This window comes from Eleutherodactylus coqui, chromosome 7 (genome assembly GCF_035609145.1).
Source record: "Eleutherodactylus coqui strain aEleCoq1 chromosome 7, aEleCoq1.hap1, whole genome shotgun sequence".
Classification (NCBI taxonomy): domain Eukaryota; kingdom Metazoa; phylum Chordata; class Amphibia; order Anura; family Eleutherodactylidae; genus Eleutherodactylus; species Eleutherodactylus coqui.
The window spans coordinates 98,032,888-98,146,296 of record NC_089843.1 but is presented as its reverse complement, the minus strand read 5'-3'; the positions used below and the strand labels follow the sequence as shown (position 1 = coordinate 98,146,296).

The 113,409-nt window shown below is 43.5% G+C and overlaps 1 protein-coding gene across 2 annotated transcripts; it reads left to right on the top strand.

Moving 5' to 3' along the window:
- The first annotated feature begins 28,667 nt into the window (after positions 1 to 28,667).
- On the top strand, positions 28,668 to 81,107 carry KLKB1 (kallikrein B1). Of its 2 annotated transcripts, XM_066573425.1 has the most exons (16): positions 28,668 to 28,700; positions 29,164 to 29,222; positions 31,751 to 31,910; positions 35,529 to 35,635; positions 41,834 to 41,993; positions 42,248 to 42,357; positions 48,015 to 48,174; positions 50,141 to 50,250; positions 50,330 to 50,483; positions 50,673 to 50,785; positions 51,827 to 52,001; positions 63,891 to 64,066; positions 66,608 to 66,703; positions 76,683 to 76,822; positions 78,937 to 79,091; positions 80,880 to 81,107. In XM_066573425.1, the coding sequence occupies exons 2-16, from the start codon at positions 29,165 to 29,167 to the stop codon at positions 80,887 to 80,889; spliced, it is 1,884 nt and encodes a 627-aa protein (XP_066429522.1). In that variant the 5' UTR covers positions 28,668 to 28,700; position 29,164; the 3' UTR covers positions 80,890 to 81,107. The 2 variants fall into 2 exon arrangements, with proteins under 2 accessions (XP_066429522.1, XP_066429523.1); XM_066573426.1 differs by lacking the exons at positions 28,668 to 28,700; positions 29,164 to 29,222; positions 31,751 to 31,910 and adding an exon at positions 34,879 to 34,966.
- Positions 81,108 to 113,409: the final 32,302 nt, after the last annotated feature.

Sequence of the window (113,409 nt, the reverse complement as noted above, 5' to 3'; positions counted from 1 at the left end):
CTGCCAGGTCGGTGTTCTCTTGCACTGAACAAATTTCTGCAAGTAGCAGACAGCTCCGTTCCCACTGCAGTGGCCAGGCTTGAAATTGCAGGCCACATTCCTATTCACTTCAATGTCTCTAATACCAAGCCTGGCCACTGCAGTGAGAATGGAGCTGTCTGCTGCCTGCAGAAATCAGCTCAGTGCATGAGTTCATTTGCCCAGGTGGTAGACTTCCATTTATCTATTAATGATGATCTAACCTGTTGCTAGGTCACTATTGGTTTACAACTGGATCATGGGGTGCATCAAAAGAGGTATTGGGGAACATGACAAGAACATTGGTCTTCCTCTTTACAAGTTAGTGGTCAGATCACACATGAAATATTATGTACTGCTCTGGGGATCGGTACTCAAGAAGGACAAATCAGTAATAGTAATAAATGGAATGGCGGACTACAATACCCAGAGGGGTTATCAAAATTGGATTTTTTGGGGGTTTAGAAAAAAGATGGTTGAGGGGCGACCTAATAACTATGTATAAATATATCAGTGGACAATACAGAGATCTCCTCCATCATCTATTTATACCAAGGACTATGACTGCAACAAGGGGGCACTGTCTACATCTATAGGAAAGAAGGTTTCTACATCGACATAGAAGGGGATTCTTTACTGCAAGAGCAGGGAGACTATGGAATTCTCTGCCTGAGGATGTGGTGATGGTGAATTTAATAAAAATTTAAGAGGAGAAGGGACGCCATTTACTTTTCTGGGGGAAAAAACGCTGTTTTTATGGCAGTTTTTCATGAGGTTTTTAAGCCAAAGCTAGAAGCTGATTCACCTGGAAGAAAAAGTATAAGACCTTTCTTTATATGTCCTATTCCTTATGATGGTACTAGTGCATTTTGTCTTCACTAGAAGTATGGGTGGAGACATAGTGAATGAGTGTATCTGCCCGGTTAACATCCCCAAGCTCCTGATTGGCTAGGGTGACGGTTTGCCGTGGCTGGAAGACTGAGGTTTGCTGTGACTGGGGGGTTAGGATTATTGTTAGGGTTAAGCTTACAGGAGTAGCAGCGGCTAGACTGGTGAAGCCGGCTTCAGGAACTGGCCGAGTAGCAGCATAAGCGGCCGCAGCAGAACAAAGATAGGTGGATGCTGCAGTTGCCACACCTGTAGCCGAGACTCACAGTGCAGTATGCGGGAGGGGACATGGGAGAGCGGCGCAGAAGGTAGAGCAGCGCAGGAGGAGTACCGGAGCACACATATTCCAATGCTGATGGGACGGCAGTGAGGAAACTGAGAGCACAGTAAGTGGGAGGCAACAAGGGCAGCAGTGGGGTGAGTGACAAAAGGCGGGAGGGGAACCCAGTGGGGAGCATTTACACACAGCACAGAACATTGCAAGCCGGTGGGGGGAGACTCACAGCAGAGGCCAGATGTGCAGATCAACGGAGATGCCAGGACAGCGGCGAGTACTATTGCCAGAAGGCAGAGTATCAGCCATTTCGCTGTTGGGGGCATCACCTGGCCCTCCCCTAGAACTCAACCAGGGCAACCCATGTCTCCATCCATTCTTCTGGTGGAGACAAGATGCACCTGTACCCCTTATGACTTGGTGGGATGTATTTGAAAGAAGGACAGTATGTTTTATTATCCTGTACAACCACTTAAACTGAGGCCTAGGCTGCCTCTGCTAACATTGAGGTGCCCAGTATGATTTTTGCGGTTCCCCAGCAAGGAATGGAACAATCAGGCCTGCCCACCGTGTTTCTGCACCACAGCACTTTCACACGTAGTCAGGTAAGACATCATCATCTGGTGTTATCCCCACTGCAGAGCTGCATTGGTAGTTTGCTGCCCTCTAATTGCAGCCTGCTGGGTGGCATTTGTATGTTATTGCTCTCTGGTTGCATCTTACTGCGCTGCTGTAGCTTTCACTAGAGCCTTCACCACATCATTCATTTTTAGTGCTTTAATGTGCTGTCCAAGTCTGAATCACCAATTGTGAGGGGATCATTTTGGGATAACCTTTGTTGAGGTCAAAGGTCATGTGCCATCTCCAAACAACATGCAGTCAGCAGCAAGGAATGGGATTCAACTGACACTTTGTATAGGCCCATTTAAACACAATGATTATCGCTCAAAATTCGCTCAGAAGCCATCATTTGAGTGATAATCGTGGTGTATAAATGTACTGCCATCGAGCACTGTTCATTCATCATTGATTTCTAGCAAGCTAGAAATCACTGAGGACGCTTATCAGTGCCTCACACTGATTTTCTCAGTGGGCGGCACTGATGGCATTCTTTCAGCTGGTATCCTGCTGGGACTTCCCAGCAGGATACCAGCTGAAAGCCCCAAGAACAGAGGAGCTGTCAGAGCTCCTGCTGTTTATCTGAGCTATCAGATCACTGGGATACCAGCTGATAATTGCAAGAACAAAGCAGCTGTTTGCATATACAAAACAGCTGCTGTTCTTGGAGTTATCAGCGGTATCCTGTTCCGCCTGCATAACTCTTTAAATAGCTAATTAGCTACTTAAGAGTAATGCAAAGAGGATCGCACAAAACTGTCACTCAAACTGTAGTTTGAGCGATTTTTGAGTGATCATCTTTCAGTCTAAATGCACCCTAAAGGCCCATTTACACTGGACGAGAGTAGAGCAACGACGCCTGACACTCGTCCCTGTGTTTCCTCGCTCATGTGTTCCTGCATGGGAGCTAGCAGAGCTGGTTGGGTCACGAAGCGGCCAGCCTGGGGCCGGGCAGTGCAGGAGATTTCTCTCCTCTCGCTCCCCCGGCCCCCTCCATTGAGATAACACAGCGGCTGTTCACTACTGAACGGCCGCTGTTTAAACTGAACGATGAGTGATGAGCTTCATCGCTGATCTTTTATGCTGCATAAACGATGAGCTCATCGCTAGAGATGAGCGAACGTGTTCTTCCGAGCTTGATATTCGTGCGAATATTAGGGTGTTCGGTATGTTCGTTATCCGTAACGAACACCATGCGGTGTCCGGGTTACTTAAACTTTCTTCCCTGAGACGTTAGCGCTTTTTTTTGGCCAATATAAAGACAGGGAAGGCATTACAACTTCCCCCTGCAACGTTTAAGCCCTATACCACCCCCCTGCTGTGAGTGGCTGGGGAGATCAGGTGTCCGCCTGATATGAAAGTCTGCCCCTCCCGCGGTTCGCTATGGATGCATTCTATATGCGCTCAATGGGGCCAGCGGCAGCAGCGCTGACCCCATTGAGAACATATAGAAGACAAATCCTTCTTCTCTGGCACGGCTGTAACAGCTGTAGCAGAGAAGAACGATGTTTGCCCATTGAATTCAATGGAGCGGCAATACAGCATGTTCCACTGAATGCAATGGTCTGCCGGCGATCGCAGGATGAATGGTCGGAAAGGGGTTAAATATATAACCCCTTTCCTGCAATTCATCCAGAAATGTGTTACACTAAAAATATATACCGGCGTATAAGGCGACGGGGCGTATAAGACGACCCCCCAACTGTCACCTTATACGCCGGTAATACAGTGGAGCAAAGAATAAAAAGCATTACTTACGTTTTTAGATGATCTGCGGCGCTCCTGCAGGCTGTCACTCCCTCCTGGTCCACGGCAGAGTATTGCTTTCTCCACGAAAGACTTTAAATCCCTGCCTCCAGAAAGACATGTGCCTTCAGCCAATCACAGCCAATGACAATGATGTCATTGAATGGCTGTGATTGGCTGTGTTTCTGGAGGCGGGGATTTCAAGCCTTGAAATCCCCGCCTCCAGAAACACAGCCAATCACAGCCATTCAATGACATCATTGTCATTGGCTGTGATTGGCTGAAGGCACATGTCTTTCTGGAGGCAGGGATTTAAAGTCTTTCGTGGAGAAAGCAATACTCTGCCGTGGACCAGGAGGGAGTGACAGCCTGCAGGAGCGCCGCAGATCATCTAAAAACGTAAGTAATGCTTTTTATTCTTTGCTCCACTGTATTGCCGGCGTATAAGGTGACAGTTGGGGGGTCGTCTTATACGCCCGGTCGCCTTATACGCCGGTATATATTTTTAGCGTAACACATTTCTGGATGAATTGCAGGAAAGGGGTTATATATTTAACCCCTTTCCGACCATTCATCCTGCGATCGCGGGCAGCCCATTGCATTCAGTGGAACATGCTGTATTGCCGCTCCATTGAATTCAATGGGCAAACATCGTTCTTCTCTGCTACAGCTGTTACAGCTGTGCCAGAGGAGGACGATCTTTATGCTGACAGTGGGGGGCACTCTTGCCGCTATTGTGGCTTAATAGTGGGACCTGTGAACTTGAGATGCAGCCCACCATGTAGCCCCTCGCCTGCCCTATCCGTCACTGTGTCATTCCCATCACTTTCTTGAATTGCCCAGATTTTCACACATGAAAACCTTAGCGAGCATCGGCGAAATACAAAAATGCTCTGGTCGCCCATTGACTTCAATGGGGTTCGTTGTTCGAAACGAACCCTCGAGCATCGCGGGAAGTTCGTTCCGAATAACGAACACCCGAACATTTTGGTGTTCGCTCATCTCTACTCATCGCTCATCGTTCAGTTTAAACAGCGACCATTCAGTAGTGAACCGCGGCTGTGTTATGTGAATAGAGGTGGGTGGGGGAGCGAGAGGAGAGAAATCTCCTGCACTGCCCCACCACCCTGCTGGCTGCTCCGTGAGCGAGCCATCACCAGTAGCTCCCTTGCATGAGCGCTGGAGCGAGCAAACACAGGGACGAGTGTCAGGCATCGTTTGCCTGACATTCGTCTCGTGTAAATGGACCTTAAGACTTTTATTTAGCATGGTTGCACAACAAAATAAACAGGGAAAAGAAAACTTGACGTCTGGCACTATTACAAGATGGCTTCTTCTCTAGGACTTCACAAAATCACAGGATTTTGAACAACCATACTTACAGTCCCAAGCACATCTACTGAGCCCAAACACACTCTGTTCTCAGGTAAGGGCTGCACACCGACCTGCTGGTTGCTCCTTAACCACGCGGCAATTTTGTTTTCATTTTCGGTTTTTCCTCCCTCCTTTTAAAAAAGCGTAACAACGTAGATGTCTGGGGGCTTGTTTTTTGTGGGACAAGTTGTATTTTTCGATGGTACTATTCAATGTACCATATAATGTAAAAAATCAAAGTGGAGTGAAATGGGAAAAAACCTAATTCCACCCTATTTGGTTGCGTCGTCTTTCTAGGATGTACAAACTGCAACAAAAATGACATGATAACCTTATTCTATGGATCAGTACCATTACCACGATACCAAATTTTTGATTTATTTCTTTTATTTTTTTCAAAGATACTTAGTATTTTGAGATTATTTTCTGCTGCCATTTCTGACAGCCATAACTTTTTTATTTTTCTGTCGACATAGTTGTGTGGATGCTCATTTTTTGCGGGACGTCCTGTAGTTTCTATTGGTACTATTTTTGAATACATACAACTTTTTGATCACTTTTTATTGCATTTTTTCTTGGAGATGGGGATGACAAAAAAAGCGCAATTCTGGTGTTCTTTATCTTCTTTTTCTGACGATGTTCTGCATATTTCAGAATTCCTTCCCTCTTCAGTATAATGATAAAAGCTTCCAGGGCTCTTTTTGGGAATGGCACTTCCCTCAAAAGGGAGTTATAGATTTAGAAATCTGGGGTGGGAATTCAGGATAAAGGCCTATTTACACGCAAAGTCTATTTTTCAAACCATTGAAAGATTAGCAGTTTTAGCGATTGTTTTGCATAAAGTGTTAATAGACTCTAATTTCCATTAACACTTTTATCAGCTTCATTTGCATGTAAATAAGCCTCCAGGAGTTGTTTGCATGGCACAGCATGTGGTCTGAGCTCTGCACACAGCTCCATTGTTCTCACACAGGCTGTCAGTAGAATACAATGTAATCTCCGACTCCAGTGCAGAACACAGCGTGCGGTCCCTGTTATCTCTCTCTCTGGCTGAATGATGGATTTTAAGCTCAGCTTAAAATCATTGTTCACCCAAAGAGTGTTGGATGGCAGTGATGATCTGCAGACTAAGGGGTTAAGAGAAGTCTGGGGGCCCCAAGATAAACTTTTGCACCCGGGCCCATGAGCCTTTAACTACGCTCCTGCTGCAGAGGCATATTCTAAGAGGTTTGCACTAAACATTCACATGATATTCCACGATATCATCACTAATGCTAACTACCGAGATGAAATCCTCAGATCCATTGTCAATCAGACTTTATGCTAGTGTAGGACAATATCTGGCCTTATGTGGCAGCTCCTGGATGATGAAAGCATTAAAGCCATTGATGGCCCACATGTTTCTCAGGCCTAAATCCAATTGAGAACTTCTGGGGCATTCTGTATCAGTACATCTGATATAAAGATATCGAAGGAGCATAGGCAAGCAATAAGAAAGCTATTTTATTTAGTTAAAAAGCAATTATGAGAACTGATTGAATTTTGGATAAAGGTCCTGATTACCAGCAACCCCTGAAGTATGAGGAATACCCAAACAAAGGAGGAAAACTTTCCCTAAGGGGAACTAGAGGGTGACAACCTCTGCCTACAAGTGGATGGCCCGCCCTTATAAGGACGCATCCAGCCCTTGTGCCTATGCCACTCACTAACCCTGATGAATGACAAAGGAGAACCACCATATGAACCACCACCAATCTTCTAAGAATGAATCTGAGCAATAAATCTCTGTATGTATCTTTGGAGCTGCTGGAAGAACCATGGATACCAGATCCAGAGATGTTTTCTACTAACTGCAGAAGGAGAATTGACTGAATTGACCAGCACAGAACCCAGGCAAGGAGGAAACTAAAAACCCTTCTTAATGGCCCCCAAGTGTACACCAACAGCTGATACTCCCATCAAAGGGACTTTCCATCAATATGGGACCCTTGGTTAACTAAAGTTAGGTGAAAAGTAGAGATGAGCGAGCATACTCGCTAAGGGCAATTGCTCGAGCGAACATTGCCCTTAGTGAGTACCTGCCTACTCGAGAGAAAAGGTTCGGCTGCCGGCACGGGTGACAGGTGAGTTGCGGCAGTGAGCAGGGGGAGCGGGAGGGGGGGGGGGGGAGAGGGAGAGAGAGATCTCCCCTTCGTTCCTCCCCGCTCTCCCCCCCCCGCTCCCTGCCCGCCGTCGGCAGCCAAACTTTTTCTCTCGAGCGGGCAGGTACTCACTAAGGGCAATGCTTTCTTGAGCAATTGACCTTAGCGAGTATGCTCGCTCATCCCTAGTGAAAAGTTTTTTTTTTTAATTTCTCAAATGTCCTCTGACCTTCTTGTATAATTCTCAGTCTCCCTCAATGATCAGGTCTCTGTGAGCTCAACACATGGTATATATTTGTAATTGCTTAAAGTCTTAGTTTTGGGTCTTTCTCATTCACATCAGTGGTGGTAGTCATTCCACGGTTTCCCTTGTACTAGTACTCACAGGTGACATCCTCTCTGATTTGTTTTTTTTTCTTGTCTTCTCCATCTGGCCCAGACCACTGTGATGACTTATTTGAGCTACAACCTATCACAGCAGAATATAACACACAGACATCTCTTTTCTAGCATAACGTCATCTTTTCTAACGTGTCATAAATATGGTATTATGCTAGAACACCTTATTTTTCAATGTATTTCAGCCAGAAAACTAGCAAAAATACATTGATAAATTTGCTCCATTATATATATACTTGCTAGAAAATACGTAAACTTTAATTATTGTGTTCTTGCTACTGAATAGTAACATTTCGTACTAGGAAACTGGCATTGTCAATAATACGTGAGAAAGTGATTACCAAGTGACACGAATAGATGAGAGAACACTTTCTTTGCTCTGTATAAAAATCAATCTTATTATAGTCTCTGATGGACAGATGCGTGGTAAACTATCTGATCTCCTTGATTAAAATGTCCTACTCTCGCTTGTTTATTTTCCTGATGAATCTCTGGAATTGAATATTTGTGCTGACGTTGTCGGTCACGATTTCTATAGCTAAACAGTTCCTTCTGTGGTGACGACTGTTAGCATATTTAAAGGGATTATCCAACCCAAACCATTTATTACCTATCCCCAGGATAAGTGATAAATATATGATCGCTGGGGTCAGATGATTGGAACTTCTAGGAATCATGAGAACAGTGCACCCTGGGTCCTGCTACTGAATGGAGTGGCAGTGTGCATGTATGAGGCAGTGCGCATGCGTGACCATTGCTCTATGCACTCCTGCGTAATTGAGGGAGATTGCAAAGTACAGCTATTATCAATCGAGACCATGGCTGCTGACTTCGCTTCCCCTGGTGGTTGCGGCCACTGTCATCTGCTACAGACACTGCATCCTCCTCCATCCTAGTCCTGCTGTCATGCACTGCGTGCATGTTCTCAGCCTGTCTCTTAAAGGGCCAGTGCACACCCAGCTTTCTAGTCCCTGAATAATAATCTGAACAGGCTACTTACCGGGTATTCTATTATACATTACTTTTGAATTCAGTGTATTTGCAGCTCTACTGTGAATCTACAAGTACTTTTTTCTTAAAAAAAGCTATATAATATTATTAACAAAGTTAAACATGTAATATAAAAAAACCTACAGGCTTTTTCTAACACCACACTTTGACCCCTTTGCCTGACACTAGGTGGATGATTTTGGTGTCGTTAGATTTGTGACCACTGTAAAAATCCTAAAATTTGAGTTTGATACATCCAGTGACCTGTTAGGGCAGCTCAAAGTTGCAATGTTACGTCTATGGGCGCACGCCTCTAGCGAGAGTAAAGCTCAGCTAAGCAGCGCAAGACACGAGCAGTGAGTAGGAGAGAGTGAAGCTGGTTTCACAATGGTGAGGGCAAAATCAGGCCGTGAATCATGGCCCTATATCGCACTTTCCACCATGTGAAAACCTCGTAGATTTGTGGCATTTGTGAAAACAGCCTTGCAACACTACAGGAAATCCCTTCATCCCCATGGGGATAAAAGATTCCCTCAGCCACGGCTAAAGGGATTTCCCAAGCCGCGGCTGAAGGAATTCGCCCAGGCATGGCTGAAGGGATTCCCCAGCAGCGGTAGAGCTCCCCCAGTGCTTTCACTGGGAGGGGAGAGGGCGAGAGGAGCTTGTGGGATTAGGATTTTATCTCCTGAGCTTTGAGATTTCATGTGTGTTATTCTATTTTTGCTCCTAACTATTTTTGCTTGGTTGGCCATTATCTTACTTGCTTTGTTATAAGACAGCTTACCTGTCTGTTGTCTGGCTCCTGTCTTCTGGTTAGCTCCCTATGTTTCTATTTGTTTTGAATTCTGTGTATTCTTCTCGGTTTTCGTATTCCCATTCCCCTCTGACTCTGGACTTGCCTTTGTGTAAGTAGTGGGGTCATTCCTTTTGGGACTGGGGCTTCGCTTCAAGTTGGGTTCTGTCAGAGGGGTTCAGTGTGTCTGATCAGTACCTCTCTGTTTGGTCAGCTCCTGCGTCTAACCCACCTGACAATTGTTTCATGGTTCACTGACTGATGCAACAGAAAAACTGCCCATAAAATGATCCACAATAAAAAATACAACATCAGCATGGCTGACAAAAAAATTTAGAAATTATATATTGTTACAGATGGAGACAACTTAAATATTTCTCCCTTAAAGGGGTATTGCCATCTTAGCAAGTTATCCACTATTTACAACAGAGGAGATAACTTGCTGATTGGTGAGGGTCTGACTTCAGTGACATCTTCCCCTGGAGCGTCCCTAAATTTTGACAGTGGTAGACATGCAAGTGTACCACTGCTTCATTCCCTCCAATGGGAACTGCTGAGTTCAAGTGCTCGGTAATCTTGAGCAGTCCTATTTACTTCAGTGGGACCACTCGAGGTTGTTGAGTGCTTGAGCTTGGCTATGTCTGGCAGTTAGCAATGAAATGAACAGAACAGTGGTGCGCTTGCATGACCACCAATGTCAAAATTTAGGACATGCCAGGGATGATATCTACGGATTGCTGGGGTCCCAGTAGTTGGATTCTCACTGATCCCCTGTGGATAGGTGATAACTTGCTGAGATGGGAATATCCCTTTAAAGGTTTATCTTTCAGCTTTTATTACTATCATATTTGTATTATTACTGATTTTTACAATTATTTACATATCACCATTTTGCAGTAACACATTATAACAAACAGCATTTATAACCTATATGGATGAGATAAGGGTGAACATTAATTTGTGCTTCTATTGCCCAGTAAATTGGACATTTAAATATTGACTCTGCACCATTGAATGTGCCTAATACAGCAGTATACAAATTAGAATATTAATTCTTCGTCATTCCATGTTAAACTATCTATATAAGTACCAGAGCGCAGTGAGATCATCACATAGCCCTGTTTATTTCTATGCTATTAAACTAGATAAGGCTTGAAGAGCTTAATGTCCAGATGTTCATGGTTGGACAGATTTAGGTGTATCAGTAGACTATAATGGTTCAACAAGGCTAATAGCCTGCTGTAAGCCATAAAGGGGCAGTCACTTTTATGTCTGACCATTACTACTTTGCAAGCATGGAAACTGAAGAAACTCTAGGACTTAATGTAATAGTAATTATGAATAGGTGGGACATTCCGGTTCACTAGGACCACTTACTAATTTTATTGTATTTCACCCAAAGTTATTTTTTTGTTTGCATAACTCCAATGTGTTTTAAAAATGAAATGAATCTTACTACCATTTCATGTGTGTCTTCTTCATGGTTAGAGACTACTAAACATATCATAATAAACATATCATATGCAAAGTCTGATCTTACTGTGATGTGTTAGGGTGTAGTCACACAGGCAAGTGTGATGTAGGTTAGTGAAAAACAGACCACTTTACAGCTTCTTCAGGCGACTATATTTGAGCTAGTTTTTGCGCACGTAAAATATATGCATGCAATTTGTAGAGAATGGAACCAATGGATGTCAATGGGTTTGCTCCCATGAACAGTTTTTGTGCATGCGCAAGAAAATTGGTCCTCCTACATCTTTCTGTGTATTGAGCAGCAACGCGCATGCAAAATGCAGGAACATTCGCAATTTGCTGTATAAATCTTTGAAAAACAAATAAGGAAAATGGAACAATACTTCTGCAGCGCCACCTATTGGATGGCAGCATGCCTTCAAATCGATGCGTAAGCCTTTATACAGGTCTGCAGAGCCATGATTGGGAATTGGAAACCAAGCCTGAATTTATACACAGACAGCTCTTGGCGTTTTTGCCCTTCATCAGTGTGCAGTAGGATCTTGGCTTGGCTAGTGATAGCCCTTTTGACGTGGGTCAGGAGGGGTAACATCACTCCTTAGGGAGAGAAGGTAAGTGAGGAGACTTACAAGGCCATCCATGCTCCTGTGGGTAATATGCAAATAAGGGAGATGGAACAATACTTCTGCAGGGCCACCTATTGGATGGCAGCATTCCTACAAACACACCTAGACCCCATTAGGCTAAATAACTTTTTAGATAGGGTTGGGGTTGTTTTGCAAGTGCATTTGAACAGACCCTGCGTCTAAAAAGTAAAGTAATATACACCGACATGCGTGTAAATCTACTTCATCAAGCTCACTGAAAATCAATGGTTTTGTTTTATCCCACTATGATTTTCATGTCCTCATAACGGAACTAAATCATGCCCATCAGAAGAAGCCCTTAAGAACGGACACTTAGATCTTAGATCATTCATGTATTTCTCATGAGTTTGCTTTAACCCTTTCCAATCCAATTTGTATCCTGGTTTTCCTAGGGGGCTTACTCTTTTTCTGCTGTTATACAACGGTGCTATCTGCTGGCTAAAGCCAGTACTGCATGAGGTGGCACGTTGGATAGGCTCCGACACGAGAGAGGCTGGCAATATACAGTAAGAGAACCCCGACGGACGTGTTCCAACATCGGAGCTGTACAGCCCTAAATCATAATGTCTTAAGATGTCAGACAGTGGATTGGAAAGGGTTACATTTATAATGAATTTGTTAAAAACTGATTGATAATGCTGATATGAATGAAGCTTTAATGAAGACTGTGGGCTGCCCGCTGAACTAATATTTGCCGCTTTATAACAGGATGAGTGATAGCGTTTACCGCAGGCAGAAAATATTCTGGATATGACCAGACTTTCTGTACTAAAAGCTCAAAGAAGGAAGGAAGCAGGATAAGAACCTGCACATTCTTCATACATTGCTTACTTCTATCTCTTTAGTAGCGAGACAGTCAATACAAGTTTTCACATATGGAGCCTGTAAGGAAGCACTCAGAATCTCTGCAGCTCTGTATTATGGGCCTGTAGGTACCCTTTGTTCTCTTAATGGTGCCTCTGTGAAGCGCTATAATATGGCAGAATAGCTCTATTTTTTTCAATTTCCCAGAAACAAAAAATACCGAACAACTTTATTGCTCTACATCAATCATCAAGGTCTCAATGAATCGCATAATTATTCTATTACACTTCTTCTGCTGACTAATATACATTTTCATCCATTGAAAAATATCCTCTAAAAGACCAGCAATTTAATGTGCCGCTTCTGACCTACATTGCGTACAGACGTATATACAGTAAATGGCACCAGACAATGGAAGCTGTAGACATTCTTATTATATGAGAGCTCACTGGATGCAGATTTCTTTTCATGCTTAAATATAATGGACTTTCATTACCAATATAGTTGAAACTGGTACTTTGTAATTAATATAATTATGTGAATGGACACTAATCATATCTGTTATTAGATATATTATAAAAGGAGGAGCAACATGTGTGGTTTACTTTTAACATTTTCCAAATACAAAGGAAACCTACAGACTGTAAATCTTAATTATACGCTAAATATAGCTGATATCTATTTCAGATGCGGAAAGTAAAATGATGTTCAGGTTTAATTCAAATTCAATTAAATGCCATAGATAATGATTGGAGATAAGCGAGCACCAAAATGCTCGGGTGCTCGTTACTCGAGACGAAATTTTCGCGATGCTCGAGGGTTCGTTTCGAGTAACGAACCCCATTGAAGTCAATGGGCGACTCGAGCATTTTTGTATATCGCCGATGTTCGCTAAGGTTTTCATTTGTGAAAATCTGGGCAATTCAGGAAAGTGATGGGAACGACACAGCAATGGATAGGGCAGGCGACGGGCTACATGTTGGGCTGCATCTCAAGTTCCCAGGTCCCACTATTAAGCCACAATAGCGGCAAGAGTGGGCCCCCCCTCCCAACAATTTTTACTTCTGAAAAAACCCTCATTAGCAAGGCATACCTTAGCTAAGCACCACACTACCTCCAACAAAGCACAATCACTGCCTGCATGACACTCCGCTGCCACTTCTCCTGGGTTACATGCTGCCCAACCCCCCCGCACGACCCAGTGTCCACAGCGCACACCAAAGTGTCCCTGCGCAGCCTTCAGCTGCTCTCATGCCACACGATGGCCTCATAGCCACACCACCCTCATGTCTATTTATAAGTGCGTCTGCTATGAGGAGGAACCGCAGGCACACACTGCAGAGTGTTGGCACGGCCACGCAGCGACCCTCTTTAAAAGGGGTGGGGCGATAGCCCATAATACTGTACAGAAGCAATGAGAAATCCAATCCTGTACCACCTCCATCAGGAGCTGCACACGTTGGCATAGCAATGGGGAACCCATGTGCCACACACTATTCATTCTGTCAAGGTGTCTGCATGCCCCAGTCAGACCGGGGTTTTTTATAAATAGTCACAGGCAGGTACAACTCCGCAATAGGAATTCTGTGTGCACCCACAGCATGGGTGGCTCCCTGGAACCCATCGGCTGTACATAAATGTATCCCATTGCAGTGCCCAGCACAGGTGAGGTAACGTCAGGTTTAATGCAGGTGGGCTTCGGCCCACACTGCATGCCCCAGTCAGACTGGGGTTCTTTAGAAGTGGACACATGCAGTTACAACTCCGTGTGGACCGACAGCATGGGTGGGTCCCAGGAAGCCACTGGCGGTACATAAATATATCCCATTGCAGTGCCCAGCACAGCTGAGGTAACGTCAGCTTTAATGCAGGTGGGCTAAAAATTACTAGGATTACAATGTAGGCGAGGGCCCAAACAAATTGGTGTACCAACAGTACAAATGTACCTCAGAAAAATTGCCCATGCCCAACCAAGAGGGCAGGTGAAACCCATTAATCGCTTTGGTTAATGTGGCTTAATTTGTAACCTGGCCTGTAGGCATCCCAGTTAAAATAAAAATTGGTTCAGGTGCAAGTTTCAACGCTTTATTGAATTGAGAATTGAAACGTATAAACATTGCTTACAAAAGTTATATGACTGAGCCTTGTGGGCCTAAGAAAAATTGCCCGTTTGGCGTGATTACGTGAGGTTTAAGGAGAAGGGGCAGGAGGAGGAGGATGGATATAATACACAGATTGATGAAGCTAAAAGGTCCACGTTTTTTATGGTGATAGAGAATGATGGTTCCATCCGCGGGTGCAGCCTACGTATTGTTTAGGTATCGCTGCTGTCCGCTGGTGGAGAAGAGAACTCTGGGGAAATCTAGGCTTTGTTCATCTTTATGATTGTAAGCCTGTCGGCACTGTCGGTTGACAGGCGGGTACGCTTATCCGTGATCATTCCCCCAGCTGCACTAAACACCCTCTCTGCTAGCGACGGCTGTACGGTGCGCTGAGAGACATTGCTGGATGGGGCCGAGGACAGCGGAGGTGAGGGTGTGGGTGCAGGCCAGGAGACGGTAGTGCCTGTGTCCTGAGAGGGGGGTTGCATCTCAGTGGCAGGTTGGGGCACAGGGGGAAAGGCAGTGGTGCAAACCGGAGGCGGTGAACGGCCTTCGTCCCACCTTGTGGGGTGCTTGGCCATCATATGTCTGCGCATGCTGGTGGTGGTGAGGCTGGTGGTGGTGGCTCCACGGCTGATCTTGGCGCGACAAACCTTGCACACCACAGTTCGTCGGTCGTCTGCACTCTCAGTGAAAAACTGCCAGACCTTTGAGCACCTCGGCCTCTGCAGGGTGGCATGGCGCGAGGGGGCGCTTTGGGAAACAGTTGGGGGATTATTCGGTCTGGCCCTGCCTCTACCCCTGGCCACCGCACTGCCTCTTCCAACCTGCCCTGCTGCTGCACTTGCCTCCCCCTCTGAAGACCTGTCCTCAGTAGGCTTAGCAAACCAGGTGGGGTCAGTCACCTCATCGTCCTGCTGCTCTTCCTCCGAATCCTCTGTGCGCTCCTCCCTCGGACTTACTGCAATTACTACTACCTGAGTGATAGACAACTGTGTCTCATCGTCATCGTCCTCCTCACCCACTGAAAGCTCTTAAGACAGTTGCCGGAAGTCCCCAGCCTCATCCCCCGGACCCCGGGAACTTTTCAAAGGTTGAGCATCGGCCACGACAAACTCCTCCGGTGGGAGAGAAACCATTGCTGTCCATTCTGGGCAGGGGCCCGAGAACAGTTCCTGGGAGTCTGCCTGCGCCTCAGAATGTGTCATTGTAATGGAGTGAGGAGGCTGGGAGGAAGGAGGAGCAGCAGCCAGAGGATTCAGAGTTGCAGCAGTGGACGGTGTAGAACTCTGGGTGGTCGATAGATTGCTGGATGCACTTTCTGCTATCCACGACAGGACCTGCTCACACTGCTCATTTTCTAATAAAGGTCTACCCCGTTGACCCATTAATTGTGAGATGATTCTGGGGACGCCAGAAACGTGCCTCTCTCCTAATCCCGCAGTAGTCGGCTGCGATACACCTGGATCAGGAGCTCGGCCTGTGCCCATACCCTGACTTGGGCCTCCGCGTCCTCGCCCGCGTCCACGTCCTCTAGGCCTACCCCTCAGCATGGTGTATTACGAGTAGAGCAGAAACAGAACGCTGTAATTAAATGTGCCGCTTATTGGCCTGTGGTTGGAGGCTGACTTCGCATACAGAACGCACAGCAGAGCCAGGAAACAATTTTGCGCATGCCTATAGTGAGACGTAGGTGAGTATCACTGAGCTAGTGGAATTCACAGCTCAGAAGCAGTCAAGTGGCCAAAGGCCAGTAGTAGGCCTTAAGTATTTTGCTTCTATTTTTTTAAATGCTGAGCTGATACAGCAGACAGATACTGTAGGCAGTGTATAATATTATGTATACTGTTTCCCTCTGCCGGGATGACGGCGGTGATGTAATGGAGACAGCAGAGCAGGAAACAATTTTGTGCAAGCCTGCTGTAACGCTTAGCTGCGTATTAATTAGGACTTCTACCCCCAGCAGACAGATACTGTAGGCAGCGTATAATATTATGTATACTGATTCCCTCTGCCGGGATGACGGCGGTGATGTAATGGAGACAGCAGAGGCAGGAAACAATTTTGCGCAAGCCTGCTGTAACGCTTAGCTGCGTATTAATTAGCACTACTACCCCCAGCAGACACGCAGTAAACTGTACACAGTCACAGGCAGCCCAAATATAGTATTTTTCCCCAATTTTTTGGAAAAAGCCGACTGCCTATATAGCCTGTATATCTCTTTCCCTGCCTCACCAGTACTGGCCCTATACTCTGTGCAATGACTGCAGACTGAGGACGCAATGCTCTGCACGCCCGATATACAAAAAAAAAATAATTGTGCAACACTGCTAAAAGCAGCCTCAACAGTACTGCACATGGTCAGATGTGGCCCTAAGAAGGACCATTGGGGTTATTCAAGCCTAAAATACTCCTAACGCTCTCCCTATAGCAGCAGCAGCACTGTCCCTGATCTGTCAGAATGCATCTGTGGCGAGCCACGGGCGGGGCAGATTTTTATACTCGGGTGACACCTGATCTCCCCAGCCACTCACTGCAGGGGGGTGGTATAGGGCTGGAACATCACAGGAGGAAGTTGTAATGCCTTCCATGTCTTTCTATTGGCCAGAAAAGCGCGCAAATGTCTCAGAGATGAACGTGAAAGTAACTCGAACATCGCGTGGTGCTCGTCTCGAGTAACGAGCATCTCGAACACCCTAATACTCGAACGAGTATCAAGCTCGGACGAGTACGCTCGCTCATCTCTAATAATGATGTCAGGATAGAGATGATTTGCATACAACAGCAAACACACAATGTTAGTATATAAAAAGTTACAGCAAGAATCAAGTTATTGAAGAATATAACAGAAGCTTGGAAACAGTTATGTTGCTGTGTAGTTCATCCATTTAGCTTTGATTTATTTTCTCTTGAAATACCATTCTTCATTAAAGGTTTGCTCCCAAATTCAAGAATTGTGAATAGTTATTAATAGAGATGAGCGAGCATACTCGCTAAGGACAATAACTCGATCGAGCATTGTCCTTAGCGAGTATCTCCCCGTTCGGGAGCAAAGGTTCGGGTGCCAGCGCGGGTAACAGGTGAGTAGCGGCAGTCAACAGGGGGAAGTGGGGGGGGGGGGGAGAAAGGGAGAGAGAGATCTCCCCTCCGCTCCTCCCCGCTCTCCCCTGCCGCCGGCAGCTGAATCTTTGCTCCGGAGTGGGCAGGTACTCGCTAAGGGCAATGCTCGCTCATCTCTAGTTATTAACAAACAGTTCAAGTGTTGACCCACTGTCCTTATCACTGTTCCTTACTATTGTGGTCAGGCCTCGGAACAGGAGTGTGGGCCCATTGTCCTTACCACTGTAACGTTTGGCTTAGGACAGTGGTTCTTAACCATGCTAGAGGTACTGAACCCCGCAACTTTCATACGTGCATTCACCAAACCCTTCGTAAATGGAAATTTTTCAAATTCAAAACACAGGTATATATTTTATTAGTGCACAAAATGAACCACGCATCAGTTGCACACAATGAACTCAATGAATATTTACTGCAAATCAATGTGACTTTTGCTGTTGCCTTTCAGATACAAGTTCTGAAATGCGCGGCTTCACCTTGGCAAGTGCCACTCATATTATTTTCACAACAAAGTCTGTTCCATTTCTTTTTTTATGTCTACCATTCTCGAAAAGGATTGCTCGTGAAGATACGTTGTAACAAACAGTATGAGTATCTCAAGGCTTTCCTTAGCAATAAGAGGGTTGTGGTTCTGAAGAGTTGCAGTTGAACCTGACTCTGCTGAACTTCAATGATTTCATCGAGGTATCCATCATTGACGACTGCTGTCGCAACACTAAACATGAATGGCTCTCTCACCCATGCTGGGTATGACTCTGTAGTGGGGAAGTATGCGTTGAGAGACTTTGCGAGCTCATCTCAGTGCATGGCAATTGCTTGCTTCAGTTCCCCAGGTACAGAAATCTCTCAGATTCCAGACACATCTTCGATCTTTTTTACACAGTCATCCAGCAGGGGAAAGTGTGCAAAGTATAATTTGCTGTCCGTTGTTTCCATAATGGTAGCACATGCGCAGTGGAGAGCATCAAGAATCATACGAGTGGGGTGAATGGACCGTACACCAACACACATTGTGTGTGTCTTGACCTCTGCCGAACCCCTTAGACTGACTCACCGAACCCCTGGGGTTTGATCAAAAACAGGTTAAGAACCACTGGCTTAGGGCTAAACCAGGTGGTGGAGTCTAACTTTCCTAAATCTAAAAATCCCTCACAAGTTATAGAATTTGTTACGGAATCCCCAAAGAAGTCTGTAACAGAAACCGCTGATGGCTTACACATAGTAATTTCAAAGCTTGGCAACTGAATCAATAAATAGAAGAGCAGTTGTACAGCTACAGGATAGGGAGGGCAGCAAGCCAAAGGCAGACTGAGGAAACAGTTTGAGTCAAATACGAAGAAGAAAACAATGAATAACTTTACAAAAGAATAAGAGAGGAGCTAAGCCTCCTGCACTCCCCTAGAACATTTAAAGGGACTGTATCACCATTTTTCAAATTAATTAAAATTAGATAAAGAAACATTTTCCATTTTTCCAATCTGTTTTAACTTTCTAAATGTAGAATTTCTTTATTTCAATGTCTATACGTTACTATGGGGGCAGCCATCCTCCCTGAGCTATATTTAACAGTATTTATAGATATGCTTTACAGCAGCTTAACTGGCCATTCGCACAGTGGACATAAGCTGACCCATTGAGAGTGCCTTTACACGGGCGAGTGCAGAAACCTATTGAACATGGAAACCTGTGATTTTTATGCAAGCGCAATGCATTTTGCAAAAAGATCGTATCGCACCTGCATCACTCACTTGCGATTTTCACTCATGTGAAAATCACCAAATGTTCCCTGTGGGAGCAATAATGCATCGAACTCGCATGAAACTTGCATGTATATGCCAGTACGATGTGATTTTTTTTCATGTTACTATACGGAAGAATGGGTGATTCTTCAAAAGAATCACCAAAAATAGGAGATCCTGCAATTTTTCTCTTGCATTGACTCTCGCATTGCTGTAAGAGACAAGTTGCACATTTAAATGCACCCATTAAAAACAATGTTTTTTTAACCCGTGCAATTTCTGTGCATTACATAACACAGACATCACACGAGAAAATCGTCTATGTACATACACCATCACTTGTATGGGAGACTGTTCTAGACATGCTCTGTGAAATAAAAAAGCAGTATGCTCTATTTTGGTGTGCATTTATGCCCTAAAGGCACCATAGGAGTCTATAGAGGTGTGCAAAAGTGCACCGAATCCTTGTGTGATTGTGCAATGAACTGTGCAGTTTTATGGGAAAAACAACACACCGGGGACTAATTAAGGCTGCACAGGATTTTACATAACAGCGTAGGTGTGTCATGTGCCAATGTGAATGGCAGTGCAGTAAGATATGTGCACGATAGCGAGTCCTTTTCTGCGCTAAAAGGCGCTATTGCGTGCATTTTTGCCCTTACACTCATGTAAAGCCATCCTAAGGCCAGCTTCAGGTGTGTGCAGAGAATAGAACCCATTGACTCCAATGGTTTTTTTCACATTTCCATATTTGGGTGTGCATTTTGGTAGCTGAAAAAAAAATACAGCATGCTCTATTCTTCTACATATTAGCGTACCAAAGGTCCCCATGGAAGTCAATGAGGGGTAAGCAAGTGTGCATGCAATACGCAAGAGAATCATTAAAACTAATTAGCCTTTTTAATCCTACAGTAAGTAATTGAATGTCTCATTCGATGTAAACACATACTTGTACGCCCACTTTAAGGGCCATGTCAATTTTTGTCTTCAGGACCACAGTAAAGTTTTAATTTTTGCCTCATCTCACTCTGCCAGCCACAACTTTTTATTTCCATGTTTATTTAGCTTGAGGCGTTGTTCTTTGTATGACAAGTTGTAGATTGTTTAGAAATCATTTTAGGGTACAAGTAACTTAAAGGGGTTGTTTGAGTTAAGGACATCCCTATCACCAGCTCCCCCATTCCTTAAACTAAAAAAAAAAGGTGGTTACTCATTTCTTCCCATCCCCCCAATCGTCTTTACAGCAGCTTAACTGGCCATTCGCCAGTTTCAGTTTCCGCTGTCTGTTTACATAACTTGGACAAACCGTTTAATTTATATACATTTTTTTTTATGAAGGTGGAATGCATAAAAATACTTTTCCACTATAATTTTTGTTTTTCTGCTATCTACTATTCATCATAAGTGATAAAACTTTTTTGTAAAGTTGATTACAAGTTCATGGATACCTAACAGGTGTATTTATTTGATGTTTATAACAACTTTTATTGCATAAAAATGATTCGGTAAAAAATGTTTTTGCCTTTTTGTTCTTTACTGTTGCAATTTTATTTAATCACACACTTTATATACTGCTCTTCTACTTTTAAACCTTTTTTAAAACTGTAATGTAATGTCATATGCCCTAACAGGGGATCATACTGGCCAGGTCTGGGGATCTTTGTTAGGCTTTAGACTGACAGTATAAAACCATTAGCCCTGGCATTTTTAATGTTTAGGCAGCCAGCCCCCTTTGCATTAATAGCTGTGAAGAAAAAGGTTAAATGTCCAGGATCTGAGATCTCTCTGATTCTGGCTGTTAGTGCTGGAGTGCAGCTGTCAATCACAGCCTCTTACCACAGCTTCTGTGCCCCGTGTGATCATCATCAGATACATGAAAGTCGGTAAATTAAAGTAAAAGTGAAATGATATCAAATCAAAAACGGATAAGCCAAGGAGCTGAAGACACAGCGTTTAGAGCGAGAATGCCTGATTAGTGAACTAGACTCCATGAAAAGAAAGAAGCTAAATGCTTTCTTAGACATTCTTCTGAATACAATCTGAATACAACAGACGACTCAAGAAATGTATTCAATTATCAGGATATTTGCGAGGAACTTGATACTTTTGGTAGAGATATCTTTGGTAAGAATTTAATAAGTGTAGACCCTTATCTAACAGGATCTCTTGGCTCTCTTCACGTTTTGTATTCTGCATGGAATAACATTTCTCAAGAATCTTTTCTTAGACCTAAAACTTGTGCCAGTTCTTTGTCATTCATCCCAGAAATGTGGGCATACAGTAAATTGACAATTGAATGTTTTTATTCAACTTCTGCAAAGGTTGCGTCCCTAAACACTTTTATAACATTCAATCACTGTTAGCAGTGTTAGACTGGGAAATGACATTCAGCACTCTATTGACAAGAGAGATGGTAATGCCCAGTTGTTAAATTAGCAATACGTTTTCAGGGCTCGGTCAGATGAGCGTTTTTCACGCATTCAGGTGCGTGAAAAAAAAGTGAAACACATGTAAAATAATTTGCTTGACTGAAGCGGCACTGGATACCTCATGATTGGCAGGAGAAGATTTTCAATGGTGCACGCTGGCCTTTCAAGAACAGGGGGCATGTATGTACACCCTCTGGGCCAATGACAGGGATGAAAGGGAGAGACAAAAGGCGTGCTATGACCACCAGGAGAGATAAGCTGGTACTGTGCCAATGAACTGTAACAATTATGCTGCAATAAATTAGTATTTATACTGTATTTGTTGAGATCCTATCAAGAAACAGTTACAATTCCATAAAGAGTTAGATGAAGTATTTATTGTCTTTATTAGACTTGTATTTTCCTTTCCTTGCTTCTAATCTTTATACAAGACTACACTTCTTTTGCTACATCATATTAGATAGCTGTACATATACAACCCCAATTCCAAATAAGTTGAGACACTGTGTAAAAAGTAAGCAAAGGTAAAGAAAAAAATGGATTCATTTAAATGAAAGAAATAATTTAGAAATTGATGGCAGCAACTCATCTCTAAAAGTTGAGCAGGTCCGTGTCTAGCATTGTGTAGCATCCCCTCTTCTTTTCACAACAGTCTGTAAATGTCTGGGAAATGAGGAGACCAATTTCTGGAGTTTTCGGAGAGGAATGTCACCCCATTCATGCTTAGCGTAGGATTCAAGCTCCTCAACAGTCCTAAAGCTTTTCTATTGGTCAAAGGTCTGGACTGCAAAGACCAGTTCAGCACTCGAATCATTTTCTACGAAGCCATGCTGTTGTGATGGATGCAGTATATAGTTTAGCATTGTCTTGCTGAAATATGAAAGGCCTTCTCCGAAAGAGATGTTGTCTGGATGGGAGCATATGTTGTTCTAAAACCTCTATATACTGCTCAGCATTGATAGTGCCTTTCAAAATGTGTAAGCTGCCCATGCCATAGGCACTAATGCAGCCCCATACCACCAGAGAGGCAGGCTTTTAAACAGTGTACTGATAACAAGCTGGATGGTCCTTCTCCTCTTGGTCCACAGGACATGGTGTCCATTGTTTCCAAAAAGAATTTCAAATTTTGGTTCTTTGCTTCTGTGAGGCTCTACCTCTCTAGCATGCTTTATACCTAGTTATTTGACTTTGCTAATTGACCCTCCAGCTGTTTTTCATTAGTACCACTTAGTTTTCCAGCTTTTTGTTACACCTGTCCCAACTTTTGTGATATGTGTTGCTGCCATTAACTTCTAAATTAGTTAATATTTTAAAATGAAATATATATATCTGGGGAAAACTATTAATTGACAGAATACATCTAAATATGAAGTTACGTGCCTACAAGTAATGTCTTATAAGTATTCTATAGAGTGGAAGTACGTTAAGTCTATAAATCCAACATAATCAAAGCTCACGTTTTTAAATTTGTCCAAGTATCAAGGGAACTCATTTAGTGGGGCGGATGACATTGATTGATGCTGACAGTTTGGTGCTTTCCTACTTAAGTCTACCAGTCTTTCTACAACTTGCATATTTAAACCGCGTATAAGAGCCCACGCATTCCATTAAAGTGGATTTTGCAACCAAGAACATTCAAAGCCCTAAAGAAAATATACCAGTGGCTCTAAAATCTAATAGCTTAATTTAATTTCAATTTATTTAGTTCAGAGTTGACATTTGCTTTAAAATAGACTTGGTGAGGTTCTCAATCAGAGTTGTATAAAAGGAGAATAACTGCTATACATTTGTAAGGGGGTAAAGCTCACCCTTACGTGAAAAGTGTGTGTATACCATTAAAAAATGTTTATTCTTTGATATACTTTTGATATTATGTAATGTGTATAACTGGGCTGGAGAAGGATATTATGCTGGGATTTGTCAGTGGTCCATGAAGAGGAGTTTGTCACAGAACTCGCTGGTTAGACACAATCATGGCAGACACTGGCATGACTATTTGCTAGTACAAAGAAGCTGTACTTGATAGACTAAAATAGCAAGGGTTGATCCATAGGGCAACCCAGAGTCGGCAACGATTGAATGGTTAATCATCATCAATGTGTGTAATGTACATGTAGGTTGTACATCTGTGGTGTAATGGTCTAAGTCCATTATGTGAGGTAGAAGAACCACAAACGGCCAGAGTAGTTGGGCTACAGGAATGATATTGTCATTGTGTGGTAAAAAAGCATGAAGTACCTGAAGAACTTGTGAGTTTGTCCACCAAGGGATGTGTTGGAGGGCTAAAAATGGAGGTCAACCGAATCAAGTGACTGCCCGAGTAGAAGATGTGCAGTGGGTTCCTGAAGTTCGTGGACTATGATATTAGCACATGTCCAGCCTATTACCACAGCTAAATACTTTTGATATAACCCTGAGCATTTGTATAGATTAAGAGCAGAAGAAACTATAATGTTTAGAGAGAAATTCTGGTGAAAACATTTTCTATTAGATATTTTATCTATATTAGGTTATAATACTCAGGATGGTTTGTAATTATGACATGATTCCCTCCCCTACTCTGCAAAGAACCCCATCCATTGTTAAAGTGAAGCAACTCATTCGCTTTTCATTGATGAGGATCTCCAAACTTATCCCACTACACATTGGTACACAAACTGCTAAATCATGGTGGAATTGTGTAAGTGCAGTTTTCCATCTCATCCGTTTTAACTTACCAACACTGTAGCAATGATTAAATTAGCAAAGGGGATATGGGTGGTTCAGTATTTCATCCAACTCTTAAAAAGAACCATTAGAAAAGTTGTTTCCCGTCTCCATGGCAGGTATGATACCCAACTTATAATTTTTTTTTTTACATTTTATCCTACCAGTAATAATTGGACACCTAAGCAAGAATCAAAAGTAGTATTTATTTACATATTTTAATACTTAGTGGGGCTCATTTAACCCTACTGACATCAGATAGACTTTGTAGTATACTTTCTACCAATATCTGATATACTTCAGCTGTATTTTTCTCCATTCATCCCGCAAATGTTTCTCAAAGAAGATGCATAGGGCCTTCTATAAGGATGTAAGGAGCGTTATTTTGGAGAATTGAGCAAAAGAAGAATGTTATATGAAGTGACTAATCACACTACTCCATCTTCAAATCAGATGGGCATACCTGTCTGTGGAGGATGGCTGGGGAACGCCTTATGCTTGAGTATGTTGCATAAGCAATTAAGTACTGCGGAGTTTCCATTATGGTATGGGGATGTTTTACGCGGCATGGTTGCTGGTAGTAGTGGCAAGGACCATGAATATGGAGGTGAACCTTAACATGCTGGACAATAATGTGCTGCTGACAATGTGACAATACTCTAGGAATTGTCAGCAATACTTCCAACAAGAGAATGGATTTTTTTAAGTTGCTTTGAGGATATGGATGTTCCGCAATTGGACTGGCTGCACAGAGTCCCGACCTGAACCGTACTCAACATCTTTGGAATGAACTGGAACATTGGTTCAGAAAATATGAACAGCGTCTATTTTCTTTAAGACAACTTTAGAGACATTTGCAGAATGAATAGAGGGAAATACCAGCTGAAGAGTATCAGATGTTAGTACAAAGTATGCCACGGAGAGTATCCGATGTCATTAGGGCCAAGGAGCCCACTAAGTATTAACATATGGAAATATATGTTACTTTTGATTCATGCTCAGGTGTCCACTTGATATAGGAGGCAAAGCACTGCTTTTTATTCACTCTGTTACTTCATAATGCATTGAAATGAAATTGAAAAATCCAATAAAATGTGGATTTTGCTCTCCAGAAGAAGCGCCAGAATGATGTATATTTAATTTCGGAAATATCAAGGAGTTTCTTTGTAACACATCACTCGGTGGGATTTGGAGATGCATTCACTGTGCTGTAACTTCCTTGCTCTTTTCAAATATAAACAGTTGGTGAAATTGAATTTTTCTCAATTTTGAATTAATATATTGCATACATGCATAGTAAAATGTGAGTTGCCATGAAATAATAAATAATTCTACAGAGTAAAGTACAAATGATATTTCAGTGCCTCACCATAAGGCCTCATGTCCACGGGGAAAATCAGATCCGCTGCAGATTCTACATGTAGAATCTGCAGCGGGTCCCTCCTGCCCCGCGGACATGAGCGCTGAAAATAGCAATTTAAAAGCATTTACCTTTCCGTAGCGGACGGCGAAGATCAGCTGTTCCTCACGGCCGGATCTTCATTTTCGGCCGGCGGATGAATTCCTGACGCCGGCGGCACATCGCCGGCACGTCGTCGACGTGCCGCGCGCATGCGCCGGGCACATCCGCCGAGCCGAAGCAAGGGAGATGCAGCCGTGAGGAAGAGCAGAGCTTCGCGGCCCGCTGCGGGTGAGTAAATGCTTTAAATTCCTATTTTAGGTCTCCCGCGGATCCGGACGGCTTCCATAGGCTTCAATAGAAGCCCGCGGGAGCCGTCCCCGCGGGAGACCCGCATGAAAATGGAGCATGGTCCAGATTTTTTCATGCTCCATTTTTTTTAAAATGCCTTTTATTGACGATCCGCGGGTATTTATGTACCCGCGGGTGGTCAATGCATCCCTATGGGGTGCGGATCCGCGTGCAGGAGATCCGCTGCGGATTTTAAATGTCATTTTGCCCGTGGACATGAGCCCTAAAACATTTCTGACATTGTATCCTAAACATCAAGAGAAACAACAAAGTATGATAGATGGGAAGTGATAGAACAGAGTATGATCTGTGAGGAAAAATGTCACTAAGTATGATATATGGGCAGAGATGCTCCAATGTATGATCTATGGAGCAGCTGCTAAAACATAACAAATAGAGAATACATTCTGTATGGAGACCTTAGCTGGTATATTGTATGCAAAACTCTGGCTTGGATATTCTCTTGGCTATATGTACATAATTAGAAATAACGTCATTCTACTTCATCGTATCACAACAATGTTGTGAAAAAAAGTAGTTACCCCCTTTCAGATGTCCCACATTATTGTATAGCTGGAGGGTACCATACTAGATAAATAGAATGGATAAAATAGATAGAATAGATAAGATAAAATAGGATAGATAAGATAGATATGGATTAGATAGATTTACACTTGTACATGTGTTGGCCACTTATATTCACCCTCAACCATAATTGATGGCTGCTAGATATGCTTAATATGGTACATTTCTTGACCTGGAAGGTATATGGGAAATGTGACACATATTTGGGGGTCCCATTATTTTTCGATTTAGGAATAATTGTGGTGATTGTAGTTTAAATAAAAGAATTATCACATTTAATCTCTGGGAAGATAGAGAACGCGTTATAACTGGTGAATATGACTTCTCTGCCACTTCTATGTCATGGTCATTGATCAAAACACCCCAATTATATTGAGAGAGATACTCTATGGATAGAAATGTATTAGGGAATGTCTGCATATGGAATTCTATATTATTGTAGTTTAGGTTGTTTTGCTCTGGTTTTTCTTTTGAGTTAATGATACACAGTATGAGCAGAGAATGGGTGGATGGTCACTGATGATCTGCCTCAGCATACTGTCCAGGGGATTAGTTTCCAGTCTTTCTTATGATATTCTTCTTATGTTGGGCTCTATTAGTTATATGTCTTGCACCTTTATAGAGGACAGCCTGATGGGCCCGATGGACCATTTGAAGGTCCAGAGATACAATACATCACTATTTCCAGAAATAATTATTGATTATTCTGTTTTATCACAATTAAAAAAGAAGAAAACAAAACAAAAAAGTAAAAACGAACAAACAAAAATATAACCAAACTTAAAAATAAATTTGTGTTTCCTTCATAATCTGTTATTGACTAATCTGATTTGTCAGGAGAAGTCAGTGATGAATATAGGAAAGCCTGCAGCCATGTTGGTTGTCACTCAGGCTTTGTTCACACTGTTCACACTGCACTGTTCAAGAAAGCTGCTTAGGGATGAAAGCAGAACATGACCATGCTGCATCAATTATCCCGCAAATCATTCTTTAAAAGTTGGGTTGTAAGCCTCTTCCCACCTGGGTCAATCTGAGCCTGATTGGAACTCTCCATCCCGATCACTCTCCTGAACATGTGATACACGTGGTACTGCCATCAGTGGTCTAGTTAAATAAGCTCCCTGATTTGCTGCCTTCACCATCTCACGAACTTTAGTGGAGGTAGTGCACATCCACTGGGATCTTCACCCTAGAACACTTGCAAGGAGGTATGGACTTTGCCACAGGGAGGCTGTTTGATATAGTGACTAATAGAGGGGGTAGGTTAGAGGGGCTAGGCTAGAGGGCAGAAGCCCTGAAACCCTGCCCCCCTCTGTCTTCCCGCTATAGGGAAATCCCATAGGAAAAGAGGTGGAGGGAGTCCTCTACTGCCCCCCCCCCCCCCCTTGCTGGGGAATTGCTTACAGCAATACATTTAAAAATGTGCTGCCCAGAAGCACATTTTAAATGTCTCGTTGTAAATTCCTGTTAGTCCCCACAGTCCCTTGGGGCTTCCTCTCATCCTCGCAGGGACTAACAGAAGTTTACAGCAGGAAATTTAAAATGTACTTTTGGGCAGCACATTTTAAATGTCCTGCTGTAAGCATCTGGGAATTCCTTCTGTTGGCAGAAATCTTCTTTTCTGGCACAGGAGTTTCCATAGCCTCCTGCTCTCATAGGAGTCTATGGGCATTCCTGCGCAGCTCGCATCAAAGATAGGTCAGGTCCTATCTTTTCTCGCAGATTGGACCTTATATGCGGGCATTGGAGCCATGCATGTCCTATCTTTGGCAAGTGCGAGGATTTGGCGCTTCTGAAATGTATTCATGTGAATGCTTCTATAGGAAACCATTGGTTCTTATAGAATTGCATTCTGTGCGCACCTCTAATGCACGCAGCCAGCGTTCGTCTGAACAAGGGCAAAGAGTTCTCAAATGCAGTAAAGTAGTCTTTAGTAACTACTCCTATTGCCAAACCAAACATAGAACTTCATCATAGTTAAATATTGGCCAGGCACACAATTTTGTAATGCAATGTAAACATGCCCCTTTTTGAAAATGAAAAGCTTAGCAATCCAGTGAGATGTCTCAGTCGCAGCCCAGGGACACAAATCTGTGCAAATCAGGTACTTTATGTATTCCTTTTACTGCTTGAAATTAATGTGTAACTGTGCTTTCCAAAAAATTTGCACATATTATAGAGACATGTCAAAAGTTTTGATCACTGAAGGACTGGGTGCCCCTAAAACCTGTCGCTCATCCAAAGCTAGCTAGTTGAAGAGAGGGCCCAAAGACTTTTCATTGAGCCTATCTTCAGCTAGTGAGCAGTGACAGCGCTTATTTAGTTTCTTTTGAGCAAATGGTGTAGATCTCAGCATGCGGACCCTCACTGATCTAAAGTTTTGATATGTCCCTGTGACACATCAAAAGTTTTTGGAGAACATAGTTACACTTTAAGAACTAAAGTACCATAATCATGTTTAATAAGTAGTATATAGCTTATACTGAAACTTTATATCCTATGTAATATACTGTACCTGGTGAGGCTTGTTTATAAAGCGTTTATGCATCCATTATACTTTATTACAGGATGATATTTTTTTACACTGTGGCAAGTCTTTTCCTGCTGATTGATTTGGCTTGTGGAGGTAAAGTATAATTTGCCTTAAATAACAAATATTAACTGATGTGAAACAAGTATTTTTTCTCATTATGCAGACAAGAAGAGCTAAACTACTATATGTACTATAATAAGTAACATATACATAAATTCATATAAAATTGTACAGAAAAGTATTTCAAATGTTTTTTGTAGACACATACACACGACTTCTCGACATTTCTAGGTGCTCAAGTTACTTCTTTGTTCATTGCATGCTTATTTGTGCTTGGTCTCCTACAGATAGAAGTGTGATTTTACATAGGCAGATAAGCTGGCAATTGTAATGAATGCTGAGTGATATTGAATTAGCGGGTTGGTGCTTGCTAATAATGTGTTAAACAGACAGATTATAGCTAGTACGGGGATGGATGATCCCTACTATGATCATTTGTCCCCATATGGAATGTGTTTATAGGTAGGACATCTCCCCATTTACATGGGAAGATGCTATATCAGTCCATGCACAAAAGACACAATCAGCCGATGAATGATCATTTGCGCTTTCGTTGGCTGATCCTGCGTATATTCACATAAGCCAATTATCAGGGAAAACAAAGATGACCGCACCACTTCTCTGGTGATGGTGATGTGAACCAGTCCTAGCATAATCTTTAGCCATCTCGGTCAGGAGAACTTGGTGTTTATTTGCACAAATATATCCTTTTCAGAATCTTTAGGTTAATTTCAGACACCATTTTGCTAATATTCTATGGTCTATGCAGAGGAAAACCCTGTACAAGTTCTTAATGTGATTGTTCTCAGTAAAGACCCATTTAGATGGATAGAATGTTGGGCAAACGATGCCAGACACTCGTCCCTGCACATACTCGCTCCTGTGCTGCTGCACAGGAGCCAGTATCGCTGGCTCACAGCGGGGCAGCTGGAGGAGATTTCTCTCCTCGCGCTCGTCTGCCCCTCTCCAGTCACTTAACATAGTGGCTGTTCAGTACTGAACCGCTGCTATTTACACTGAACGATGAGCGATCAGCTCATCATACATCGTTTATGCTGCATAAATGATGGACAATGAGCTGATCGCTGATCACTCAGTGTAAATAGCAGCTGTTCAGTACTGAATGGCCACTATGTTAAGTCAATTGAGAGGGGCGAGGGAGAGCGGGGAGTGAAATCTCCTACAATCTCCCTGCCCCCTGCTGGCCGCCCTATGAGTGAGCCAGTGATACTTGCTCCCATGCAATAGCATGGGAGCGAGTGTATGCGGGGACGAGTGTCGGACATCATTTGCCCAACATTTGTCCCATCTAAATGGGCCTCAAGAGAAACCAAGTAATCTTGTAGATATGATAAAAAAAATACATGATGTTATTGTGAGCTTTCGGACCTCTCAGGATCCTTACTCAGGCTAAGGCTTCTTTCACGCGAGCGCATATCGGCCAGCCGTTTTCACAGCCAACCGATATGCGCTACATTGTAAGTGAAAAATTTGGTGAACGGGTGCACAAATCAAGTGTTTGCGCACCTGTTCATATGGCCTGGTGAAGCTGGTGCAAATGCGCCGAGCTCACCAGGCCATCGCCCACTTCCCCATCTTCCCCATTGCAGGCTCACCTGTCTTCCTCCTCACTCGTTCTGTGCAATGGGAGGGGGCAGGGCGGAGCTAAGTGCCGGTCCACCCCGCCTACTCCCATTGATGGCTATGGACAAGGGGCGGGTGGAGGGTGGGCGCTTAGCTTCACCCCCATCTCACCCTTTGTCTATAGCATCAGTGGGAGAAGGCTGGGCAAACCGCCCCGCCCCCTCCCATTGCACAGAACGAGCAGGGAGGAAGACAGGTGAGCCTGCGATGAGGGGAGGAGAACAGAAGAAAGGGAGTTTAGCAGCCAAACTCCCTCCCACCTACGGCCGCTGCCATGGGCTCCCATAGGAGCCCATGCAGTGGCTGACGTATTCCGGCCAAAACATAGTTCCAGAACTATGTTTTGTGTCCAACGTAAAAACGCCTGGCGCTATATTGGGCTGGCCGGGCGTTTTTTACATCTCACAAATATGCCCATGTGATCTGATGCATTAGAATCCATTGCATTAGATCACAGCGCACATCGGACGACCGTGAAAACGCTGGCCGATATGCGCTCATGTGAAAGAAGCCTGAATGAAACAGATCTGGATGGGGCATATATATATATATATATATATATATACAAATGTACATACATTAAAAGTGAGACTAATTTGCACTTAAAACAATACCAGACAAGATGAGCAGAGAAGTGAATGCTTAAGTAGTCCGCTGGTAAGGAATGTGACAGTTTTATGATCTCTACATTGCTGTTAGGGGGTCACAGGCCTGTGTGTTCTTATCACACCTGGCTAGGCCCCTATTTTCAAGGGCCCACATAGCCACATGCACTACCACAAAGGTATGGTATATATGTATACTATCATATAAGTACTCCATTAATTATATAATTAACAATTCTGTACCAATGGCTGCAATGTCTTAAAAGCAACCTATACATACACACAATAACAATAGTTATTTCCTTCTGCTAGACTGTGTACCTGATCTAGAACATAATGTGCTCCTTCAAGGAGGAAACCTGGGCAGTGTATTTGTGCCAGATGTTGAATATTGTCAGATGGCCTGTACCTTCAGTCCACCTTGCTTGATGTTTTCTTATCTAACAGCTAGCTGGCCAAATGATAACGAGAGGTAAGACAACATGGTGGATATGCTGAGTGGTTGTTTATGTTTTCCTTTCCTTGAAATTGTCAAAAAAATAGCTATTATTTTCCAGTGAATGCATAAGCAATAGATATGAGCGAGCACCAAAATGCTCGAGTGCTCGTTACTCGAGTCGAACTTTCAGTGATGCTCAAAGTTCGTTTCGAGTAACAAACCCCATTGAAGTCAATGGGCGACTCGAGCATTTTTGTATATGACTGGTGCTACGCTAAGGTTTTCATTTGTGAAAATCTTAGCAAATCACCAAAGTCATGTAAAAAACGCATTTCGGACTTCGAGGTCTCACTATTAAGCCACAATATTGGCAAGAGTGAGACCCCCCCCCCCACTGTCAGCATAACGATCGATCTCCTGTTACAGAACAGCTGAGCTGAGCCAATCAGAGGCAGCACTCACTCACCCATTCATGAATTCATGAACGGGTGTAAGTGAGAGCTGCCTCTGATTGGTCAGGCTGTGACCAATCAGAGGCAGCTCATTCAGCAGGCAGGGATTTTAAATCCCCGGCTGCTGAATACTACAGAGAGCAGTTCAGGAGAACTGCCAGCTGGCCGCGGCTGAACTCCGTCTGGCGGGACAAGGTGAGTATATAATTTTTTTTTATTTTTACACATTTCTGGATGAATTGCAGGGAAGGGCTTATATATTTAAGCCCTTCCCGAAAATTCATTGTGTGATCGCCGGCAGCCCATTGCTTTCAATGGAGCCGGCTGTATTGCCGACTCCATTGAATTCAATGGGCTAACATCGTTCTGCCGGGACAAGGTGAGTATATTTATTTTTTTACTTTTTACACATTTTAGGGTGATTTTCAGGTAAGGGCTTATATTTTTAAGCCCTTCCCGAAAATTCATTGTGCGATCGCCGGCAGCCCATTGCTTTCAATGGGCTAACATCGTTCTGCCGGGACAAGGTGAGTATATTTTTTTTTTACTTTTTACACATTTTAGGGTGATTTTCAGGTAAGGGCTTATATTTTTAAGCCCTTCCTGAAAATTCATTGTGCGATCGCCGGCAGCCCATTGCTTTCAATGGAGCTGGCTGTATTGCCGGCTCCATTGAATTCAATGGGCTAACATCGTTCTGCTGGGACAAGGTGAGTATATATTTTTTTTTACTTATTACGCATTTTAGGATGATTTTCAGGTAAGGGCTTCTATTTTTAAGCCCTTCCCGAAAATTCATTGTGCGCTCGCCGGCAGCCCATTGCTTTCAATGGAGCCGGCTGTATTGCCGGCTCCATTGAATTCAATGGTTAGTGCTCGTTTAATCGAGACGAGCACCGCGTAGTGCTCGTCTCGAGTAACGAGCATCTCGAGCACCCTAATACTCGAACGAGCATGAAGCTCGGACGAGTATGCTCGCTCATCTCTAATAAGCAATAAAGTTAGAAAATGTTACATTCAATAAAAGAAGAATGTTTTATCAGAAGCAACAATATTTGGCTCTGAATATTTAATATATGTAGTTGAGATAATAAGAGTAGGTGGTACTATGAGACCTGTATCCAAGTATTCAGTTGTTGTGAAACTAAAACTCCCAGCATGCACTGAGAGCCAAAGTTTATTTGCTGGTTCCATAATACAGGGTGGAAATAGAAGACAGGCAATTATAGTTTTGCATTTTTTCAGATTAAAATATGTTGCTCATGTCAAATGTTGTACAATACAGAGGTGGATCTTTCCAGGCCAAACCACCCCAAATCACCCAACGGTGTAACACCCAATCATCTCCCATCACGATGCCATGCAGGGAAACTAATGTGAATGAACCCATTCAAAAGAATGGGGTTCATATTTGTGCGTCTCGCAAACAGACACACAAATCTTGCCCGATTTTCACACCAATGTGAAGGCAGCCTTACCGACAATAAAATAATGCATAATTAATATTTAATTAAGGTGTATATATTTGTGGCCATATTTGATACCATTAAAATGGTTGTCAGCAGAGTTGATGGCCATCAATAATAATTTTCTCAAAAAATACAGAGAACTCTTTCCTGAAATTTCACGCTAAGAAACTTCAATGTATGGGGCATATACAGTGATCCCTCGCTATATCGCGATTCAATGATTGCGGCTTCAGTGCATTGTGGATTTAGATAGACCATATATAATTCTGTTTCCACTGAGTTTTTTGCTATATCGTGGAATTTTGCAGTACATACAGGAAATACAGTACGCCACTAGTGCTTGCCAACGCAGAATTGCACACGGCACACTATTGGCTAATGGAATGTGTTCTGTATCCTGGGCGCTGATTGGCTAATGGATCATAGCATTGGTCTGTTTACTTTTTCGATCGTTTGGCAGTTCACCCGACAGATTGATTTGTGTAAATATAACATCGCTACTTCGCTGTTTGTCACGTATCGTGGGGTCTCTGGAACGTAACCCCACGATAGACGAGGGATCACTGTATATGTACATTTTTCAGCTTTTTCTTTAAGCAGCTCAGTTTCCAAAAATAATTTGGAAATTTATGTTCCACTTTTACTTTAACTTATAGGGGTTCTGTCATTAGGAAAAAAAAATTTATACTTACCTATTCCTCCCCAGGCAGTCTTCATACCAGATCCTCTGGCTCCTCCAGTCCCCTGGGTCACGTCATGTCAGGCTGACCGATTCTTCTATTTCCTGTGATGTAGCGTACATTCGCAGCATTGGGCTTCCTGCAGTTCAGTGTACGTTACATCACTAGTGACATAGGGTTCACTGTCTAGCAGCAAATGCCAAGTCCTCGGCAGCCTGCCGTGACTGCGCATCCGCGGTATCTCACCACGAGTGTTCATATACTGTTCATATACTATATAAACATTAGCGGCAAGACCCCGCGTCTGGGCGCTAAAGCAGCCGGCCGAGGTTTCAGCATTCCTTGCTAGGCAGTAAACAGAATGCCGTAAATTTACGTTACATCACAGGAAATAGAAGAATCGTCCAGCTTGCGGTGAGGTGACCTGGGGAACTGGAGAAGATCGTTGTGGAGAAGATGTGGTAAGAAGTCTGAATGGGGAGGAATAGGTAAGCATTTTTTTTTCTAATGACAGAACCCCTTTAAAGTGTTAGGAAAAGTGTGTTATAAACGTACATATTATTATGTAGTCTCATATAATAAATCACAGACATCATAGTCCAATGCTTACTTGTTACCTTTTTATCAAGGCATGCATGCACAGGGTTATTTTCACCATAAAGTGCTTCTAGGGCTTAAACAGAAGAAAGTATATATAAATACGCTTCTTCACGTTTTACAGACATGAATTTCACGCCCACATAAACCTCTGCAAACTCCCTTAGCCCTTAGTCCATGAAGTGCTTCAATTCATGCATAGCAAGCTGAGCGTGGAGGCACACCTAGCTGAGAAAGGTGGAGGTGTCTCTTCACTACCACTGCTTGCTCTACGTGAATTTTTTTTTTTGCATTCTACTAATGAGCAAGTGTGCAAAGTTTTGTAAAAATCGGACATTGTCAGGTTTTAACCCTTGGATGATTTGTCTTGGTTTGACCCAGGCTGTAGATCAGCTTAAATAGTATGTGTGATACCTGCGTATAAGGAAAAAGATTCTTCTCTTGCATCTCCAGGTTTGCATGCTTTCTCAAAGAGAGTGCAACATTAACATTACAAAAAGCGATGATGCCAGGAACCATTTCAGGACATTCCTTAAAGCACTGCACAAATAGAATACAGGGTGAGCACTTATCATCTGCTACTAGGAATTTTCTTGTTAGTAACACTTGAAGCCTCTAGTTGGAAAAGAAAAATGATTATAGTGCAGGAGTTTGCTAAATCATTCTAAGGCCGTTTTCACACGGCCGGGAAAATGTGCAAGATTTGTGCATTGCAAGACGCACAAATCTCGCACGAATATGAACCCCATTCTTTTGAATGTCCTAGGGGTGTTCCCTAGGAACATTGCGCCCATTGTTTTCAATGCTGCATAATGAGACGAAATGAAACCACTGATTTCAACTATTTAGTTTTCACTAGCCCTATGTGCAGGAAGGATACCTATCTGTCCACGCTTTTTTTTCAAACTCTTACGTTATGGCGCAAAGCTTGAACATCTGAAGGTTAGAAAAAACTCTCTTCATGTGCAACTACGCTCCATAGCTGTGAGCATAGTTGGGCATACGGCCATCTGAACCCGCCCTAAGGTTTAGTTAGGTGCAGCCTGCAGCATGGACTACTCGCAGTAGAAAAGTGAAATGCCCTAACAGAATGATTTAGAGAAATGATTACACTGAAAACTCCTAAATATGATCATTTAGCTTTGGAAATGTTAATAAGTCTAATGTAAAGGTTTATCACCGTTCATCTATTTGGACGCAATGAAAAGACCAGTGCTCCCTGGAGAGTGAAATAAATTTCAGCATAGGTCGTTTCACCTGCAGTATTGGCCAGTTTGAACTTCTGAGCTATAACATGGGCCAAGAGACTCCTTAGGGACCGTTCATATGGAGGCTTATTCCAAAACAGTGCTGTGGAATGTCATCCCAGAATTCTGCACCAAAATCCGCACTGCTAACTGTAGATATTGATGCGGAATTGTCGGCAGGTGCCATTCAATGTTTCCTATTGAATTCAATGGGAAACACTTGCGATGAATGAGGATCGCAATTTTACAGAAGCGATGCAATGCGCTTTTTAGTCAAAAACTCTTCACATCGCTAAGCAAATTGCACATTGGCAAGCGCGATATTGGGTTCAGTTTCTCTGCCCAATATCACGCTCACCCGTATGAATGTAGCCTTTTTCTGTGATTTTGCTTGTATAATGAGGACAACCTTTGTCCATATTCAGAGAAAGAAAACCCTTGTCCATATGTCTTTTTTACATTGGACCTTATAAAGAGGGAGAAGAGATAACGTGAAGAGTAACTCTTCATCTATTGGCTTGGCACCACATGTATAACATTTTAGTTAGTGCCCTATAATTTCATTTCTCCTACGCAATCAAAACTGTGGCAATATGAAAGCACCTACAGCTCCCCTCAGTTATAATAGCTGAACCTGGCCCCTTTAGTGATCACTTCATGACCAAAGATGATGCCAGGCTAAAGGGGGTTAGTCTGATTGGAGCTCCCATGGAATCTGTCTAGTAAGGACCTGTCATAATTACAGTTCACTAGATCTTGGGCCACAATGCAGCATATCAACACCTGTCATTTGGGAATCTCTGGTATTCTTAGGTTTACAATATTTGCGTTTGTACAAAGAAATCATCCAAAATTCTATTTTTCAACCAAACCAACTTGGTTAGTTCCATGGGAAAATCACTTACTGTTTAAACCCGGTGAACACAATTTGTTCAGGATGTTTATTTTGTCACTCTCGTTGCTTCAACACTTTTTTTGTACTAATTAAAACACTTTGTACCACAGCGTGCTGGCAGCGACAATATCGCGGCGTGACATCTGCTATACAGAGGCAGGTCTAGGCTGGCATCATGATGTCAGCCCAGCTCATGTAACTGAAGTGCTGGTGTATGTGACCTGCCATTTGTCGACAAATGCCAACCAGATCACATCTGTCCCTGGTGTTCTTACTATTATTGTTTCATCTGCTTCCTATACAGTGGTTACTATGGACATTTAATCTGTCCTTTTTTTACCCCTTATCCATCTACAGAGCGTTTAGAAAGCCTACAGGTTTCAGACATGGGGCCAACCTAATCGGTGCGATCACTTTAGGCAGAGTTTTTCCCGTGTTAGCACTAGGGTGAGATTCCTCGTTTAGTTTAAATTACTTTTGTTTTCATCCTGTTGGCCAACTTTTATGTCTGATTTGACAAGATATTTTGGCATCCAGCTCAAACATAACACTACAATATAGCATACAAATATTATATAATGCATGTGTTAGTATCAAGAAACAGTTGGTAACAACTTTCCAATATAATGTGTAACATATTGCTATACAATGTTACATACGGTACTATGTTTCATCTAATTGAGCTAAAGATTACCATTCTGTGTATAATTCTTCTGTAACTTAATCCCTCATTTACTGGGTTATCCCGTGTTTAGATTGCACACATCTACTGACTCGTTTGTTTAAAATGGTTAATGATTAATAAGATTGTTTAACCCTGAAAGAAATTTGTGGATCATTTATTAATTAACAACGCTACTACCAAATGCATTGAACCTCTATATCTTTGTCAAGCAGTGATCATGTACTATATCCCATTATGTTATTATCTTACAAATGTAGCCGTCACTTAAGGTGGCCATACAGATTACATAGAAATAGACTGATGGTTCAACGATTGTTTCACATACACAGCAATACACATTTTAATGCATATTGGCCATCCACCTTTCTAGAAACGTTTTTTCAAATCCTTCAAAGCAGGATTGTTCATCTGACTATCGCATGAAAATTCCAGATGGGGCTGACTTCTTTAGCCTGTCATCACTCAGCTAAAACAATCGTGCATTGTTAAAAATTTCTCATAGCAAATTATTGTTTTGATTGAAATAGTTCATTTTAATGTACTTTAGCCAAATTTGCATGGGCACCTCTGGAGAAAGCTTTAAAAAACCAAGCTCTTTACTGTCAATATTGACACTGATAGACAGGATAAATTACTATAGCCATTGTTTACAAAACAGCTCGAAGGGACCACCAGGGTCATCTGCTCCAACCCCCTGCTCAGTACAGGATTCACTAAATCATCCCAGACAGACATCTGTCCAGCCTCTGTTTGAACACTTCCGTTGAAGAAGAACTCACCACCTTCTGTGGTAACCTGTTCCACTCATTGATCACCCTCACTGTCAGAAAGTTTTTTCTAATATATCATTTGTGTCTCCTCCTTTTCAGTTTCATCCCATTGCTTCTAGTCTTTCCTTGTGCAAATGAGAATAGGGTTGATCCCTCTGCACTGTGACAGCCCTTCAGATATTTGTAGACAGCTATTAAGTTTCCCCTCAGCCTTCTTTTTGGCAAGCTAAACATTCTCAGATACTTTAACCATTCCTCATAGGACAAGATTTGCAGACTGCTCACCATCTTGGTGACTCTTCTCTGAACTTTCTCCAGTTGGTCTATGTCTTTTTTAAATTGGGGTGCCCAGAACTGCACACAGTTTTCCAGATGAGGTATGGCTAAGGAAGAGTAGAGGGGGTAATTACCTCACGTGATCTTGACTCTATGCTTCTCTTAATACATCCCAGAATTGTGTTTGCCTTTTTGGCTGCTGCATCACATTGTTGACTCATGTTCAGTCTATGAGCTATTAGTATATCCAAGTCTATTTCACATGTGTTTCGGCTTAGCCCAATTCCTCCAATTTTGTATGTGCTTTTTCATGTTTCTTGTCCAGATGTAGGACTTAGCATTTCTCTCTGTTAAATTCCATTTTGTTAGTTGCTGCCCATAGTTCTAGCTTGCCTAGATACCCAAGTCTTTTTCACATGTGCTGCTGTTTAGCCCAATTCCTCTCATTCTGTATGTGCTTTTTTAATTTTTTTTTGCCCAGATATCGGACTTTGCATTTCTCTTTCTTAAATACTATTCTGTTAGTCGCCACCCACTGTTCAAGCTTTTCTAGATCTTTTTGAATACTCTCTCTCTCTTCTCTAGTGTTAGCTTTCTTTCCTAGCTATCAGGACCAGCGGCTCGCGGGTCCCTCGTGCTCTCACCGCCAGTCCTGTCACACAGCTGCTGCCGTGCGACGAAGGGGAGCCCCGGGCCTTGTCACCTCCCCTGGCCGCCAGGCTCCTCCTCGCTGCCGGATTGCTAGGGACGTGGTAGGTGTTGCCCCGCACCGTCTCCATGGTACCATGGCTACCCGGCATGTGTCTCCTTCTCTGCCTCCTGCAGGGCTGGGGGCAGGTTCCCCAGTGCTGCTGGGTGCACTCAGCTGCTGTCAGACTCCCTGCCCCAATCAGCTGCTGGGGCGGGAGCTCTGACAGCATTTAAACCTGCTTGTGTCTGCATTTCTGTGCCAGTGTTAGTTTGGTCTTCCTGCTACACCAGTGTACTTCTTGTTGTGACTCCAGACTTTTGACTCCCTGTTTTTGGACCTGACGTTGTGTTACCTGACCCTCTTGTACTGCGTACCCTCTCGTTGCCGACCCGGATAGTTTGACTCTCCTTGCTGTTGTTTGTTCTAGTGTCTGTCTGTTAGTCCCGGTCTTCCCCTTACCTAGTGAGTGTAGGGACAGTCACCCAGTTGTCGTCCTGGGGCTTAGCCCAGGGGGGCAAGTAGGTAGGGACAGGGGTTGCAGGTATTTTCAGGGCCCTCCAGTTTTCCGGACCCCGAGTCCTGACACTAGCTTTGTGAAGTCATCAAATTTGAACAATTTCCCCTCAATTCCCTCCTCCAGATCATTTATAAAAATGTTGAAGAACACTTGGCCCAGGATAAAACCTTGTGGGGACCCACTTGACACATTCTTCCAATTTGGTTTGTGCAGCGATTTATTATCACCCTTTGAGTGCAATAACTCAGCCAGTTGTAAATCCACCTAACAAACAGTTGCCTTGTCATTCCCATCCCAATTCGGTTTTACTCTCTATCTCTTACAGGGGCCGCAACACAAAATTAAAATCCATGTTCTGGAGCCCACAGAGGCTCATATGCCATACAATTATGTAGCACATTCATGCCTTCCTATTCAAGTACGCTATTGTTATTTCAATATAGGAAAACAGTATTGAGATATAGCGCTGGATCAGTCTTTTTGACTATACCCTGTATAACAAGACTTAGCACAGTTATGTAACCTTCTCAAAGCTCCTTACAGAAGCATAAATACAGTTTAACCATGTATAAACAGGCATAACGTGTTTGGGTTAACCCCTTTCAAGTGTTCGAATCCTAACCATAGTCCACTATAACCCTGTGGGAGAGCATTAACTCAAAGTCTAGTAGCGTCCCATAGGTTCTTCAACCGAAACGGCGCCAGCCTGATTTTTCACCATCTCCCTACCAAGAGTGGACTGTTGCCATTGCTTATTGTACTCAGTCATGACTGAAAAATTAATGAACAATTTTTCAATCCTTTCGACTTCTTATTTCACCTTCTCTACCCCCGTCTTTTGTTTACTTTACTTTCCTCTTACTCTACTCTTTTTATTTTTTGGTCTTTTTTAATTGTTTTCTATGTTCTTAGGTAGGAGACTTTATTCACTGCTGCCATGGCAAATGACTGAAGGTCCAGGTTTTAGCAGGTAGCTTAGGTAATGGGTTTTGTTGAGGAGGTACTTGAACTTGGATTTATTCTTGTTGAATGTCATTGACCCTTGTCTGGCCTAGTGCCATGTGTGTGATCAATGTGAAACAAATTTGCATCAACTTGTCGTATGAGAGCTTGGAAGAGATTTAATGCAGATTATTTTAAGGCAGTCACTGTCTCGGGCAAGTCATGTATGTGAATATTCACTCGACATAAGCCCTTCTCAGAATTTTCTAGCTGTAATTCATGTCGCTCAAATTGTTTATCACATTTATCAATGCAGGAGTATCCTCCTCTAATGCATCAGCAACCTCGTTCAATTTATCCACCATATCAGAGACACGTGTGCTCAGATCATGAATCTGCTTGTTGTATTAATTAGTGTTATAGACGGGTATTACAGATAACTGGTACTTGTCCATCTAAGCTGCTGTGCCCCAGGATAGGTATAACACATGGTATAACAGTTTGGCTGGCAGCAGTGGGTTTGTGCCATTTAGTCTTCATGCTTGTATAAGTCTTGCCGTGTTCCTTTCTTTTTACTGGCCCAACTTGCAAATATATATATATATATATAGCAGATCTGTATATATATATATATATATATATATATATACTAAATCTTTTACATTCTGGAAAAGTTCTATGCATTTGCATGTAAAATGTATAGTTACGAGACTGTCTCATGTCTAAATGCTCTAGCCTGCAGGGATAAGCTTTTTACCGGACTTGACATGATCGGAACAACATATAACGTTTCTAAAGTTACCAGCGTGGAGGAATGCAGAGAGCGCTGCACCAATAATGAACATTGCCAGTTCTTTACCTATGTTACAGAGAAATACCACAGTGATCAACTGCGGTGAGTGACGTGGCTGAGGCTACATATATTGTATGACACAGTAACATCTTTAAGTCATACTGAATTAACCGGCTAAAGGTTCATGAATATTGACATAGCTGCGAAAACTTTTCCCCTTTGTGCTTGGTGAGTGTCAGTTTACCTCATATAATCATGCTGACTTTTTATTTGTTTGATTTGTGATAATTATGTAATATTAATATGTGGAGATGTACAAGTCTTGGTCATAATCCCTGATGCCATTATTTCTTCAGGAACATGTGTTACCTCAAATACGCTTTGAAAGGACTGCCAACAAGAATTAGACAACTTCCCAATGTCATGTGTGGATTCTCATTAAAGGCTTGTGGAAAGTCTTCAGTGGGTAAATATTTGACATTATATATCTTGGCATTTAGTGGTTCATTAGTTATTACTGTTACCTTGCAGAACTTAGGTCTGAAAATGCCCAAGCTCAACATCTGACTTTCCATGTTCTTCTCATGTTTGCATGGGTTTCCTCCCACATTGCAAAACATACTAGTAGGTTACTTGGCTTCCGATGATTTTGGCCCTAGTTTGTGTGTCTAAGATAGGAAAAATAGGTGAGCCCCAATGGGGACAGTGACTGATCTGAGTGATGGTAATTTCTGTACGGCCCTGCAGAATATGTTAGCACTAAACATGTAAAATGGATAATTAATATTATAAGCACTCTTTAACGGCTTCAAATTGAAAATCAAATGGAGGCCTGCTGTTGCACATATTAAGTTGATGTAATTGATGTATTGACGGCAAACAAAAATATGTTCTACAGAACATTTATTTGGCTATATTCTTTTGGCATTCAATTTCATATATATGAATGCATATGACGCATTTACAACTGATTCAGGCATTATGTATAGATAGATACCCTAAGGTAATTTTGCTGTTTGTAAAGTGCAGCCAGGGTGTTGTGATAGCATAGTGGTGGACAGACAGTCAACACTACAACAGGTCTAGTGCATACAGGAATATGGTCTTTTATGTGAGCACCTATAGGCTCTCATGCTCTACCTCATGGACTCTTCACAGTCTGCATCTGTCAGCTCTGGTCCGCACTGGTCATCTGGCTTGGTTTGCAGCCATTTAATCACCTCTGGTCATGGCTGGGAGGGAGACTCCCTTTTCTCTCTTGGGCCAGATTTTGCCACTTGGTGGCAGCATACTCTCAATAATACTTCTTATCAAGGAAACTTTTCGATCACTGCAGCACACAATAAGAAAAAACAAAAACACCAACTCTGGTACACGGAGGGCGCCCAGAGGATGCACCCATTTCCTCTTCATCACTTACAAGCTGTAAGGAGGAGTGCAAGGACAGCACTTCCCCTTGCATGTTAAACCCTATTTTTACGTGTGTAGCAGCTGCTTTACAGGCCTTTTCACTTGGCCCCTCTCTTTTGACCTTTGGATAATTTGACTTTATTCACACGGACCTCTTGCTTGATACCGGGCCATTCTTGGATCCTTATCAATGCCCTAGCAGTCACTGGGCCCTGCTCCTTGGGTCTGGTCTTTAGGCCCTGTCCACAGTAACTCCCTGATTAGCACTTGCAAGTGGCCCAATTCACACTTAGCCCTCACTGCACCCCCAGCAAGAGGAAGTGGCTGCATACACAGCGCATGCCAGCTCTTTTCCCAATATGTTGCCCATCGCTACTAATATACAGCTCTTCCCTCTCATGTCCCCATCACTGGTGACACAGGGTGACGCTATTTCGCTAATACTACCAGATAGGCAGGTGACAGGCTAGTTTAGACGCCACCTATGTCATTCGGGGAATGGGGCTCATCGTCTGTCACTATGAGCATCCATTGGAGTGGCTGGAGCTGCTCATTGTTCAGGTGGAGAAGGTGAATGAGCCACCATATCTCATCTCTCAATGCAGGTACTTATATATGGCCTGGGTTATCTCTAGCCAGGGGGCTTCCCTTTGGAAGACAAAATGTTATAATATTCACCCATATACCTTTTTAGAGATGTGGATACACTTCAAATCTGGGAGCCTTGGCAAACACACTGGGGCATGAGCCCTGGATTGTTAGTGATATTAATGACCAAAGGGCTTCATGTGCTGCTGTACATCATCCATGCACATGGCAATGCCATGTGTATGGACCCTTCGTCTGAAATGAAGAGCCCATCAATGCTTCTGAAAAAAATGTCTAGACCAAAATAACTCTTAATTGAGTCGAATTGTTTTGTTGAAACATACAAAGGATTGAAAGGACCTTCTCTGTCAAAACACTCTTATGTAGGATCTCTGATTGAGGTATGCAAAGAGCAATTACTCACTGTGATTTAGTCTGTATTTTGGTTGCATTATTAGTATGACCTAATACAAAAGGAACTTTGAAAAACAGCCTAATCATTAAGATGTAGCAGGCAGAAAGAGGCTCACAAGAAGAGTCGTTTAACGTAAATAAACATTCTTGATAGCATTTCTAAACCTACTCTATAGAGTACAGGCAGTAGAAAGAACGCATTGAAACTTCAGTACATTTTTTAGGTTCAAAATCTTTTTATTAGAAGTTTTTTCAAAACCATTATAATAATATATATGAACTCAATTATGTTGCAAGAGTGTTTACTTAAGTACCATGAGCTCAATAGGGCCTCTATCGGCTTTACCGAAAAAGAGACATAGTACAAATAAAAACAGGAATAGAAATATACACAAAATAATAAAACAGATAACAGTATGCAAAGACACAAGACATGACCAGGGGGCACGAAAACACACAGGGGTCGAATCATAGGTGGGGGGAGGGGAAGGGTAGCCAGGCACTATAGAGATCATAAGAGAGAACGACATCCACACCGAGCTATTTTCACCCTCGCTCAAGCCGAGGCTTACAGCAGAACAGAGTCCACCCAGGGTCTGAATCTCTCCGAGGACCGGAAAGAGGACCAGACCTGCCAAGTGTTATAAAACTTCTCATGGGCGTCAGTCTCTCCCGCCCTCAGTTCGTCAAATTGCATAAGATAATTAAGTTCTTCTGCCCACATCATCCTTGAGAGAGGCGTAGAGAACTTCCAGAGTCTAGGGATGATTCTCCTGGTTGGGAATTTAGTCAATTTTTTAACTGCTTAATGACCACCCACCATCAGTTTAAAGTGGACCTATTACCTTGGACAACCCCCATAACTAAAAGTCATGAATGAAAATTAGAAAGGACACTATTTAAATGTGCAATTTGTATACTTACACTCCCTCCTGTTCCCCCTTGTGTGCCCACAACATTTTCTGTATGGTGAAGCATAAAAGAACTAGTCTTCTTTGTTATGTTCATGCGCTCAGTAGACCACTCTGCGCTATAAATGGCCAGTTTGCAAGTGCACAGCAGTAGAATGTGAAGGAGTATAAGTATAAAATTACACATTTGAACTCAGTGTCCTTTCTAGTATTTATTCATTACCTCAGATGATGGGGGTGATTAGAGGTGACAGTTTCCCTTTAAGCCCTCATCAATTTTTTAATGATACAATTTGAAACCAGGTGCCTGAGTGATCGCTGTTGTTTGTTGGGTGTCCGGCAATCTGCTCACCGGAAAGGACGATTCTGTCTTCTATGTCCCACAAACACAGCGCTCAAACAATGGTGTGTAAGGAATCCAAAGGGCCTTTATTGGCGATTACCTGATATTATTGCCATGATACCTGCAGCAGAAGAGCCTTGTGTGGTGCAGTGTTAAGGCAGCAGAAATGCAGTCCTAAACTCTCGCTCATGACCTGAAGGTTGCTGTTCAGGTTCAGGTAGCCGACTCAAGGTGTACTCAGCCTTCCATCCTTCTGAGGTTGGTAAAATAAGTGCTGGGAGGGGGGGGGGGGGGGGGTTAAAAGATGACTGTTCACACATGTGTATGACTCACCCCTTTTGTGGATAAAAAGGCTATTTAGCCTAATGAAGTCTAAATGTGTTGTTTTCCCTGCATTTTGCTCAGTGTTTCCCACTTCCCCTTGCGTATTTGCACACCTCCCATAGACTGCTATAAGGGGCTTTTGCTGCGCAAAATGCATAAAGGTAGAGTATATTCTACGGGGTTTTTTTCTCGGTGTTTTGCTTGCACTGATTTTACACGTGCAATACCCATGCAAACACGGTTGTGTGAATAAGCCTTTAGAAAGGGGTTGTCCCGCGCCGAAAGATAAAATTTTTTTTTGCCCAGTCCCCCAGTACCTGCAAAGGAAAACCGCTGCCATATGTTATTAAAAAAAAAAATTCCCTTACCTGAATCCCCGTTCAGCAACTTTTAAAAATCTTCTGTCCAAGATGGCTGCCGCTGGTCTTCTCCCACAGTGCACCGCGGGTCTTCTCCCATGGTGCACCGTGGATGTTCTTCTGCTGTCTGCGCTCCACTGTCGATTCCAGCCACCTCATTGGCTGATCGGCACCATGTGATGGGGGCGGAGCTACGTGATGACGCGGAGAAGGGGGAGGAGCCAGGACGCAGCTCGTGAACCCGGACCATCCAAGAGAAGAATCCTCTGCGCGCAAGCGTGACTGTTCCTGCGACCAGAGAAGAAGTTTGTTCGTCGCCATGGAGACGGGGACGCCAACACCGGGAGGGGGTAAGTATATAACTTCTGTATGGCCAATATTTAATGCACGATGTATATTACAAAGTGCATTAATATGGCCATACAGAAGTGTATAACTGCACTTGCTGTTGCGGGACAACCCCTTTTAGAGTGCAAAGTGAAAAGTGTAAAAATACAATAATGTAGCTCTTTAATAGTCCATTTCTGACCATTGAGGGAAACAACCATTAAAAAAATAAAACAAATCAATAAACAATACACTAAAATAAAAGTAAATACACTAAATTAAAAAATGCAGATAAAATAAGCAGCTTTGAACCCTGAAAAAAATCACCTCCCACAACCGGTGGTTGCCGTAATCCACACATTGACTCAATTACCCTAAATTCGACATGTAATACCGTATATACTCGAGTATAAGTCGAGTTTTTCAGCACTTTTTTTATGCTTAAATAGTCTCCCTCGGCTTATACTCGAGTGAGGTTAAAAAAACCCAAAAAACTCCCTAATTCTCACCTTCCAGCCGGCGTCTGTGTCCCTGGCACGATGGTGTCCCTGGTGTGATGGTCTCCCTGGCAGTGCGGCAAGCTGCTTGAGAATCCTCCCCGCTGTCATCTCCCTGCTCGGCTTTGAATTCCCCCGCCGTCAGCGCTGTGATTTGATCAAGCACCAGCCAATTACAGCTGGCACTCAATCATTCACAGCCATTCAGTGAATGACATCACTGAATGACATCGCTGAATGGCAGTGATTGATTTATTGAGCGCCGTCCGTGATTGGCTGGCGCTCAATCCAATCACAGCACTTACTTACAGAACGCTAACGGCAGGGGAATTCAAAGTTGAGCAGGGAGATGACAGTGCTGGGAAATCTCATACAGCTTGCCACACTGCCGGGGACACAGCCAATTGGGAGGTGAGTATTGCGTTTTTTTTTTAACCTAGTATATACTCGAGTAAAGCTAGGCTTTAAAAAAACCTGTTTTTTTGTGGTAAAACGTATTGACTCGGCTTATACTTGGGTCGCCTAATACTCGAGTATATACAATATATCAAAATCAATGAATATGAATAAGACCATTTTAGGATAACTAACTCGTATATGATTTCCAGAATAATTAAAGGTTTTGACAACTTCTCCAGGATGGGTCATCAATAGTTGATAGGTAGGACTTCGTCGCTCTGGACTCCCGCTTATCAGCTGTTTCCCAGGCCACTATTAGTGTGTTCGGAGCCATAGGTAGGTAGGTATGTACATGTTTCAGTGTTCCAGGTTGGTACACACAGTGTCTGACCAGCAAACAGCTGACTGGTGAGGGTCCCAAGCTATGGACTCCAGGTAATCAATGGGAGTGAATACCATGGTGTTCAAAACGCGGTGGTAATTGTGGTAAAAAGCGCATGTGTGAGAGTGTAATCAACTGCTAATTATGTTTTTTTCTTATCATCCTGCAGATTGCCGAAGAGACATCTTTCAGAATATGGAAATTTCTGGGGAAAATCTTACAAGTGTCATTGCACCTAATCTGCAGATGTGTCAGAAGATTTGTACATTCTACCCAAACTGTCTATTCTTTACCTATGTAACAAAGAACTGGCCAGAAGCAGGTCAAAGGTTAGTGGCGATTATAATGGAGAACCAATAATGGCCACATCAGCCTTATGGTTGCCTTCAAAGGGCCATTTATAAAGGCTCATTCACAAGGGTGTATTTCTGTTGCATATTATGCATATAGTTTTTACATGCGTAATTTGGACAGCTTAAAGACCATTGATTTGCATTAAGCGATGCACATATGTGTTTTTCATGTGTGTATTTTATAAGCATGAAACAAAAAATGCCCTATTTTGGTCCGTATCATGGACTGAAATGGCCCATTAAAGTCAATGGGACCGGTTTAGAGGTGCATGCCAGAGCTCAGTGAATCAAAGATGGCACCCTTCCCCTATGCTGACGCTGCTCCCATTGCCAAGCACTGGCTGTGTTCTACAGGGAAGCAGAGAGTCAGCCCTTCTGCATCCAGACCTTATCACGGGTCACATAAAATGACGTGGCGGGCCAGATTCGGCCCACGGGCTTTCAGTTTGGCACGTGTGGTAGATAAACAAAATTCTAATGCTCCTTTTACAAAGGACGAGCTTTCAGGAAAAAATGCGCAACGCTCATCGTCCCAATGATGCTCGCTTTTGTACTGTCATAGCGCTGCCGGCAGGGAGGTGGAGCAGCCGGGGAGCGTTATCCCCCTGTCCACCTCCATTCAGAAGTGACCGGCTGCTGTTTACACTAAACAGCGAATCATTCCTTTTTCTGCATGCAGAAACTGAACAACTGAGCAATTGTCATTCAGTCGCTGCATGCGTTTCCATGGGACGATTATCACCTAAATTCCTGCGTGAGCGGGGAAATCTGAACAATAATTGTTGTAAAAGGGCCATAAGCTTTAAATATTTAAACCATTTTATTGACAGAAAAGGCAAATAAATTTCTACCTTTTTGTTACTTTATTTTTTTTGGTCCAAAAGTTGGCACCAATTAATTTCTTGATATGTATTTATAGTGACCGAAACTTTGTCTTCATGATGCAAAGCTCCATCCTCCACTAGCGAGAGCTTAGAAGCTTTCTGCAACCTGCTTTCTGTTGACTTTACTTTAAGGCCTTTTTCACATGGACGACAGCGATATTGGTGCTTCGAAATGGCAGTGATATTGCTGCTTTGTTCCCATGATTTTGTAGCAACAGTGATATTTTCTTGTGAAAAATTGCACATTGCTGCTGCCCGTAATAAATTTGCAGTTTTTATCATGAGAAGGTTAAGCCCTACCCCCAAAATAAGCCCCAGATGCAGTCCCTGAAAAAAAAGGAATACTTATTTAGCAAGCTCGGTCCGGTTTCTCCTGCTGCTGTTCGAGCTCTGCAGCTTTATTCGCCCCCTGAAAATCCCTTCCTGGTTGAGGGATTCATAAATCCCCCCTTCAAGAAGCTATCTTCTGATTGGTTCATCTTGGGTTGCTTAGCCAATCAATGCAGTGCTCAGTGAACCAATGCGATGACTGTGATCAGTGCTGCATTGATTGGCTGAGCAGAGGTCAAAGAACCAATCAACAGACAGCGCGCTGTGGAGGTGGGATTTATGAATTAGATGAGCCACGGCATTGGTTGGCCAATTCATAAATCCTGCATCCACAATGTGCTAGCTGTTAATTGCCTGAGCAGAGGTCGAAGAACCAAGCAATGCAGAACTGGATAAACCAATCACAGCCATCTCATTGGTTCATTGAACACTGCTTTGATTGGCTGAGCAGTGCTGGATAACCCAATCAGAGCCATCGCTTCGTGGAGTTGGGATTTATGAACTCTCGGTTGTAGTACAAATGGATGAGGTAATATCTGTGATGGACCCTCTGGACGGAGGTTCCAACACAGATGTGAAACCAGCCTTAAAGTCTTTCTTTAAGAAGTGACTACAGAAATGTAGCAGCTAAGGTAGTTGCTTATAGATTGCCTGCACTATTGGTTTTTTGGACATACATTGCATGAGTATAACATCTATAGTAATTTATGTCATCATCTCTGCTTTAGAAATCGTTGTCATCTAAAGACATTGAAAAGCTTGACCCCAAATGATGTACAGTACAAGGATAATGTTGTATCAGGAAGAAGCCTCCTGTCGTGTAAAACGACCCTCTCAGGTAAAAAAATGATAAAAGATTACAGTACTACATTGGAAGTTGTAAATTAATTTTATTATCCCGTATCTCCTCTCTGTAGTATGCCCATTACCAATCCTTAATGATATGGTATTTCTTGGCACTGACCTTGATGTTGGAAAAGTTAACGGAGAGAAAGATTGTCAGCAACTTTGTACAAACAACATCCGCTGCCAGTTCTTTACCTACAGACCACTTGATTGTAATCAAAACAAGTAAGGTTATAGACAAATCACTATGTGCTGTGTATACCAGGGTAGTTTGGGTTGTAGAATATCATGTTTAATCGTCAATATAAATGTCTTATTTTAATCAAGAAGCCATATTACACAATTTTCATATATTTAATAGTAATGGGCATCTGTGTGGACACCATCATATCAATATATCGGTTGTTTTTAAAGGTGTACATGCCACTTGAGGATGTCATCCAATGGCTTGCCAACTGCTATAGAACATGAGAAAGGAGGAATTTCAGGGTTCTCTTTGAGACTCTGTAAAACTAGAACAGTTGGAGGTAAAGTGAGTATATTCCCAAAGAAAGTATTAATGGAGGGATGTTTATATGAAATGGTGTGAAAATGATTATTCTTTATGCGATCTCAAGTATGCGTGTGCAATCCGTCATAAATTGCAGTCAGTCTTTCTGCCTGCAGTTATATAATAAATCACAGACACCATAATCCAATGCTTACTTGTTACTTGAGATTATATGTATATTTGTGGAATCCATTGCACATGACACGTATAAGCAAGCCTGAGTAGTACACACTTTGGAGTTTGATTGTGCTTGGACTGTGATTTTTTTTTTTCTGTCTGCAGTCTTTACATTTTTTTAAAGTGGTTGTCCAACTCTGAAAGATTGATGTCCTATGCTCAAAATAGGTCATCAGTATCTGATCAACAAGGGTCCCTCACCTTGAGCCCAGCTGATCAGGTGTTTAGGGAGTGCTCTTTCAGTGTACAAAGCAAGAAGTAGAATGCTCCATGCATTGTGCAGTGGCCGATGTGGTATTGCAGGCACAGCTCCCATTCACTTCAATGGGAGCTGTGTCTGCAATACCATGCTGGGCCACTGCACAATGTATAGAGCTGTCTGCTTCCTGCTCCAAGCACAGTGGCAGCGGCTCTGTGAAAAGATAATCATCCAGAGTCAAACAATCTTCCTACAGAATATCCAATCCCTTTGTCTGTACTTACCGTAATTGATTCAGGTTTGGTGTACCTGGATTGAGATCTGAGCTGTGCTTTAAGAAAAAAACTAATAAAACTTACTCTGATTCAATGTCCTGTAGAGATGAATGTAGCACCAATGTGCATTCTCAACTGCAGCTCCATTCATGCAGGTGGTGGTGGTGGTGGGGGGGGGGGGCAGGACTCCAGTTCTTATAATTAGTTGGAGTCCCACTGATCAGACACTTATGCTCTATCCTATGGATAGGAGATAATCTAACATCTTGGAATAACCATTTAAAACATTGAAAAGCAATTAAATTGATGATGTTTCTCAGTAAAAGCAAACACAATGAAGGCTCAACCTTCTTTTACTCTCTTTCAGGATGTGGACACCCTGTTTATCAAAAAAACAGGATTGTTGGTGGCAGTAACAGCTCTCTTGGTGAATGGCCATGGCAAGTAAGCATGCATCTTAAATTATCCTCTCAAAGACATGTGTGTGGTGGATCCATCATCAGCAATAACTGGATTGTAACAGCTGCCCACTGTGTCGCCCGGTGAGTCGCAAACATTATACCTTCAACTGAGCACTTCATTTTTAGGTCCAAAATTGTTTGCTGACTAATTTTAGATTAGTTTATAGAGGTTGTAGGTTAGTTTTGTCTATCACAAAGCTCCCAATCATATGCCTTTCTTCACACAGTTGATCAGCAGCAGTCCTGGTGTTTGAACACCCACCCAACATAGAAATATTTTTTTAGAATCCAAATATAGAACTCCTTTATAGCAAGTATATCTCAGTGCAGATGTAAATTATGAAATGTTTCTTTGCATATTTCATGTTCCTGTACACCTTAAAGGGTTATCTAGGGAAGTGACAAAATGGCCTCCGTTTGCAGCCTGAAAGAAACCCATGTAAGAATGTAACAGGTTGATGAGACACAGGATGAAGAGGGCTGAACTTCATACTTCATGCAGGAGAGAACTATAAAACGACCCTGTTCATTCCTGTTAACCTGGTAGGAATAAACTTTGTAATGTTAGGCTCCACCCTTCCTCTCGGATCTCATCTACCTGTTTTGGTTACACTCTACGATGGGTTCCACACAGATGCCTAAAGTAGGCATTTTATTTATTTCCTAGACAACTCTTTTAGGGACATTGTGGAATTGTCTTCTGGTCAGTCTCCTTTAGAATTACTCAGGTTACAAATCTTTCCTATCTTTATAATTATATGAAAACTATTTGAATTGATTTTGTCCATTTTAAATAATTTTTATACCCAAACCTGGTCATCAAGGCTTGGGGAGTAAAGAATTTGACCAGCTGGGTGCCATTAGTTGTAAAAACGAAGCAGTGTTTAAGGTCGGTTTTACATGAGCGCATTTCGTGCATATTCACGCGTCTCCAATATGTATGACTCCCCAAGCCTGGCTGTGGGTCTACTGACCCAAAATCACAGCATCATTCCTATGCCTATAATGCTGGGAGTTCAGTTCAGTAGACCCATGGTAGGGTCGGGACAGGACACTCGTCCGTATTACAGGTGAATAAATGTGCCTGTAATATAGTCATGTGCAACCAACGTTAGAGAAACTTTTATTATAATTTAGGAGCAAAGAAAGGACAAACAGACTTCTTTTTCATTTCCTGTCTATTTTAGGAGCATAATCTATGTCCTCTGCTTGATGTATTTTTTCTTTCTTTTTCTGCTTGGAGGTATGGATCTAAAATATACAGTCTCTGTTCATCCCAGTTCTTTATTTTCAGGTGACATTTTTGACCCATGAGCAACTTCTTTTAAAGAAATTCACAGAAGATAATTTAATCTCATGTGGTTTGCCCTGATCTTGCACTTTTCTCCATATAGACTTCAATTGCCTTTATTTAAACCAAACTCTTCTGGGTTGGTAGGGGGTCAGCGTTAAAAAACTTCAGAGAAAATATAGTTGAAGAGGAACTTTAACCAATTGCAATCACATTGCAGCTGCATAAAGTCGTTTGCTTGTAATAGTCCCTTATAGCAATGAATCAACAATAGATTGGTTAATCCCAAACAGTAAATAGCTTAACCCCTTCGGTCCACAGCTATTTTTCACTTACGGTGCAAGGAAAATATAACTTTTTTGCCTCCCTGCATTCTGACATTTGTTGTCAGTTTTACTGTTTGTCGGCTTTTTTTAAGGAACCATTTATACTTTTTTCACCAACATTATAGAGTACACTGTATTAACCTCAATAAATTGACTTGGACTGACTATCATAAAACTCCAGTAACTTTTTCCTCCTCAAAATATCTCCCCTTTGGCTGTATGACAACCTTGCATACTCTCAGCATGCGGTGGATCAACTTCTAGGTTTTTTGGTCAGGATACATTTCCATTCTTGGTAGAGAACCCCCAAGAGATGTCTCTGACTAGTGATTTACGGTAATAACTTGCTGATCAGTGAAGGTCTGATTACTAGAACTGTGAGAGAAACTATAGCGTCTGTTGAACACCATCTTGTTTCCCTTCTATTTTCCAACTTTTGTGACACACGTATTTTGTTCAGAAGATTACAAGGCCTGAAGAATGAGCAAAAGCTGCAACTGACCTTCGCACACAAATTTGTAGCCAGACAGCTGGCTAAATATGGACTTTGTCTTAGAAATGTATTAACAAATAGAACTCTTTTTTAAAAAAAATCTGTTTTACTTTATTTGATGTTCTATCTAAATGTCACTAGCTGATATACCTGGCTTCGCCCGAGTTATTTGCTACTGGTGTTTATCTGGTGTTCACACAGAAAATCTTATGAAGTCGTGGTTACTTTAGTGATACCGGGAAAAACATATGTTCACCATTTTGCATAGTTCTCTGCGTTACCCAGGAAACACCACATGGAGGTAACCATGCAACGTTTCCTATATATAAAATTACATCAGGAAGTGAGAGAATTAGACACTGTACGTAAAATTTGGGCGCTAATTCTTTTGCACTTAGGATTGAATAATCGAGTTGGGACACATTAACTTTTCCTATTTATGACATAATCAATGCCCGTGCCAAATTTCAAGCTTCTATGACATCGGGAAGTGAGAGAATTAGATTACGTACGTAAAAGCTGGATACTAATTCTTTTGCGCTTAAAAATGAATAATTGAGTTAGGACCTATTAACTTTTCCTATTTATGACATAATCAATGCCCGTGCCAAATTTCAAGTTTCTATGACATTGGGAAGTGAGAGATTTAGATTCCGTTCGTAAAATTTGGACGCTAAATTGTTTGCGCTTAGAACTGAATAATCGAGTTGGGACCCATTACTTTTCCTATTTATGACATACTTATCAATGCTTGTACCAAATTTCAAGTGAGAGAATTAGATTCCGTACGTAAAATTTGGACACTCATTCTTTTGCGCTTAGAATTGAATAATCGAGTTGGGACCCAATAACTTTTACTATTTATGACATAATCAATGCTGGTGCAAAATTTCAAGTTTCTATGACATCGGGAAGTGAGAGAATTAGATTACGTACGTAAAATTTGGACGCTAATTCTTTTGCGCTAGAATTGAATAATCGAGTTGGGACCCATTAGCTTTTCCTATTTATGACATAACTAGCTGATAAACCCAGCTTCGCTCAAGTTAATGTGGTACTGGTGTTTATCTGGTGTTCACACGGAAAATCTTATAAAGTCAGGGTTACTTTAGAGATACCGAGGAAAAAAATATGTTCACCATTTTGCATGGTTCTTTGCGTTACCCAGGAAACACCACATGGAGGTAACCATGCGACATTTCCTTTATATAAAATTACATCAGGAAGTGAGAGAATTAGATTTCGTACTTAAAATTTGGACGCTAATTCTTTTGCAGTTAGAATTGAATAATTGAGTTGGGACACATTAACTTTTCCTATTTATGACATAATGCCGTGTCGAATTTCAAGTTTCTATGACATCGGGAAGTGAGAGAATTAGATTTCGTACTTAAAATTTGGACGCTAATTCTTTTGCAGTTAGAATTGAATAATCGAGTTGGGACACATTAACTTTTCCTATTTATGACATAATGCCGTGTCGAATTTCAAGTTTCTATGACATCGGGAAGTGAGAGAATTAGATTACGTACGTAAAATTTAGATGCTAATTCTTTTGCACCTAAAATTGAATAATCAAGTTGAGACCCATTAACTTTTGCTATTTATGACATAATCAATGCTCGTGCCAAATTTCAAGTTTCTATGACATCGGGAAGTGAGAGATTTAGATTCCGTACGTAAAATTTGGACACTAATTCTTTTGCGCTTAGAATTGAATAATTGACTTGGGACCCATTAACTTTTCCTATTTATGACATAATCAATGCCCGTGCCAAATTTCAAGTTTCTATGACATCAGGAAGTAAGAGAATTAGATTACGTACATAAAATTTGGACGCTAATTATTTTGCGCTAGAATTGAATAATCAAGTTGGGACCTCTTTACTTTTCCTATTTTGGAGATAGTCCATGCTTGTGCCAAATTTCAAGTTTCTACGACATCTGGAAGTTGGAGAATTAGTGGTGAGTCAGTGAGTCAGTGAGTCAGTCAGTGAGTCAGTGAGGGCTTTCGTCTTTATATATATATAGATTATATTGATACTTACACCCCCCAATCAATATGAGGAACATGATACTACACACGCTGACATTTGGAATCAATACACTGTATGAATCGATATACTGTTATTCTTATTCTGACTCAATAACATGGCTGTAAGCGTATCGGCTGAAGTAACTTCTCTTGTAGTTATGAACCAGTACTCACAGTAGGTATATGTTGTCAGACAGCATCCAACTCGACTGCAGAGGCATGGGAGAAGATTCCAGGGTTTATTCAGGTATCTTGTAGAATGCACATTCAGCAGTAGGTAAAAAGAGTGATGGTTAGCCAGAGCACAGAGTAGAGACCTAAGACATAAGCTATAGACAGGAAACTCCCCAGCAGGAGGAAAGGGAGGGGTTATGCAACACAGGGGGGTACAGAGAACCAGGAGGGACAAACTAAAGAAGGCAAGCACTTACAAATACAGTACAGGTTATACATGTCAATGAATAGAGTCAGGTAGATGAGACATGACACTCCCCGTCTGAAATCTTTAGATTTCACTGAATACTATTTTGACGTAATGTCCTTCAAAGTCCAGAAATTCTTGTTTAACCTAAAAAACAAGTAAACGAATGCAACAGCAATAATAAATGAACAAATCAACTGTTGTGGCAAAGGTAATCCACAGGTGGACTTCTTCAGATTCTCTCGGTTGCAGTCTGCGGTGATATGTTCCCCGCCATGAGCTGTGTAGGATAATCAAGCTTCCTCAGGTGACTTCCTCCCTTGGAAGAAAAGGCACTAGTTCAGATTCTGTGACTGTAGGGTGTGCTTTACACATATGCCAACCACTACACCTTGATGATGCGTTCTTTGCAAAACACTGAGCAATGTGAATTAGTCTGCCAATAGCTTGCACGAGAGATCTCCATGTCGAGAAACGTTCAAAGCGATGTGACTTCAGCTTCACCTTAGAAGTTACAGAAGTGTAAAGTGTAGAACTTAGGGCTCTGATTTCCTTGTCAGACGCAGGGTCCACCAGATCATAGATGGCATTGGTAGGTAACAAACAAGGATCTTCGTATAGAAAACTTGGAGGTGAAGACCATATGTGGTCTAGCAGATCTGATGTTGGTGCGGCTCTTGTTCCCCGGTCGGCTGGATTAAGTTCTGTAGGGATGTAATGCCACTGGTTAGGGGTGGAGAAACTTCTGATCCTTTCTACTCGGTGTCCTACATACACGTAGAATTGTTTTGTTTGGTTGTGTATATAACCGAGAACAACCTTACTGTCTGTGTAAAAGGTGAATGAATCAAATGCGACGTCCATTTCATCCCTTATCACTTCGGCGATCTCTACTGCTAGCACGGCTGCACAGAGTTCAAGTCTTGGTATGGAATGCGCAGGTTTTGGGGTTAGTTTGGCCTTACCTAGTACGAATCCACAGTGTAGCTCATTGTTGGCTCCTGAGATCTTCAGATAGGCCACTGCGGCTATGGCTTCCATTGATGCGTCAGAGAAGATGTGTATTTCCCTTTTGACAGCAGCTGAAAGAGAACTGGGAGCATAACAGCGCGGTACTTGGAGTTGTTCTAATACTTTCAAGGACCTTTTCCATTTTTCCCACCTTTGTTGTTTCTCAACAGGTAAGGGAGCGTCCCAATCCATATTCTCAGTAGTAAGCTGTCTCAGAAGTATCTTGCCCTGAATAGTGATGGGGGCTATGAATCCGAGAGGATCATAAATACTGTTCACGACCGATAAAACTCCACGCTTGGTGAAAGGTTTGTTGCAAGCTAATACTTGAAATATAAATGTATCTTGTTCGATATTCCAGAGCAATCCTAGGCTGCGTTGTATAGGAAGAACCTCAGAGCTGAGGTCCAGGTCCCGCAAGTTGATTGCATGATCGTCAGATGGAAAGGCCTTCATTACTTCCTTGCTGTTGGAGGTAATCTTGTGAAGCCTAAGGTTTGCGGCAGACAGCATTTCCTTGGTTCTGGTGAGGAGATCAATCACCTCTGCGCTTGTGGGTAAGGATTTAAGTCCGTCGTCTACGTAGAAGTTCTTCTCGACGAATTGCCGAGCATCCGATCCGTGCTCCTTCTCACCTTCTTGGGCTGTCCTCCTCAGTCCATAGATTGCTACAGCAGGTGATGGACTGTTGCCAAAGACATGTACCTTCATCCGGTAATCTATGACCTCTTTGCTGACATCATTGTCCTTGTGCCATAGGAACCTGAGATAGTTTCTGTCATCTTCCTTAACGATGAAGCAATGGAACATCTGCTGGATGTCAGCCATAACCGCAACGGGTTCTTGTCTGAAGCGAATTAGAACGCCCATGAGGCTGTTGTTTAGGTTAGGGCCTGTGAGGAGAAGGTTGTTGAGAGAGACACCTTCATGCTGAGCACTGGAATCAAACACAACTCTGATTTGTTCAGGCTTGCGGGGGTGATACACGCCAAAGGACGGAAGGTACCAGCATTCTTCTCCTTCCCTTACCGGTGGCGCAGGTTCTGCATGGTCTCTATCGAATACCTTCTGCATGAAGTCTACGAAATGTTTTTTCATTACTGGTTTTCTCTCAAGAGTGCGTTTCAGAGAGGAGAATCTAGTGGTAGCTTGCTGCCTATTGTTAGGTAGCTTTACTCTTGGAGAACGGAAGGGTAAGGGAGCTACCCAGCTATTGGAGTCATCTTGGGTGAATTCCCTTTCCATGACCTTGAGAAATTCAATGTCTTCTCTAGCAGGTGCCAACTTGTTATCGTCACTTGTTGTATTGAACACTGTTGATCCAAGACTGTCATCCCAGAGGAAAGTGTTTATACTGTCTTGTTGGTCGTGGTGCCACTTACTGTTAGTCAGTTTCTCCTTCACCCGATAATGGTGTGGGCATGGATGAAAATAAGTACCGCGACCATTTGGCAAGATGTGTGTTTTAAATGAGGAAATCTTGGTTGGCTTTTTCATCTTGTCTATACAGACATTGCCTATGATGGCCCATCCTAAGTCAAGGCGCTGGGCAAATGGTGCATCATGAGGTCCATTAATTTGCTGATGTATTTTGTGCACCCTAAGAATGTCTCTACCCAGCAGAAGTAGGATCTCTGCACTCTTGTCAAGGGCTGGTATTTCGTTAGCTATAGCCCTTAGGTGGGGATGATGGAAAGCGGCCTCTGGTGTAGGGATCTCTCCCCTATTGGATGGTATCTGATTACATTCAACAAGTGTGGGCAAGGGTATCTCAAGGTTGCCCTTAAGAGAGGCTACTACAAGTCCGCTGGCTCTTCTCCCTGAGACCTCTGTCACTCCACTACATGTACCCAAGGTGTATGGGTAAACATCTCCCTTTATGTTAAACAAATCAAAGAGTTCTGACCTTGCAAGTGATCGGTTGCTCTGGTCATCGAGGATGGTGTACACCTTCATAGTCCTTTCTGGTTGACCCTGGGGGTACACATCGACTAGGCATATCCTTGCACAGGACTGGTCACAAATGCCTTCTCCACAGACTTCTGTGCATGAAGAAGATACAGTGGTAGGACTTTCTGCTTGATCTGTGTTCTCCCCGCCGTACGTTGGTGGGGTAGGGAAACTTGTAGCTGGTGCGGTTCTAGGTTGAGATGGGTGAAGAGCTTGTACATGATCTTCACGACCACACTCAATGCATTTGATGGCATTTTTACAGTCTTTAGCGATGTGTTCAGTAGAAGCGCAACATCTGAAACATACCCCAAACTTCTTTAGAAGCTCCTTGCGTTCCTGGAGTGGTTTCTTCCTGAAACCGATGCACTTCTTGAGGGGATGAGGCTTCTTATGTAAGGGACACAGGCGATTAGGGTTTTCAACCTTTTCATCTTGATTGCTCTTGTAACTGACTCCCTGTGAAGCTGACAAAGTAGAGGGAAAAATATCAGTCTTTTTTACTGACACTGGACCTCTGCGGCCTTTGTAGTCGATGCGTGGGTTGTCAGACTTGAATGGATGTGGACCGGGATTGGATTCCTCATAGGAGAAGCTTGGATCGTTCTTGGATTCTGCAATGTTTTTGATGAACTCACAGAAGTAGGAAAATGGAGGAAAGGAGACTTGATTTTCTCTCTTATATCTTGACCCCAGAGCGGTCCACTTCTCTTGAAGGTTGTATGGCAGCTTTGACACGATTGGGTTTACTCCACGAGCAGTGTCCAGGTAACTGAGGCCAGGTAGGTGAGTGTCTCCCTTGGCCAGCTGTAGCTCTAGCAGTAAGTCACAGAGCTCTTGGAATTTCTGATTGTCTTTACCAGATATCCTTGGAAAGGCTTGCAGACGTTTGAACAGAGCGTTTTCTATTGCTTCAGGACTACCATAGGTTCTCTCCAGTCTCTCCCAAGCGGCTGCAAGGCCTGCTGCTGGATTTTCAATGTGGACAGATCTGAGTCTCTTTACTCGTTCTGTAGACTGTGGGCCAAGCCACCGGATCAGTAGATCTAGTTCTTCCGAAGCAGTAATGCCGAGATCGTGAGTTGCAGTTCTGAAGGCACATTTCCAGCCTCTGTAATTCTCAGGCTGGTCGTCGAACCTTATCAGTCCTGTCTTGGTGAGCTCACGACATACCATGTATTTTGCAAACTCTGACATGTCGGTTTTCTCTGACTTCAGGTGTGAAATTGGTTGAGTGGTGCTAATCACATCGTTTGTGGTGTTTTGCATAAGAGACGTAGGTACATATGGGGCTGCCAGGGTATTCAGCCTGGGAGCTGGTTTGAAGTCCATAGGTTTGGTGACATGTGGATATGGAACCATGTAATTGCTAGAGGTTTGGAGAACTGCTGGTATTTTGAATTGTCCATGAATACCGGTATATTGAGCTTGCTGGGGTGCAGAGCCTTGGTGCTCCATATAGGATGGAAGGTTGGTGTGAGGAACGAGCGGAGTTCTGTGCTGACCTTGCATGCCTGGTGCTGTGGAAGGATGTGCGGCCTGCCGCTCTGGAGAGACGTCTGTTTTGTCTGGAATGTTTGCGGCAGGTGGGGAATTAAAGCATTGGCTTAGTACATAGTCTCTTGTACGCTTGAGAGGTTCCTCTGCATCCATTCCGCTGAAGTCAATGCTGTCTCTTTCGCTCTGACTCGTGGCTTGTTCTAAAACTCTTAACCTTGCTACGGCTGTAGCATGTTCGCATTGTTTCTCCAGAGCCTCTATTTCCGCCTTTCTATGTGCAGCTTCCACTTCTGCTTTTCTATGTGCAGCTTCCACTTCCGCTTCTGCTTCCGCTTTTCTATGTGCAGCTTCCACTTCTGCTTCCTTATGCGCAGCTTCCACTTCCGCTCTCTTCTGCGCAAAGACGGCCTGTATCTTAGTCGCTTCCGCTTCTACGCGTGCTTTTAGAAGCTGCTCACTGAGGGTGGAATGCTTTGAAGATCGTGACCTAGATGTACGCTTGGAGTGCCTGGTAGAGTCAGAAATGTGAGATGACACCTTCTGAAGTTGCGCAATTCTCACTTCTGTCTTAGACTTAATGTCGCGTACTAAGCTGTCTCTTCCTACACTGAGATGTTGGAAGCTTTGCAATTCCTCTATGGAATCCTCTGTGTTTAATTTTCTCAAAGCATTTTCGTACTCCTGGACCTTTATATTATAATGTTCATACGTTGCACGAAGCTGTTGCAGGGCTCCCTCTAGTGGTGACACATGGAGTGAAGACAGACTCTGCTGAATGTTGGAGACATGACTTAGTAATGTTTCCCACAGTTTTAAAATGTCAGAGGAAAGTTCCTGCTTGAGACTTTCAAGGTTCTCTCTAACCTTCCAGGTTGGCTTATTAGAGCGCCTGTCTCTCTCACTAGACTGCAGGCTAGGGTCCATGCTAGCTTGTGCCTCAGAGTGTCCTTCAGCCATGATGCAGCACACAGGATGGAGGTAACACTGAGGAGAGTTATAACTTGGTGGGAGGTTATGAGCTGCAGCTGTGGTTGTATGTGGAGCTGCTGGGGGAGTCTTTACAGCGGTGTCTGGCTGTATTTATACATTCTTTTTACTATTCTGACTCAATAACATGGCTGCAAGCGTATCGGCTGAGGTATCTTCTCTTGTAGTTATGAACCAGTACTCACAGTAGGTATATGTTGTCAGACAGCATCCAACTCGACTGCAGAGGCATGGGAGAAGATTCCAGGGTTTATTCAGGTATCTTGTAGAATGCACATTCAGCAGTAGGTAAAAAGAGTGATGGTTAGCCAGAGCACAGAGTAGAGACCTAAGACATAAGCTATAGACAGGAAACTCCCTAGCAGGAGGAAAGGGAGGGGTTATGCAACACAGGGGGGTACAGAGAACCAGGAGGGACAAACTAAAGAAGGCAAGCACTTACAGATACAGTACAGGTTATACATGTCAATGAATAGAGTCAGGTAGATGAGACATGACAATTCTAGTAACAGTTACTTCAGTATTAGAGATATATTTGGGTCCCTGAGGCGCTCTGTTGAGCGAAACACGCTGGACCAGGACCAATGTATCAAAACACATTACTTTATTTTCTGGTGTAATAAAGTCTCAGAACGTGACTATGGTGAATTAGCTGAACAGAACGCCTTTCCTATTGGAGGAGGATGTCCTGCACATCTGATTGTGATAGTGGAATATAAATGTGATCTCTTAATAAATGAATATACCCTGTAATTATAAGGGGAGGTGGATATATGACTAGTTGGTATTCCACCGAGTCCAGATTCTGACTTCCACTTGCATCTAGTGCAAATTCAAATGCAGGATCATTCCGTGTTGAGTGTTTGTCTGTCCAGAGTCTAGGTACTTTTAATGATAATAAAATTTAACTTTTAATTGTTTTGATAGTTCAGTCAGTAATGACATTTGACAAATAAAATGAAACATTTACAATTTACACAAATCAGTGTGTGTGACCTGTGATTCCCCAAGCAGTCTGTATTAACCGTTAATTTGGAGCAGCAAGAATATACATGTAGCGCTACATTGGGCTAACAGAATCACCACTAATCTGGGGAATAAGGGACCACAGCGTTCAAAAATGAATGCAGCAGTGGTAGCTGAGCACTGGTACTCAGCCATTTTTGGTATCGGGACTCAAACCCAGGACCTCCTGCTCCCAGACCGATGGCTCTCCCTGTTGAGCCATCCAGGCCTTTGGACACATTCCCCTGCATACCCTAGCCTTGTTCCTGTTTACCTAGTTCCTGCCTCCTGGTCCTGACCCTGCCTCTGTCTTGGTTGGACTTCCTATAACAGCCTGGCCCTGACAGTCCTGCATTGCATGATTACTTTGCTCCACAGTGTTTGATCCAGCTTCTCTTTTGCCTGCTGTTGCTACAAGACTTTCCCATCCTGACATCTGGCTTCCCTCCTGACTACATTGCCTGCCTTATCCATTGTATTGCAAACCGTTATTACTTGTCATTGATCTCTGGCTTTCCACCTGACTATGCTTTCTGCCTCATCAATTTGTACTACAACCGAGACTTCCCAATAACGACTCCTGGCTTCGATCTAACTACTCTCTAGTGACCCGCATGGCTACTACACCTACGACTCCTATCCAGCGCCGTTAAAACTTGACATTTGGTGCTCCCATTGCACATCTATTGCTGTATTCATTACTGAATGCTTCAGACCCTCATTTTTGGGATCAGTGAGGGTCCCAACAGTCAGACTCTCACTAATCAGCAAGTTAACTCCTATTCACAGGGAATGGAGCCTGTGATTCTGGAAAAAAAACCCTTTAATCACATGCATGAGGCAGCAGTAATTTATAAGCTAGAATTAGAAAAAAGCTGATGACAGGCCATCAGTGGCTCATAACTGGACAGCCCCTTTAAGAGATATCTTTTGTATGTGTATTCTGTCTAGATGGCCACTACCAAGATTCTGGAGCATCTATGTTGGCATTACAAACCAGTCAGAAATCACTCCAACTACTCCAGTTTTAGAGATCGAACAAATTATAGTTCATCCCAATTATACCATAGCAGAAGGTGACAGTGATATTGCCTTACTAAAACTAACGACACCCATGGCATACAATGGTAAGCATTCTATTAATATGGTAAGAATATGAAATAATAGAAGCTATTAGAATAAAAGTGCAAACGTCTAAGCATCTTCATGCAATAGATGATTTATGCAATTGTCTTTAGTTTTCAGAAACTAGTACAAAATGAGACCATAATTACATCATTATTTTATGGAAGAATAGAAATATCAGCACCTGCTGAAGATTAAGGAGACATAACTACTTACTTAAAACAATCTACAGCTTGATATAACCAATTACTATAGTGCTGAATATTTTTGAGACCCGAAACCCATATGATGACTAGCCAACATCTTACATATAGCAAAAGTATAGGTCCACATGAGAGGAAACCGCTGGGGTTTTAACCTGCAGATTTATGGCAACATCCGCAGGCATTACTGTCTGTATTTTCAGCATGCTTACCCAATTTCCCTGAAGACGGACTAATTTCCAAGATACCAGATGCCAGAGCAATAACAATTTAGCATTTTGTTAATTGCTTGCTCAGGATCCCACTTTTGATGTCCTTACAAGGCTCATAGAGAGGGTAGCACTGATGGGACCAACCTTTAAGGATGATGCTAAAATCCAATCTTGGGATTTCACACTGAGTACACAAGCTGGCAAATCCCTCCTCCCCACTTCCTCTTTTGTCCTGCCTGTTTAAAGCCCCTTTTATAAGGGATGATGATCGTGCAAATCGCTTGTTAGATCTAGCGGTTTGCATAATTATTGTACAGTCTGAACGCATGCAGTGAAAGGCAGATTAGCGATAAGTCACTGATCGGATCTTTCATAAAGACCATAACATCATCATTGGTCTGCCACTGCATCGTTCAGTTTAAACATGTATGAACGACTGCCTGCTTACTGTGGATGGAGGTAGGTGGGCCAGAATAATCCCAGGCCAGCTCCATCTTCATTCACTGAGCGATGATCCTCTTGTGTAAAAGCATAGAAGCAACCATCTCTGGGATGGCTGTGCCGTGCTTCACCATCCAACAGTCATCATGTGTAATAAAATAAGTAAAGATGGCCAAGCTGCTTCTCTGACTATTTGATGCACAGTGTGTATTAGTTATGCACTGCTAGTCAAAGGGCGGTTTCAGACAGCCGTACGCGCAACCACACTCACCGCTACGGAGCCTAGTTGCACATGAACAAGATTTTTTTTTCTTTGGCCATTCAAATTCCGCACCATAGCGCATGAGTTTAAAAAAACCCACGGGAAGATAGTCCTGTCCTGTCTATTCTCGCCTGTACTATTAACGGTCGAAAATTCCTCTAGTAAAAAACTAAAACATTTAAATTAATGGTTTCATTTTGTCCCATTATGGGACTAAAACACGCTCATGTGTTTAAGCCATAAGACACTACATGCTGATCTGACTGGCCAGCAGTGCTCATGTGAGCAGCACGGGTTAATCTTAGCAGGTACTAATACACAATGCGCATCAGGTAGTCAGAGTTGCTGGTGTGGCTATCTTTGTTTCTCTAGGCTCGGAGGAGGCTAGGTTGACACGGGGTGCAATAGCCAGCAGAATGTCCGCAGCGGACATCCGGCTGTAGATCAGCCATGGAATGCCTGCCTCCAAACCCAGGTGGTTTGTATCGCGAATTCCTGTGCGGAATTCACCCCTTGTTGAGAGGTGTAAGTTCCGCAACAGAAACAGTGATACCCTCGATATGTCACGGATTTGAATTCCGCGCCGCAAGGATGTTTCCACACAGGTTTTGTGCAGGTTATTTCCACATTCTCGTCCACTTTGTGCATGGAAATTCCGCTGCAATTCCACCCCGTGAGAACCCAGCGTTAATGTAGATTAGTCTTATTTATTACTAAATGGGTTTTAAAAGAACTTGACTACACTACAACATGCAGACTCTAGCTGTAAACTGCAGTTCAGTTGCATATAATTGTAAGGCCAGTCTCACATGACTGGATTTCAATTGCGGATTCTACGATCGGTGTCCGCGCAGACGATCTGCGGTAAAACGTGGACATTAGAAAGCATGCATTTTTTAATCTTTCTTCACACTCGCTGATATGAATTGCGTATTCTGTGAGCGGAAGAAAAATCGCAGCATGCTCTATTTCACCATGGAATCAGTGTGGATGGCCTCCATTCATGTCAATGGAGGCATGCGACCCGCAGCCCATACGCAATTAACAGTGCATATTGGCTGCGGGTACCCACAACATAGCAAAGCAACGGCGCAGGAAATAAAAACAAACAAAAAAAACCCCTTGTACTGCATATGACCACCTGCGAGTCTCCGTGGTCATACACAATACAGTAAAGTGCCTACGCAGGGTCACCGGCCGGGCTCACAGCCGGAATCCACTGCGGGACTTCTGCATGCAGAATCTGACCTGCTTGTGTGAGCCCGGCCTAAATGGTACTTGATTTAATGAACTCTTTGTCATAACACCCATTATCAGACACATGAAATAAGAAATACAACTGTTTTCCAATTACATGCATGAATATGCAAGTCAATTCTAAATATAAAGTAATGTTGTCATGTTTATATTATTGGTTTATTCTAGATCAGCAACAAGCCATCTGCCTACCACCAAATCAAGACTCTTTTCCTCTTCCTAGGACATGCTGGATAACAGGATGGGGATACACCAATGAGTATGGTAACTGACTACTGCAGTATCTTAGCTAAAGTGTGCTATGATTCAATACTTTAATGTATACCCGTTCATATAATCTGTATTATTTGTCACTAAAACATTTGGGAGGGTTTTACTTGGAAAAAGTGGCATGAGTCTGTGTAGTTTGCAAAAGGTTGCCATTTTTTTGCTCTAGACAGGCTTCTGCAAAAAGTTGCAACTTTTGAACACCAGTTTTACATAGTATGTTAGGCTGAAAAAAGACATGTAGTTCAGCCTCTTACCCCCAATGTTGATCCAGAGGAAGGCAAAAAACCTCAATCATTTTTTAGGGGGAAAAAAATGTCTTCCCAACTCCAATCTAGTAATCAGAATAATCCCTGGATTACCAACCCTTCTGAAGTAATTAGTGACTATAGCATGTAATATTTACACTCAAGATGATTTTGATTTGATAAATCCTCCTCCCTCCAAAAGTATACACTGTACATACTGCAGTATATATTGCCTTATAAAAATAAACAAAAATAAATCTTGGTATTTGTATAGTGCCAACTTATTCTGCGGCACTTTCAAGTAATTTTTTATTTATTACTAGAGATGAGCGAGCACCAAAATGCTCGGGTGCTCGTTGCTCAAGTCGAACTTTCCGCAATGCTCGAGAGTTCGTTTCAAGTAACTAACCCCATTGAAGTCAATGGGCGACTCGAGCATTTTTGCATATCACCCATGCTCCGCTAAGGTTTTCATTTGTGAAAATCTGGAAAACCTACGAAAGTGATGGAAACAAAACAGAAACGGATAGGGCAGGCGAGGGGCAACATGCAGGGCTGCATCTCAGGTTCCCAGGTCTCACTATTAAGCCACAATAGCGGCAAGAGTGGGCCCCCCCCTAACAATTTTTACTTCGGACAAACCCTCATTAGCAAGGCACACCTTAGCAAAGCACCACACTACCTCCAACCAAGCACAAACACTGCCTGCGGGACACACCGCTGCCTCTTCTCCTGGGTTACATGCTGCCCACCCCCCCTGCACGACCCTGTGACCGCAGCGCACACAAAGGTGTCCCTGCGCAGCCTTCAGCTGCCCTCATGCCACACGCTGGCTTCCTAGCCACACCACCCACATGTCTACTTATAAGCGCGTCTGCCATGAGGAGGAACCAGAGGCACAAACTGCAGAGGATTGGCAGGGCCAGGTAGCGACCCTCTTTAAAAGGGGGGGTGGGGGGGCGATAGCCCACAATGCTGTAGAGAATCGATGAGAAATTGATCTTCGATCTTCATTCCAATCCTGTGCCACCTCCGTCAGGAGCTGCAAACGTGGGCATAAAGGGGACTCAGCTGCCAGCCCAGCACTTCTACACATCTCCACAATGCAGCAATACTCGGTGTGGGAAGTATGTGAGCGGGCCCTGGGTCAACCTCTGTCCCTGCAAATACCTTGTGTGGCCCAAGGTGCTGCGAGTGACATAGCAATGGGGAATCCATGTGTCCACACACTACTCATTCTGTTTGGGTGTCGGATACCTCATCGACAACGCAAGGGGTAAACCATCTGCACTCTGCACCCTATCCAAGTCTGTCAGTGTTTTGGGGACAGACAGATAATACACCACTATGGGAAGTCTGTGTGCACCCACAGCATGGGTGGCTCCCAGGAACCCACAGACGGTACATAAAGAAATCCCATTGCAGTGCCCCGGATAGCTGAGGTAACATGAGAGAAAATACATGTTGGCTTCGGCCCACACTCCATGCCCTAGTCAGTCTGTTTTTTTTTTAAGTGCCAGGCAGGTACAACTCCGCTATGGGAAGTCTGTGTGCACCCGCAGCATGGGTGGCTAGCAGGAACCCACAGACGGTACATAAAGAAATCCCATTGCAGTGCCCCGGATAGCTGAGGTTACGTGAGAGAAAATACATGTTGGCTTCGGCCCACGCTCCATGCCCTAGTCAGTCTGTTTTTTTTTTTAAAGTGCCAGGCAGGTACAACTCCGCTATGGGAAGTCTGTGTGCACCCACAGCATGGGTGGCTAGCAGGAACCCACAGACGGTGTATAAAGAAATCCCATTGCAGTGCCCCGGATAGCTGTGGTAACGTGAGAGAAAATACATGTTGGCCTTGGCCCATAATCCATGCCCTAGTCAGTCTGGGTTTTTTGGGGGGCCAGATAGGTAGAACACCACAATGGGAAGACTTAGTGCACCCATAGTATACACAGACCCCTGTAATATTCCTGTAGCAAAGGTATAAGCTGACCCCAGTAACAGTTATGTTGCAGAAGTCTAGGGAGACCTCAGTAACATTTCTGTAGTAACAGTATAGACAGACCCCAGTAACATTTCAGTAGTAACAGTATAGACAGACCCCAGCAGCATTTATGTAGTAACAGTATAGACAGAGCTGAGTAACATTTCTGTAGTAACAGTAAAGGCAGACCCCAGTAACATTTATGTAGCAACAGTATAGGCAGACCCCTGTAACATTTCAGTAGCAGCAGTACAGGCAGAGCCCAGTATTAGTAACATTTCAGTAGTAACAGTGTAGACAGACGCCAGTAACATTTCTGTAGTAACAATATAGACAGAGCCGAGTAACATTTATGTAGCAGCAGTATAGGCAGACCCCTGTAACATTTCTGTAGCAGCAGTATAGGCAGACCCCTGTAACATTTATGTAGCACAAGCTAAGGCAGACCCCTGTAATATGTCTGTAGTAGAAGTAAAGGCAGACCCCAGTAACATTTCTGTCGCCGCAGTATACGCAGACCCCTGTAACATTTATGTAGCAGAAGCATAGGCAGACCCCAGTAACATTTTTGTAGCAGAAGTATATGCAGACCCCTGTAACATTTCTGTAGTAACAGTATAGACAGATCCCAGTAACATTTCTGTAGCAGAAGTATGGGCAGACCCCTGTAACATTTACGTGGCAGCAGTATAGGCAGACCCCAGTAGCATCCTTGTGGCAGCAGTATAGGCAAACCCCTGTAAAATTTACGTGGCAGCAGTATAGGCAGACCCAAGTAACATCCTTGTGGCAGCAGTATAGGAGGACCTCTGTAACATTTACGTGGCAGCAGTATAGGCAGACCCTAGTAACATCCTTGTGGCAGCAGTATAGGCAGACCCCTGTAATATTTAAGTGGCAGCAGTATAGGCAGACCCCTGTAACTTTCTTGTAGCAGAAGTATAGGCAGGCAGACCCCAGTAAAATTTCTGTAGTAATAGTATAGGCCAACCTCTGAAACATTGGGGTACCATGAGCGTAGGCGAAGGCCCGAAAAATTAGTTGGATAAGAGTGTAGGCATGGGCACGAAAAATAAGTGTACCAAGAGTACAAGTGTACCTCTGAAAAATTTATCAACCGAGAGGGCAGGTGAAACCCATAAATATTTTTTGAAAGATACAGCTCACTGTTGCTTAATTTGTAACAGAGCTTGTAGGCAGCCCTGTTAAAAAAATTGGTTCATGTTAAAGTATCAATACTTTTGAAACTTTGAAAAATTGTAAAAACATTGGTAGATGTAGATGAGCCTTTTGGGCCGCAGAAAAATTGGCCGTTCAGCGCGATGACATGTTGTTGCTGGAGGAGGAGTAGCAGGAGGAGGACTAATGTCAGAGACAGATTGACAAAAAGAAATGCCCCGTTTTCCCGGTGACAGAGAGGAGTGTTTTTATCTGCGGTTGCAGCAAAAAGAATCTTTAGGTTCCGCTGCTCTCCGCCGGTGGAGAAGAGAAGTCTGGCGAAATCCAGCCTTTGTTTATCTTTATGAGTGTAAGCATATCGGCACTGGCAGTTGACAGGCGGGTACGCTTGTCCGTGATGATTTCCCCAGCTGCACTAAACACCCTCTCTGACAAGACGCTCGCCGCAGGGCAAGCCAGCACCTCTAGGGCATACAGCGCAAGTTCGTGCCACGTGTCCAGCTTTGACACCCAATAGTTGTATGGAGCTGAGGCATCACGGAGGATGGGGGTATGATCGGCTACGTACTCCCTCACCATCTTTTTACAGTGCTCCCTCCGACTCAGCCTTCACTGGGGAGGGGTGACACAGTCTTGCTGGGGAGCCATAAAGCTGGCAAAGGCCTTGGAAAGTGTTCCCCTGCCTGCGCTGAACATGCTGCCTGATCTCCGCACCTCCCCTGCTACTTGGCCCTCGGAACTGCGCCTTCTGCCGCTAGCGCTGTCAGATGGGAATTTTACCATCAGTTTGTCCACCAGAGCCCTGTGGTATAGCATCACTCTCGAACCCCTTTCCTCTTCGGGAATGAGAGGGGAAAGGTTCTCCTTACACTGTGGGTCGAGAAGGGTGTACACCCAGTAATCCGTAGTGGCCAGAATGTGTCTAACGCGAGGGTCACGAGAAAGGCAGCCTAACATGAAGTCAGCCATGTGTGCCAGGGTACCAGTATACAACACATCGCTGTCCTCACTAGGAAGATCACTTTCAGGATCCTCCTCCTCCTCGTCCACAGGCCATAAACGCTGAACAGATGGGAGGCAGGCAGCATGGGTACCCTCTGCAGTGGGCCCAGCTGTCTCTTCCCCCTTCTCCTCCTGCTCCTCCCCCTCCTCCTCCTCCTCCTCCAAAACGCGCTGAGATATAGACATGAGGGTGCTCTGACTATCAAGTGACATACTCTCTTCCTCCGTCTCCTGTTCCGTCCGCAAAGCGTCAGCCTTTATGCTTTGCAGCGAACTTCTCAGCAGGCACAGCAGAGGAATGGTGACGCTAATGATTGCAGCATTGCCACTCACCATCTGGGTAGACTCCTCGATGTTTCCGAGGACCTGGCAAATGTCTGCCATCCAGGCCCACTCCTCGGTAAAGAATTGGGGAGGCTGACTCCCACTACGCCGCCCATGTTGGAGTTGGTATTCCACTATAGCTCTACGCTGCTCACAGAGCCTGGCCAACATGGGGAGCGTAGAATTCCACCGTGTGGGCACGTCGCACAGCAGCCGGTGCTCTGGCAGATTAAACCAATGATGCAGGGTTCGCAGAGTGGCAGCGTCCGTGGTGGACTTGCGGAAATGTGCGCAGACGTGGCCCATCTTGCCGAGCATGTTAGATAAGTGCGGGTAGTTTTTCAGAAACCACTGAACCACCAGATTGAAGATGTGGGCCAGGCGTGGCACGTGTGTGAGGCTGCCGAGCTGCAGAGCCGCCACCAGGTTACGGCCGTTGTCACACACGACCATGCCCGGTTGGAGGCTCAGCGCCGAAAACCAGAGGTCGGTCTGCTCAGTCAGACCCTGCAACAGCTCGGGGGTCGTGTGCCTCTTGTCACCTAGGCTGAGTAGTTTCAGCACGGCCTGCTGACGCTTGCTCACCGCTGTGCTGCCACGCTGCGCCACATCGACTGCTGGCAACGTGCTGCTCACACTTCTTAATTGAGAGGTAGAGGTTGCGTAGGAGGAGGCGGAGGGGGAAGGTTTAGAGGAGGTGGCATAGACCGCCGCAGATACCAGCACCGAGGAAGGACCCGCTATTCTCGGTGTGGGTAGGACGTGTGCGGTCCCAGGCTCTGACTCGGTCCCAGCCTTCACCAAATTCACCCAATGTGCCGTCAGGGAGATATAGTGGCCCTGCCTGCTAGTACTTGTCCACGTGTCCGTGGTTAAGTGGACCTTCCCAGTAACTGCGTTGGTGAGGGCACAATTGATGTTGCAGGAGACGTGCTGGTGTAGGGCTGGGACGGCACACCGGGAAAAATAGTGGCGACTGGGAACCGAGTAGCGTGGGACCGCCGCCGCCATCATGTTTTGGAACGCCTCCGTTTCCACAGGGCTGTACAGCAGCATCTCCAGGCTGATCAATTTGGCAATGTGCACGTTTAAAGTTTGTGCGTGCGGGTGCATGGCGGCGTATTTGCGCATGCGCTCCAACACTTGCGCTAGCGACAGCTGGACGCTGCGCTGAGAGACATTGCTGGATGGGGTCAAGGACAGCGGAGGTGAGGGTGTGGGTGCAGGCCGGGAGGCGCTCGTGCCTGTGTCCTGAGAGGGGGGTTGGATCTGAGTGGCAGGTTGGGGCACAGGGGGAGAGGCAGTGGTGCGACCCGGAGGCGGTGAACGGCCTTCATCCCACCTTGTGGGGTGCTTGGTGATCATATGCCTGCGCATGCCGGTGGTGGTGAGGCTGGTAGTGGTGGCTCCCCGGCTGATCTTGGCGCGAGACAGGTTGCACACCACTGTTCGTCAGTCGTCCACGCTCTCTCTGAAAAACATTCACACCTTTCAACACCTAGGGCTCTGCATGATGGCTTGGCGCGAGGGGGTGCTTTGGGAAACAGTTGGGGGATTATTCGCTCTGGCCCTGCCTCTACCCCTGGCCATCCCGCTGCCTCTTCCTACCTGTCCTGCTGCTGCACTTGCCTCCCCCTCTGAAGACCTGTCCTCAGTTTGCTTAGCAAACCAGGTGGGGTCAGTCACCTCATCGTCCAGCGGCTCTTCCTCCGAATCCGCTGTGCGCTCCTCCCTCGGACTTACTGCCCTTGCTACTACCTCACTGATAGACAACTGTGTCTCATCATCATCGTCCTCCTCACCCACTGAAAGCTCTTGAGACAGTTGCCGGAAGTCCCCAGCCTCATCACCCGGACCCCGGGAACATTCCAAAGGTTGGGCATCGGTCACAACAAACTCCTCAGGTGAGAGAGGAACCATTTTTTTCCCAATCAAGGCAGGCGCCCAAGAACAGTTCCTGGGAGTCTGTCTGCTCATCAGAATGTGTCATTTTCATGGAGTGAGGAAGCTGGGAGGAAGAGGAGCAGCAGCGAGAGGATTCAGAGTTGCAGCAGTGGACGGCGTAGAAGACTGGGTGGTCAATACATTGCTGGATGCATTTTCTGCCATCCACGACAGGACCTGCTCACACCTGCTTTTCATGGAGTGAGGAATCTGGGAGGAAGGAGGACCAGCAGCCAGAGGATTTAGAGTTGCAGCAGTGGACGGCGCAGAAGACTGGGTGGTCAATACATTGCTGGATGCATTTTCTGCCATCCACGACAGGACCTGCTCACACTGCTCTGTTTGTAATAAAGGTCTACCACGTGGACCCAAAAATTGTGATATGAAGCTGGGGACCCCAGAAACTTGCCTCTATCCTAATCCCACAGCAGCTGGCTGCGATTCACCTGGACCAGGAACTCGTCCTGTGCCCACACCCTCACTTGGACCTCCACGTCCTCGCCCGCATCCACATCCATGTCCTCTAGCCCTACCCCTACCTCTCAGCATGCTGGATTACGAATAGAGCAGACACACATCATGTAAATGATGATGGAATTACTTGCGTACAGTTGGAGGCTGACAGCGGTATTGTAACGCTAACTCCAGGCAGAAACAAAGAATACAGAAGGCTGCAAACAGGCCTAGCCGTGCAATAGTGATTCACTACAACTCCCACCAGACACGTAGGAAATTTCAGATGGTCGGGTAGCCCAACCAAGGAGCTTTTATTTAAATTTTTTTGAAAAAGAATACAGGCTACATAGCGTGTATAGGATTTTCCCTCTATCAGTGGCTGTCGCAGCACGCTGTGCCTTAAGTTGACGGCAGAAACAGAGCGGTCTAAATAATTATGGAATTATTTGCGTACAGTTGAAGGCTGACAGTGGTATTGTAACGCTAACTCTAGGCAGAAACAAAGAATACAGAAGGCTGCAAACAGGCCTAGCCGTGCAATAGTGATTCACTATAACTCCCACCAGACACGTAGTAAATTTCAGGCGGTCAAGGGTAGTCCAACCAAGGAGGTTTTATTGTAATTTTTTGGAAAAAGAATACAGGCTATATAGCATGTATATGACTTTCCCTCTATCAGTAGCTGTCGCAGCACGCTGTGCGTCAAGTTGACGCAGACACAGAGCGGTGTAAATAATTATGGAATTATTTCTCTACAGTTGGAGGCTGACAGCGGTTATGTAACACTAACTCCAGGCAGAAACAAAGAATACAGAAGGCTGCAAACAGGCCTAGCCGTGCAATAGTGATTCACTACAACTCCCACCACACACACAGTAAATTTCAGACGGTCAGAGGTAGCCCAACCAAGGAGATTTTATTTAATTTTTTTTTTAAAAGAATACAGGCTATGTAGCGTGTATATGACTTTCCCTCTATCAGTGGCTGTCGCTGCACGCTGTGCGTTAAGTTGAAGGCAGACACAGAGCAGTGTAAAAAATTATGGAATTATTGGCGTACAGTTAGAGGCTGACAGCGGTTATGTAACGCAAACTGCAGACAGAAAAAAATTATACGCAAGGCTGAAAAAAGGCCTAGCTGCGTAATAGTGACGCACTACAACTCCCAGCAGCCACGCAGTAAAATGCAGATGGTCACAGGTAGCCCTAAGAAGGACCATTGGGGTTCTTGTAGACAGGATTCTACACTAGTACTGTCCCTGCCTCACCAGTACTGCCTCTATATTCTGTATAATTGACTGCAGACTGAGAACGCTATAGCTGTAATAGCCTGCACAGCCCAAGATGAAAAGAAATTTTTTTGGTGCAAAACTGCTCCCAGCAGCCACAACAGTAATGCACATGGTCAGATGTGGCCCTAAGAAGGAACGTTAGGGTTCTTGAAGACGCTAACACTCTCCCTATAGCAGCAGCACCACTCTCCCTAATCTCTGCCAGCGTGTGTCTGAGGCGAGCCGCGAGCGGGACCGCTTTAAGTACTCGGCGGTCACTTGATCTCACCAGTCACTCACTGCCGGGGGGTGGGATAGGGCTGGAATGTCACAGGAGGAAGTTGTAATGCCTTCCCTGCATGTCTATTGACCAGAAAATGGCGCTAAACATGCAGGGAAGGAAATGGAATTGACTCGAGTACCGCGTGGTGCTCGTCTCGAGTAACGAGCATCTCAAACACCCTAATACTCGAATGAGCATCAAGCTCGGACTAGTATGCTCGCTCATCTCTATTTATTGCTCCCCACCAAGCTGGGTACTCATTTTACTGAAGTCGGAAGGATTGAAGGCTGAGTCAACCCTGAGCCGGCTACCTGAACCATGCAGGGAATTAACTCGCATCCTTCAGGTGGTGAGCGAGAGTTTAGGACTGCATTTCTGCGGCCCTAATACTCTTGGTGTGGATGCTTAGTATAGGTGTGTAGGGACAGGATTTGAGGAAAAAGAGTAATGGGAGTGTGCACTGGCACTTTTAGGAGACTAGGCGGAAGGGTGCACGAGCCCTATAAGCAGAATGTAAAGAGCAGCAGCATGGCGGCGACCCCTAGCAGTTGCAGGAGCAACAACATTTCTCCCTACTCCCAGCAATCTAGACATACAGCATCTACAGCCTTTCCCTGGTTCAGCCTCATAAAATCAAATCACAGAGGTGAGAGAAAAATGTACAAAGACATAACTCACAGAAAAAGAAGCCTAATTCGCATCACCTGATACTGCAGAGCAGACTCAATAACCATATACCCTAGTAGCATGCAGCCAGCCAGATTGCAATATGGCAGAGCTAAATGAACATTTAGCTCCCTCATATTGCAATCTGGCTTTCTGGTTGCTACTAGGGTATATGGTGATTGGGCCTGCCCTGCAGTATTAGCTGATGCCTTGTTTGGCTTCTTTTTCTGTGAGTTCATCCACAAAAAATCAAATCAAATTGATTTGACTTGACCAGTTGCTCCTAAACCCACGTTAATACTCCATTATAAGTTTATTTTATTAATATATTCCAGGATAACACCTCTTAGAAAACCTTCAAATATTTTTCTACAATGTAGCTTAACCTGCAGATCTGTAGTTTCTTGACATGCTTTATTGACCCCTTTTTGAATATTGGCATCACATTTACTATCTGCATCTTTGGGAATAAGGGTCTGTCTTGCCAGAGAAGAAGAGTACAGAACATGCAATCATAAAATACTATTGAGCTTATCAACTTCGCAGTTTCTTGACAACAAACATTAATGTGACCATCTTAATATGAAATGTTTTAGAGGGTAATTTGTTTCCATGTTTTCAAGGAACTGCTTCAGATGTGTTACAGAAGGCTGAGGTACCATTAAAGTCAAGCACAGAATGTCAGCTAAGTTATTCGACGGAAACGCTTAGCGATACGGTCTTATGTGCTGGATATAAACATGGCCAGATTGATTCATGTAAGGTAAGTGAACTATATAAATACACCATTGGGAGGTTGACCTTGACAGTATATGGTTACAATAGGTACTGTCCTCATCTGTACTGTTTCAAGTGCTCATGGTAGGCAATTGAGGGTGGTAAACTGGTAAATGCCAAGGACTTCACCATAAGACCTTAGTCACACGGGCATTTTTTGCCGCGATTTGCGGATCGCATGACGGATGCGCATCCGCAAATCGCGTGACAGGGGCTGAAAAATCGCCCGAAAAAACTGCTCCTAGCCGCGTTTCAATGGAAACGGGCCGGAGCTGTCCAGCGCATTGAATTCAATGGAGCCGGCAATACAGCCGGCTCCATTGAAAGCAATGCGCTGCGGGCGATCGCGGGATGAATTGTCGGGAAGGGCTTAAATATATAAGCACTTCCCTGCAATTCATCCAGAAATGTGTAAAAAAAAAATATATATATATACTCACCTTGTCCCGGCAGACGGAGTTCAGCGCGGCCGGCCTGCAGTGGGTGTGAGTGGGTGTGAGTGAGAGCTGCCCCTGATTGGCTCAGCGCTGAGCCAATCAGAGGCAGCTCTCACTCACCCATTCATGAATTCATGAATGGGTGTGAGTGAGAGCTGCCTCTGATTGGCTCAGCGCTGAACCAATCAGGGGCAGCTCTCACTCACACCCACTCACACCCACTGCAGGCCGGCCACGCTGAACTCCGTCTGCCGGTACAAGGTGAGTATATATTTTTTATTTTATTTTTACACATTTCTGGATGAATTGCAGGGAAAGGCTTATATATTTAAGTCCTTCCCGACAATTCATCCCGCAATCGCCGGCAGCCCATTGCTTTCAATGGAGCCGGCTGTATTGCCGGCTCCATTGAATTCAATGGGCAAACATCGTTCTTCTCTGCCACAGCTGTTACAGCTGTGCCAGAGAAGAATGATTTGTCTTCTATATGTTCTCAATGGGGTCGGCGCTGCTGCCGCTGGCCCCATTGAGCGCATATAGAGAAGAGAACAGGAATCGCAGATCGCAGATAGGTGCGATCTGCGATTTCTGTTCTATAATTTATCGGACGAGCGCATAAAAAGCGCTCATGTGTCTGATATGGTTTTAAAAAATCGCCGGACGCATGCACATGCGCAAATCGCGCGAAAAAAATGCCCGTCTGACTAAGGCCTTAGGCTGCATTCAGATGGCCATATATGAGTTGTGCCAGAGATTCTCAGACGCAATCCGCATCAGAGAGCACACGAACACCATTGCATATGTTATTCTTGTCCGTGATATTGACCATAATAGGACACACTACAATATTTTTCACTCAAACCATTGGTCCATGTTAAAACTCGCATATGTGAATAGCCTTGTAGGCTATAATGGGTCCATATGCTGTCTGTAAAAATACATGGACAGCACACAGAGAGGAAAGATGGCAATCTGAATGCAGCCTTACACTAATTGGCTGATTGTCTGGGCTAGCCTTAGGTTAGTTGGAGCCTTTTGTAGTAACTTCTATTGGCATTTCTCCCCAAACCCTAATGGTTCATAGAGTACCTAAATGAAAGTATTATAAGATGCTAAAGTATAGGTTTGATTTCATCATAAATTAGCTTGGAAGTTTTTCAGGAGAGGAGAGAGAAGGGCTGGAGACTGAGCTTTTTGATGGATTTCACAGTGAACAACCTTCTACAGTTTGCTATATACTGTGATGCATAGAAACTGCAGAAGCTGAACAGTGCAACATTTTTAATAAAAGCCCAATGCCAAAATTTTTATCAGTCAAAGATACTTGCCTTAAGTAAAAAAAAGGGTCCATAGCCTTTATTATAATTTAAGCCTACCTTCACTCAATAGTGTACATGCAGTGTACATTACAGCTACTGTCTAATACAAAATATAAAATGCCCTCTCCCTTTCCCTCCTACCAGACCAAGAGAGGTTAAAAGTTACCCCAATGACTACCAGTTGTTGATCCTCTGAATTTACCACTGACTAATGTGCACTGTATTGTTCTCATTGTTAGTTCATACAACTCATATAACATTGTGGATGCCATTTTAACATGTCATGATCAACACTGTTCGAAAACTGATATATCAATGTATGTTTTATTATATTTTACTTTAAGGGAGATTCCGGTGGTCCTCTCGCTTGTGTAGTTGACAAGATGTGGTATTTAATTGGAATTACAAGCTGGGGTGAAGGCTGTGCTCGTCCTGACAAGCCAGGGGTTTACACTAAAGTCACAGAGTTTATAGACTGGATTGAAAAAAACACACAAATGTAAGATGTTTAATCTTAAGAACATATATATTCTTTTTTTCTGGTAAAGTGTATACAGTATGAGTGAATATAACAATATGTCCCAGTAAAGTATTTTCAGTTTTAAACACTTATTAAATTTAAAAAACTTTAAAAAATGATCATATTTTTAATAGCACCCATTAAAGAGATCAGCCTTCATTTCCTATATTTGATTAATAAAAGCGGAATTCTGGTAGCTATAAGAAACAGATTTTATTTTAGAGTATTTTAATTGAAGAGGTCCTTTCTGTTTTTCTGTATCATCACTAATGATCATGATTAAAGGGGTTGACCAATTAAAACAGACTTCATGAAAAAAACAAGAACGGATGCAGGCAAAATTTTGCCTATAACAACTACTGAGATGAGAGCTTTTATTGTCCATCCTGCCCTGGAATATGAAATTGAGAATCTAGCTAGTGTAGGTAATACTTCCATTGATCTAAATCTTCATGCTTAGTATGTGGCAAGAGAATTTCCACTTCTAATCAAACATTTTCAATTAGATCTTAACCCCTGACTCATCATTTGCCCTCTATTTTATTTAGCTCTTTCCTATTTATATATTTTTCTCTTTTTTGACCTGCTGAAATTCCATCCACTAATGACTAGGATTAAAGGGGTTGCCCAACTGTAAACTTTTGATGATCTATCTGTAGAATAGGCAATCAGTAGGAGATCACCAGGGGTCTGCCACCCAGGACACCTGCCAATCAGTTGTTTGCTGCGCTGATGCTGTCATGCATTGAGCTGAATTCTGCAAGAAGCAGACAGCTTAATTCCTACTGCATTGGCCAAGCTTGGTATTACAGGCGATGTTCTAATTGAAGTGAATGGAAGCTATACATGTAACACCAGGTCTGGCTACTACAGTGGAAATGGAGCAATCTGCTTCCTGCAGAAATCAGCTTAGTGCACAAGCGCAACACCCCAGTGTACAGTTGATCAAAGAGTCCTGCATGGCAGATCTTCACCAATTTACTATTAGTGGCTTGTCCTTAGAGTAGGCCATTAATAGTTTACAACTGAACAACCCCATGATAGCTCTTCTTGCAGTGTCTATATAGGACATTTTGTTGGCAGTATTGTTTGTGGGGTCAGTCTTCTGGCATTACATACGTGTGTATTTTGCTAGCACTGCTTTTGGTGAAGCACTCTCCTGGCATTGCTTATGGTGGGTCATTCTGCATAATACTGTTTAAGGAATCACTTGGATAGAGCTTTTAATGGAAGCATTTTGACTATCATTATAGGAGTATGGTTTGTACCTGTGGGAGATATTCTATTATTTATCCCACATTTCCCTGGAAATGAGTCTTAGAAAGTAGGAAAGTATGTCCTATAGGGGTTGGCACCCAGAATCCTGACTGGAAAATCTAGCTTGATATTTAGAAATAGGGGGACATTATCTATGTATAGCTAGGTAGATTTACATGAAAAATATTGGTTTCCACCCTATTCAACTGCTGTCAGATTTAATCAAGTCTATAAATGGTGATATGATAAAATCTAAAGGAGAACTCCGTTATACAGAATCGGTATTCTTTATTTTGTCAAGATAAAAAAGATGGGAACTAAATATCAACTTGGCCTCTGGGTGCAGAATAGTAACAAAATAACTGACTCAAAAACTCAGGTTCCTACCAACGTTAAAAAAAAAAAATCATCAAATCCTGATAACAATAACCTTAGTAAAAAAGCATCAACACTGTCTCAGCGCAGTAGCAATAACAGCATACTGTACCAATAATGCAATTTTTTTTCTAGAGTAATTTAAAAATAAATCTTGGCCAAGATAAGAATATTCAACTCCAGAGTCCCAGACCTGTCCTACATATTGCACCATCAGGAATGTCATACTGGAAACAGGCGTGATCATCGATTACAGTCCAAAATTTGCAGAATATACATGCTTTGCTTGTTTGTTAATTTGTATGAGTCACAAATATCAACATATGTGCAATGAAACAGTAAGTGTGTATTATACAAGTTGTATGTGACCAATAAAACTAAAATGCAGATATTTACCTGGTTCTCTGTGGGTACAAATTGTATATATGAAAGCTTAAATATGCTATAGGCATACTAGTATGTTGGAGCACAAAGCAGTTTTCAGAAATTGCTGCATCTGCAAATATATATAATGCGAATTAGTAGTAGCCAGGCAAATTTTTAAGTCAGTATTTGAAGTCTATCACAATGGAGAGTTGTATGGAAAATCCGGAGTTGAAGGGAATCCCGTGAATAGACTGCGTTTTACTTCTTTTCAGGATGTTTCTAACAGACTTTTTCATGTTAGCCTGCCTTGTGAAGCTGTGCCCAACACACTCCCCATTTCTCAGCTTGAAAGTACTTCTAATTCTGGGAAAACTGCTAAAAAATGCCAAGCTAGATTTAGTGATGCAATCAGAAAAAGACAGCTCAATGAAGCCGCTACTAAGTACACAAAAAGAAACAATGAGGATCACCGTGTTGCAGTGACAGCTTACCAACAAATTGATCCATAGGTTCATAGAGCTGAAGCAGCTAAATACTGAAAAAATAAACCCAAAATTCATAGACCTGCTGCAGCTAATTATCAACATGTATAACCCTGAGGTTCATAGAGCAGCAGCAGCTAAATACTAAGACAATGAACCCAAGGTTTATAGAGCTGCTGTGGCTAATAATCAATAGAATAACCTCAAGGTTTATAGAGCTGGAACAGCTAAATAGCAAGAAAATAAACTCGTGGTACATAGAACTGCTGCAGCAAATTATCAACAGAATAACCTCGGGGTTCATAGAACTGCAGCAGCTAAATACAGAGAAAATAAACCCGAGGTTCATAGAGCTGCTACAGTGAATTATCAACAGAATAACCCCAAGGTTCAAAGAGCTGAAGCAGCTAAATACCAAGAAAATAAACTCGAGCTCCATAGAACATCGTCAGCTAAATATCAGCTGAATTTCCCCAAAATTCACAGAGCAGCTTTTAATAGATGTGACAGAAATAATCCAGGAGGAGAGGAGTTCGCTTCCATGGAAGGTATAAGCTTTGTCCACAATATTGTATGATTCTGACGGATTATGAATCTGATAAAACTGTTGCTCTTCGAACTATGAGGGCGCTTACCCACTTGCATTTTTTTTAACGCTGCGATATTGCTGCGTTTTTTAACGCAATTGTCAATGGGACTTTGTAATGTTAAAAACATATCGCAAGTTTGTGCTTTGCGATTTTTGTGTGATGCGTCTTTAACATTAGAAAGTCCCATTGACAATCGAGTTAAAAAAACGCAGCGATATCACAGCATTTAAAAAAACGCGAGTGGGTAAGAGCCCTCACTCATATATATTGTAATGCCCTTAAGTGGAAAGAAGAGGCTTCTGGTATGTGTTGCAGTGGTGGTAAGGTGCAAATTCTGGCTTTTGAACCTGAGCTGCTCTATAGTTTAATTATGGGTCATTATCCGGATCACATACATTTTATGGACTGTATTAGAAAGTACAATAGTTGCTTTCAAATGATGTCCTTTGGAGCCAAGCAAATTGCAGAAAATGGTTTTAGCCCCACTATTAAAGTGTAAGGACTAGAGATGAGCGAGTATACTCGCTAAAGGCAATTGCTCGAGCGAGCATTGCCTTTAGCGAGTACCTGCCTGCTCGAGACTGAAGGTTCGGGTGCCGGCGGCGGGCAGGGAGCTGCGGGGGAGAGCGGGGAGGAATGGAGGGGAGATCTCTCTCCCCCCCGCTCCCTCCTGCTCACAGCCGCTACTCACCGCTCCCCCGCGCCGGCACCCGAACCTTCAGTCTCGAGCAGGCAGGTACTCGCTAAAGGCAATGCTCGCTCAAGCAATTGCCTTTAGCGAGTATACTCGCTCATCTCTAGTAAGGACAGGTGTACCACTTAGTTGGTAGTCTGCTGCATTTGCCCCAACAAAAACTTTAATTTCTACATATTTGTTTTGTTGGTAAAGATGAACGAGAAGCAAGCTTGAGATGCAGCAATTTGCTTGGCGTGAAGCACAATTTGGTTAAACAATAGAAGCAGAAACCAAAAAGTGGCAACAGCACACAGCACTCCCCATGGTCGTGCACGCCTGCTGTCCATTTACCTTCTGTCCCTCTTATTAGACCATATAAATGGTATCATACCTTCCCTGGTTTTACTTGTAGGTTTAGTCCCAAAAAAGGAGCATTCTTAACTCCCTAGTGATGGAGCTTTTTTGCTTTTTTCAATTTTCGTTTTTTCCTCCTCCCTTTTAGAAAATCGTAGCTCCTTTATTTATCCATCGACGTCATTGTTTTTGCGGGATGAGTTGTATTTTTAAATGGTACTATTTATTGTACCATATAATGTACTGAAAAACTTTTTAAAAATTCTAAGCATAGAGAAATGGAAGACAAAACGACATTCCACCATCTTTCGTTGCATCCTGTTTCTACGGCAAACAAACTGCAACGAAAATGACATGATAACTTTATTCTATGGGTCAGTACGATTACATCGATACCAAACTTATATAGTTTTTTTTTTGCTGTACTACTTGTATTTTTTTAAAGATATTTAATTTTTTTCAAATTATTTTCTGTGTCCATTTTCTGCGCACAATAACTTTTTTATTTTTCTGTCGACATAGTTATGTGAGGGCTCATTTTGTGCGAAGCGTCCTGTCATTTCCGTTGGTACCATTTTCACATACAACTGACTTTTTGATCGCTTTTTATTACATTTTTTCTCGGAGATAGGGTGACCAAAAAAATGCATTTTGGGCGTTCTTTATTTTTTTTTTCGGACCACGTTCACTGTGCTGGGTAAATAATACATTACTTTGATAGATCGGACTTTTACGGACGCAGCAATACCAAACACATATTTTTGGTTTATTATTTTGATTTTTTTTATTGCAAATATGACAAAGGATTTTTTTTTTAACTTTTATAATTTTTTTTTAAATAATTGCTAAAACTTTATTGATCTTATTATTACACTTTCTTTTAGTCGTAGAGGACTACAACCAGTGATGCTTTCATCGCTCCTGCAGTATGACATAATGCTATAGCATTACGTCATACTGTTTTTTGACAGGCAGTCTATCAAGCCACCCTGGCTGCCATAACATCTGCACGGCTACCCCGCTCTCACCGCGCGTGGGGGGGGGGGTGTACGGGACCCCCGAACATCATTTGGGGGATTTAAATGCCGCTGTCAGAATTGACAGCGGCATTAAAATGGTTAATAGCCGCGATCAGCCGAATGGCAGATTGCGACTATTGCACAAGGGTGTCAGTTGTAATAAACAGCTGGCGCCTGCGCTGTATGCTGGCGCTATCTCCCTCCGTACACGTACTGCAGCAGCAGGACATAAAAACACTATAGGACCATCACTAAGGGGTTAAAGGTAGGTACCCATCTTTCCCAGGTTAAGCCACCTGATATTAGCGTTAGGACCAATCTGAAAGCTTGGTCACCTGGACGTTGGTGGATGGGCCAATATGGTTTGATCAAATTATATACCAAGAACCTTGCATGATTTAATGTGGTTAGTGTATTTATTATAGGTATGTATACTTCTGATAATAAATGTATTTTGAGTGCTGTTGCCACTTTTTGTATGTTGCAGCCATGGTTTAACGTGTACCTATTGATTTCTATTGGGAAGTGCTGACCTATTTTATCCTTTTTTCTACAATTTGCTTAAACTGTTGCAAGTGATGCTGCACAGTAAGAATCTGTATATAAAGGACATAAAAACTACTCTAGAGAAAATATCTCAAAATTGTGAAAAGTTTGAAGTTGTTAACCATACCGATAGAAAACTAGCCAATGCTGGACGCTTTAATGCACTTACAGCAAGTGAAGTGGCTCTGGTCATAGTTGGACAGCAGTTTGAATGATGAGATATTGTGTTAAAAAACATAATAACAGGATGCAACGTATTAGTGAGTTGCACCGTTCGTACGATGTCTTACAGTATCCCCTGCTTTTCTGTTATGGCAAGGATGGTTATTCTATTGATATTCCCCAGTAAGACCCTAAAACAAAGTTACTCCTTAAAAGCATTAAATTCTTATTCCTACTGCATCATGACCAGAGAAACTGATACTAACTGTTTGCTGTACTATCTTTCTCTTTTCAGTCAATATTTAGTTATGTACGCTAAATTAAAGACCAAGCGATTAAATTATATTTAGAACAACGAAGTACAATTCAAAGCAGACAGCTATATACATATTAAAGATGCTATAGGCAGGCAAGATACCAATGCCAGAGGCGTAACTATAGAGGATGCAGGGGATGCGGTTGCACACGGGCCCAGGAGCCTCGGGGGGCCCATAAGGCCTCTCTTCTCCATATAGGAAGCCCAGTGCTATGAATAAAGCATTATAGTTGGGGGCCCCGTTCCAGGTTTTGCATTGGGGCCCAGGAGCTTTAAGTTACGCCTCTGACCAATGCCATTCAGTTTGGGCAAATGGTGGTGCTACCATCCTCATGACCAATGCAAAACAGTTGGTTTTGCATAAACTCTTCTTTATGTGGAAGTTCCTTCCTACTATATATGGAAAAGTAATAGACTTGACAAGAGAAAACGAGGAAATGACACTGATGGCTGGTCAGAAGTAAAAAGGGATCAAGCTTTGGGCAGAGTGTACACCGCCCACCCTAAAAACGCTGAGTGCCATTATTTTCTCCTTCTACTTCATGAAATAAGAGGTCTAACCTCATTCTTGGATTTGAAGACTGTTAATGGTATTGTTCACCCGAGTTATCAGTCAGTCTGTAAGGCTCTAGTCTTGCTAGAGGGTGACAAGCACTGGATTGCTACTATGGAAGAAGCTTCTCTTTTTAATTCTCCATTCACACTACGGGAACTTTTCTCAGTATTGTTGTTATTTTGTCAACTATCAGATGCTTTATGCCTTTGGGAGAATTACAAGGATAGTATATTGGAGGACATAAAGCATCATGTAGTGTCAGAATTGCAAGTAAATGTTCAGCACATTATGATTGAAATTTATAACAAATGCCTGGTCTCTATTGAAGATGCAGTGCTGTGCAATGTTTAGAACACTATGGCTTACTTCAACCTACAAGATGTGATACAGCCTTTCAAAATAGAGATTATCTTAGAGGGATCAGTTACCACACAATTTACTTGTCTAATAATGAAAGGACGTTACCTGAAGAACATTTTCAAGTTCACAACCAAATTTTAGAAAGTGTTGCGAAGGGCACTGGTCAAATATTTTTCCTGGATGCTCCTGGGGGTACCGGCAAAACATCTGTCCTAAATCTACTACCAGCCAGAATATGGAAAGATCGTAGGATGGCCTGGGCTGTCGCCTCTTCTGGCATTGCTGCCACATTACTAGATGGAGGTAAAAGCTCATTTTGCTTTTAAACTGCTCTTAAATCTGATGCAGGTAGTGACATCTTTGTGTAACATATCAAAGCAGAGTAATATGGCGCAGGTGCTGAAAGAGACTAAGCTGATTGTATGGGATGAATGCACTAAGGCTCATTAAGGTGGAGTTGAAGGGTTCAGTAGAGTGCTGCAAGATATAAGGACAAATGATGGCTTAATGAGGGGTGTTTCAGTTCTATTAGCTGCAGAATTTTGGCAAACTTTACCAGTCGTGCCCAGGGGAACATGAGCCAATGAAATAAGGTCATGTTTAAAATCTTCATATTTGTGGCTCATATTTAGAAACTTGCCCTAATAACAAATATGAGAGTGATGCTCCTGATGGGCATTTTCAGAGATGTTACTTAAAATAGGAGATAGAGAAAACTCTACAGTTGAGGGTAAGATCATCATAACACCAAGCTTAGCCATAGTGGTGACATCTCTCATAGGATTAACTGCTAAGGTTATGCGAGCATGCGATTTTAACTTCCAAAAATGACAAAGCTGCTATTAATGATCCTTTGTTAAAATCATTTGAAGAAGACGAAATGCAATATAAGTCTGTAGATTCAGTACTACAAACTGATGATACAGTAAACTATCCCGTGGAACTCCTAAAGATCCTCAATCCAGCCAGTCTTTCACTGCATAATCTCATTCTTAAAAGCACACCATTTACTAAGGAACCTGTGGGAGAAACTATAAGATTTCCAGTCCTCCGTTTTATGTCTTGTAATCTGCTCTAATTACAGCAATACACTGTCTTTCTTTAAACATATTATTGATACTATCATATAAATGCAACAACGTTTTAAAGGCCATTTTATAGAAGTCCCATGAGAAATAGTTTCAATCAGCCTGAGAGAAGTCCTGCCTCTACCTAAGACGTCACTGTTCTTGTTGAGTTTTTAATAACCAATGATAATAAATTATAATTATTATAAGTGAGAAGTATTCTAGCCTCTTTTTGAAATGTCTTTGTATAATATCTCTGCTGTTTTTGGAATAAACCAGATGACTTTTAATCACATACAATGGTGTGTGTGATTTATAAGCTTCCTCAATTCTTGAGCATTAAAGGGGTTGTCCGGCCACACAGGGTAAAAAATTTTATAATGCTGCTGCTTTCCTTTCAGTAAGGATAGTAACAGACAGCATACAGGGGCTCAAACTGGCCGGCAGATCAGCTGCAATGTCAGCTTCTTACCTTAGAATCTGATCTTCACTGCAGCTTTCAAAGATGGCGCCTCTGTGCTGCCTTCCCACAATGCTCTGCGCTCTCCCTCTTCTGTGTGCGCGCTCTCGATGGTAGTAAGAGACATGAAAAGGCAGGATTTCCCTCAGCTCACGTCCTAGCCCCGCCCACGACACGCCCACCTCTATTGAACTGATCTACAGTCTCTCCCCGCCCAGGCCCCCCCCCCTGCTGCATACTATAATCAGAGGGGTTGTGGCCAGGGGAGACTGTTATACTCTCATGGTTCACGATAAAATCCTACCATGAGTGTATAGTGAATGGAGAGGGGCTGGGGAGAGCCGAGAGAGAACTCTCCTGCAGCCCCCCACTGCAAAGCTACCTACTGCCCCCCCACCCTGCTAAAGTAAAGTAAAACAAAACATTTCCCCGCACACACATGCCCTCATAGTGCCCCTCCCACAGCGACCCCTCTCACAATGACCCCCCCGACTTCTGTCAGCCGGGTCCCTGCACACACACACACACATCACTGAACCCCCCCCCTTGCACACATCCATCCATCCATCCATCTCTCCCTCTCCCCCCCCCCTTCCCTTGGGACTTCTGACAGCCGGGTCTCCAGACACCACTTTCACACACACACATCACTGCACCCCCCCCTGCACACATCCATCCATCCATCTCTCCCTCTCCACCCCCCCCCCCCACGAGAGCCCGCCCCTCCACTCATTCTTACCTTGCAGATGAAGAGCCAGCAGCCACGCCTCCCCTGCAGGCAGAACTGAGCTTCCCAGCGGCTGAAGTTCTTCTGCACATGCGCAGAGCTGTGCTGGAGAAGCGTGTCTCCGTCGTCCCGACAAGAAGAGGACAAGAGACTTGTCGGAACCCATGGCAACCGAGGAGCAACACAGGGGGGGGGGGGCAGTCCAAAAGGTAAGTGAATAACTTCTGTTTGCCTAATTTACAATGTATATTACAAAGTGCATTGTATTGGGCAAACAGAAGTAATGAGACCTAATGTTTATGGCCGGACAACCCCTTTAACTATTAATTTGGATACCTAAAAACATACCAATTAGCAAATAATTTCGCTAACAAATTCAATGCTCAACATGTGGCTGGAGTGTCATTTCTTCTAAAAGCAGCTATCCCAGAATTGTTTCTGCATCTTGGAATAGACGGATTAAGGAGCTCCATAAAAGAGGTAAGAAAACTTATTTTCTTGTGAAATTCCATCCGCCCCTCCCTCAAATGCATTGACATTCCACAATTGCTGCAAAAGAGCTAAGAAGCAGAAGGATAGCGCCTGTAAAGAAACAACATGTGTCTGAAAATGCAGAAAAGGAATCACCTGGTGTGGATGACTAACCTAATTAAAAGGTAACCTTGTTCCTGGTCAACTGGAAGCCAAATACACTTCTTATGTACTCAGTGCATACAAGAGAAAGGAGAGCATCAGGGTCCGGTCGAAAACGATGGGTTTCGGAAAATGAAGAAATAATGATTAGAGATGAGCGAACGTGTTCTTAACGAACACTTACGCACCCGGACACCGGCTTTACCGAGGACCTCAGTGTCCGTGCGTAAAGATTCGGGGGGCGCCGGGGGGCGGGGAGAGGCGCGGCGGCGCGGGCGGCAGCAGCGGGGAACAGGGGGGAGCCCTCTCTCTCTCCCTCTCCCCCCCACTCCCCGCCGCACCCCCCCCGCGCTGCCACGGCGACCCCCGAACTTTTTTCGCCCGAGCACGGAATTGCTCGCAAAGTTCGGTGTTCGGGCGAAAAGGGGCGGAGCCGAACACGTTCGCTCATCTCTAATAATGATAACATAAAAAATTCCTGCGCGCATAAGAAAAGAGTTGTTATAAAAACAGTACTTATTGAGGGGAGGGGGATCTATTACCAATAGAAACCCCTTCCAGAAGTGATGTAAAAGTAGTCCAAGCTGCTAGATGTTGAAGAACAAGAAGGTTTATTCTCTAAAACACAGAATTGTTGCAATGCGTTTCAGTGATGGGTAATCACTAGAGATGAGCGAACACCAAAATGTTCGGGTGTTCGTTATTCGTAACGAACTTCCCGTGATGCTCGAGGGTTCGTTTCGAACAACGAACCCCATTGAAGTCAATGGGCGACCAGAACATTTTTGTATTTCGCCGATGCTCGCTAAGGTTTTCATGTGTGAAAATCTGGGCAATTCAGGAAAGTGATGGGAATGACACAGTGACGGATAGGGCAGGCGAGGGGCTACATGTTGGGCTGCATCCTAAGTTCACAGGTCCCACTATTAAGCCACAATAGCGGCAAGAGTGGGCCCCCCCCCCTCCCAACAACTTTTACTTCTGAAAAGCCCTCATTAGCATGGCATACCTTTGCTAAGCACCACACTACCTCCAACAAAGCACAATCACTGCCTGCATGACACTCCACTGCCACTTCTCCTGAGTTACATGCTGCCCAACCGCACCCCCTCCCCCCCACAGCGCACACCAAAGTGTCCCTGCGCAGCCTTCAGCTGCCCTCATGCCACACCACGCTCATGTCTATTTAGAATTGCGTCTGCCATGACGAGGGACCTCAGGCATACACTGCAGAGGTTGGCACGGCTAGGCAGCGACCCTCTTTAAAAGTGGCGGAGCGATAGCCCACAATGCTGTACAGAAGCAATGAGAAATAGAATCCTGTGCCACCGCCATCAGGAGCTGCACACGTGGGCATAGCAATGGGGAACCTATGTGCCACACACTATTCATTCTGTCAAGGTGTCTGCATGCCCCAGTCAGACCGGGCTTTTTAATTCATAGACACAGGCAGGTACAACTCCCTATTGTGAAGTCCCTGTCGACCCACAGCATGGGTGGCTCCCTGGAACCCACCGGCGGTACACAGAAATATCCCATTGCATTGCCCAACACAGCTGAGGTAGTAATGTCGTGCTTAATGCAGGTGGGCTTCGGCCCACACTGCATGCCCCAGTCAGACTGGGGTTCTTTACAAGTGGACACATGTAGGTTTAACTCCCTGTGGACCCACTGCCTGGGTGGGTGCCAGGAAGCCACCGGCGGTACATAGAAATATCCCATTGCATTGCCCAACACAGCTGAGGTAGTAATGTCGTGCGTAATACAGGTGGGCTTCGGCCCACACTGCATGCCCCAGTCAGACTGGGGTTCTTTACAAGTGGACACATGTAGGTTTAACTCCCTGTGGACCCACTGCCTGGGTGGGTGCCAGGAAGCCACCGGCGGTACATAGAAATATCCCATTGCATTGCCCAACACAGCTGAGGTAACGTCAGCTGTAATGCAGGTGGGCTAAAAATTAATTTGATTACACTGTAGGCGAGGGCCCACAAAAATTGCTGTATCAACAGTACTAATGTACATCCCAAAAATTGGCCATGGCCAGCCAAGAGGGCAGGTGAAACCCATTAATCGCTTTGGTTAATGTGGCTTAAGTGGTAACTAGGCCTGGAGGCAGCCCAGTGTAACGAAAAATTGGTTCAAGTTAAAGTTCCAACGCTTTTAAGCTAATTGAAACTTATAAAAATTGTTCTGAAAAATTATTTGAGTGAGCCTTGTGGCCCTAAGAAAAATTGCCCGTTCAGCGTGATTACGTGAGGTTTCAGGAGGAGGAGCAGGAGGAGGAGGAGGAGGAATATTAGACACAGATTGATGAAGCACAAATGTCCCCGTTTTGGATGGTGAGAGAGAACGTAGCTTCCATCCGCGGGTGCAGCCTACGTATTGCTTACGTATCGCTGCTGTCCGCTGGTGGAGAACAGAAGTCTGGCGAAATCCAGCCTTTGTTCATCTTGATGAGTGTTAGCCTGTCGGCACTGTCGGTTGACAAGCGGCTACGCTTATCGGTGATGATTCCCCCAGCCGCACTAAACACCCTCTCCGACAACACGCTAGCCGCAGGACAAGCAAGCACCTCAAGGGCATACAGGGCTAGTTCAGGCCACGTGTCCAGCTTCGACACCCAGTAGTTGTAGGGGGCAGAGGCGTCACCAAGGATGGTCGTGCGATCCGCTACGTACTCCCTCACCATCCTTTTGCAGTGCTCCCGCCGACTCAGCCGTGACTGGGGAGCGGTGACACAGTCTTGGTGGGGAGCCATAAAGCTGGCCAGGCCCTTAAAGACTGTTGCACTGCCTGGGATGTACATGCTGCTCGATCTACGCACATCCCCTGCAACATGGCCCTCGGAACTGCGCCTTCTGCCACTAGCGCTGTCGGCTGGGAATTTTACCATCAGCTTGTCCGCAAGGGTCCTGTGGTATAGCAACACTCTCGAACCCCTTTCCTCTTCGGGAATCAGAGTGGGCAGGTTCTCCTTATACCGTGGATCGAGCAGTGTGTACACCCAGTAATCCGTAGTGGCCAGAATGCGTGCAACGCGAGGGTCACGAGAAAGGCATCCTAACATGAAGTCAGCCATGTGTGCCAGGGTACCTGTACGCAACACATGGCTGTCTTCACTAGGAAGATCACTTTCAGGATCCTCCTCCTCCTCCTCCTCCTCAGGCCATACACGCTGAAAGGATGACAGGCAATCAGCCGGTGTACCGTCAGCAGCGGGCCAAGCTGTCTCTTCCCCCTCCTCCTCATCCTCCTCCTCCTCCTGTACGCGCTGTGAAATAGACAGGAGGGTGCCCTGACTATCCAGCGGCATACTGTCTTCCCCCGCCCCCGTTTCCGAGCGCAAAGCAGCTGCCTTTATGGTTTGCAGGGAATTTCTCAAGATGCATAGCAGAGGAATGGTGACGCTAATGATTGTAGCATCGCCGCTCACCACCTGGGTAGACTCCTCAAAATTACCAAGGACATGGCAGATGTCTGCCAACCAGGCCCACTCTTCTGAAAGGAATTGAGGAGGCTGACTCCCACTGCGCCGCCCATGTTGGAGTTGGTATTCGACTATAGCTCTACGCTGTTCATAGAGCCTGGCCAACATGTGGAGCGTAGAGTTCCACCGTGTGGGCACGTCGCACAGCAGTCGGTGCACTGGCAGCTTAAAGTGATGTTGCAGGGTGCGCAGGGTGGCAGCGTCCGTGTGGGACTTGCGGAAATGTGCGCAGAGCCGGCGCGCCTTTACGAGCAGGTCTGACAAGCGTGGGTAGCTTTTCAGAAACCGCTGAACCACCAAATTAAAGACGTGGGCCAGGCATGGCACGTGCGTGAGGCTGCCGAGCTGCAGAGCCGCCACCAGGTTACGGCCGTTGTCACACACGACCATGCCCGGTTGGAGGCTCAGCGGCGCAAGCCAGCGGTCGGTCTGCTGTGTCAGACCCTGCAGCAGTTCGTGGGCCGTGTGCCTCTTATCGCCTAAGCTGAGTAGTTTCAGCACGGCCTGCTGACGCTTGCCCACCGCTGTGCTGCCACACCGCGCGACACCGACTGCTGGCGACATGCTGCTGCTAACACATCTTGATTGTGAGACAGAGGAGGAGGAGGAGGAGGAGGGTGCTTTAGTGGAGGAAGCATACACCTCCGCAGATACCACCACCGAGCTGGGGCCCGCAATTCTGGGGGTGGGTAGGACGTGAGCGGTCCCAGGCTCTGACTCTGTCCCAGCCTCCACTAAATTCACCCAATGTGCCGTCAGGGAGATGTAGTGGCCCTGCCCGCCTGTGCTTGTCCACGTGTCCGTAGTTAAGTGGACCGTGGCAGTAACCGCGTTGGTGAGGGCGCGCACAATGTTGCGGGAGACGTGGTCGTGCAGGGCTGGGACGGCACATCGGGAAAAGTAGTGGCGACTGGGAACTGAGTAGCGCGGGGCCGCCGCCTCCATGATACTTTTGAAGGACTCCGTTTCCACAACCCTATACGGCAGCATCTCAAGGCTGATGAATTTTGCGATGCGGACGGTTAACGTTTGAGCGTGCGGGTGCGTGGCGGCGTACTTGCGCTTGCGCTCGAACACTTGCGCAAGCGACGGCTGAACGGTGCGCTGAACTACACTGCTGGATGGGGCCGAGGACAGCGGAGATGAGGGTGTGGGTGCAGGCCATGAGGCGGTAGTGCCTGTGTCCTGAGAGGGGGGTTGCATCTCAGTGGCAGGTTGGGGCACAGGGGGAGAGGCAGGGGTGCAAACCGGAGGCGGTGAACGGCCTTCGTCCCACCTTGTGGGGTGCTTGGCCATCATATGTCTGCGCATGGTGGTGGTGGTGAGGCTGTTGGTGTTGGCTCCCCGGCTGAGCTTTGCGCAACAAAGGTTGCACACCACTGTTCGTCGGTCGTCAGGCGTCTCTGTGAAAAACTGCCAGACCTTAGAGCACCTCGGCCTCTGCAGGGTGGCATGGCGCGGGGGGGCGCTTTGGGAAACACTTGGTGGATTATTCGGTCTGGCCCTGCCTCTACCCCTGGCCCTGGCCACCGCACTGCCTCTTGCAACCTGCCCTGCTGATGCCCTTGACTCCCCCTCTGAAGACCTGTCCTCCTGAGTAAGCGTTGCACACCAGGTGGGGTCAGTCACCTCATCGTCCTGCTGCTCTTCCTCCGAATCCTCTGTGCGCTGCTCCCTGGGACTTACTGCCCTTACTACTACCTCACTGCAAGACAACTGTGTCTGATCGTCATCGTCCTCCTCACCCACAGAAAGTTGTTGAGACAGTTGGCGGAAGTCCCCAGCCTCTTCCCCCGGACCCCGGGAACTTTCGAATGGTTGGGCATCAGTGACGATAAACTCCTCTGGTGGGAGAGGAACCGCTGCTGCCCAATCTAAGCAGGGGCCCGAGAACAGTTCCTGGGAGTGTTCCCGCTCCTGAGCAGGTGTCATTGTAGTGGAGTGAGGAGGCTGGGAGGAAGGAGGAGCAGCAGACAGAGGATTCGGATTGGCAGCAGTGGACGGCGCAGAACTGCGGGTAGACGATAGGTTGCTCGAAGCACTTTCTGCCATCCAGGACAGGACCTGCTCACACTGCTCATTTTCTAATAACCGTCTCCCGCGTGGACCCATTAATTGGGCGATGAATGTGGGGACGCCAGAAACGTGCCTCTCTCCTAATCGCGCAGCAGACAGCTGCGACACACCTGGATCAGGAGCTTGGCCTGTGCCCACACCCTCACTTGGCCCTCCGCGTCCTCGGCCACGTCCACGTCCACGTCCTCTAGGCTTACCCCTACCCCTCAGCATGCTGTATTACCAGTGATTAGATTTCCCAGGCAGGAAATAAATTGGCGCAAGACTGCAGGCCAAATATAATTTTTGCCCTTTTTGGAAAACGAAAGGCCCCACTGCCTCTAGTGAATGAATTATCTAAGTTTAATAACTGCGCTGTGTCCCTGCTTATGTGTCACAGAACGTGAGGGTAGCAGAGTTATTATAACTCTTGGAGAGCAGGTATTTTTTTTCCCAATTAAGGAAAGCAAATGGCGAAGCCAGCAGTAAAGCGTAGCTGGCTGCGTATGATTTAGCAATGTTTTTCACGCAGCTCACACGTCTCCACAGGCGTAAGGACGGACACAGGCTGGACAAATAGATTTCTTTTCAGTTTTTTCCCACCAACAGGCAGCACTGCGTATATTCAATGAACCTGCGAAGTTTAATAACTGCGCTGTGTCCCTGCTTATGTGTCACAGAACGTGAGGGTAGCAGAGTTATTATAACTCTTGGAGAGCAGGTATTTTTTTTCCCAATTAAGGAAAGCAAATGGCGAACCCAGCAGTAAACCGTAGCTGGCTGCGTATGATTTAGCAATGTTTTTCACGCAGCTCACACGTCTCCACAGGCGTAAGGACGGACACAGGCTGGACAAATAGATTTCTTTTCAGTTTTTTCCCACCAACAGGCAGCACTGCGTATATTCAATGAACCTGCGAAGTTTAATAACTGCGCTGTGTCCCTGCTTATGTGTCACAGAACGTGAGGGTAGCAGAGTTATTATAACTCTTGGAGAGCAGGTATTTTTTTTCCCAATTAAGGAAAGCAAATGGCGAACCCAGCAGTAAACCGTAGCTGGCTGCGTATGATTTAGCAATGTTTTTCACGCAGCTCACACGTCTCCACAGGCGTAAGGACGGACACAGGCTGGACAAATAGATTTCTTTTCAGTTTTTTCCCACCAACAGGCAGCACTGCGTATATTCAATGAACCTGCGAAGTTTAATAACTGCGCTGTGTCCCTGCTTATGTGTCACAGAACGTGAGGGTAGCAGAGTTATTATAACTCTTGGAGAGCAGGTATTTTTTTTCCCAATTAAGGAAAGCAAATGGCGAAGCCAGCAGTAAAGCGTAGCTGGCTGCGTATGATTTAGCAATGTTTTTCACGCAGCTCACACGTCTCCACAGGCGTAAGGACGGACACAGGCTGGACAAATAGATTTCTTTTCAGTTTTTTCCCACCAACAGGCAGCACTGCGTATATTCAATGAACCTGAGAAGTTTAATAACTGCGCTGTGTCCCTGCTTATGTGTCACAGAACGTGAGGGTAGCAGAGTTATTAACTGTGGCAGAGCAGGTATTTTTTTTCCCAATTAAGGAAAGCAAATGGCGAACCCAGCAGTAAACCGTAGCTGGCTGCGTATGATTTAGCAATGTTTTTCACGCAGCTCACACGTCTCCACAGGCGTAAGGACGGACACAGGCTGGACAAATAGATTTCTTTTCAGTTTTTTCCCACCAACAGGCAGCACTGCGTATATTCAATGAACCTGAGAAGTTTAATAACTGCGCTGTGTCCCTGCTTATGTGTCACAGAACGTGAGGGTAGCAGAGTTATTAACTGTGGCAGAGCAGGTATTTTTTTTCCCAATTAAGGAAAGCAAATGGCGAAGCCAGCAGTAAAGCGTAGCTGGGTGCGTATGATTTAGCAATGTTTTTCACGCAGCTCACACGTGTCCACAGGCGTTAGGACGGACAGAGGCTGGACAAATAGATTTGTTTTCAGGTTTTTCCCACCAACAGGCAGCACTGCGTATATTCTATGAATAATAACTGTGTTGTGGCCCTGCCTATACAATTCTTTCCCTGCAGTATCAATGGAGGGTGGAATGCTCTGCAGAGGCGATTTTGAGAAGCCCAAAAAAAATGCAGCACAGCCAACAGCAGCCTGGACAGTACTGCACACGGATAAATATGGCCCTAGAAAGGACCGTTGAGGTTCTTGAAGGCTACACTCACTCCTAACACTCTCCCTGCCTATGCAGCACTTCTGTCCCTAATGCCAGGTGCAACGGTCTGCAGAGGCGACTTTGAGAAAAAAAAAAATCCCACTGCTAACAGCAGCCAACACACAGCTATCAGTGGCCCTAATAAGGACCTTTGGGGGGTCTTGAAGCCTACACTAACTACCAATTCTTTCCCTACAGCAGCTCCGGTATAAACAGCACTGTCCCTCATCTAACTCACACCGCATCTGAGGCGAGCCGCGGGAGGGGCCGACTTTTATATTAGGCGAACACCTGATCTCGCCAGCCACTCACAGCAGGGGGGTGGTATAGGGCTTAAACGTTGCAGGGGGAAGTTGTAATGCCTTCCCTGTCTTTCAATTGGCCAGAAAAGCGCGCTAACGTCTCAGGGAAGGAAGTGAAAGTAACCAGAACACCGCATGGTGTTCGTCACGAATAACGAACATCCCGAACACCCTAATATTCGCACGAATATCAAGCTCGGACGAACGCGTTCGCTCATCTCTAGTAATCACCTTTATCAAGCATAGCCATATCAAACATAGTACAACATATATAGCCATGAAGGAATGCGATACACAGAAAATCGAGGAGTCAAAGATGGTGAGCATTAATTCTCCAATTGTTATCTTACTGTGATTCAGGATGGTGCCAAAAGGCGGAGTCAGAAAGCAGACTCTGGAAAGGATCCATGTATTGGCATAAGGAATTGATTAAAGCCATAGTATCAGGCATTAAACAAATGTGCATCTGGTGTCTTTTACAGTAGAAATTCGCATCTTGTGGATCATGGTATCTGGAGAAAACCTCTTAGGATCAAGTGGGCAAGGTTAGACACGGTGGCGATTTCCGCAAACAGCATCGTCAAGGTGTCGCGTGTCATCATAACGTCAACATGTAGGGTGACAGATGGGCGGTGCTGGTTCCCAAGGGACAGCAGCCGCAACTATGTCGTCAATAGAATGTCACACGTAGTGATGTGATATGACTGTGACATGTATCGCCCCTGTGTAGAATGGTTGGTGTGAAGCTGGTTGGTAGAGACCCTTGCCAACATGAGAGCACAGTACTATTTGACCTGTGTTTAGAGTAATTATTGATAATATTAAAATGCTGTTTGTTCAATCTTGACCTTAAAGCATTGATGGTGCGACCGATATATTTTAAACCACAGGGGCATTCAATCGGGTAAATAGCAAAGGTTGATCCACAATGCAAGAATTTATAAACACATTTATAAACACCTCTCAAAGTGTCTATTGAATGACAGCTGAGAGCTGCCTCTGATTGGTCACAGTGCTCAGCCAATCAGAGTCAGCACTCACTCACCCATTCATGAATTCATTAATGGGTGAGTGAGTGCTGCCTCTGATTGGCTGAGGGCTGGGACCAATCAGAGGCAGCCCGTGGGCAAAATGGTGGAGGGCCTGGGAAATTTAAAACCCCCTTGCTCGTGGCTAATAATGGTAGCCGAGAGCCTGGAGCAGTAAACAAGGGTCATGGTGAGCGGTCCCTAGTCATGTGATCACCGTTATACAATGGATAATGGCAATCACGTAAAAGTTTAAAAATAGTTGAAGATTAATCTCCGCTTACCGATACGATCGGTGAGGGAAGATAAAACTTCTTGCTGGGGGCCTCCACATTTGAACCCTGATGTGATCCTCCTCCATAGACCTTCTACAGCTTTTTCACATGCACCCGCCGGCAAAATGCCAGACACATGCACAGAGGGTGGGGAGGGTCCGGTAAATTTTAAATCTCCTTGGCCTCATTGAGTAGTCCCCAGTCACGTGATAAAAAGGTAGCGATCTAACTTACGCCGGTCTCAAAGGAATGGATAGACAGAATACGCATGCGTTTGATCTACAGTAATATGCAGATCAATCAAATGCAGTGGATTACACAATTCTGCTCACATTAGCGAGTCGAAATTATGTAACCCACTCACAGAAAACAGAATGCAGCATGTTCTATTTTACCACAGATATCTGCAACATAGATCCCATTGTGCTCCATGCTCCCGGCATGTGTAGGGCTACTGGTACCTACATCATCGCTAAGTGACGTTCCGGGAAATATAAACAAAAAAGGTGTACTGCGCATGACCACTTGCGTAAGTACACAGTTATGCGCAGCATATCACGCGGCCGTAAGCAGGGCCAAGGCTGGGCTCACAGCTGGGATCAACTGCAGACCTCTAAAAGCAAATTCCACATACGGCTGTGTGAACCCAGCATTGTTCAGATCACTACCTGTAGTACGTAATTTACAAGAAGCCCCAGGAACGCTCGCCTTCCTGCAGTTCTAGGAGCAGCTTGTTGAATGCTTTCTGTTTGAGACCGCTGTAACTCAGCAAGCTTACAAAGCCTTACAGAGCACCACCATTTACACCCCATACCTGCTGCTGAGGTCAAGAAATACCCTTCAAAAAAGTGTTGGGTTTGCAGCAAGCATGGGAGGAGTGTTACCCGGTTTTATTGCCCCATGTGCCCATCTGAAGCAGGCCTCCGTAAATTACCCCTGTTTTCAGACATACCACACAGTTTACATTATTACTTTTATCTATGATTTAGGGAATGCCAAAAGGGGTGGGGGGATTCCTTTTAAAGAGTCAATTTTTTTCTGCACAAGTGAGCAATTGAGCCTGGAATTTATTCAGTTGTGCCCTGTAATCGAGTGCGTGTTCCCTCCATTATAGGTCTAGCCATGTGTCTAGTAAGCAAATTGGGGATACAATGGGTACGTTTCTGAGCACAGGACAAACAGGAGTATCCATTTTGGGGTGCAAGTCTTCATTCATATGTGTGCTGTATATAAAAAAAACTGTTTTCAAAATGACATAACTGCCAAAAAAATTAATTAATTTTAATTCATTCAAAAACTGTGGGGTCAAAATACGCAGCACACCCCTAGATAAAATTATTCAGGGGTCTAGTTTTAAAAATTGGGTCATTTGTGGGGGTCCTCTATCGTTTTGGCCGCTCAAGGACTCTACAAGTGTGCAGTGGGGCCAAAAACACTTTCAAGCTAAATGTCTGTTCTGAAAGCCACAGGCTGATCCTTTCACTTTGGGCCCCGTTGTGCATAGAGACACAAGATTAGGGCCACAACGGGTATGTTTCTGAACACAGGACAAACAGGCGTATCCATTTTGGGGTGCAAATCCTCACTTTCATGTGCACTATAGGAAAAAAAAACTGTCTCTAAAATGACATATTTTCAAAAATATGAAATTTTATTTTTTTCTCCTCTAAATTGCATTAACTCCTGAAAAGAAACTGTGGGGTCAAAATACTCCTGACACCCCTCAGTGAATACATAAAGGGGTGTATTTTTTAAAATGGTGTTATTTGTGGGGGTATTTATCACTCTGACACCTATGAGCCCTTGTAATCTTGGATTGGTGCAGCAAAACAAAACATTCCTCAAAATGTTAGTAAATAATGTTCAATTTGTATGTCTCCTAAGTTTTTCCAATGAACTTCCAGAATAAAGTAAACAGATGGAAATATATATCTCATCAAAACTTTGTACAGTATGTTTGCACATATTTCACATATTGCAGTTGAAAATGTGAAAAAATAATAATTTTTTCAACATTTTCTCAATTTGGGCGTTTTTAATAACTGTACACAAATGCCATCAGCCTACTTTTACCACCTAAATTAAGTACAATATGTGGCAAAAAATCAGAATTACTTGGATATGTGAAGGGCACCTTCACACTTGCGATTGCGGTATCGCTGGTTTTCTTAAAGTGAATGTCAATAAGACTTTCTAATGTTAAAAACGCATTGCACAAAAATCACACAGCACAAACGTCTGATTTTCGGGCGATGGGTTTTTAAGATTAAAAAGTCCTATTGACATTTGCGTAAAAAAAATGCCACGATATCGCACTCGCAAGTGTGAAGTCACCCTTAGTCAGACGAGCGTTTTTTTAAACGCATGTATAGGTGCGTGGAAAAAAACAGACCACATGTATAAATAAACGCATGACTGAGGCTTCAGATGCGGTTTTTGTTTGCACTTGCGCAGTCACGCGATCCTAAAATTCACACATATAGTGTGACCCCATTGAAAGCAATGGGGGATGATCGCTATACCCTGGGTACGTCATTTCATCCTCCCTCATGGATATGATCTGTGAGGGGAGATGAAACGTAAGCTTTTAAAACTTTTTTTTACTTTTTCAAACTTCTTTTTCACACTTTTTTTTTAACTTTAAATGATCACTGTTATTTGCTGTCACTGTCAGGCCCGTATGCGCAGAAGGGGACTTCAGGTCTGGAAGACCAGGACATCGCAGAGGACCCGGGGTGAGTATCTTCACCTCTCTCATGGATCCGATCCATGTGGGGAGGTGAAACCTAAACTTTTTAAAAAACTTTTTCGTGATCGCCGTGGTGATCACGGGCCCGGGGGCCGCTCACCGCAGTCCCCTGTGACATCTCCTGGTTCCCGTCTACCTTCAGGAGATTTTAAATTTGCCAGGAGATTTTAAATTTGCCCGGGCTCCCAGCCTTCCGCGCAAGCGTGTGACGTCATACATCTGTGGCGCATGCGCAGAAAACCGGCGATGGGCCTTGGAGGACCAGTTCACCGCGGGACACCATGGACAAGGCTGGTGAGTATGCTCAGCTGCCCTAATGGATCCGATCCATCAGGGCAGCTGAATCTTCAACTTTTAAAAATTTTCTGCACTGTATTGCGCCGATCGCATTGCCGGGGGGACCTCCCTGCAGTCCAGGATGACAGCTTCACGCTGTCGGCTACCTGCGGGCACCAAAAGCATTGAGCTGTCACGTCCTCAGCCAAGAGAGCTTTAATCCAAAGAGGATGCATGTTTTTACGTCCTCTAGGACTAAAGCCCACTTAGCTAGGACGTCAAAAAGCAATGGGGCCGTCACTAAGGGGTTAACGTCTGCACTGACTTGAGGTGCGTTCGTGGAATCACAAGTAATAGCTCTGGGAGCATTAATAGTGGTGGTCTGGGGACTAACAATAACTAATGGCAGGGTAATAAATGGTATAGCAGGGTAATAAATGGTATAGCAAGTAACATAGTAACATAGTATGTTAGTCCATCTAGTTCAACCAGTTTCCACCCACCCTTGTTGATCCAGCGGAAGGCAAAAAAACAATGAGGCAGAAGACAATTTAGCCCATTTGGGGTAAAAATTCCTTCCGACTCCATAATGGCAGTCAGAATAATCCATGGATCAACATTTTGAAAGTTCCTACCTAACTCCAATACCCGGATCAACAACCCCACTAGTTATTTAATGTCTATTTTGTGTAATATCATAGCACTCTAGAAAGTGATATGGCAAGAGCTACCTCACAGGCTCTTGACTTATTACAGTTGGATGTGCAAGGTACTTGAAAAGCTGCTCTAAAAAACAGATATTATTCAATCCTGGATGTGAAAAATTTGAAGGTATGTGTTGTTTAAAGCTAACTAATAATTCAGAATCTATTCATAGAAATATTCAAAAAGTTATTACAGACACTCAGGCGAAATAAGGATCAGGATGGATTAATTGGCATTCCTGGTTCAGTGCATCTTGGCTTTGTCTACTTTTTGATATGTTTTGTGCTGTAGTGGTAAGTTGCATACTCCTTTGCTGCTGCATTCAGTGCATACCAAATCTAGTGGGTTTTATAATTGGTTCACGGGTCCACAAATACACAAATTCGCAACTCATGTAATTAAAGGTAATCCATTCCAGACATAACTAAATAGTTGCGTCATGTTTCCTCATGCTGTATCTATCCTAGTACACAGAGCACATGAGTCTCTTACCCTCAGACCTAGGGTTAGAACAGAGCCCTTAGAGACAAGCTGGAGCTATGCTACATGGGTGTAACCAGGAGGACCATGAATAGGTTTTAGGAAAGTCCATCTTTCTGGAGGTTAGGTAAGGCAACACGTTCCTTAGTGGTTAGCTCATTTTTCTGGGATGAGAATGGAAATCATGCCAACTGTGGGGGCTATGTAACATGAAGAAACAGTCACAGAAGGGGGGGATTTGTGAGGGAAACTATAAAATCTCCTATCCTCCATTTTATGTCTTGTTACCTGCTCTTATAACAGCTATTTACTGTTTTTGTTTAAACATATTATTATTTCTATCACAAGAATGCAAGGACAATTCCAAGGCCATTTTACAAAAGTCTTATGAGAAATTGTTTCAATAGGCCTGAGAGAAGTCCTGCCTCTAACTAAAACTTCCCTGTTCTTGTTGAGTTTTTAATAACCAATGATAACACATGAATTATAATAAATTCTAATTATTACAAGTGAGGCGTGTTCTAGCCTTGTTTCAAATGTCTTTGTATAATATCTCTGCAGTTTGTGGAATAAACCAGATGACTTCTAATCACATTCAATGGCGTGTGTGGTTTATAAGCTTCCTCAATGCTTGAGCATATTAACTATCAATTTGGATATCTGAAATCATACTAATTAGCAAATAATTTCGCTAACAAACCTAAACCATCCAAAATTATGTAATGGCCCCAGACTGCAAATAAACGTTCTCCATCGAAATGTTATTGAGGCCACAGTAATCACTGGATGTGCTAAAGGGGAAACTGTATTCATACCAATAATACCCACTGAGTACCCACTTGAGTTCAAAAGACTCTAGTACTCCCCCTAAGGTCTGCTTTGCAATGACAATCAATAAATCATAGGGGCAATCGTTGAAGGTAGCCAGAATAGACCTGAATTAGGAATGTTTTAACATGGTCTGTTCCAGAGTAAATTCCGCTAGCAGACTGGTGATCCTTAGTAGGTCTCTAAGCATCATCACGCTAGCAAGCTGTATGTTCACCACCAACGATACAGTGGAACCCAATTAGCATTCCACTAAGCAGCATGTCACAGATAGCACGACCTCCTACGTTGCCATGTGGGAGTGACACGCATCATGAGAGCATCATGAGAGCGGCAATCCGGGGCTTAGGGACCTGCTAATTGTCTGTAAGTAGAAATTCTTGTATAACAATGTGTTTTGTCTATTGTCTTATTATGCTTGAAAAGGGCGCCTGTGTGCGCTGAAAGCATAGCAAATGATTTGTTGAGGGATTAAAGTCAAACTGATATTCTAAATATACTCTGTGAAATCCTATTGGACTTTATCTGATTAACCTTTTCCATTTAATGGAAGCAAGAATCCTTACAAGTGCAGAGAAACATTTTTTACTTTGTCCTACTCCTGTGTCAATACTTTGGTACAGCTTCTAGCCTCTACCAACATAACTGAACACCATGTCATACAGCATACAGCTTGGTTTGAGGAGCAGTATATCTGCAAACTTCATTGGCCAGCCCAATCTCAATCCCAACAAGCATCTTTGGGACAGACTGGGACCTGTCTGTGCAAGCCCAACACACCCATCATCCCCTGCACTGCTATCTGAGGCTCTCCTCCAGGAATGGAAGTAAATCCCTCCACACAACTATTGAAATTTAGTGGAAAGCATGCCTAGGAGGGATACTGCAGTCATTTAAATCAAAAGCGGCCCAACACCATATTGAAAATGTGGGTCCCAATACATTTGTCAACAAAGTCTATCTACTGAATAATTCTAAACTTTTGAATTGCAGTGAATGTTTACTATGTTATATGTCTTATATCTGTTTGCAAATTGTCTCCATGCACTATTGATTAGAATTTTGATGCCTTTTGTATATCAAAATATAAAATTCTACCAGCAAGATGTCAGATTTTTGGATTGAAGTTGAAAAGTCAAGAGAGATAATCCGAAAAAAAAGACCAATGGCAATTAGCGTACAGCTCGTAATATTGTGATGGTAACATGAAAGATATACATAAATAGTCTTTTGTTCAGATGAAACTTGTTGCAGAGCAGGATGTATTTCGACCACACACATGGAATGTTAGACCTCACAGATGTGGTTATTTTGATGTTCTGTAGAATACTAAGTTCTGGATTATTAAAGAATTGTAAACTTTGTTCAATTGCTGCCTGGTCTTTAATCTTACAAGATCCTTTGCAATGATAATCAGTTAACATCAGTAGTAACTAGACAATTGCCGTTCATTAAAATTAATAAAATCAACTAATGAAGCAAAATATACTGATCTGACAAGTTCTGGAGACAACTGGAGATTGTTTACAGTCTTGCAGCTGTCATTAGCTGATTATAATTAACTATAGATCAAACACATATACAGTACCGTGAAACATTTCTAGGCTGACAAGTAATATGCAGCACAACTATGAGAGAATAATGTATTATTCTTTAGAAAACAATAAAGAGTGGAAGGGAATACAAAACTTTTCTTCATAGGAATAGCTGCAGGGAATTTCTAAGGTATTGGTGACAATGAAAGGAAATCTAAGAATGCCTGAGCTATACCATAGGGAAGAGATGAAGAAATTGTGTCTGTTTTCAAAAGAAGTGTTATATTTTATAGATACAGTATGCTACAATAAAGCCTTAAGTCACAGTAAGATATGAGAGATCAAACTATAGACCAGTATCTGGTTAAAAAGGTTTACGACTACTTAAGGAGATCAGAAAATCTTTGTGTCCAAGTAATTAAAATTGCAGCAGATTCAAATGGGAAGATCTATTAAAAATGGGGCACCCCCTGATCTATGAGCCAAGCTCTTCCCCAGTACAGCGTGTGCACTGAATGCGAACAGAATTAGATAAGTGGCAATAAAACTTCATAAATGAGTCATAACCAAAGGTCATGTTCAAGTTTAAGAAGACAGCAGTATAATAAATGGCAGCTTGGTAAATGGAGCTTTCTTACAGGTTTTGCTCTGAAGCTATTTAGAATTTTTGCCCACCTTTTTGGCACATCTGGACATGTCAAAAAAGAGGGAGGCTTTCATAAATATGGTGTTTGAATTGAACACCATATTTCCTAGATATTTACATTGATAAATCTACCTAATTAAGTCAATGAAAGTTAATCAACTAATAAATCTGGTTGAAGCTATTCAGCACCCGAAAGACAACTAAGATAAAGGTAAAGACTTCATTTCTGAAGCTTAGTTGTTAGAGTTACTATTACTGTATACCATAAAAATTGATAAATAAAAAAATGATGCGTAAGGGTTTCAATTGTTTAGTTCCAATAATTTAGGATCTTATCACAATTCATCAGTTTATCATATGCAACCAGGGTTGATTCATTAAACACTGCCCCTTTGAGAATGTTGTACTTGGGTAAACCAGTTGATCATCTGGGGTCTTAATTTTGCTGGGGAAAGTGGTGGTCATCCAGTATAAATGCTGGCCATTTACTGAATAGTTTGCCTGTAATCAGAGGTGTAACTTCAAGCTCCTGGGCTCCAATGTAAAGTGTGTAGCAGGGCCCCTAGTTATAATGTTTTATTAATAGTACTGGGCTACCTATATGGAGAAGAGAGGCCTTATGGGCCCCATAAAGCTCCTGGGCCCGGGTGCAACCGCATCCCCTGCACTCACTATAGTTACGCCCCTGCCTGAAATGCAAGGATGTCTCAATGTTCTCGAGAATGGCTCCTAAAGGGGGATTTCAAGTCGAGGACTCTGTTATGTTCATATGCCTTAATTGACTGACACATCCTGTTCTAAATAGATCACTTCTTAAGGCCCATTTACACCAGCCAACTATTGCTAAAAAATCGCTAATCGGCAATCGTTTTAGCGATAATCAGTGAGTGTAAATGTGCACCCATAGCCTGATTGTTAAATTCAGTCCAACATAAAAATCGTTGCTCACTTTTATCAGTAGTTCTCCATGGGGAGTGCTGATAGCATTGTTTCCCTGTGGAGAACAAAGGATCTGAGCACAGGTAATAGCCTCTGGCTATTAGCTGTGTTCAGTGAAGGCTTCATTTGCATACCTAATTGGTATTTAAATAGCTGAGTAGCTATGTAAATACCAATCAATTTTTATGCAAAATGATCGCTCAAAGCTGTCACTCAAACTGTTATCTTTGAGTGATCATCGGCCCCTGTAAACAGTAATCTCAGTAATCTCATTATCATTTGAAACACACTTACATGTAAAAGTAATACCTTTATAAGTTTTCATTCACATGGTGATAATAGTATCCTCGTCTGATTATTGTGAAGTGGTTCTGGCATGCAATTCATGACAGAAATCCGAGCCTGAGTCTCCGATTTCTGTCTTATAGTTCCATATGAATCTGCAAGCAGATTTAACCGCAGTCAGTGGAGCAAATATGGGTGCACCCCCCAATGTACCCTACCGATCAAAAGTTTTAGAACACCTAAGGTTTTCCAGTTATTTTTGACATTCACACAGTTTAAGACCAGCATATAAAATGAAATGGTTCAAAGGTCCAAAAGTAAGTTAAAAACGTAAAAATATAAAATTTTAAACTGAAATGCAACAATAGTGTGAATTTATAATTTTAACCAAAGGGAAACACATCAAGGACAGCTGCTCTGCAGCACAGAAAACAAATTATGTTTTGAAATTCGATGCAAAATATGCCTGCAGGTGTCTCAACTTTTGTAAATTACTTTCAAACCCTCTGATTCTATATACATGTTAAAAAAACTACAATACAAGACCCTCTAAGGCAGGATTTAGACAGTTTTTCTCTTTGGAACAGAGCGCATTGCTATCATAATTGCAAGAAAAAGACAATTAACCAAAGAAGATAAACAGACAATTAACCTTTAGAAGTAGAGGTATGTTCTGCAGAAAAATTGGCAAAAAAGCCTAAGTGGCAGTCTGTACAGTTTCCTGTACCATAAAATGCACTTGGAAACAGACCAAAACTGTGACAGGTAGAGCTCTGGCAGACCAAAGGCGACTAAAAAAATCAGATTACAACTTTTTGAGAGTCGATAGTTTGCATGATCAGTGACTCACAGAACAAAATTTTCAAGCCCAGCTTAATACAGCAAAAAATAAAGAATTGCCCATTTTAACTGTGAAGAGATGACTTCTATCTGCAGGTTGGACGGGTAGAATATGAGCAAGAAATCCACTGCTAAGATTGCAAAATAAAAAAAAGACTTGCCTGGTCCAAGCAGCTCCTCCAGTGAACTACTGAAGAGTGGAAGAAGGTCTTATGGACCGATGAATCAAATTTATATAAGCACATTCTTTTAAATGTAATGTATGGCTTGAAGAAGGTGCATGTAGCACCGAAACGTGTTGCCCTACACTTTTATGACTACTGGAATAAAGGAGAATCTACCTTACACTTTACTCTGATTGGGGTAAATCTTTGGCGGTATTTAAAACAGGAAGGGGTACTGTGGACTTCATATCCCCCTCCTCTGAAGTAAGTGTCTTAGAATGACATTAATACCCACATAATTGCAATTCTGTAGAAATCCTATGAGTGCAAAAAGGTTTGTTACAACTAATTTATTTTCTCATGAATCAAAATTTGACACCTTTGGTACACCATGCAGGGTTTTTGTGGGAACTTCTGCAACAATTTCGGGAGGAAATTTCTGAACAATATCTAAATGCAGTTTGTAAAAAAAATGCCTTGATTATGGAAAGCTGCTATATCGGTTATAGGTGGCTGGCTACTTTGAATAGTCAAAAATTTAGATTTAATTTGGTGAAAAAAAGTTAATCTGTTATTTTTATTCATTTTAACTTATTTATTTGTTCTATGCTTTCATTTCAAAGTACATTTGTGACATTAAACTGTAAATATCAACACAAATTTAAAAAGTTCGGTAAAACTTTTGACCGGTAGTGCAGATTGCCTGTTGATTCTGGGTGGAAACAGTAGCAAGCCTTGACGTGGTATTTCTTTATTCCACAATGTGAGTTTCAAAATCCATTTTCGGAAAATCCAAGCCTTATGAACTACGGCACAGATTTTAATAGTATTCAATAGAATACCAAAGAAGTAAAGATTTCGGAATAGAATTCACAGCAAATCACAGCACGTGAAAGGGCCTTATAGAGCTAGAGGCAGATAACTAGTATCACACTATTAACAGTTAGTAATGGGGGGCAACTCAGTTCTTCCTTTCCCTGCACAATCACCTCTGAACATTTTAAGAAATTGCCTCAGTGTATGTAAAAAAATAATTAATATTAGGCTTGTCAATGCAGCAAAGCTGAGTCTGATATGTGTCAATGCAATGGTTTAACAATGTGTTCCTGTAACTCATAGGGAACCTGCCAGGTCTTATGAGCACTACATTTATGGGCTTATAGGGCAGGGGCCATTGAGTTCACTGTCTTCATTTGTGCATGTGTACAGAATAAAGAGATGATCCCGTGCACGGAATGAGTAGCAGCTTCCTGAGTGGACAGCAAAGGAATAGGGAAGCTGGTAAGTATAAAAAGCACACTCCTGAACTCAGCAGCCCATGACCTATAAATCCATAATTTATGGTGCTCATAGGATGTGACAGGTTCTCTTTTAAGCATACATGGTGTTTCAGCTGACTTTTCAGAATAAATGTCATGTGTGTCCAATACTATTTCTGACCATCATATGACTTGTATATGGAATTTATCGCCAGTTTCCCCTCCGCAGAGTGCATCTCTGTCAGGTTTCCTGACCTAGTGGGTGGAGACTAACTGCTGTGATGTCTCCCATACACAGCATACATAGAAAAGATGAGATTTTGCACCCCGTATCTCTCAGTAGAACACCTGTAGCAGAAGTAATAGCATGGAAGACATACAGTTGTAATGCACAGTATAGCTGTATGTTCAACAATAGGGATCCAACAATGATTCTTTGATTCTGTACAAAGCAAAGGCTTAATAAAGCTGTGTGCATAAGGCCTTCAATAAGAAAAACAATAAAATAAAAAATATGCAGGCTAAAGTGACGTTCTCCAATCCTTTATTTCACTGCCTGTGTAGGGCGCCAAGCCCAGTAGCCCAAGAATATATCCACTGTACAGTTCTGAGTTGCAGAGACCCTGGGCTCTCCATACAGACCCCATGCATACTGCTTACCTACTGCCTACTATCACAATGGTTCAAAAGATCTCAAATATGTGTCATGTCTTTGTCTTCAATGCACTATAGGGGACATTTATAGAGCACTGTGTGGCAGAATTCTTGAAGAAACTTTTGCAACTTTTCTGCTCTGTGTGCTAGCCTTGCCACTTCCATGGAAAGTAGGTAGGGTTTGTTGGGAGAGAGTGTGGCTGCCCCAGAATAACACAATAATGTATAATTTACACCAGAAATTGGCAGAAAATTATATCAGAAATCTATGCCAACTTCTAGCTGGCCTAGATTATTGTGTCAATGCACAGAAGAGCTGAGATGTACCTGATGAATGAAGAGGCGTGCGTCACTTTATATATTAGTCACATTGTGCGCTGGCAGAAGTTATACTAAAGTTGGCGTTGAAAAGCCGTTTTTAGTAAATTACATTGTTTCAAATGTTTGAAATTAATTGGGATATTACTTTTCATCTGTAATGATTAGCGCTTAATAATGAATGTTCCAGTGAAATATTCATCTGGCTTTATGTGGTTGATCTATTTTGAGAACAGGTAATATGTATTCAAGAGAGTTTTAAGTTTTAAGGCTAAATTTTGACATTTTGAGTTCTGAGTAATGGATAATTTAACCACTTTGAAACTGGCGCATTAAAATACATATGTGGTATGATACAGCCTCAATGTTCAATAACAATAGTCATACTACTGAGTTAAGTGTAGGAAGTATTCCAAAAAAGTACACTCAAAAATGTAAAAAAGCCAGCCTACAGAGGTCTAGCAGGATACATCCTGATGTACTGTATAGCATCTGAGTGTTAGGGACCGGCTGGGGCAGATGGACAGGTAACCCCTAAACCAGCCCACTCCCATGTCCCTACCTACTTGCCCCCCTGGGCTAAGCCCAGGTCGACAACTGGGCAACGGTCCCTACTCTGCACTAATGACAGGGACCCCCAAGGGAAGAGGAGCAGGGAGAATGGAGGTGAGTACCGAATAGCTACAGGAAGCAAAACCACGCAGACCAAAGGGAAGTCGTAACAGGCAGGGTCAAATCGGAGAAGCACGTGCAGAGTACAAGGGAGCTCAAAATCGAGTCAAAGTCAAGGAATAGCCGAGGTCAAAACAGTATAGTCAGGTCAGTAAAACGGGTATAGGCAGAGCAACTCAAAACCAAACACGGGGAGTAGTCACATGATGACTGGAGGGAGTGATAAAGCTACTTGCCCCCGGTGTTGCGCACCCACCCGAGCAGCGCGTGGCCGCCCAGCGGGCAGGTGCTCCCGCGCACGCTGCAGGCCGCACTGCCAGCTGCAGCCACCGACCACCAGAGTGGGGGAACCCTGGACAGAGCCGCCCGGGGCCCCGCAGCGTCAGGACAAGCAGCCCGGAATACCAAGTAGTAACCCCATTTCTAACACTGAGGAGTCACAGTTGAGTAAAAGTGATTGCACATCTGCGTGAGGGGTTCTGGTTTTCCCCTCCATTTGGGGAGCATGAAAGAGGAATCCCCTGTCCGGACAGCTCAATCTTATGATGCAACCGGACAGCACTGAACAGACCACATTGACTATAATGAGGTCTGTTTGCTCTTCCCACATCTGACCGGCATGCAGCATTTTTTCTCCCAGTATTTTGTGCCAGATCTGTGATGGAAACTCCAATTGGAGGCTCTAGCACAGATGTGAAACCACCCTAAATTGGTGTAAGTATTAAAGCATACCCCTGGACTCAGCGGCTCCTGTCCTATGATCCCATAATTTATGACATTCACATCCTGGATGCCATTAATTCAGAACAGTGGCATCTGATTGGCAACCGGCAGTTAACTGACTTCCTTTGCCAACAAAGACCAAGACAACCGCTGGGCTGCAGAACTGGATCACCCGGTATAAGGAAGGCAAGTAGCTGTTTGTCTTTTTGGTTTTAAGTAATTTGGCTCTAAAGTTTAAAAGTGAATTTCTATGACAACCCCATAAGCAGGCTAAACAGCTAATAGAGATAAAGTACAAGTTATCTAAAGAAGTATAAGTAGGGAGCACTAATTTTAGTGTTTCAAGCAGAATAGTAGTACAGACCATGGTCCATGAGCGGGGAATTTTTATGCTATTATTCTAAAGTAAATGTGTGTATTTCTATGTAGTAGGTGTGCATGGACATATGAACTTAGTGAATGCATAAAGACAGTATATGGCACATATAAGATTACACCAATCTCTAATATCAAGGGGTTCACCTCCACTCCTTACAGACCCCTATTTAAGATAGTATATCTATCTATCTATCTATCTATCTATCTATCTATCTATCTATCTATCTATCTATCTATCTATCTATCTATCTATCACAACTTATACTTGACTAAATGTTATCTCTGCTGGTGTTTGGGCTGGTTCTATTCTCAGTTGGGTCCATTAGCAGACTATCTGAAAGCCATAAATTTCTATTCAAAGAAGAAATAAAGATCAGTTTTCATCAGTGGACAACAAGGTTTTTTTTCACCTGTGTGCAGTATAACCACGGCTCCTGTGTACTGCATATACACAAATATAAACACTACTGAGCAACATGCAATATCACCAGCAGGTGGCAGTATTCCACAGATATAATTCCTATTTACAATAAAATTGTATTCAGGATTTTTTTTCATTGTGCATGATATACCGTAACAGTGATTTTGTAGCTCTCATCCCTGCAAGATTATTTCATGTATTTCATGTGTAATTTCAGTGGACCTGCAGTCATTTCACTGTTGCTCTGTAGTTTTATCTGGCAAATTGATTTTATTTTTTTTTTGAAAATTGTAGTACTTCTTTAATCTATACTACACACTTTTCTAAATTCAATTATGGGAATGCTTATTGTAATTATTTGTATAGAAAGGAAGATTCTTGCATATAATCAATTCACTGAGTCATAGGGCACATTTGGTAAATGTTCCCGACAAATATTAAAGTGCTGTAACACTGAATCTTCTCGTGTGATTACCTGCTTTTTTTTACAGATCCGGAGAAAGCTAAAGCACATGTAGAGAAAAAAATGCATCAAAGGAAAGTAAGTGAGCTTTCTACTTGGGAATTTTGCTGTATTTTAGCCTAATGATTTTTATGGATTTCTTTTCAGTTTTCTTTAGTAATTCAAGAATGTACAGTACTCAAAGAATGATCGTACTCAAAGAATGGTCTGCACATCCAATTGGAAGAATGTCGCAAGTGGGGTATCACAGAAGTTCTTGGGCCCAGTGTTGTTCAGCATTTTTATAAATGATCTAAATGAGGGAATTGAGGGGAAACTGATCAAATTTGCAGATGACACAAAGCTAGGAGAGATGGCTAACACTGGAGAAGAGAGAGAGAGAGAAAGGATTCAAAAATATCTGGACACCTGGAACAGTGAGCGGAAATTAACAGAATGGTATTCAAACTGGAGAAATTCAAAGTCCTACATCTGGGCAAGAAAAGTTAAAAAAAAAACACATATAGAATGGGAGGAATTGGGCTAAACAACAGCACATGTGAAAAAGACGAGTATACTAATAGATCACAGACTGAACATGAGTCAACACTGTGATGTTACAGAAAAAAGGCAAACATAATTTTGGGATGTATTGAGAGAAGCATAGAGTCTAGGT

Coding starts and splice junctions, on each gene's coding strand:
- KLKB1 (XM_066573425.1), top strand. CDS start 29,165: ATGATATTTTTTTACACTGTGGCAAGTCTTTTCCTGCTGATTGATTTG. Junction 41,994..42,247: donor TACCACAGTGATCAACTGCG/GTGAGTGACGTG, acceptor TTATTTCTTCAG/GAACATGTGTTACCTCAAAT. Junction 64,067..66,607: donor GACACCCATGGCATACAATG/GTAAGCATTCTA, acceptor GGTTTATTCTAG/ATCAGCAACAAGCCATCTGC.